We start from the raw sequence: 144,179 nt of genomic DNA, 5'->3' as shown, positions 1-144,179 counted from the left end.
ATATAGGAGCGTTAAAACTAAAGCTGAAACAAGTCACGGAAATTTATCAGCGTTTTCGATCGTCGAATCCAGTCCAATGTGAGGATTTGCTGCTTTTCTCTGTTTCGTGTGATAGTTAACGAATATCTTTGGGTTGTGGACTGTCAGTGGGACAAACAAAGACGTTTTAAGGTGCCACCTTGAGTTTTTTGAGCTGTTTTTATCTAATTTAGTTATTTAGTTTTACCATTTTCCAACATTCTATATTGATCCTGAAAATAAACACACACAAAAAATACTTACAGCAGAGATTTTGTTGACTTTTTAAGTTTTTAAGTTTTCAAATCAAAGGACCATCGTGTGATTGAAACAAACCCTTCAAAAATGTATTATCTAATCTATTACAAAAAGCAATTCTGCAAAAAATGAAATAAGCGCACTCTGTGTGCTATTCAAACTATCATCCATTTACCAAAAAATCTATTTTCATGGTAGTTTTTTGAAAAAGTCAAACATCAAGCATCCAGCTCTTTGGACAAGATCAAATCAAAAATAAAAGCTGACAGGAGCGGAAGGTACGGGCAGCACCGCAGCATACATCTGTCTGTCTTCATCTCACAACTCGCGGCCTTCTCCCAAACTGTCACCCCGCCTCCTGGCGCCCGTCCCCACGTTCACTCCACGCCGGGGATCCGACCTCGCACCAATATGCAATTTCACCAATCTGTGCTGACAGCGTTCATGTCGACTACTCACAACCGATCCCTCCCCTCTCCTTCTGCGAGCATCTGTGTGGTTAAAATACAGTATTCAGTCAGAGAGCTTTCACAGGTCGTGAAAGGTAACAGAGGAGACAGGCGGGGCTGTGGCCCTGCATCCCAGCTAGACAAATCAGTGTAACGGCATATTGTAAGTTACAGACTGGGCAGAGGGGGGGATATATCTACCAGGACTGAGGCTGTGTTTATGGCTATGCCTGCCTTGGGAAGCCCCACGGCACTAACGGTGACCCCCATTGTAGATTTCCTTACTAATGTGACCCCAGATTGTGTATCACAATCGGCATGAGAAAACTCCCACAGGCTATACAGTTAGTCCTGGGCACTGGGGATCGTTGTCCTCAGCCCGCCTGAGTACAGACAGGATGTGGCAGCTTGGAGGCATTTAGTTAAAGGAGACGCACTTTAATGCTGCAGGCATTTATTTATGGAAGCCCCACTAGGGTAAAAGTGTATGACGTGCTGGAGCCTATAAACAAACAGCAAAAAATGGTTTGATGGAAAAAAGAAAAGAAAAAAAACATAAATTAGCCTTACCTTGTTTCATGGCATCTAATCATTTGTGATAGTCTGTGTACTCGTTCTTATAATTAATCTGTTTTCTGGGACAGCTTTTTCTGAACAAATTGGGTATAAAAATATCATCTGTTCTTTTATATTAAGGCCACATACATGGTGAAAGGGAAAGATGTGGATTCATGGGTGGAAATAGTTCACATGAAGCACAACTGATGCCGATATGAGAATCAGCTGTATTGCAGAGCACCATGGGTCCATTGTGTAGTCCAAGCAATGTAACGCAGCATTAAGAATGTATTGGTATATATGTGAGACATAAATACTGGCCACATGATGATGACAATTGGGTAAAAGATAGAGGGACTTCTTGTAATTACAAGCGAAACAGAACAGTGTAGTGTTTTACGCTTTGCCTAAAAAAGTTCATTTTAATGCCATGATGTCGAATATATGAACATTGTATTCATCTTTGGCCTCCTCGTTGTGAAAAATGATGACCCTCAAAAGTGGCAAATATGGACATGAATACAAAAAGTACCATGAATATGTATAAATGGATATTGCTGTTTGCCACAAGCCTCTTTCACAGAATACATTTTGACATGTCAGAGTAGGAAAAGCACAGGTGTACGCCACAGACGGCTTCAGTTTAGACTCCCCAGCCTCTGCCTGCCATACCTTGCTTTTTGTATTTCATTGCAGTCTGAATAACGTCAATAAAAATCCAGAGAAAAAATATGAATTTCATTTGTATTGCTGCAGTGGCTGACATCACCTCGAGCCTTGTCATCCAGGTGAGCTGTTACAAAGTGGGACTGCTGGGGATGCAAAGAAAGCTTGTGGTGTGACACCTCAGCCCAGCTGTCACTCTCTATGTTATCTATGTCTATGGTATCAATTACTACAGATGGCCTAAAAGGAAAATATTAATTTCCTTATTAATATTGATAAATTTCAGATTTAAATTTGTACAATTCTAGTTCACCTACTATTTTTATTTTTATTTCATTTCATTTCATTTCATTTCATTTCATTTTATTTTATTTTATTTTATTTTATTTTATTTTATTTTATTTTATTTTATTTTATTTTATTTTATTTTATTTTATTATTGATGACTGCTCATTCACTGACGCAACGTAATGAACAGACTTGCAAGCTCTGTGTAATTGGTTAACTCTACAGTCAGTCAAACTATAGTGGGCGGGAGTTGAGAATTTTACCCAATCAGGTCACACGCACACTGCACTGCCCCTCCGACAGTCAGAAACATGGCTATACGGGAGCTATCGTCGCTGGAGAAATATTTAGGATTAAAAAAGCCGAACAAATACAGTACACAGGGGGACAAAAAGGTGACATGACCGTACTTCTTTGTGGAATCAACTTCAGGCGTTAAAACGCTGTTTTATTTCATAGAACGCTTGTACACTATTGTAAATAGGACACAGCAGCTAGCTAGATAATGCTAACAAGCGAGTCATGTGTGTTGATAATACTGGCATGTTCGTGGCATATAAACCTTGTGTTATCAGTCTGTGATCTTTTTCATCGATTAGGCTGATGCATCAAATCCAGGCAGCAACATTAGATGCCAGTTGTCTTTATTTCCACAACTCAGCAACAATGGAAATAGCCCCATGATGTGCGCATGCCCGTCAATTGAAGTAAAGTGAGGGAGGAGTGGGACGTCATGCCTGCTATAAATTCGCTTTACGGAGTAGCACTGTAAAATTAATGTAACCTTATTGATGAGTTAAAGACGGGGAGAAAGTCACAACTCAGCCTAATATTTATGGGAAATGTTGCAAGCAATTCTTTTTTAATAACTCCACTGATAACTCATCTGGATATTAACCTAAATGCTCAACCTCATTTACTTTGTCTTTTATCAAGTAAAACTGTTTTATTCACGAATATGTAAAGCTAGCAAGGGTGCATTTTTTTGGAACTGAAGAAACATGTTCTTTCAGGAGACGTAAGCAAATACAGACACGGCTGATTTTGAATCAAATTAAATAGAATTCCTCTTTTCTTGCCACCGTTATCCCCATCTCCCTGTTTCTCTCCCCGTCTCCACGCAGGTACCCGTGCTACAGAACGTCAATGGTCCTCCGCTGGTGGGCTTGGTGACTGTCGCCTGTCACCTGGTGAGAGAGGCCAAGCGCCCGGAGCTGCTGGGAGACTGTGCAGAGAGCAGGGCAGTGGTGCAGCAGTGGCTGGAGTACAGAGTCACCAAGCTGGATGGCTGCACGAGGGAAGACGTCAAGACCATCCTGAAGGTAGAGAAGGGGATCTTCAAGGAACTCTTTGAAATAGTTTCTTCCAAATTGCTGTTGTATTGCATCTTGTATTTTTATTTTTTTTATGATTGTCAGAAGAAGAAAATTATTGAAATAATTCCCTTTTCCTTTGAGAGGTGCCACAGCATCCCACACATTCCCTATCTCTCTCTCTCTGTCCACCAGCTAGACCACTGTGTGTGTGTGTGTGTGTTGTTAAAGTGTAAGCGACAGGAACACAGACTGATGTATGGCCCTTCAGGTGACGTGGCCCCCACACAGCAGTGAAAAAGAAAAGCCTTAATGTGCCTGATGCCAGACAGCATGAAATGGATCGGCAGCCACTGGTCTGCAGGACGCTGGGCGCCTCTTGGCACTGTCATGTCAGCATGAAAGTGTGTGTTTGTTTGACTGTGTGTGTGTGTGTTCGCACTTCTCAGCGTGACACACTGTTGTGGCATGGCTGAGGAGTCATACTGTGCGGCAGCGTGTTATCCGGACAGGCCTCTTAAATATTTTAATGGTGCCACTTACAGATGGAAGTCGCCCTGAGCAGCTCAGTTCTGGTGCCTGCCCGGTGGCCCCCCGTCCTAGTCATCTCCCATTAAATTATCCGGAGATAAAAAAACTGTCAACTGCAAGACTTCTTAAATTTTCTCACCCCAGGATGCAAATACGAAACTCATAGTTCTTTCAAGCTGAGACGTGTTTCTGAAGCGAACGTCTTGTCACTCGTGTAATGTGATGATACACACTGAAGGCCAATTTGGCCCTGAACCCAAGGATAGCTGAATATTTGGGGAATGTCTGTCACCCCACCTTAAACCAGTTAGGCTAGTGCTGAGTGACTTGCTGCCGCCACAGGAGTATGTTCATAAAACTGTAATGCTCTTAAGATACAGACAATTACACCCGGGTCAGTTCCCCACTCATCCTGACCGCCATGTACTGCATTATAGGCTTGATTTCTGACTTCTGACTGCTATTTGTTTTTTTGCACCACTGATGTGAAAGATACAGAAAACATCATGAATTTAATTTAAGATTTCCCTCAAGCATTTAATGGTATTCAGGATTTAATTCTGAAAGTTCTGATCTGTCAACAGTCAGACCCTTGTGTTGGGACTGTGAATTCACTGTGTGGGAAAGCGGCAACAATAGAAAATGGTGTCCGGACGATCGCGACAGCAGTAGCTATAGAAGACTACTCCCGAAGACATGCAAGGAATTGCGATAGTAATGTAAATATATCTTGTGCGGTACCAGGGTTCCGAGCACCATGTGTGCTGGGGGTGTGTGTGTGTGTGTGGGGGGGGGGGGGGGGGGGCAGGAGAGCTGCCTCTCCTCTGATGCTCCACTGGGCTTCAGCTCCATGGCTGTAGGCTAAGAAGAGCAAGGATCCGATTGTGGAAGAGGAGGAAGTCTGCCGTCTTCATGCCTTGTTTGGCATCGCCCACTCTTGCAGCACAATAACTCCATTTGCCCCCAAGATGCTCCGTGTGCGTGGCGTGTTCCCTTCGCACAATGTACAAGTGCTAAAGATGGTCCCTTCCCCTGGGACCAGCACTTCCATGCACGTCGGGGCTGAGAAACACACATCGCGACGCCCAAGTTTAGGACAGCTTCATTAGATCTGCGAGCGAGAGTTGAAGTCATTTGGTAGCGAAGTAAACAAATAGCCTGTTTTGCACAGCATCTGTGCTAAGTCGCCAGTCATGGGGAGAGATGCTAAACCCCCTCAGGTTACATATTACTCTTACCCACATAGCACGGCAAGCAGACACACACACACACACACATGCACACACACTTGCAGGCCCAGACTCGTGTGCATCACGCACCCACAGATATGTAGGTTAACGAACCTGCTGTCATACATGCCCCCTTTAGGTCTAGCGTCCATCAAGAGAGTAACATTTAGCAAAGAACAAAGAAATTACATTTAACTCTTATTTTACATCGCTGCATACTACTTAGTTGAGTTTTTCAGCAAAACACAAAAGAGTCAGTTCGTACAATAAATCCACAACAGTGTTTAGTGAAATACAGAATGTATGATGTATTCATCATGTGAAGAGATGCATTCCACGCTGCATAAGTTGACCTGATTTGCTTTTATTTCCTCGCAGGACCTCAACCTCTACCTGCAGGACAAAGTCTACATGGCTGGCAACCGGTTCACCTTAGCGGACACCTTCATGTTCTGTGGGATCCATCCGCTCATAGTGAGTTACCCTTTAGGGATCACACCGTTCACATTCCTATGTGCTCCTTATCACTTCAACCATAATGTGTCACTAAAACATCTGCTGATGCAAGTTTGTGAAAATAGATTTGGATTTGGATGAGGTTAACTTAGGGGTCAGGGTTGATGTTGCATAAATCGTGACTTGGAAAAAAAAGGTTAATTGTAATTTAATAACCAATTAGTTAAAAGAAAAGTAATGAAGCGTTCCACTCGACGTCTACTTTTGGAGTGTTCAGATTCATTGTTGCTCATTGAAGTGCACTACTAGGACACAGTTGAAGCTTTTTGTAACTCATAGTGTCTGACACACAACGAAATAAAGGCCGTAAACAATTGAGAAAAAACTTGGAATGGAATTTTTCCAAAGTTGTGTGTGATTGCACATTCAGGGCTACATGTGATTGGGTTGTTGTGTCTCTGTACCATTCTCACCACTATTTTCCAAGGACTCCATCCGTCCGTCCCTTTCCCTCACCATCAGCGCTCACTTCAATCAAACCGCAACTTTAATAAGCAATCTGTCACAGTGCGTAGCACACAATTAGACCGGTCATATGGCCAAAGGGCATCAAGAACAAGTTGGCAATGAACACAGTGGGCTATAAACACATTCTCACTTCTCTTCGGACAGCTAAAGCGATGTGGCACAAAGTGATGTCTTTAGCCTCAGACCAGGGACAAGTAAGTTTGTTATGCCTTCCAGGATTGAAAGAACGCGAGTTCCGAAACGGGGAAGACGGAATGAGACGGCGGGGAGAGGGAGAGATCACATGTTGAGGGATGTCAGTAGTTGTGGCGGAGATGGAAGGTTGCCCCCCCCCCGTCACTTTAGTTCCCAATCAGTGTGGTTTTTAACCTCGGGGACAAGGGTCAGCTAGCCCAGCCCTGAACCACAGCTCGTCCTGATGTTCAATTCATGGAGACCAACATGACACCAACATTAAACCTGACTGATGCTAGAATGCTTGTAGGCATGAGTGTCGTCTGTGTGGCAAATGGCCACATTCCAGTTCATGAGATAATGAAAAGGCACACGTCTAATACCATTATTCTTCTAAAGGACATCCTGATCTGCTCTGTTATTCGGATTGTTTTGTTGTTGTAGTTTGTCACCTGCATTAACAGGGAAATATGTCTGACACAAACTTGCTCGTGACCGTTTAAAATGAACGTTAACTCGTGACCAACAGGTGATGGTTTCCGTGTGTTCATCAGTCGGGATCAGTTTGACTGGAGAAGGAGGTTTTTTTTAAAGCCCTGAAGAAGTTAAAGTATCCAGGAACTACGATACAACTTCAGAACAAAACAAAAGTAATTTTGTTTAACAGCAAAATAACATTTTCTTTATTATTACATTAAATAAACAGAATGTCGCTGGTCAAAATCACATTTACTGTTTGCAACTAATGCGGCATTGCTAACTGACTAGGACGTTGTTCAACTCCATCAAATATTAAAGCATGACGCTCCGTCTTTCAACCTGTTTCTCTCTAATCGGATGAACCGCTCTCTCTCTCTCTCTCTCGCGCTCTCTCTCGCTCTCTCTCTCTCTCGCGCTCTCTCTCTCTCTCTCTCTCTCTCTCTCTCTCTCGCGCTCTCTCTCTCTCTCTCTCTCTATCTCTCTCGCTCTCTCTCTCTCGCTCTCTCTCGCTCTCTCTCTCTCTTGCTCTCTCTCTCTCTCTCTCTCTCGCTCTCTCTCTCTCGCGCGCTCTCTCTCTCTCGCTCTCTCTCTCTCTCTCTCTATCTCTCTCGCTCTCTCTCTCTCGCTCTCTCTCGCTCTCTCTCTCTCTTGCTCTCTCTCTCTCTCTCTCTCTCTCTCTCGCTCTCTCGCTCTCTCTCGCTCTCTCTCGCTCTCTCTCGCTCTCTCGCTCTCTCTTGCTCTCTCTTGCTCTCTCTCTCTCTCTCGCTCTCTCTCTCTCTCTCTCTCGCTCTCTCTCTCTCGCTCTCTCTCTCTCTCTCTTGCTCTCTCTCGCTCTCTCTCTCTCGCTCTCTCTCTCTCTCTCTCTCAGGTGGACTTGGCCGTCCAGGAGAAGGAGCAGTATGTGAACGTGACACGATGGTTCGACCACATTCAGCACTACCCAGGCATCCGGCACCCCCTTCCACCCGTAGTTGTGCTCAGGAACAAAATTTACTCCAGCAAACACCACTGAGACCTGAGACCCCCCCCCCCCCCCCCCCCCCCCCCAACCTAGCCTGACTCATCACACTCATCTGTCTTGCGGAGCGGACCTGGGCTAAAAGTCTGTCTCATCATCACGTTTCACATAGTCATGATTACCCAAGATTTTTATTCCTGTTATTCACATCGTGATTCCTGCCTTTTATGTTTTGTGTCTTAACTCTGCCTGTTCGCTATTTGGATCTTCTACAATATATGTTTGATCAGGAAAATCAGTAAAGAGCAAAAACAAAAGCAGTTTTATTCGTTCTAATAAAATCAAGTTCAGTTCATATCTAAAAACAAAAATCTCAGTGTTTTTAATATTTCAGTGCCATTGGCTGTTGACTTTAACTCATTCAACACTTTTCATAAGACGTTTGGTGTCTTAACCCTTATTCAGTATCTAGGGAGCAAATATGTCAGACAATTCATTTGCACTTTTATTCATTTTGTTGGTAATTTTGACTTTGTCGGTGACTTGGAAGTCCATGTTTGTTTGGTTGCTCTCAAAGGGAATGCTGTACGAGTTTCTATTTATTTATATATGTTTGGATGTGGATTTATTTTGTCTGATCTAAACTATGAACATGCGATTACAAGTATGAAAAGAAGCCTTCAGAGATGTTACTTAACTGGCGGTACATTATGTCTTTTAGCGCATGCAGCTTCCTTTAGGCCTCATGAATGCATTTTCAGCAACAGTTTTTCCAAATGCATGTGGTCGCTGGTTCACCATCGTGACCCTATGATGACCACCGTCATGCTGCCATCTCTCTGCCCTGCTGATTATCGTGGTCTCTCTCAGCTCTCATCCCTAACGTGACTGTAACATTTTGTTTGTTTTCTTTGGATTTTATGTTTTTCACATGCAACTCTCCATTGGACTGGACAGTTGAGTGTGTGTTTGTGTGTGTGTGTGTGTTCCTGATTGCATCCACTTCTTCACCACCAGTCAGTCGTGTGGGCAGCAGTGAGCAGTTTTGAGCGTCAGCCCCAGAGTCGGAGATCAGAGTGAGGCTCCAATCAGTCCCACTACCACCACTGTTGATGCTGCAGGCCAGAGAGAGGGCAGCGGGCTCACCAGCTGCCACACAGATCCAGCCAGCCAAGGCCAGAACCCAGGCCCCTGGGCGACAGTCAGCCACTGTGTGTCATTTCAACCCTCGCGCTCCCACGGGGCTGCTTGAGAGAGAAGGACGAAGGGAGGCAGCGAGCGAGGGAGGGTGGGAGGCCACATAGAGGAAAAAGAGCACCCAGAGGCCGAGGGATCTTTTTGTGACGTGAACAATGATCCGTGCCTCCGAAAGCCTTACTGCTGCTGGCTGGATGTTTGCTGTTAGCGCCATTAACAGGCCTCATCGTGGCGGCAGATCCTGTAAATTAACATTATGAAGCTAATGATAAGTAGACAAAGAACGGTAGGAAATGAAATCATGTTTTAGAAGAAAACACTTGTACACTCAAATCTTTGAGTGCAAAAAACTCTCGTCTAAAGCTAATAATACTGGTTTATTTTGTGTTTGCATCAAAGTGTCTGTTGAACTTTACTGTCTCATGCTTTCAGCTAGGTTTTTACTTTCCTCCATCCTAACAGAGCTACATATCTTTGTGTCTGTTGTGGCTTCTGTGTGTTTTTTTTATTATCTAATGTCACCATGATGTTCATCCTCTGCCAATAAAATCAAAAAGATACACAGCTTGTGACCCCTGACCTCTCTGCTTATTTGTCGGTGTGTATTTTTCAAAATTCTCAAAGAGTGTTGTCCGTAAACCAGCCAGAAGACAAGAGTTCAGTGCAGTTCTGTTCAGACTGTTTGCTTGTGAAGATGGGAAGGATTAAAAACAGCTTGCAGTCATTTGAGCGAGAGCCTTGTGACTAGTTGGGGCCCTTCATGGTGCGGTCCTCCGTTAAAGAAGCCATTGTTCGCTCGGTTATGTTAACATTTGGTTTTGAATGTGCAGCATCAGACGGTTTCATAGTCTGAGGAGTATTTAATGAAGCTTGGCCCGCAGAAGTTGCAGCTGGACACATTCTTCTTTATTCACTTGTATTTGTGGTGTTGCCCTGGTTACAGACCCAGCAAGGTTAAAAATGACTATCTTTAAAGATGTATGTGACCACCGTTAATTAAGTACAAGTGAAGCCCATAAAACGGATACTTTAAATAACTTTCGCATTAATAACATTCACTCTGGCTCACGAGGGCTTTTGAATGCTGTTGAATTTGACAATATTTTTACAAAATTTGGAGTACTTTTTGAGTGTCATGAGTTGATCAGATTGTCCTGCCCGTTTATGCACAACCAAAAGTATCCTTCAAGAGGTTTACATATGGAGGATTAGAAAAAAAAACGTTGCAAAACTCAAAAGATTTAAAGTAAACTGAAAGAAATTATGGCAAATGGGCCGACACTCAAATAAACTGATAAAAAGGGTCAAAGCTAAACATTCCTTCCTTGAAGATCCTTTTTTACAAGCAATGCTTCAAAACTCATCTGCACCTATTGTGTGTTTTTACAGGATTTCATCCCAAAATACAAAGTTGAGCCATTTGAATTTGCTGAGTGTTGATGGTTTCCTGCTCGTTTATTTTTTGTATTCCAACAAGACATTTTTCTTGAAAATGATTCCAAGTATACAGAGATGATTAGTCATTTTGAAACTCATCTCAAAATGCTCGTGCGGCACGGTCTCACGCGGTCAAGTTCCTTCCTGATCAAACCTGAGAGCAGTCAAAGCCGCACGCAGTGATGAGGCCACCGCAGGTAACCAGGACACAGGCACCAATTAGAGGCGACCTTCCCACCAACTTCTGACGGCGAGAGGAGCAACGCTCCGCAGGGGTGGCCCCTGAATGGATACGCTCAAGACCCTCCCATTTTACCAACTGTGTCCCGCCCCACAGCGGCGCACCGACCTCTGACCTCCCCCCTCACCGCCTGGTGAGAAGGAGGTCAAAGGTCGATACGGTGTGATGATCATCGGTGTCTGCTGATGACTTCGTCTCTCACCGTGGAGCTGTGTGAGGGAGTGATGCTGACGCCTCACTCTCTCACACAGAGCGGATCATAGAGGCGGAAAAAGCTGCGAAAACTTCTTCAAGAATTTTACACTTTGGGAGGTTTACAGAACTGAAAAAGTTGACGTGTCAATATATGACAAAATGGGCAGGATACTACATCGGGCTCTATTTGCTGTCCATGCTACGCAACAAGATCCCAATGTAATGTTTCTTTTACTCTCTTAATTGTCGAATGTATTAATTTAAAGTGTGAGTTCAAGGTAAGAGGTGTCATGAAATAATACATCTAACAGTGAGCATGTAATAGCATGTCACCAAAGACAGAAATTGAGGATTTAAGATGTGATCGCTGGTACGATCCGCTACAGGCAGAACACACTGGACAACACAGCATTGATTTTGCAGCAATTCATTGCATTGTGGCATGCCTTCACATCGAGACCGTACAGTTTTCAGTCTTGCACACTGTGACATGAAATCAACTTAAAGAAATCAACTTAAAGAAGCACAGTGTGTGGGGGGGGGGGACCCATGGAACTGGGATGACAGTTCAGCCAAGGACCCTTGTTGCACATCACCTCCCACTGTTTTCCTCGACTTTCAAATAAAAGCTTGAAAATGCCATAAAATAATCGTGAAAGAGCCCCCGGTAACACTGCACAAAGTCAAGTGTAAATATTTTGGTGAGGTGGACTCTGAACCATTGGGATCGTGCTGCTGCAGGGTTCACCTCAAGCAGGCGTCACTGTTTTCAAACGAGTCAAGCGTTCAGCTTTCACCCATGCCACCTCCTCATCGTCTCCCAACACCTTTGTCACCTTGGGTTTACCCACCGCATTAGAAAGACAACCCCCCGATCCACCCACGCAGCAACAAACAGCCACCACCCTTCATTAATTCTTATTAACAACATCAGGGAGAGGGAGGCGCATTGGTCGTGACATCTGCTAGGAACAGGCCTCTCCTCGTCCCTCGCTGACTGATTCAGTGGAACAATCAACGCCGCGTGGTGGTGAGGGCAGCGTTAGCGCGTCGTAAGCTCTTTTGACAGGACTTATCGGCCGCGCTTTATTGCGGCCTTACACTTTGTGACAGTTGTACCATGCGCCTATAAAGATGGCATCTGATTGTCTATTGCAATTACATGAGTGTATGAGCAATGGACGCAGCTCTGACGGACACATGGAGGGAGGAGGGAGGAGGGGGGGAGGGAGGGGGGCATGTGTTTTTCTCTGCTCTTACAGTAAAGTTCTCCCTGTGGATGTGAAGGGGAGAAGTGTGTCTTTATCTCTCAGGGAGTAGGAATGTGAATGCTCACACTGTGTTCACATGTCGCGGTTACAAAAAAACATCCAAAACAATGATATTTTCTATCTCAAGTGCAGAATATCTTCCATAACTTCTGCGTAAAAGGCAAGCTTCATAAAAAAAATGTATCTTATCAGCAGGTATACATGTGAGTGATTTTCTTTCTGATGCAATCACAGTTTAAAGTATTAAACTGAGTCTTGGATGCCAGGCCTCCCTGTTATACTTCCGAAGGTGCATTAATGGAACATCTGTCATGTAAAGGGATGAAGTGACAGCCATAGTGGTGCAGATATTAAAGGAGAAAATCTGTAAATGCAGCGACAAAAAAGAAGTCTGCTGGGGGCGAAGAAACAGTCAGACAATCATACAGGTTGTAAACGACAGCCCAGGTTAGCCAAACTTATTTTGGAAGACACAACAAAGGCAGAAATTATAACCCAATTTGTGTCATTATGTTGTGAAGTTGTTTAACATGATGGAGGATCTGAAGCTAGCTGATGTGCGTCAAAATTCGAAAACGTACTTCCACGACAAATAGGAGCTACGGCGGCTACAGATACCACGTGGGGAACCCCATCATGGGCTGCTTGTGTTTTCTCCAACACGTTTTGATGGGAATGAAAATAACACGAGGCATGTTAAATAAATGTGTTATTCTCACCTTTCAGGGACACGCAGCTAGCTAAGATTGTATGAATCGAATATAGCAGGGAACAGTCCCATATACTGACACAAGGTGGCTCTTTCCACAAAGTAAATCAAATAATGTACACAGTTACTGCTGAGAAAATAAAATAGAATTCTGCTTCAACTTTTTGAATAGATTAGCTAGCGCACCTATGGTCCTATGGATGGACGTGTATATGCTGATGATGCTTTCTTTCGTCACCATCTGTGGAAAAGTACTTCATTCTTTTAACAACTGAATTGGACATCTGTGTGATTGCTTTCCTCCAAGGGTTTTATACCACTATTGTGAATCTGCAAATACCACTTTACCATATGTATGCATTTATGCCACGAGAACTTCCGAGAATGTTTTTATTTCCTCTTTCTCTCTCTATCTCTTGCGAGACACGGCCTCACCTTGCATTGCATAAGGATCCCAGGTGTGCAGCCAGACCAGAGTTTTACGAGATGCAACTACTCAGCTCATCAATCAGAGAGATGGGTGGCTGATTCGGCACGTTGGTGCTAAAGTACATATGTGTGACCCGGGGCAAGGAGATTGCACAAGATTGCACCTTAAGTCTCTCTCTCTCTCTCTCTCTCTCGCTCTCTCTCTCTCTCTCACACACACACACACGGATAACTGTTGTTGAATTAGCCGCCTCAATTGCTCCTCACCCCTTCTGCTGATCTACCTCAGCTGCAGCTCCTTCGCATTTTTCTCTCTGCGTGTGTGTGTGGTCATTCATGGGCTTATGGTTTTGGCCTGGGGGTAAGAGGTGAATTGGGGGTGAAGGAGGTAAAAAAAATAAAAAGAAGCCGAGAAGTGAGTCGACCCACTCAGCTGAATGAGTTTTAAAAAAATACGGGTCTGTTGCAGTAGTTGGAAAATGTAAAATACATATATTCTTTCTTTTGAGTTGCAGAATTCAAAATGATTCCATGATACGGTACTTTTGGCCTTTAAGTGACTTCTTATGTGCCGTGCCGTCCCATCGTGTGGTCCTGTCACAATCCTCGTCCCTTTATTCAAATGTTCCACAAATTAGCCATACATTTATCCCCCCCCCCCCCTCCCCTGCTCCATCCAACCCACAGGTCATGCCACTTAACTTCAGCCTGCCCCCCTGCTGTAATAGGTTCTGATAGGAAGCCTCCAGGGAAGTTGACTTCTCACTGAGAAGTGATACTAAAAGTAATTGCAGCTGAAACCCTGTGACAGGGGGTGTACTTTGAGGGGGGGAAAAGAGAGAGTGCAGCGCAGGGAGGATGGCATTTGAAATAAGCATAGAGGATATTTGGGGGGGGGGGTGTAGAGGAGCTAATAGACAGACTCCTGGGTGGGCAGAGAGCAGAGAGCACTGCCTTCGGCCATTTACTGTAATTTGACCTCCATGGGAAAAAAGAACGGCAACAGCCTCCCTATTTGCATATTTCTCGAACTCATCTGCATACGTCGCCAGGACCGTCCTTTTTTATTATAACAGTTTGGTTTTAATTTGAGATGACTAATTTATTTAAACCTGGAGTTAAATTCAGAGCACTTTCTCTTTGTAACGCCGTCTCATTTCCCTAATGAACAAAAAAAAATTTAAAAAAGGGGCTGATGACAACGAACAAGCAACATAAACAAGGCTTCATATCATTAACTTTGAATATGAGTTGTTAACTGTATGACTCTATTCTCCTCCTATATTATTCTTGTGTGGAAACCAGCTAGTTATTTTGAATGAGGACATGGATGTGGTGTGGTTACAGCTGACACAGAGGAATGCTGTCAGGAATGACCTGGCACAATACTTCCACCATGAAAACTAAATGTTTTACTTTACTCCAAAGAGAGAGGAAAGTCCATCTGAGGACAATTCAGGGAAGCGCTTCAGTTCCAGTAATGTAAATGTAAACTCTCCCTCAAGAGTCACCGGTTTGCCCTTGGCAGGGATTAATCCATATTTCCATTTAGCTGATGAGGCCAGGGTTGGCCTCACCCGATCCACGATCAGATTTTTATGTTTCACATATTAGATTTGGCATATAGGAGAACATGCTCCACACAGAAAGGCCCTGTCCAGAAAGGGAATCGAACCTGAAACAACAGTGATGTCCACTGCACTGCCAGAGTTTATGTTATAAATATGAATAATGGCTATCCAGTACAGTGCAGTCAGTCCATCATCCATTATCAGCTAAAGTGAGTGATAGGACAACAGTCATTTAATTGATTGATCTTGAGGAGACGTGATTATGAAGCAGAAACACACATTTTACTTGTCTTTGTGTGTGTGTGTGTGTGTGTGTGTGTGTGTGTGTGTGTGTGTGTGTGTGTGTGTGTGTGTGTGTGTGTGTGTGTGTGTGTGTATATTACGAGGGTGGCTTCACTGCTGACTGGTTATCTACTGGACTAAGGGCATGAAGCTACAATCTGGCAGACACAGTGCCCCACCAACACACACACACACACACACGAGCACACTTACCAAGAGTCTGAGTCAAATAGCTGCTTTTTCTGCTCTCCTTTAGTCTCACACACAAACCGACAGCACATAGAGATGTACACGTGATATCCAACAGAATAACCGAGCTGGGTCCTTGTGACTTAAAAAGTCATATATATATAAAATATTCCTTTATGATAAATATGCAAAACACAGTTCTGCATGGACATATGATCTTGTGGAATCCTTTGTATTTATTAGCGAATTAAAAAACAATTTTCAAAGAATGAGAGGCGTCTTTAACCCATGTGTTGCAACAGTTGTAACTTAACACATTAGAATGACTCTTTCTGCTGTTCTCCAGTGATTCATCATTGTGTTTCCTGTCCATCAAAGCTCATTGAAGTTGCATTAATAGCTGCAGCGAGTGCAGCAACACAAAGCGTTGTAAATTCATTAAGTTGCTACATAATGAAACACAATTCAGTTGAAATGTATTGCATGTCGTAAACCTTCAGCTTAAGGGTGGATTGAGTATTTAGCATGCAGGCATGTGTGTTTTACAGTGACAGGCATGGATAAGCAGAAGACAAACAGATCGCTGAAAGGTTAAAGACAAGCTTATTCTCCGATTCACAGTGTGCGCTGTGAAGGGCCGCTTTTATTTCCACTGGATGTGTCCCATGAAATGAATTACAGCCTCTGTGTACAGTACAATAGCCAGTGGGCCTTGTTGTCAAAGTGGAGGGCCAATGGCTTTGATTCAAAACCCTCAAATCCAAGAGCCAGTTGCATCTCAGAAGAAGACAGTGAATGAATGGCGTGGTAGTAAGATAAATACGCATTACTGATTAACTTCAAATGTCATGAAGATAATTTATGCCACATTAAAAGGTTAAGATCCTGCCTACAGTTAGTGACCCAGAAGGACGGTCACTGATTTGGCAACACAGCGTGCTTTACTAAAATGTTAATAGCATTTGATCTTGAGGGAAAACCAAAGAAAAACACTCCTTATTCCGGCTAAATTAAACAGCACATGACACACAGCTGATCACTGGCCTCCATGAAAGAACCACAAACGAGGGTGGTGTGAAATCGACATTTGGACAGGAAAACACAAATTCATCTCTGTACCTCCTGATCCTCTAATGTTGTGCTGCTGTGGTTTAGACACACAAACACACACACACACACACACACACACACTGTTTTAACTGTCAATTCATCTCAAAGAGGCCTCAGCGTCTCACTGACTTTGACCCAATCCAAAACCACCAGTCTTTGAAGTGAAATCCTGAAGATACAAACACACGGTCTCACACTCACACACACTCTCACACACACACACACACACACACACACACTGCCTGCCTCCGGGGTGAAGGTGGGAGGTTGAGCCGGCAAAGAAAGATGCTGTTGAGGATGCCGGGCGCTGATAGAGTGATGATAGGATGTACAATGGACTCCAGTGTGTGGCATTTAGCTTCAGGATCAGCTTCACACAAATGCATACATATACTCAGACCGGCTTATTTTTGTAAAACATACACACATACAGTATGTCGATTATACTTTCTCACAGAGATATATATATATATATATCTATATATATACATGTATGTCCACAAACACTCATGCCCAGAGGGAGGGAAACTTTGCCTTCTTTACGGCGTTGGTGGACTCCCCTTGTGACTTTCACAGCTGTCATGCTCCTCTTTACAGCCTTCATTCATTTATTAACCTCAGGGACAGGAGCATGTGACGATGCCTCTCACACACACACACACACACGCACACGTACACACACACAGTTAATGTACACAGATGCATAGATACAAGCAAAAAGTGAAGACGCTCGCCAAGTGCTGACATGGTGTTAATGTGGTGTGTTGTTGGTCCTAATGTCATTTCACACTGTTCTGCCATTGCAATGATAATGATATGGTCATCAAGTACCTTCTTGTGTGTTGGGGCTAATTATATCAGGGTTTATATCAATATCCTTGCTGTGAAAGAAATCGGTCTATTTTGAAAAGCAAATTGGATTAAAAATGGGTTTATTTGCATGATTATGGTGGGAAACATTTTCGACTCTCAATGATCTGTCTGTAAAATGTCAATCACGCAAATTAGATCCTTTCTGATGAAGTTAAATCTGAACAGAATCAATGATGTGTGACTGACAAGGTTTTAGTCGCTGTAAATAAAGGCAATGCATTCATTGGGGGGAAAGGATTTTATCAAATGAAATCATCCTTGCACGCTTTCAAAATAAGTACATTCTTCATTATGGCACAAAAATAAGACAGAGTCAGTTTATTCACAAGGGTTTGATTGAAGAAAATGAAAAACAAATCCCTCTCCAGCTAATGTGACACAGCGGTCTTCAATGCTTCATTGGTGAGTGTGACACAACAGCATGACCAAAATGAAAATGTCCCCTCTCTCTACAGCAGCTCAATGGTACTGTTGAGTAGACGATATGACTTTGTATCTCCGTAGCCAGGAGTGGTATGCACCCCGCCAGTTGGCTTTTGTGCTTTTTATAGGTGACACAGTGTGATAGACCTTGCCCTCAAACCCTCCATTACAATCCTATTGGACTCCTCTCAACTGTGTACCAATACATGTTTGAGCTCGGTACTGCTCAGGCCTGCAGTGCATACTTACATAATGAAGTACAATGAAAATCATAATCGGCATTTTGGAGCATTCTTTGTAAAGCTTTACTATCTTTATTAGGTCAGTCATTTTCTAATACTTTTCAAGGAACTTCCCTGGAAGAAACTATTTCATTTGTAATTAATTATAGCAAATATATATACAACTCAGTTTGTCAGATTCGGACCTGCTGCTGCTCAGGACTCAGCCTTCGTACATGGGGGGGGGGGGGGGGGGGGGCGCTCTACCAGGTGAGCCACAGGGGCACCTTAAGGGAGAGTCAAACAATATTTGTTATTTCATTCCTCCCTTGTGATATTTAATGCACAAATGTCTTTAAAAGGTCTCATAAGAAATGGGTTTTGTGAGGGCCACAAAAGCCAGTGACTATCGATGGCGATGTGAAAATGATTGTCCATTGGCATATTAAGGTTTAATTAGATTAGGCTACTACATTTGTCATGCACTTTGAGTCATCAATGGTATCGTACCAATTTTGTAATTAAAGAGAAGTTCAACGTCAGCACCTCTCCTCACGCCATTCATCTCTGCACGATCCCTTACCGTTATCTTTTCAAAGCATTAAGTACATTAAACCTGGTGAGGTGACCAACAGCTCTTAAACAGCGCAAAAGTTTGTCGTTTTTTAAGTCTTTTATTCATTTACATATTTTGTGTATCTAAGTTCCTTTCGTGTGTGATGACTCCTATCATCTTGCTGCACGACTTAGAAACTAAATGAACTATGTTGTCAGTTTTTTCACTGCAAATACGTGATCTCATTTTGACAAGATGGACAACTTCATCCTCGGGGGCTTTCAATCACGCACGTTCAACAGTTGTTTCAAATCTCACTTTTCAGGCAGGCCCTCCTTGATCATTTCCTGTGATGTAAATGTTCACTGAGGAAACATTTAATGTTTCGTTTAATGTCATTTCTGATCATGTGCCTGACATTCACAGCTGTCTCACAACTGGGACAAGAAGAGGTAAAAAAAAAAACTCTTGGTGGAAATGCCTTTCCACTCAAACATGGTACATCTCTCCCAGGTGACTGCTTAGCACTGGCAGTAATTGAAAACTTGCCCCTGGCACTGTGTGTGTGTGTGTGTGTGTGTGTGTGTGTGTGTGTGTGTGTGTGTGTGTGTGTGTGTGTGTGTGTGTGTGTGTGTGTGTGTGTGTGTGTGTGTGTGTGTGTGTGTGCGTGCGCAAATGAGCATGTGGGGTGCATACGTATGTGAATGCAAGTCATGAAGCATGTGTGCATGCTATAACTGCTTTTTCCCCTGTGTCTGAGCATGTGCATTTGCTAGTATCAGCACGTATGTGTGAGCATGTGTGTTTCCGTTGTTTTGTGTGCGTGTATATATGTATATATGTATACATGTGTCGTGTGTGCGTCTTCATCACTAAGCCGACAGGTTCACACTGATAAGTTCACCTTTCCTGATTCGTGTTGTTGGGAGTTTTCCCAACAGGAGTATGAATTAATAACATTTCTTAACACTGCCCTCCCCCCCCCCCTTCTCTTTTTGCTCTTTCACAACGAGGGGGCCAAATCTCTTCAGCATTTCCAGCCCTGTGAGCTAATTTGACAGCTCACGGGGGTGACGCTGATTCCACTTCGCAGAGACAGGTACCCTAGGGCTAGCCAGCTGGATCGCAGCGGATGCTTACAGATTTGGCTTTAGCTTCATGCTGGGTGTCATCTGTCTCTTTGGTCTGGCGCGGGATAATTTTTGTGTATGTACGCAAGTGTGTGTGTGTGTGTGTGTGTGTGTGTTTGCCCTGACATCATGTGCCTGAGCAGTTTGTGCCTGGCAGGCCTTGTCTGTCCAGGTTGGCCATCAAACACAGCCAGCATGGCCCTAATCTGACGAGGCACTGCTCCAAACATGCCACAGCAGCCCGAGAAGTGTATGTGTGTGTGTGTGTGTGTGTGTGTGTGTGTGTGTGACCCCAGGGCAGACCCCCTTTTTTTCCTACTCCTTGCCTTCCTCCTCTGCTCTGTCCCACGTCGAACATCACCGAACAGACACATAAACTGAGGAAAAACTTCAAAAACCATCACGTTGAGCTCAGTCGACGCTTACCCTCCACCTCGCAGTCTCAACTCCTCTGTGCTCAAGTTGCATATATGTGTGTGTGTGTGTGTGTGTGTGTTATTAAAGTGAATATGTCTGGGTTTGAAACGCTACAGCCAGGAGAAGCAATTTTGCGCACCACAAACGGAAAGATATCCTCGTCCAGCGCTCCCTCCATCCCACATCTGTCACTTCGATTGTGGGCACTTTGCGGAACGCTCTGCCTCAACAGGTTTGCAGCCTCCCCCAGCCTGTTGCCCTCAGTCGACTTCGACGATGCCTCTCGGAGAAAGAGGCGATCCCTCCCCATGTTCGGACAGGAGAGGACAGGGGGACAGACCCCCATGGGAGAAATGACAGTGCGGTTCCCATTAATCTCCGGGACGAGACCCGAAATGGCGGCAGGGGCCCGCCGCATACACTAATCGTAGCCGACACACTGGTCTCCCCCTGCACACACACTTCCAGTCCTCCCTCAGTGCCGATCTCAAGCTCCGAGGAAAAGGGGCAGTCATCGCAAGATGAGCCTGACAAGGTTTCGTCCGTTTTTTTGCTGTGAAAGAGAAATATCTTCCCTTCCCTGAAAAGCGCAGGATGATGAGTACATATGTTGATTTTCAGGCTGTGAGCCATGTTCCGCCACTGTGTCTTCCCATCAGGCCTTGGGACAGAGTGACAGCAGGATAGTGTCACGCTACACAGTGACTTGTAAAGTGCCACTGCATGAAGGCCTTCAGTGTGTTTATTTGGGTCTCTACCTTCCCGCCGCACTCCATTCTTCATGTGTTTACTGACTATCTTCTTTTTCTGTTTCCTGCTTTCGCCCCCTCCACCTCTTTTCCATGGTGGACAGCTCAGAAGTATATCGCCTCCAGCAGGTGGAGGGACAAGAACGCGGTGGCGCCGGGGACAAACAACCTGCTTGCAGCCCAGGGACTGGGAGACAGAGAGACGGTAAATGAAACAAGAAACTGGATATGGACAGAGAGAAGGGCAGAGGCGGGTAGGTGGGTTGCAGGGCAGCGGGTCCTCTCATACCACACCTCCACCCCCACCCCCCCCCCCCCCATCTTCCCTTAGGCCCACAGGCCTTGGCATCCAGTGAGTAACACCCCCTCCTTCCCTTCCCTTTCCCCCTTTCCCATCACCACCCACCACCTGTTCGGAGCCACGGTGCAGTGAGTGGCGTTCAGCGTGTTGTGAACCCAAAGCAGCGGCCCCGCGGCCCTCCGCCTGGACCTCGGTGTCAAGACCCAGCCGAGCTGAGAGAGAGAGAGAGAGAGAGAGAGAGAGAGAGAGGGATGGAAGACATGAAAGAGAGAGAGAATGGAGGGCAGCAACATGCAGAATATTTATACCCAGTGGGTAATGTGAGCACCGTCGTTACAGGGGCGGTGTGGTCGGGCCAGGGAGGAGAGAGACACGGAAACAAGAGCGTCACCGGGCGAGCTCGCAGGGCCAGTGGGCATGTTTGGTAAACCACAATCACAGACCTCCCACTGCACTGCTGGAGCACCGTATGTGGAAGTGCTGCAGGAGATCATCTGGCTAGCATGTACGCACGGGGGGGACACTGCTACTTTGGTCCTTCATACTGTGTACAGATCTCATGTGTAAGTGTAATAAAAAGATGAGGGAGAAATGGTGTATCTTATAAGGAAAAAGATACATCTGTAGTGGATATTGTGCACACTATCCTCAGGTACATAACCCACAATGCAAATCTTCAGTGGGTTAGCTTCACTACGAGCCTGCAGCTGAAGTCTTGGGTTTCAAGCTGATGGATAATTCAAAGAGACTCTGTAATCGGAAATGAAAACAATTACATATATATTTATGTGATTGTTATCAATTTGTGATTCATTTAGCTTCATTGATATTTTCCAACCAAACTAACAAAATGTAATTTGCAGAGCTTCAAAATAGTCTGAACTTAATAAAAGCGATTACATTTTAAAAATACATGATAATATATTAAATTGAGCACTTACACAGAAATAGGATAATGTAAACATGATCATGCTCTATAATAAGGTAATGAACTATTGTTACCGAATTCAACAAAATGATTATGAAAGGTTAAGTCTGAACAGAATATAATTGATCTGATCTCATCTAATGTAGACTCCGTTCAATTTAAAGTATGACCTGTTTACCATACATACGTTTCAATTCTGTTTTATAACTTTGAAAATTGTCTTTCCTTTTTAGTGACAATTTTGGAGAGTGTCCCAGAAAGGCTTTGTGCTCTGCGCAGGGGTGTCAAGTAAAAAAGTAGAATTCAGTTAATAGACCAGTGGGACACGAATATAGAGAAATACATGATCTGCCTTCATGCAACAAGCTCTCGCATGCAAACTGCAGCCGAGCATCAGAACGCTTGCAGATAATGATGCAGACGGACAGATATTTCCTCGTTATGTTGATGTCGGCTTTGCCCTCCAAATTCTATAATGTTGTGTAAATCTCAACTTTGGATAAGTTTCAGAGTAGCGGATGTTTAAACTTCTTTTCTCCCGCATCAAAGTAGGACAAGAAATGTAAAATGTATTATTTCCCAGCACTCAGTGAAGCATTTCAATTTTCTAAATTATTTTTTTAAATAATACATATGATAGATTATTTAAGTTCTGAATAATATATTGTAATTATTATTATTATTATTATTATTATTGGGTCAAGAAACTAGAGTTATTATCTTTTACATAATATTGTTATTTGTAAATGTCAAAAGTTTTAGTTTTTTCTTTTACTGATCTACAAAATATATATAATATATAGCAAGTATCTCTTTAATATCTTTTCTTTTATTATTTATTGTTGTAAAACACAAATTGGAGTTCTATGTTACTCTGCTTTTCTTTTACAATCTAAATATGGTAATGACTGCTGCATTATAGCCTCTCTGCCATTCTCAGGGTTGATCCAAATGTTTTTAATTTCACCCTGCAGATTCATGAATAAACAAAACAACGGGATGCACGATCCTGTCACGGAGTTATTTGCTGGATCTGACATGTTCTGTTGTCAGAGATCCTCTCGTGCTTCTTCAGACAAACAGGAGGCTGCAGTGAAGGGCTTGTTTTTATCCCTCGGCTGTTGATCAATCATTTAATCTTCTTAATAGGCCCAAATCAAAACTAATGGTGCATGTAATAAGTGTTTAACTAAACAATGTGGACAGTGGGGGACTTAAGTGGTGCCTTAATGATTTTCTCTTAACTGAGCATGACAGTCCTAATGAATTTAGGGCTCGCAAACAAACTTTTGACAACTAATATGCAACGTTTGCCCCAAATAATGCCTCTTCTCACTGAATATCTGCATGTGCTTTGCTCTTGCCACAAGTGCTGTTCTGTATTAATGCATGTATGCCAATACATTTGCATTTCATAAAGTGTAATAAAAGCCTTTGCTAATCCAACATAATTCAGCCCTGGATTTTCAAAACTCATGTGAGACATTTGGTGCCATCTTGTGGTGACTGTGGTGTTTTCAAAGAAACATAATATAAATGTAATTGTATCTAATATCTATAGCTAATTACAATATAGACACATCTTGATAAATGCAAATGTTCTATACTTAATCTACTAAATATGGATGTCAGTAGAAAGGGAATTTAGCCTTGTCAATATTGTAGTGTGTCTATTTAGAGGTAAGCCATTTGTCTTGGTATTTATCGCCTGTAGTATCATATTTAATAATTACTGTAAAATTATTAAATTATAATCATATTTCTACTAAGGTACCCTTTATTTGGGGTTTCTAACAGAGTCTAATTATCATCAATTTATGCTTTATGAGTTACAAGAAATTAATAACCCCCCTTTGGGTTTGCCAGGTTGTGAAAAAGGCGCTTTGGTTGTTGTTTGGTAATGATTCAGTTGTAAGTGTTGGAAATGAATTAATATACACGTGTGGGTTTCACACCTTTCAATAAACCATCAAGTCTAGCGCTATAACACACCAGCTACAGTGATACCTGGCAACCTCGAAGATATTCTTATTAATGGCTATAATTGACAAAGTATGAGTAAATGAGTTGTCAACCATGAGTAAACCATTAGTTGCCATGTATTTATTTATAATAAACTTGTACTATGATTTAAATTGACCAATTGGGGAAAGAGTGCACACAGAATAATGAATATTTGTTTTTAAGTCACAAAGTCATGATAAAATGTACGGTCTATATTTTAAAATGTATAATTTACATATATATATATATATATAATTTACATATATATATATACACATTATGATTGCACTGTTGGATGTATTCTGAATGAACAAGTAACGTGTGGAAGTGAGTTTAAAAAGTAGGTTCTGATGTCACTTTGTTCCACCATAGAGCAAGACTGACATCTGCTGTCTTCACGCAAAACCTCACACGTAAACACACACACACACACGCGCACGCACGCATACACACAAGCTTTTGCAGACTTTTTAAACTTCCAGATTAAAAAGCACGTCACTGTAGTTTACCTCGAGACTACAGAAGACAGAATTTTAAGTGTACTGACAAAAATGTACGCGAGAGGCCCTTTCTCCTCTTTCTTATTAGGGCGGATGTGACACCCCTCTCCCAGCCACTTGGTTCAGCCCACAGCCTCGTACCCGGAAGTAGTAGTAAATATTTACTTTGCCATCAGCTGACTTCCATTCCCATGACTGCAATTAGCAGAAGACCACTGCAGTTTATTAGCATATTGTAGCATGCATGTATAACTAGATAATTTAAATATAGGCTACGTTAATAACGGGAGGTTTAGGTCAGCTAAATACCTCTTTCACAATTAACCTCCAGTTAGCTTAGCATTTGGCCTAGCAAGTGAATAGCAGCTAGCTAGTAGCTGGTTGAGCTAGCTGCTCCACAGGAGACACAACTTTGATTTAACTGCTACAATCAACGTGTCAGCAGAATTGGTCAAAATGGACAAGATTGCTAAAGGTGAGTGAAATCCACAGCAGAAAAAAAGCATTCTTATTGTGGGCATGTTAGCGTGTTTGGCTCCACTGTTTACCTGTAATGCTCTGATCTCAGATGGCTACATATGAGGCTATTCCAAATATAATTTAGTGCAGTGTGAAAGCCATGAGGATTAGTTCGCTTTTATACACATGTAAAGAGTGAATGAGATGCAGAACTTGGTTTGCATTATATTAACAATAAGCGAATACATTTTTATGGTATGCAGGCATCAGCACAACATTATTAAGGTGTTCTCATAGCATTGTTTAAAAAACATAATAATGCTGTAAAAAGGTTGTATCCTGTGGTTGCTTTGTGTTTAAACTGAATGTAATGTGCGTTGTGTTTGGTGCTGCAGATGTTGGGGATATCCAGTCGCGACTGTTGGACCACAGACCAATCATCAATGCAGAGGTCCGCTACTTTGTGAGAGAGTTTGAGGTACTTGTTATGAGCATGATAGATGTGTCTTAGGCTACATTACTTACAAATGTGATGACTTTAGGGGTCAGTGCCACTGATGACAGGTAATTGGACAGTTTACCATCATTTAGACTTTTAACCTTCAACATTGCTGTTACTCATTAAGCTGTAAATTAGATGCTCAGAATCTACATGTCAAGACAATTCACACTAAGTTATGTGCCAAGACCTTTTTGCCAGCATTAGAAACACCCTAACCCATCCTGTTTTAACAATCTACCCCGATACATTTACTGCAAATTTCAATACAGCGTATTTATTTTCACTACCATGAATTTCATGACGAATCAAATTTTGTATTGCTCATTAAGTGAGAGAATCTGTCCAATGTTGAACATCTCTGCTGCTCCATGGAGTGATCAACATACTTTAAATATACAGTGTTTTCTCTTGTTCCTGAGCAGACAAGCCAGGAAATGATTTCAACTCATTTTTCTCACTCATTTTCATGGAAACAATATGTTGTGAGCCAGTGCTAGATGTTTTCAGTCTTCCGTGTGGTGTGCCTGTGACAACACTGAGCTTTCCTCTGCTGCTGTGTAGGAGAAACGTGGACACAGGGAGAGCAGACTGCTGGAGAACCTCAATAAGATTGTCCCGGAAACAAATGAGCAAATGCTGCCGACAGATTTCGTGGACATGCTGTCTGACGTTGTCAAACGTTGTAAGTCTCCTCTCTCAGATTCACACGTTATAGAAGTTACACACTTTGTAAATTGTGGTAAGATTGTGTCATTTTATGTTTGACCTGACATCTAATCAGACACTATGATTTGTTGCCATTTCGTTAGACAAATGTTTGGCAAATCTGTTTACTGTGTACTAATAAATTACTGCATAACACATCATCAAGCATTGTAGAATGACTTATAATGTCAAGTATCATGAGCCTCCATAACTGACTTTATTTTTGCAAGGATCATATTGTATAATAATTCCCGTAGTAGTAATACATTATAATCTTTTTTATAATGCATTATAATCACAATTACAATACATTATAATAGTGATATCATTTAATTATAGCACATAATATGCTAATATGAAAGCATATTAAGTGAACCCTGTATGCTTTAAGAAAGGTAAAACATGTAAAGTTGTGTTGTTCTTCCTAATGTTTAATGATGTATTTTTTCACTCTACTTAAAGCAAACAGTGGCAACTTAGAGTCACTCATAATCATATTATAATAACAGTGATTATAATGCATTATAAATATATTATAATGTATTGCAACTATGGGAATGATAATACATTATGATCCCTGCAACAAAAAGGTCAGTGAGTGACCAACAGTTATGGAGGATCATGATACTTCCGCTTATAAGTCACTATAAAATACTTTATTATTATTGATATAAAGCATAATGGCTATTTATGAGTGGTTATTACTATAATTACACACTACTGTAAGCAAATTGTCGTGCCTCTTTGCTAATACAAAGACTTATTCAGCCACAATGTATGTAAACTTTCATTTAAAGACCTTCAACAACACACTGTTTCATGTAAATGTGCGACATTCTGAATTCCTATGGTGGTACGATGACACAAGAAACCTACTTTGACAAACAATGTCAATCTTAAAAGATTATTGTATCGATGTTGTGTTAGAGTAAATGAAAATGTTCATTATAGTATAGAATATATATTTTGCTTCTCTCCCACAGTGGAGGCTGCTAAGCACATGGCAGAGAGAGTCCAGCAGAGGGAGCTAGAGGCACATCAGGTAAAAACAAATCCAAGCAAAGGACTTAAAGCACAGGTGGACACATTATCATAGTCCTGAACAAAAAACAGACTGGATTGCAGACTGTACGGGCATTTATGATATTGTGTGCATTTACACGGCCTTATGTTATCAGCATCTAGTACAAGAGGGGAAACTTGAGACAAACATCTTCTTGTGTCCTTCCAGAGCACCCAGCTGCAGGGGAACATGGAGTGTTTGAAAGATGAGTGGGCAGAGTTTCTGAAGGAGCAGCAGAGATTAAAGCAGGAGGTGGACGAGGAGCACGCCAAGGCTGTGGGACAACTCAGCACCCAGTACAGCGAAAAGAAGAAGGACTTGACCAAGTTTTTACCCCTCTGATCAGTGATGGTGTGAGTGAACAACCCTCTCTTACTCCACGCGTGTGTTCGCCGTGGACGCGGACGTCTGCTCTGCACGTGCAAAACAAAGCAAGCGGCTTTGACTGATGAACTTCGTCGTAGGTTTTTGCACAAGACTCAGCATTTTCCAAAATCGTAAATATTAAAGTGTGATTAACAACGTGGAATTTCACAGGCCATCAAAAGTACACGTTTCTGTCTTTAGCACATGGAATTGTCACGGTAACCTAGAAGGCCTGGAATATGTCTTTCTTTCTTTTTTTTTAAACAAGCAATCGTTTGATTGTACCTTGGCCGTGAAGTTTTCAACATTTCAAGATTTTAATGGATGCCTCCCTGAAGGGTGCTGATGATAAATTTGCAAACCTGGAGTTTGGCACCGCGGCGAGATATTCGAAGCACTGGAAGCCGCCAGATCGTTAAATGTTAGAATGAGCAGGTGTGTTTAAAGCACAAGTCAAGTGTTGTAGAAACGAGCTCAAACAAAACAGTTTCCAGGACAAGTCATCCCTCACCAGCTCCCCCCGTGTTTGACCTCTGACATTGACTTCAAGTAAACCAACTGTCTAGGAAGTAACGTTCATTATAAAAAGGCCTTTGCTGAGACCAATAATGATTGATCTGCAGCAGCTGTTTTTTGTTTGCTTTGCCACCTCAAATCTGATTTGAATAAGTCACAAATCCAATATTTATATTCCGTTCAAACAGAAAAATAAAAGCATAAATCTGATTTTGACTCTGGTTTACATTTTCTTTCTTTTTTGTAGTCCTGTTTACGTAAAGAAAAAAAGATGAATAAACACAATCAAGGTGTTAGTTTAATTTTTGCTTCTCCGTTTATCATATGAATTGCACACAGAGGCCTATGCTCCAGTGGAAATGCTTACCGTTTAAGTATTTATCAGTTATAAAGCAAAACACATGGAGAAGTTGTTCCATGAAATCGTCAGTGTGGGTCTTGTACCTACGCGGAGACCCTCTGAGGCTGATGAGGTCGCTGCACTTTGAAGTGTTTTGTTTTGGCTCCAGACAATAGTGGATTCTTAAACAGGTTAATGGATGGGCGGGCACACAATGGGCACATTCCTGGCATGGCTGAGAACAGACTTCATCTCAAACAACGTAATAGAGCAAATATTTAGCATCCCCCCCCTTTCACAACCACACACTCCTTTAAACTGCCACCTCAGCTGACGACTGTCTCATCTGAAGAAGCAGGTTTGGACTTCGCCGCGTCCATCGTAAGTAAAACAGTCGATAAGAAAAATAAGAATAAAAGAAAACAAGCCAGCCGATGAGTCCCTCCACTGTGTGGCAACGCAGCTGAAGCGACCTCGGTTCCGTATCCCCTTTCACAGAAGCTGCAGCTTTCTTTCCATTTGGCTGGCAGTGACCTGCCCCCGTCCTGCTCTCATGCAAAACCCTGCTCTGCCCGTGTCTGTGTCGCTACATATGTGTGTGTGAGTCGGTGATGGCTGGCGTCAAGAGATCAGAGAGGGCACGGACGTGCCAGCAGATGTGTGTGTGTTTGCGTGCGTGCCTTTCCTCCGACTCGGTCACTGCAGCTGTCCCAAGTCGGAGACGGGCCATCATCGGCTAACGAGGAGCGACAATACGGAAACGTGGCCCACCCGCGCCAGCAAGGCACCTTTTCATCTGCCCCTGTTTGCTTTATTGGTTTCGTTGGAAAGAAGGAAAACAGCCCCAGAGTACATGAAAGGTCACCGTTAAAGTCATATGAGTGTGAGCTATTCATGAGCTTAAAGTGAGTTCTTGTTGGGCCTGATAAGTGCAGGATTTATATCTCGAATGAGTTTTGATATTGCTGTGTAAAGCCAGATTTAGGAAAAGTCAATGAATCTAAACAACAGATGAGGTACTTCCAGGAATCACACATGGACACAAGTTTCGTCATTTTCTCTGGTCAGGTCAGAGTAACCTTCCACCGTCTTCAGTTGCGCTACAAGACCACTGCGGTCAATAATAACATGCGCTTTGCCAAACCGAATTGACATTAAGCAATCTGGGATTGAGATCATCTGTTTGTGGCCGAGGGATTGCAACAACAACAGGTTTCGACATTCATAGGAATTTGCGTTCTAAGTTGAAGTGCAGGCTGAAAAGTATGTAAAGCCAGAAATCTCTGCGCCTGGTCAGGTATTTGTTGAACGACAACAATCAGTTATATATATATATATATATATATATATATATATATATATATATATATATATATATATATATATATATATATATATATATATATGAAACTGTCCGGCGTCCCGTGTACTCAGGCTGCTGACACAGAAACTTTGCCTCTACCCTCGACCTGTAAGACGACTCCGCGTGCAGTTGGGCACTGGCTGAAATCTCCTCTTATCATCCTCCTCAGCCGTCTGCCTCAAGTCTCTGGACCTTTGCTGGTGTGTTTATTTTGTCTCCAGTGTGCATCAAGAGAGCAGTGTGCTCTTCCTGTTTTGAAGCGAGAGCAGTGCCCTCGGGCCACTGAGCTGCCGTTCCCTGTGCCAACACAAATGGTAAAGGAAGCAGCAGCACCCAGCTGGAGCTCCAGTGGGCAACGCACGGAGATAAGGGCTTGTGTTGGTTTATGCAACCTGATGCCCTGTCTGACAAAGAGCTTTCCACATCCACTGGAACAAGATGGAATGTGTGACTGCGGATGAACTGTGCAGGTTACGTATGATCAAGACGTTTGCTGGAAAACAGGATCTGGTTTTAGTGGTTCGATGCTGGATTGAGAGCCTCCAGAGAGCGTGACAGTTTCAGTTTGATCAACCCACAACACTACTCAGCACATTCTTAAGCCCTCCCAACATCTGCTCGTAAGAGTGACCAAATCTCCAAGATGTCAATGAAACTACATTTGACACTAATCACATGCACATGAACGATGTGAGGTGTGCTTTCCTTAGCTCTCAGCAACCCACCCACAGGGTAAGAAAGCCCTCAAATGAGGATATATCATTATGTGCCGATTCAACTTCGGAACACTTTACCACAAACTTTGGCCTCCAGATTTAATGTGTAGAAACCCCAGCTTTCTGACGGGAAATACTGGATATTGTAAGCTTAAAACTTCACAAACATTCAGGTAATTGTCATTGATGCCGTACTGTGTTCATGATAATATCTCCACTGTCTGTATATGAACCCAATTCCATCCATGGTTCTTTCCCGTGAGCTTAGCGAGTGCTAGACGGGCCAAACACAGTGTTTGAGCACACTTGTGTTGGCTTGATGTTTAAATGTCTATTCCCTCTCCTTTAGTGCCGTACTGTTTGAAAATGAATCAAATAGCAGCGGCGGTTGAATTTCCTTGAAAAAACAAATAAAACACACACAACCTCGCTACAGGTTCTTCAAAGCTGACAGCAAATTGGCCTTACCAAGCATTTTCTCTTTGTTTCGGTGTCACCTTTCGTTTCAATCGACTGATGAGAAAAAGCAGGTCTAACAGCAACACAATTTCACTTTGTGTGTTGGAGCAACAGAAAGCGAGGAGGTATTCGTTCACCCCCGCCTTCCTCACAGCTTATGAGAATTTCTCTGCCTCTGCGTGCTCCCTCTTTTTCTTTTGTGCTTCCATGATGGGGCCCCTGTTACTCAATTACTAAGGGGTCCAAAATGAAAATGCCAATGAACAAAAGCACCACGCTTCCGAGTTAATAACGCGGCATAAAACCACCCCAGGGATTCGGTGGTGGGTCTTGGGGCGGATGGTAAAGCAGGTGGCAATATGAATTCTTTGGCAATGGCAAACGTTCACCCAGTGGATTTCTAAATAAGAGTAGGAGAGCTCTCAAAGCTGCAGTAAAACAAATTAAGAAATTGATATTTCTCTGAGGGAAAGTTGCAAGGCATGCTGGATCGTCTCAGACTCTGGCAGCTGAGAAAATGAGCACTGCGTGGCATACAAAAGCAATCAGTGGAAAGAAAAGGGATGGAAATGAAATGTCCCACCTTTCACGATGAATGCCAGCATTCCCTTAATAATGAGCACTGATGAAAGCTGACACTGTAATGTCAAGTTTTTATTCTGTACAGTGAACACAGCCAGTTTATTAACCAGATTATCTCTCTTTGAAAGACACACATTCCGTCTTTTGCGCATATAAAGAGTCGAATTATCTGAACTGAGCGTGATGTTTTTTTGCGTCTGTTCACTTTCGTCAGACGGCCTCGCTAATACAACAGCTCGGTGTTCCCGCCAGGTCCAAGAAACACAGGTAAGAGTCCAGCAACAACAAACACCTTCCTCGGACAATCACGGGGCAAACAATAGCCACGAGAGGACGCGGGAAACTGCCCGTCGTCGGCCAACGGCCACAGCAGCAACAAGGCTGTTGTCGTCTAGATTCCTGAAGCGTAGAGGAATGTCTGGCTCCACTGCCAGCCACATACCTTCTCGATGGCTTTGGTTTTCTCTGTTTTCTGAGGTATTTTTTAAGATGTTATCTCCCTTTGACTGTTGCTGTTTCAATGATTCTGAACCCTGTAACTATTGAATCAGAATTTCATATAGCAGAGGGAAAATTGACTCTTTTTACTTAAAAAAAAAAGAAGAAAACGTCAGCATCAACCGAAAGGTTGTGAATCCTGCAAGAATTGATTTCTGGCCACTTGTGGGCAGCAGAAACAATGTAAACCCAACACTGAGATATTATCACCCTTTTCTTATTCACTCATCCAGCAGATATGACACGTTTTCATTTGGAGCCGTTCAATATTAAGGTACGTTTCTATCATTTGTATTAAGCTCTGTTTTGTTCTCAAACAACTCCTGGGGGAAAGATTTGGCCAGAAAACAAAACAATGAGCTGAAAGACCCTAAAAAACTTCGTAGTGCCGAAGGAAACTTCAAAGACAGGCAATAAGTCTTAGTGAGTTTGTCGTACAAGTATAGTGATTGTAAATATACAAGCACTTCAGTCAATTGACTTGACTCTATTACTGAACTTCCTACCAGAGAGGGGAAAGCAATGCAATATAAAAGATGATTCAAGGCCATGGTGATTGAAGCAACAGAGATGCTGAAGTACAGTGTATTAAGAGGCAATATCTGATCATTAAAAATGAAATGCTTAACAATCCCAAGTATGTTGTTCATGAGTTCAGTGTATGTTGTTGAACAATGTTGTTCAGCTATACCCGCAGGGCTTTACAAAGGAATATCTTCAGTTTCTGCAACGTTAGGATGATTATAAAATGAAACTGATACAGCTGTAAAAGTGTAAAAAGTCAATCAAATCAGACACCATTCTTAGTGAACAGGTGGTTTCCAGATTTGGAGAGGATGACACAATGTTGTACTGATGTCTTACTTATCTTATAAATGGAAGTTAATCCCAAGAAATGGTCAAATACATTTTCCAAGCAAAATTCGTGACTTTCAAGATAGTTAAGATTTAATTACTTAAAATAATTGTCATGAAACTACACAAAGAAAGTGTGAATTGTCTGTAAATAACAGTGGCTGTAGGATCCTCATTTCTTCCGGTGTCGACAGAAGCTTTGTGGACGGCCCTGGACCTCATCATAAACAATAGGCATCTTAAAAACAGGATTATCCCTCAACATTTTTCGGAGGCTAAACTAAATAATGGAAAAAGATAAGCTCCCAAAGTAGCCAACACTTCACAAAGGTAACTAAGCATAATGGTCCTTAAAAAAAAAAAGACTGGAATTTCTCCCCTGTTGTTGTCAGAGCAAGCCCTTTGCTCTCACTAAATGATCTCACGATGAGATCTCCCAAGGAGCATCTAATATCCCACCTACCTCAGCCCCTAAAACACAATAAATCAATCAGTTGTTCTTTACAAGCCTGCGTGTGTGTGTTACCCGTTCAGGAAAGAGAGAATCCCTGCTGTGGCTCGCAGCTTAAAACCATCCTGACTGACAGAACAATGAGGGAGACGGGAGACGGGGGGGGGGGGAGAAGATGCATGCGTGTTTTGCCTCTGTGTGGATGTGATTTCTGCATCCGTGTGTGTTTGGAGCGGCCCCCCCCCCCCCCCGAATGCGAGTCAGCCTCTGATTCTGGCTTTCTCCAGGGAGGCCCTGGCTCTTGGCAGAGGAATGCATGGGAGTGGGCTCCTTCAATAAAGGCAACTCTCTTTCAGAGGCCCCGGGAACGGCCCCGGGCTTCGCTTTTCATCGTTTCCCTCCCCTGTCTCTCCGAAACCAAAGTGGGCTGCTGCTTTTGCTGCTGCTGCTGCTTCGTTTCAAGCGTAATGGCTTTACCTTGAGGGAGAAAGACACAGAGGAAGGGAGTCCAGACCTAAAAGTATGACTCACCTGCATGCCAATGGGTAAGCACAGGATGTCATGACATCTTGTTAGAGCGCGACATGACTTTGTCTGTCATTCAGCAGATAATGCAGAATCCCAAACAGATATGTCGAAACTGTCTGGATTTTGAACTAGCTACGAGAAAGTGAAAAAAGTGAAGCTAAAGCCAGCAGCAGTTTAGCTGAGCTGTGAGTGAGCTTCAGAGGTTGTTGTTTGATGCTTACAGAGGGAGCCAGGCTAGTTGTTTCCCATTTACCTCCCGTCTCTATGCTAAGCTAAGCTTACGCTTTTTAACAGCAAAGTGAGGCGGGAGACATCTGAGGATAGAAAACCTAAAAAAGGAAATTCAAGAAAGATAAAGCAGAAGAGGGGAGTCAGACCAATCAAATGAAAGTAATGACAACGGGAGATGAGAGGAGCAAAGACAAGGAAAAGGGAAGTAGAAGATGGGATGGGAGGGAAAGACACAGAGAAGGGAAGACTGGTCCCTGGCCTGTGGATCAAAGCAGGCGGTGAGCAGCAGCTCCAGGCCGATCCTCCCAGCACCTGCTGCTGCCCTGCAGCCAAGTCAAACACTTTATTGCAGCAGACGAACTGCTTAATGGCTTCTGTGGAGGGACCTTTACCGGGCCCATGACTGACTCTGCAGACGCTCAGAGGTGCGGGCTGCTCTGACACACACACAACACACACACACACACACACAGAAACACTCAAAGGCTTCCTTAAACTCGTTCTTACTCACTGCCTACACAGGGTGACACATCCAGGAGAGCGCACGCAACTTTCTATGTGCGATCCATCCCATCATTTTATTGCACATCTGCTCAAGAGTGGAGAAATCCAGACACCTGTCAGAATCATATAAACTCACGTAAAGTACGGTACCCACGGACTGATGGAGCATGCATACAATAAGAGACATTTACAATAAATCACAAACACCGGATTCAAGCATTGTGCACTTTTCTGCCCACTCTAATGCGGCGCTGTTAATGGTTGTGGTTGGACCTGAGTCAATACGGAGCAGAGAACAAATCATCCTTAGAAAAACAGTAAACATCTGTTTTGTGACTTGGCCACCTCTCACTGGCAATGTCAGCCTGAGGCTGGGCCCCTTTTTACATTTTCCATGAGAGCAAACGGGAGTACCAGTAAGCGGGTGACAGCATCTGTAATTTCTTCTTTTTTATTTCAAAGAGCAAAGGGAAAATAAAAACAAACCTTGACGCAATGAGGGCAGGTAGTGCGGCACTCGTAACGTGTCTTGCATCGTTTGTCCAAAAAGAATAAAACCATGAGACAGTCTGTGCGTACCGCCTTTGCTCAGGCAAAGTGAAGCCTCATTGGTTGTTGATGACATTTACGGTTGGCCCCACATGAAATACTGTCTCCTGAAACATCCCTTTAGAACCCTACTCTCCTTGTAGCTATGGTCCACATGGCCGCAGCGTGATTTGTAAGTTGTGAAGGACATTTGGACGCATGACATTGGATTTTCTTGGACACAAACAGTATGTCATCCTCGATTGATCTCTGTTGGGAAATTCAGTTCTCTATTTCAGAGGCTGGGCCTGGCTGCAAAGCGGCAACCATGGCACCGGTATATGTCTTGCTCAAGGACACTTTGGCGAGCAGTATGCATGCGTTCCAATGTGTGGGCTTCAAGGGGATCTCTGATATTATTTTTACCACAATATTAATTTGTGTAGCATGTAACGTTTAATAAGGCTAAGGGGATAGATTAACACACCATTTTTAAAACTGGATTTTAAGGAACATCTCGAACACGCCAAACATCAAACCATGTATAATTCCCTTTAATGACGGTTGCAAAGAGCTTTAAAAATATCAAAAATATGCTCAGTTCCAAAGACCCCATATTACAACGACTCATTCAAACTCTATTAGGATATTCAGCACAGCTAAAAACTTTCCCACTGAGGCACCAATGATCATGGTGATATATGTAAATATATATGTATAGTGGCTGGCCTGCAATCTGGAAACGCCAGGATGTCCATGAGTCCAGGTCTTCTTTTCTCCCACTCTTTTCTCCCACTCTTTTCTCCCACTCTTTGTTCTCTACCTTGTTCTCCCACTCTCTGCCCCACCTCCACCCCCTCACAATCTGGCCCGTATATATATCCTGATTGCTTTACCAGCAGGAAGTGGGGCTTTTACAACAACGGCTCTACCAAGAAGTGAGATGCAGAGTCCAAGTCGATGTGCCTGTCGCCACCTGTTGTGTCTCACCTCAATGTTCAACAAACTTCCAATGCTTTGCCACGTCTTTTATTTTGAAGACACTTGTCGACAAAGACAAGACTAGAAATGACAAGTGGTAGAGCCTCATGACAAGGCTGCTTACAGCTTCATGGGGAGCAGTGATAGGCACCATTAGCTGTATGTATACGCGGTCAGAAAGTCAGTGTTTTTGCATCTTCATGAGACTCTACAGCATGCTGAAGAAACTCTGTTGGTGCGAGAGGCACCATCTGGTCACCCAGGCATAAAAAAGGAGGACTTCTTCAATCAATATTTATTCCTCAACATGTCATTGGAACTTCATTCACACGTTGCGATCAAAGTTGACCCCCTAGAGGAAGTAAAAGTATTTTTCCGTAGGTGAGCCTGCAGAGGGATCATTCTCTTCCAGAAAACCTCAATAAGGAATAAGATCTGCAGGTCAAATCTGTAATGTAAATAACTTTAAAATCAGATTGTCAAGGCTCAGAGTCTACAGCCATGCTAGCGGCTCTTTAAGCAGCAGCACGCAAGCTTTCTCAGTGAATGAATTCATGTGTTTTTTACAAATAGACCTATATATCATAACCATTGAATGCCAGGCCCTGTAATCCACGTAGACCTCTTGCTGCTCTTTCAGCAAAATGCCCCCCCCCCCCGTATGAAATGATTGATCCTTTGCCAAAACATACACTTTTTAAAACATGTTGTGGCCATTTATGTTGTTGATTCAAATTCATGACGATTGTAGCCAAAGGTCATTTTTGCAGGATCATGTTTTCTTTCCTCAAACAACGTTTGATTTCCAGTAGCACCTGTCAATATCCAACCTGTTTACTGCAGTGGAGTTTCCATCAGTGGGAAAGCCGCTGACCCTGTAAGCACACAGAACCTTGTGGAAAATGATGGTAATTCCAATACTATTGATACCTCCGGAGACTTGGCACGGCTTTAGTCATCCGCCTGGATCCAGCAGAGAGCAGTAGAACATAAAACCACTTGGGATACAGTGGGGGTTGTCATGGTAATCCACAACCACCATAATAATGTCTTCTCTTCCTTTTATATATCCGATTTCTCTCTCTATCCCACCCCTACTATTACTATTATTATTTAGCATTTTCTTTCTTTCTTTCACTTTCCATTTCCATCATTTTCTTTTTTTCTCTTTTTCTCCTCGCTGTCTATTAGCCGCCCAGATGAAACGACAAGGGGCTTTCCGAGTTTCTGGGATTGTTCCAATCATGTGGGAGAGCCCTTTCCTCGCTGTCTTTTCCCAGCACAGGTGCCTGCTGCAGCGGCTCTAGTGAGCTGTCTGCAAATGACATTGGTTCCCCTCCGTTGGTCACATCCTGTGTCCCGGATATGATACTGCCATGAGTCTCGGTGTTCCGAAATGGAAACACGTCTGGCTTTGGATTGCATGATGTCCATCTGTGGGAAGACTGCGCTGAAAGCAGTAGAAAGAGTGTCCAACAAGGTAATTCCCATATGTTTACATGACAGGATTAGATTTGGTCAGAAATAGCCTCTGAAATGTTCCAGAAAGTCTTCTCTTTAACGGTTTTCTCAGTGTGTTCATTGGCAGAGCTGAAAAAGCAGAAATAGATACTGTTTGTGAGATTCAGTGTACAGCTGTTAAAGAGGAGGGTTTCTGTGATTCATTGACATTTTTATGATGATTGAGTTCAAAATACTTCATGAACATTTTTTAAGTTCACCTGTGGCGGTAATGTGAGAGTACATACATATTCAAAGCAAGAGTGCGACATTTTCGGAAATATACAAATTTATCTTGGTGCCGAGGGTCATGTTTGAAGATCGATGTTTGAAGGTCTTCTTTCAGACAAAAATATGTATGGTAGTTAACAACGAGGCACAAATCATTTTGAAATGCACCATAAATTACACATATCTGGCAATTTAAAATGTCATTTTGCAGGTCCTGAAACACCACAATGTGTTGTTTCTACACTTCTGTTTTTTTATGGATTAAACTAAGTCCATAAGAATCTAGACCAGGTGTGGGCAACCTTGGTTGAAGTTTGGTTCGGCCTAATGATTACAACTCAGATGTGGATGATGTTATAAAGATGGCAGCCTGCTTGTATTGTGCTCTCATATATAATTACAAGGCCCTGATTATGGGACTTTTAAATGTCGCTATGCACATTGCCTATATGGATAGAATACAATTTCAAATCCATTGGCAATTTAAACTTGGATGTTGTGTCATAAATTAACTTAATGTTAACCGAAACTAAACTAATGTTGATCGGGCGCACTGATTAACAAGAAACTGCCACTTCTTATGAAAAAGGTAGCTGACCCCTGATATAGACAATCAAATATCCTGTACCTGACCAGCCTGCATGTATATACAGTGTATTTTGCGCTGATTGGAGCACTTTGTAAGTCAGAAAAATGTACTTATATAGAGGTATGTAGTCCAATGAGTCAGAGACACTTCATGAAAAACGTCTGAGCACCCTGCCTAGAGTTATTGCTCACTCTCTGAAGTTAGTGGCCTCGAGCAATTTCTAACGATGGACTGTTTTAACACATTCACACACACACTGATCTTCTCTGTTATTCTCTGTTATTCTCTGTTCTCACTTTCACCCCGTTTGCCACCTGTCGACTCTTGCACTCTCAGCCACTGACTTCAGGCAATTAAGAAAATAAACAGAATGTCCAAGGGTCCCCAGGGTCCATTAATCTTTCTTTTTCCTATTACACAACGGACTGGCCTGGCAACATGCCTGGTCATCAACAATGGGTAACCAGTAGACACCCACAACTATGCAGCCCCCACTTCACCACATGAAATGTAAAATGTGTCAGCAGCAATTTGGTCATATTTACCGCAGCAATATGACATGTTGAGATTAAATAGTGATGTGTGGTTATTGGCTTGCCATGGTAACAATAGTGCTCGTATGGGAGGGTTGAGCCTGTGTTTAGATGTTATTTATCATGTGCAAAAGTCTAGGAAAATAATCTCATCTATCATTTTTCACCTCCAATTAACCGTGAAGGCATTTGCGTTGCACAGAGTGAGCAGCGGCTGGAATGTGAGAGTGTAGCGAGCACCGTGGGTCACGAGTGGATGTCAAGGCCATTTTTTGATGTAATAGCTCAAATAAACTTTAGTGGGAGTTCTCGTACCGCTGACACCTTCATGTCAGCACAGTGGACTAAATCAGAGCAGGAATATGATCATAGCAGTCATAACAGTTCATACAAAAATACCTTTGATGTGAAGTGGAAAGTTCAAGAACTCAGCGTGTTCTTTCACTCAGTGGCATATACCAGTGTTGAGCTTCTTTTTTTTTTTTTTTTGAAATAGACATTTTGCGAATCTCTTGGAAATATTTCAAACTGATGAAATAAACAAGATAAACGTGTTAGTTCGTGTTTACCCCCTCGCCAGTCTTTATGCTAAGCTAAGCTAACCGGTTGTGGTATCAATATTCTCTTCTAACTCTTGGCAATTCAAAAAGCATTAAGGTTTCTGCAGGCTTCTGATCCTTTTGATTTATCTGTTGTTTTTTCTGTCGGCACTGTGTGTGTGCATGTGTGTGTGTGTGTGCGTGTGCGTGTGCATGTTTAACAGTGGAATTTCAATGGTTGTCAAAGGGACAGCAGGACAATGTCCTGAGACAAGTGGCCTCAAAAGTACCGAAACGTTCGACACACAGAGAACTTCACAAACACCTCAGCCTGTAACACATATATTTCAAACTTCAGACACTGACCGTGCATGGTAGAATCATTTTTCCCCACTTCTAGCGTATAAACATTCAAGAAAACCTGGTTTTATGAAAGAGATGCAATCGTCTGGAGTAGTGTCATACGCCAAAGTATGCTCTGGGCGACAACTCTGTCTGTTTCCATGCTGTAACCTCCTCCTCTCCTCATCCCACTCTTCCTGTTGTCCGGATGAAAGGAAAAAAGGGGAATGATTAAAGGGAAATACTGTACATATGAAGGTTGTCTCCATTTGGTTTCATGAAATCATGACTGCGTTAAAAGTGAAATGGAGGACTTGCCAAAGAACTGTCAATCCGTGAAGCCAGCAGGGAACAGACACACAGACACACACACACACACACACACACACACACACACACACACACACACACACACACACACACACAAACATCGTTGTGGGAATAGATGTGATTTATGTGCACTGTCGCCATTACGCAAGGTTACAGCCCCCACGAGAGGCACTATTTATCCAGTGCAATAAATTGGATTAATTATATTTGTCTTAAAATGTGCTCACTCTCAAGCATCGTTTCCATCGTTGAGGAGGCAACTCTGACTCATATCTGACCATCGGTGTAGAAAACCAACAGTCCGTCTGTCATCTGAACCGGTGGTGATGTGACACCTGAGCTGTTGTGCCAATGTATTTATAGTTTAGGCAAAACGCTCAATTGTTCTCTTAATCCTGGGTCTATTTTCATAATATTTCATCTTTTCATGGATGTTGGATTCATACCATGGCCAGTTTGTTCTCGAGAGACAGCCTTAGGTGTGAAGGAAACTTAGACTGCCTGCCAAAGCGGTGCAGTCAACCAGAACTTAGTGAACCATCAACCAATTTGGCAGAGGTAAACAAACTCTCAAATGTCTCCTAAATTATATCCCAAAGACATTTTTTTCACTGAGCTTCCTATGGGACTTATCTGGCCTTCCTTCAACATTTAAAGTGAAATGTTGTTAACTTTATATTCATCATCTTTGATGCTAAACTGTTAACCAGGTGTCGACATGTCTATAAAAGGGTAAGGTTACCCATAACATAGAGATGTGGCACATGAATCAGCCAACATTTTGAATGGAATTATACAGTATATGGGGACGCTGTCTACACGCAGAAAAATTTCAAATCATGTCAAGTCCATTTTATGCATACAGCCCAAAACCACAAATTACCAATCGGTATATGAGACCCTTTACTGTCAAATCAATTGAAAAATCCTCTATGCAATAATGTAGGCCGTGTCCTTAGCAGCGGTCCAAGTTCAAATCTAACCCCTGCATTTCGTCCCCTCTTGCTCCCCCTTTCCTGTCTATCTTTGGCTGTACTATAATAAAAAATACAACTCAAAAAATGTTTTAAAAATAAACACATAAATCTACATTATTGTTCATGGGGACCATTAAATAAATACATTGTGACTATTTTAGTCTATCATGCAGCAATAAAAACCATGGGACAATGCACGCATGCCTACATCACAGAAGAAATAATGCAAAGCATATTTAAGAATAAAGTCGCATGTACCAAACGGGCTTCCATACTTCCTCAAAGATCAGCATTTATTTGAACCTGTCAGCTGACGCTTGCAAAGTACTTGCGGGCTTTCACAGATCTACACAACATCCAGTTTGCGTGCCCTGCTGCCTCAACAGCAATCCCCATATGCATGTGTCCCATCCACAGTCCACATTCCTTTAAACGGAGGCTGTCAGAGGGGCGTGTACGTTGAGAGTCGGTCTTTTCACTCCAGCAGGGACACCGAGAGAGCTTCACCATGGCCTCAGCACTGAATTGCGCACCCTTTATGTTGTGTTTTATTTATTTTTCGTTACTGTTTACCAGTGTGTTTTGCGACTCTGATGCAGAAGAAGATGAACATGCCAAGCACACGTACACGGTGGAGATGTTCAACGAGGCTGTGCCCACTGCACCCCACTTTGTCATGTTTTACGCTCCATGGTAAGTGAACAGTTAGCTGGTGAACAAGTTTTTTTTCCATAAAACGTTGAACAAATGAATTGCAGTAAGCTGTACAATATTGTCTTCTTTGTTTTACACCGCCCTTACAATGGGGAAATGTTTATAGAGTGGGATTAGAGCTGACCGGCAAGTTAGCAAACAAGCTAGTTAGCAGACATGCTAGTTTGCTACCTAGCCCCGTCCTCTTGGACAGCCGGTGTTTAGCTTAGCTGCTAACTAGCATAGCCAAACAATTATCAAACTGCACTTTACTGCAATTGTAGCACTTTTCACAAGGGCCTCGGTGCTTACAATGCTAGTAGCGTTAGTTCACTAGCCGTTGAAATGTAGTTGCACACTTTGAACGTGGGAACTTAAACTAGTGCACACAGTTTGTGGTGATATGCTTATTATGTTAGTGCAGAAATAGTCGACCACAGCTCGTAGTTGTAGTTTGGGAAGCCGTGCTTACGTGGCACGCACTGATTGACTGCGTATAACGTTACATGTCGGCGGTTCCAAAAATGTGGTCCACGGACCGTCAGAGGTCCTCGAGGGGGGTCTAAGGAGTACAGAAGAAGACTTTTCAGAATATAATGCCTCATAAACACCCCTCTGAGACTTCATATCATCTTCATCACGTGGCCTGTAATACATGTAATTCCACATTTCCCTTGAAAGTGCAGACAGTTCAGATAAGTTGTATGTTTGTGTAAAAGCTTTAAGAATATATTCTGTTGTCCACTGACAGTATTTGTACCACTTGTTGTGTCCAGGTGCGGCCATTGCCAGAGGCTACAGCCGGTGTGGAATGAACTGGCAGACAAATACAACAACATGGAAGAGCCTACAGTGTATGTGGTGAAAGTAGACTGCGTCCCGGACACCAAGTTCTGCTCCAACAACCACGGGGTTAGGGGCTACCCCACGTAAGTAACCCTCGCACCAATTCATATTTATCCTGCATTAGATCAGCCCAGTTTTACATCAACAAAAAAAGGCATTTCCATGTAGGATAAAAAAAACAACAAAGTAAAAAGTCCTATTCATCACTGATTGACAGAGGGGTGATGTGTTGTACATTGGCTTGCATTAAGTTTAATATTCTGTCAGTATCTTAATGACATCCTCGAGGATGCTGACTGCATGCTGTACCTGCAAACACAGCAGTCACTGGATAATGATTGACAGCTTTACAACCATCCTTTGACAGGGTCCTAGAGCTTGTAGTAATGAGACTAGTTAGTAGTTTCACGTTCTTGTTTTTTTTTGTGTGTTACATGTAGGCTGATGTTGTTTAAGCCAGACCAGGAGGCAGTCAAGTACCAGGGGCCCCGAGATCTGAAGTCTCTGGAGACCTGGATGTTGAAGTCAATCCAGGAGGAGCCTTCAGTGAGTTGTGTTCACGGTTCCAACACCTCAAGTTTATGAACCAGTGACTCTTACGGCACGAGAACGGTGGTATTTAAAGATGCTTGTTGTTGTTGTGTGTCCTCCAGGAACCAGAGAGTGAACAGGAGCCTCCTAAAGCCCCGGAGCCCAAACAGGGCATGTATGATCTGACCGCTCTCAACTTTAAGGCCCACATAGCCAAAGGTAACGATCTAGTAGAAAATATGCCGTTTAATGCTTCATAAAAGCTCTGTTGTACCACTTAACAGAGGCAGATGAATAGTTAACTTCATCCTGTGTGTTTGTGCAGCTGCATCCTGCCTGCAGCAGATAACTTGTTTCTGTTTTGGCTCACATTTTAAACATGCTTTCCATTTCCAACCACACTAAGTAGTGTTTCTGGATCCCTCCTTAGAGAATGGAAACACTTCATTGCCTTGATTGACATAACTGACGTTTCAACACGAGCACCTGAGTCACAATCCACAACGTCGGTCGACTCGAGCCAACTATATAACACTTGTCTGCTGTCGCCTCACGTTTCTGGACTTTCAGACAACGAATGCTAAAATAAACAGTGCTCTCGGTAATTGTCTCGTTGAAATTGTGTATTTTAAGCTCCGCTGAGGTTGAATGTTTTGGTTTTGAAGAAAAATAAATGGTTTCTTGTTTGGAGAAGAAAGAAAGCAGGATATGACATACGCATGTTTATAGGTCCCACCTTCACATCTTGGCAACAGAGCTCCAATAAAGGTTGTGTAATTGGTTGCGTATAACCTCTGTATAGGAGCTGTATATTTTCATTTTCAACAGTTTGTTGTGGAATCAACTTTTTACAAAGCTCCATCAAATCGAAAATATGAACACTTGCTCGGCCTCACCGTTGTACATAATTATGTCCATATACATATTGGTATACACTGCGCTGCATGTTATTTTCTTACTGTTTGTATTTTATTTTTCTTGACATTTTTTGCTGGTTATCCGCACTTTCTTTTTCTAATATGGTTCTCCTCTTGCTTCAGGCGCCCATTTCGTTAAGTTCTTTGCCCCGTGGTGCGGTCACTGCAAAGCTATCGCCCCGACCTGGGAGCAGCTGGCCACCACCTTTGAGCACTCTGATGGTGTCAAGATAGGAAAGGTGGGTTCTTCAGATGTTTCAGTCTCACAGGTTCATGATCAAACTACTTATACATAATAACACAAAAAAACACTGCATACATGGGGTAAGAACGGGACAACCACTAACGTACAGAGGTTTCATTCAGTAACATTATGATGCGTTCAGGCTCTGTTCAGTATAAATAGTATGGGGCGACTGTGAACTATGACGTTTTCATGATGTGTTCAAATGTAGTCATGTGAAGTGTAGTTTTGGTGAGAAACTTTAATTAATACAATTGTTTAAAGAAGATGTTTTCATCGTAATATAAAATCGATATTGGAGATGAATTATGACCGGTTCAACACTAGCTCTAAGCAGCTTATAATGCATCAGTAAAACTACTAATGACAAAAAAAACACCATAGATGACTACAGCAAAGTAGAAGGGTAACATTTAAAATTTAGACTGGTTTGCACTGACTTCAGAGCGGTTGAAATAATTTTCTTTTGTGCTGATCCGTGACTCAAATCCGTGATCCCAGTCGTGAGCTTTATGATCCGTTGCACTCCTAACTACTGGCCCGGCAGAACAGGATGCTGGTCACATGAGAAGCTGCCCGTTTGCCTGCTGTGTCATCAAACACACACCACCTAATCAAATTTACAGAGTCAGTATTTGCACTGATGTTTCATTCTAGTTTGACAACACATGTTCATATATTTCTGACCTAGGTGGACTGTACACAGCAGTATGAGGCATGCTCTGAGAACGGCGTTCGTGGGTATCCCACACTGATCTTCTTCAACAATGGACAGAAGGTACCGAATTGTTTTTTCACTGCTTCACACTTTCCTTTCCAAACAGTCTCTGCACGCACAAGCCATTCGACACACGTTTTGGCCGTTGCCTGCCTGCGTCTGACCTGCTGCCACTGCGGCTGTCATGTTCTTTCTCATCGACACCTTCTAAGATTTATTGCAAAATATAACGACCTCCATGACATCATACTGGGATGATTAAACGCATAAATATTAAAAACACTGACATGTTAATCACAACAGCCATCGTATGATTACACTGGCGCGATTTGGAGATCCGAGTTTAAGATTGAAACGTGTAAGTACGGTATTCATTTCTGTGTGTTTTTGTAGACGGATCAGTACAAAGGAAAAAGAGACCTGGACTCCTTCAAAGACTTTGTGGACAACCAACTGAAGGCTGCCGTCGCTCAGGAGCCAGAACAAGAACCGAGTGAGGAACAAAAAGCAAACGAGATCCCCGCCGATGAGCCAGCCGAAGAGGAGGCAAAGGTGGGTGTGAACGACAAAATAGACCCAATGCCGTACACAATAAATATATGCTACAGGTGTTCATCCATTCAGAAATGGTCAAAACATATTTTAACAACAACTCTTCAGTTGCTGAGTTATTTTGCCTGGCACGTGGAAGGCTTTAGACACCTGAACATACCGTACTCATAAAACGGCTGTGACACATTGCCACGTTCTCAATGCTTGGTATCCAACCAAGCTGCAGAAGTGTTGCAGCATATATATTGTGATTTGGGAATATTTGGGGAATCTGCTTTGCATGAGAAGGTGTAAATGGAGGGGCGATCATGTTTATGTGAAGTACAATCACAGATGTTTCATTAGGGTGGACCTAATGAATTGCGTCCATCTTTAACCTGCACGGAAGTCCAGATCTCTGAGCTGAGCACCCACTAAGTTATTAGTAATTATACTTAGGCTGATGGATGCTGATGACAACGACATCATCCTTAACAACAAAAGTGAAGCAATGGTGAAAGTGTTTGTGTAAACCTGGATGCACCTTGGACACAACATCCTAGAGCAGGATAGTGTGTCCTACATGCTCCTTAATGTTCTGGTGCCCTGAGTGACTACTTTAATAGAGTCCATGTCAGAGGTTTGTGTTTAAGGCTTAACACACTATACCACTCTTTACTTTGTTCAACATACTATACTGTGACCTTTTTAAGACTTTCGACATTATACTATGACAATTTTTCAAAAACTTTTTTTTAACCACCATGCACCATGTTCTCGGTCAGGTAATCCTCTCAATCAGCGCAGTTTAATATCCGATGTTCTGTCCTCTCCACAGTCCAGTGTGTTGGACCTCACAGAGACCAACTTTGACGAGAGCGTGGCAAAGGGCTTCACCTTCATAAAGTTCTACGCTCCATGGTAAGATCGTCCTTTTATTCATCTTCAGCCTCCTTTTTCAAGTAACACAATCACTTTCAAATGTCTAAATATGTGTCGTCCCTTTAAGTGATGTCATTCCTGTGTAATCCCGTAGGTGTGGCCACTGTAAGAACCTCGCTCCGACATGGGAGGATCTTTCCAAGAAGGAGTTTTCTGGCCTCACTGACGTCAAGATAGCCAAAGTGGACTGCACTGTTGAGCGCACACTCTGCAACAAGTACTCTGTGAGTATGTGTGGGCGTCATCCACAATTTATACCTCAAGACCCCATCTGAAGACAACATGCAGCCCTTTGATCTCCTCCTCTCGCATACCCTTCTGTCAGCTTTTTAATTCCCTCAAGATGAAGTGTGTTTTACAGGATGTGAAGATGGTTTTATTACAGCGCCATAAAACAATGTGACTGCCACGTACTTTAATTCGATGCTACACACTGTAATCTAAACGCAGATTTAACAGTCGTGGGTAAATACATGTTGGCTGGCACGCACTCATCAGCTTTGATCATTAAGCCAACTTATCATTGTGTACCATGCGAGTTGTACTGCTCGCAGAATTCTTGCATCAAAGGTCAACAGTTCAGTTTTTCTAGTTATGACTTGAGTGATGATTTATTGATCAGATGTAACCTTTTTGGTGTGTTGGTTTCAACTTCACTCAGGCACCATTTATTTTAGTTTACTGGTAAATATGTTGACACTGCATAATAAATAAATGGTTTTGTAGGATGACAAAGCACATGGATTGAGCTGCTGTTTTCCGTTCCTCTTCATTCAGGTCCGAGGTTACCCCTCGTTGATCCTCTTCAGGGCGGGGGAGCAGGGTGACGAGCATCATGGCGGGCGGGACCTCGAGAGCCTGCACAGCTTCGTGATGAGGCAGGCAAGAGACGAGCTGTAGAGTCAAGTCAGCACTCCACTCTCCACCACTCTGCATATCTGGCCTGTAGGACACCACTCTCTCCCCTACAGTAGCCACACCTCTCTCTCTCTTTCTCTCCACTCGGGAGGCAGCCAATGACGGAATGATTCAGCAGAGTGTTTGTTTGGGATGTGAATATTCGTTGCTGTTGCCCAACCTTAACTCTCCTAAAATGGAGAATACTATCCTACTGGTTGGGTTTGCAAATTAAGTAATATGTCGGACAACCACTTTGCAAGCACTGCTCAGTCAATCAGAACCAGAACTCCTCACACAGATAAAAGGTCTTTCATCAAACTCTTGGCACTCGAGGAAAGGTGTGCCAGTTTCTGCCTGTTGGATAAAAAGCATTTGTTTCTGATGAACTTGTTCTGTAGCCATTTGACGTTTTTTTAAATGCTACATTTTATACGTGGGATCTGTTGTTGAATCACAAGCCATTAATGTACCGACACTCTAAAGTTTGTAAAGTGTCACCCTAATGTAAAGTTGAGTGTACTTTCTATCCATGCCAGCGACGGCCTATCTGACTTGACTCTCAGGAAAACGCCCTGCAGACTAGACGAAGTTGTGATGGAGGAATCCTTGTTATCACAGGTCTGATAATGGCCCATAGTGTTTTCTTAATGACGATTTATATCTTTTGGAAAGAACGAGATACATTAGGTAAGCTTGGTATACTGAACATCGCAATTGTGCATCTTACCCATTTTCTGACTCCTGTGATCTCAATCAGCCGTCCCTCTCGACTCCTTCTAGCTTTCAGGGTCTCTGGCCTGGACTATTTCGCCCCATGTCTCCATTAGTGACTGTCTGCTGCTACTATTTTCATTTCGTCTTCAAGCGGTGTGAATGTAAGGTTTTTGTGGTATATTGCTCAGGCCATGTCCAAAGGATTTGGGAACCAGTAAGTGGAGCAGGAAGAGACAGTTGGGTCACTTGGTGTTATTTAGAATCTTTTGCACTTCACAAGTCATCGTGGTCTTTTCAAGGAAGTTAGGTTTCATCAGTGCTTACTCACAACCTTACTTCTGTAATGATACTTGTGAAGGACTGAAACGAACGTTGGCCACAGCTCAGGCGGGCTTGACTAGCATCGTATCGCCCTTCTGACCATGATTGTGGTCGAGTCTTACCTTAGTGATTGAACCAGCTGCATCTGGAGTTGAATTGGTGTTTGAAGATTCAACAGTCACCGGCCAGTGTATGCTGCGTGATGCAGGGCACCTTTTTATTGTCTAACCCAGGTACACAAACAGTCAGACACAGCAGTTGTTTTTTTGTTGGTAAAGGTTTTTATGGCTAGCACATGGTCTAAGGAACTCCAGTGACAGAAGTATTTTTTTCCTTATGGGTCATGGGTTGTGCACTACCCATGGGTTTTGTACAAAAAAAGTGAGTAATGGCAAGTTGTAACATGAGATTTCATAATAAAGATTTCTAAAAATAAGTTTTTATTTTCATTTCGTCCTTGCTGTTGTCTGTTAATAAGGTATGTGTTTTTTCTTTTTTAATAAAAGGTGCAATAAATAAGCTGAGAATGTACAAGTATTTACAAAAAAAACAGACTAAACATGATCACAAATGTAAACAGCAGCTTACCAGAGGTATATTTTGTAATTTATGATTGGTTAGGCACGTACGGTATTGATTCTTGTCGGCGTTAGTTTTCCATTAAAATAAACTCCGTGTCATTCAAAGCTCACAGTAACTTATTCAATTGGAAAGATGTTGCCACTTGACACAGATCAACATCATTTTACCCTCAGGGTTGAAAAAGCAGAGGGCTAATTTCAGAACGCGAGCACAGACTCTGTTCTGCCGGCTGTTTTTCCACAATCTCTTGATGGGTTGTCAGGGGTGGAAGCGTTTGTTAACTTTGCGTGTGCAGCAACATGGAAATGGCCATTTGCGGTATGTCGGGGATAAGGCTGTATTCTTCGGCTCTTTGGAGAAAAACATCAGTTTAGCCACAACATGCATCATGTTTAACCATCCTGGTGAATCGCAGCTCAGCGTGAGCCCGGCAAATATTGACACTGAGGGGATATTTGGAGCAGTGCGCTTCTAAAATAGCCTGCGGTCACTTTGGTTCAGTCCATATTATATTTTAGGAGGGCAAATATGGCTTTAAGAAGAAAATACATAAGGGAAGGGAATCTGAATCTCCTGACTCCAATGTATCATTCATTTAGTATTAGATTGTTTGAGTTTGCACTGAAAAGGAAACTGTATTTTTCCATCTCTCTCAAACCATCTACGGTATACACTGTCATTTGACCAGATGATGTCACCGATTATTGTTTGTTTTCAATGCTGTGATAACTCTCCACGATCATGCGCCGTAGAGAAGCTGTTCTTTCGTAATTATTCAAGCCCCCTCTGAGAACTGATCCACCGTGTTAATTTGCGGGAGAGGAGGAAGAAAAGAAAGCAGCACTCTGACTGGCCCCACAACAGCTCAGGTTAGCCCTCTCCCTCTCAATTAGGGAGAAGGTGCAGTAGCCTCTTAGGTATCCATACACACACTTCCATAAACACATAATATACAAACTGAAACACTCCATCTTCTCCACACTCTCACATTCATTCAGTTGCAGACCCATGAAATGAAAACTCCACAGCTAATAGAGAAGGTGATTGCCAACTTGGTGGCTCTGTAGGGTGAAGTTGCCTATAACTGAACTGTCCCAAGAACATTTGAATAGAACATGTCAACGATCTTTCAGGGTGGACATTCCTTGCAGGCTGAGGATTTGGACAGGAAGCTGCGGTCTAGTTGAGGTCAACATCACCCGGAAGTCACTTTTGTAGTTGCAGCCCTTTGCCAACCCAACTTCTAATCCGGCATTATTAGCCGTCGATATCGGTGTCAGTGGCAGCCGCAAGCCCGTACCACCATGTTCTTGTATTTCTTCAGTATGACGTTGGAGTTGTCATCAAAGTAGAGCACTGAGATGGCGTGGAGCTTGGTGGGGGCACAGCATGGCTTTGGTACGTTCTCTGGGTTCATCAGGTGCACCTGAAAATCAAAAGAAATGCTTTAAACCTCTATAGGCGTCAATCAAAAATAATCGTATGTCATAAAAAAGTCATTGTATAGCATGTCGAAAAAAGTCATAGTATAGTATGTCGAAAAAAGTCATAGTATAGTATGTCGAAAAAAGTCATAGTATAGTATGTCGAAAAAAGTCATAGTATAGTATGTCGAAAAAAGTCATAGTATTGTATGTCGAAAAAAGTCATAGTATAGTATGTCATAAAAAAGTCATAGTATAGTATGTCGAAAAAAGTCATAGTATAGTATGTCGAAAAAAGTCATAGTATAGTATGTCATAAAAAAGTCATAGTATAGTATGTCGAAAAAAGTCATAGTATAGTATGTCGAAAAAAGTCATAGTATAGTATGTCGAAAAAAGTCATAGTATAGTATGTCGAAAAAAGTCATAGTATAGTATGTCATAAAAAAGTCATAGTATAGTATGTCGAAAAAAGTCATAATATAGTATATAGAAAAAAGTCATAGTATAGTATGTCATAAAAAAGTCAGTATAGCATGTCGAAAAAAGTCATAGTATAGTATATTGAAAAAAGTCATGGTATAGTATGTCATAAAAAAAGTCATAGTATAGTATGTCATGAAAAAAGTCATAGTAGTATGTCATAAAAAAGTCATAGTATAGTATGTCATAAAAAAGTCATCGTATAGTATGTCATAAAAAAGTCATAGTATAGTATGTCATAAAAATGTCATCGTATAGTATGTCATAAAAAAGTCATAGTATAGTATGTCGAAAAAAGTCTTCGTATTGCATGTCAAAAAAGTCATAGTATAGTATATTGAAAAAAGTCATGGTATAGTATGTCGAAAAAAGTCATAGTATAGTATATTGAAAAAAGTCATCGTATTGCATGTCATAAAAAAGTCATAGTATAGTATGTCGAAAAAAGTCATAGTATAGTATGTCATAAAAAAGTCATAGTATAGTATGTCGAAAAAAGTCATAGTATGTCATAAAAAAGTCATAGTATAGTATGTCGAAAAAAGTCATAGTATAGTATGTCGAAAAAAGTCATAGTATAGTATGTCGAAAAAAGTCATAGTATTGTATGTCGAAAAAAGTCATAGTATAGTATGTCATAAAAAAGTCATAGTATAGTATGTCGAAAAAAGTCATAGTATAGTATGTCGAAAAAAGTCATAGTATAGTATGTCGAAAAAAGTCATAGTATAGTATGTCGAAAAAAGTCATAGTATTGTATGTCGAAAAAAGTCATAGTATAGTATGTCATAAAAAAGTCATAGTATAGTATGTCGAAAAAAGTCATAGTATAGTATGTCGAAAAAAGTCATAGTATAGTATGTCGAAAAAAGTCATAGTATAGTATGTCGAAAAAAGTCATAGTATAGTATGTCATAAAAAAGTCATAGTATAGTATGTCGAAAAAAGTCATAGTATAGTATGTCATAAAAAAGTCATAATATAGTATATAGAAAAAAGTCATAGTATAGTATGTCATAAAAAAGTCAGTATAGCATGTCGAAAAAAGTCATAGTATAGTATATTGAAAAAAGTCATGGTATAGTATGTCATAAAAAAAGTCATAGTATAGTATGTCATGAAAAAAGTCATAGTAGTATGTCATAAAAAAGTCATAGAATAGTATGTCATAAAAAAGTCATCGTATAGTATGTCATAAAAAAGTCATAGTATAGTATGTCATAAAAATGTCATCGTATAGTATGTCATAAAAAAGTCATAGTATAGTATGTCGAAAAAAGTCTTCGTATTGCATGTCAAAAAAGTCATAGTATAGTATATTGAAAAAAGTCATGGTATAGTATGTCGAAAAAAGTCATAGTATAGTATATTGAAAAAAGTCATCGTATTGCATGTCATAAAAAAGTCATAGTATAGTATGTCGAAAAAAGTCATAGTATAGTATGTCATAAAAAAGTCATAGTATAGTATGTCGAAAAAAGTCATAGTATGTCATAAAAAAGTCATAGTATAGTATGTTGAAAAAGTTATAGTATAGTATGTCGAAAAAAGTCATAGTATAGTATGTCATAAAAAAGTCATAGTATAGTATGTTGAAAAAAGTCATAGTATAGTATGTCGAAAAAAGTCATAGTATAGCATGTCGAAAAAAGTCATAGTATAGTATGTTGAAAAAGTTATAGTATAGTATGTCGAAAAAAGTCATAGTATAGTATGTCATAAAAAAGTCATAGTATAGTATGTTGAAAAAAGTCATAGTATAGTATGTCGAAAAAAGTCATAGTATAGCATGTCGAAAAAAGTCATAGTATAGCATGTCGAAAAAAGTCATAGTATAGTATGTCGAAAAAAGTCATAGTATAGTATGTCGAAAAAAGTCATAGTATAGTATGTCATAAAAAAGTCATAGTATAGTATGTCGAAAAAAGTCAGTATAGTATGTCATAAAAAAGTCATAATATAGTATATAGAAAAAAGTCATAGTATAGTATGTCATAAAAAAGTCAGTATAGCATGTCGAAAAAAGTCATAGTATAGTATGTCATAAAAAAGTCATAGTATAGTATGTCGAAAAAAGTCATAGTATAGTATGTCGAAAAAAGTCATAGTATAGTATGTCATAAAAAAGTCATAGTATAGTATGTCGAAAAAAGTCATAGTATAGTATGTCGAAAAAAGTCATAGTATAGTATGTCGAAAAAAGTCATAGTATAGTATGTCGAAAAAAGTCATAGTATAGTATGTCATAAAAAAGTCATAGTATAGTATGTCGAAAAAAGTCATAGTATAGTATGTCATAAAAAAGTCATAATATAGTATATAGAAAAAAGTCATAGTATAGTATGTCATAAAAAAGTCAGTATAGCATGTCGAAAAAAGTCATAGTATAGTATATTGAAAAAAGTCATGGTATAGTATGTCATAAAAAAAGTCATAGTATAGTATGTCATAAAAAAGTCATAGTATAGTATGTCGAAAAAAGTCATAGTAGTATGTCATAAAAAAGTCATAGTATAGTATGTCATAAAAAAGTCATAGTATAGTATGTCGAAAAAAGTCATAGTATGTCATAAAAAAGTCATAGTATAGTATGTTGAAAAAGTTATAGTATAGTATGTCGAAAAAAGTCATAGTATAGTATGTCATAAAAAAGTCATAGTATAGTATGTTGAAAAAAGTCATAGTATAGTATGTCGAAAAAAGTCATAGTATAGCATGTCGAAAAAAGTCATAGTATAGTATGTTGAAAAAGTTATAGTATAGTATGTCGAAAAAAGTCATAGTATAGTATGTCATAAAAAAGTCATAGTATAGTATGTTGAAAAAAGTCATAGTATAGTATGTCGAAAAAAGTCATAGTATAGCATGTCGAAAAAAGTCATAGTATAGCATGTCGAAAAAAGTCATAGTATAGTATGTCGAAAAAAGTCATAGTATAGTATGTCGAAAAAAGTCATAGTATAGTATGTCATAAAAAAGTCATAGTATAGTATGTCGAAAAAAGTCAGTATAGTATGTCATAAAAAAGTCATAATATAGTATATAGAAAAAAGTCATAGTATAGTATGTCATAAAAAAGTCAGTATAGCATGTCGAAAAAAGTCATAGTATAGTATGTCATAAAAAAGTCATAGTATAGTATGTCGAAAAAAGTCATAGTATAGTATGTCGAAAAAAGTCATAGTATAGTATGTCATAAAAAAGTCATAGTATAGTATGTCGAAAAAAGTCATAGTATAGTATGTCGAAAAAAGTCATAGTATAGTATGTCGAAAAAAGTCATAGTATAGTATGTCGAAAAAAGTCATAGTATAGTATGTCATAAAAAAGTCATAGTATAGTATGTCGAAAAAAGTCATAGTATAGTATGTCATAAAAAAGTCATAATATAGTATATAGAAAAAAGTCATAGTATAGTATGTCATAAAAAAGTCAGTATAGCATGTCGAAAAAAGTCATGGTATAGTATGTCATAAAAAAAGTCATAGTATAGTATGTCATAAAAAAAGTCATAGTATAGTATGTCGAAAAAAGTCATAGTAGTATGTCATAAAAAAGTCATAGTATAGTATGTCATAAAAAAGTCATCGTATAGTATGTCATAAAAAAGTCATAGTATAGTATGTCATAAAAATGTCATCGTATAGTATGTCATAAAAAAGTCATAGTATAGTATGTCGAAAAAAGTCTTCGTATTGCATGTCAAAAAAGTCATAGTATAGTATATTGAAAAAAGTCATGGTATAGTATGTCGAAAAAAGTCATAGTATAGTATGTCGAAAAAAGTCATAGTATAGTATGTCATAAAAAAGTCATAGTATAGTATGTCGAAAAAAGTCATAGTATAGTATGTCATAAAAAAGTCATAGTATAGTATGTCGAAAAAAGTCATAGTATAGTATGTCATAAAAAAGTCATAGTATAGTATGTCGAAAAAAGTCATAGTATGTCATAAAAAAGTCATAGTATAGTATGTTGAAAAAGTTATAGTATAGTATGTCGAAAAAAGTCATAGTATAGTATGTCATAAAAAAGTCATAGTATAGTATGTTGAAAAAAGTCATAGTATAGTATGTCGAAAAAAGTCATAGTATAGCATGTCGAAAAAAGTCATAGTATAGTATGTTGAAAAAGTTATAGTATAGTATGTCGAAAAAAGTCATAGTATAGTATGTCATAAAAAAGTCATAGTATAGTATGTCGAAAAAAGTCATAGTATAGCATGTCGAAAAAAGTCATAGTATAGCATGTCGAAAAAAGTCATAGTATAGTATGTCGAAAAAAGTCATAGTATAGTATGTCGAAAAAAGTCATAGTATAGTATGTCATAAAAAAGTCATAGTATAGTATGTCGAAAAAAGTCAGTATAGTATGTCATAAAAAAGTCATAATATAGTATATAGAAAAAAGTCATAGTATAGTATGTCATAAAAAAGTCAGTATAGCATGTCGAAAAAAGTCATAGTATAGTATATTGAAAAAAGTCATAGTAGTATGTCATAAAAAAGTCATAGTATAGTATGTCATAAAAAAGTCATCGTATAGTCTGTCATAAAAAAGTCATAGTATAGTATGTCATAAAAATGTCATCGTATAGTATGTCATAAAAAAGTCATAGTATAGTATGTCGAAAAAAGTCATAGTATAGTATATTGAAAAAAGTCTTCGTATTGCATGTCAAAAAAGTCATAGTATAGTATATTGAAAAAAGTCATGGTATAGTATGTCGAAAAAAGTCATAGTATAGTATATTGAAAAAAGTCATCGTATTGCATGTCATAAAAAAGTCATAGTATAGCATGTCGAAAAAAGTCATAGTATGTCATAAAAAAGTCATAGTATAGTATGTCGAAAAAAGTCATAGTATGTCATAAAAAAGTCATAGTATAGTATGTTGAAAAAGTTATAGTATAGTATGTCGAAAAAAGTCATAGTATAGTATGTCATAAAAAAGTCATAGTATAGTATGTTGAAAAAAGTCATAGTATAGTATGTCGAAAAAAGTCATAGTATAGCATGTCGAAAAAAGTCATAGTATAGTATGTTGAAAAAGTTATAGTATAGTATGTCGAAAAAAGTCATAGTATAGTATGTCATAAAAAAGTCATAGTATAGTATGTTGAAAAAAGTCATAGTATAGTATGTCGAAAAAAGTCATAGTATAGCATGTCGAAAAAAGTCATAGTATAGTATGTCATAAAAAAGTCATAGTATAGCATGTCGAAAAAAGTCATAGTATAGTATGTCGAAAAAAGTCATAGTATAGTGTGTCGAAAAAAGTCATTGTATAGTATGTCGAAAAAAGTCATAGTATAGTATGTCATAAAAAAGTCATAGTATAGCGTGTCGAAAAACGTCATAGTATGTCGAAAAAAGTCATAGTATGTCGAAAAAAGTCATAGTATGTCGAAAAAAGTCATAGTAGTATGTCATAAAAAAGTCATAGTATAGTATGTCATAAAAAAGTCATAGTATAGTATATTGAAAAAAGTCATGGTATAGTATGTCATAAAAAAGTCATAGTATAGCATGTCGAAAAAAGTCATAATATAGTATGTCGAAAAAAGTCATAGTATAGTATGTCATAAAAAAGTCATTGTATAGCATGTCGAAAAAAGTCATAGTATGTCGAAAAAAGTCATAGTATAGTGTGTCGAAAAAAGTCATAGTATAGTATGTCATAAAAAAGTCATAGTATAGTATGTCGAAAAAAATCATAGTATAGTATGTCGAAAAAAGTCATAGTATAGTATGTCATAAAAAAGTCATTGTATAGCATGTCGAAAAAAGTCATAGTATAGTATGTCGAAAAAAGTCATAGTATAGTATGTCGAAAAAAGTCATAGTATAGTATGTCGAAAAAAGTCATAGTATAGTATGTCATAAAAAAGTCATAGTATAGTATGTCGAAAAAAGTCATAGTATTGTATGTCGAAAAAAGTCATAGTATAGTATGTCATAAAAAAGTCATAGTATAGTATGTCGAAAAAAGTCATAGTATAGTATGTCATAAAAAAGTCATAATATAGTATATAGAAAAAAGTCATAGTATAGTATGTCATAAAAAAGTCATAGTATAGCATGTCGAAAAAAGTCATAGTATAGTATATTGAAAAAAGTCATGGTATAGTATGTCATAAAAAAAGTCATAGTATAGTATGTCGAAAAAAGTCATAGTAGTATGTCATAAAAAAGTCATAGTATAGTATGTCATAAAAAAGTCATCGTATAGTATGTCATAAAAAAGTCATAGTATAGTATGTCATAAAAATGTCATCGTATAGTATGTCATAAAAAAGTCATAGTATAGTATGTCGAAAAAAGTCACAGTATAGTATATTGAAAAAAGTCATCGTATTGCATGTCAAAAAAGTCATAGTATAGTATATTGAAAAAAGTCATGGTATAGTATGTCGAAATAAGTCATAGTATAGTATATTGAAAAAAGTCATCGTATTGCATGTCATAAAAAAGTCATAGTATAGCATGTCGAAAAAAGTCATAGTATAGTATGTCATAAAAAAGTCATAGTATAGTATGTCGAAAAAAGTCATAGTATGTCATAAAAAAGTCATAGTATAGTATGTTGAAAAAAGTCATAGTATAGTATGTCGAAAAAAGTCATAGTATAGTATGTCATAAAAAAGTCATAGTATAGTATGTTGAAAAAAGTCATAGTATAGTATGTCGAAAAAAGTCATAGTATAGCATGTCGAAAAAAGTCATAGTATAGCATGTCGAAAAAAGTCATAGTATAGTATGTCGAAAAAAGTCATAGTATAGTGTGTCGAAAAAAGTCATAGTATAGTATGTCGAAAAAAGTCATAGTATAGTATGTCATAAAAAAGTCATAGTATAGTATATTGAAAAAAGTCATGGTATAGTATGTCATAAAAAAAGTCATAGTATAGCATGTCGAAAAAAGTCATAGTATAGTATGTCGAAAAAAGTCATCGTATAGTATGTCATAAAAAAGTCATAGTATAGTATGTCGAAAAAAGTCATAGTATAGTATATTGAAAAAAGTCTTCGTATTGCATGTCAAAAAAGTCATAGTATAGTATATTGAAAAAAGTCATGGTATAGTATGTCGAAAAAAGTCATAGTATAGTACAGGGATTCCCAAAGTGGGGTGCGCGCACCCCTGGGGGTGCGCGAGCTGCCTCTAGGGGGTGCGCGAGAGGAAAAGTGTAATGGCGGTCTGATGGTGTAATAATATTAAATATTAAAAAAAATGTAATTTTAATTTAAAAACTGTCAGGTGGGACATCTGAAGCTATCAGTCATAAAAGAGGAGAGGGACAGAGAGAGAGAGAGGAATCGGAGGCGAGGGGAACGGAGAGGTGCGTTGGGGGGAGAAGAAATCGAGCCAGAGTCAGAGGAAGATGAGACGGCGCAGACTGGGAAAAAAAGAGGAAATATGATGAAAAGTATGCGTGTCTGGGCTTCACTTGGATTGGCAACGCAGATTCCCCAAAGCCACAGTGCGTGGTGTGCAGTGAGGTTCTGGCTAACAGTCTGAAGCTCTTATTTACGTCGCCACCTGAACACCAAGCATGCCAGTGCAAGTCAAAAGCCCCTTACATTGTTTATATCGAAATTGGAGGAGTTACAAAACAGCCAAAAACAACTGGAGTCTCATTCATGTGTTGGTCTATAAATGACGCACTACGGGCTTCATATCTGGTTACAGAATAGCGAGAAAGGGGCTACCGCACACAATCGCCGAAGACGTGAGCTTGCCAGCTGCCAGAGAGATGGTGGAATGTATGATTGGAGAGAAAGAAGCAAAAAAGTTGGACATGATCCCGGTGTCCAACAACACTGTGTCGCGCCGCATCGATGCTTTGTCCGAAGACATCCTGGCTACATTAGTCGCTCATTAATTGTAAATTAAATGTGATAATCTGCCTCTGAGCCTGTGCGTGTGTCCTCGCATCCGTATTGCCCTTTAAAAGTGACGCCTTGTGTCACTGAAAGTTATTGAAACTTTGTTGCAGTGTTTCAGGGCGTTTTCACACCTTCAGTTCGTTTGCTTTGTTCTGATTCAGGGATTAATATGATACAATGTTGCAGTTTGTGTTCACACTGCAACATTTAACAGCGGACTAAATCTTGTAAACAAATGCCACGCGCGAGCAAACTGTTCTCTCATTGGTCCGATTATTATGCGGCTATAAAGGCTTAAAAGGCTCTGTTGCTTCTTTTTTTTTTTTTTTTTTATTAAGGGGGGGGGGGGGGGGGTGCGCGAACCCGGTCGGGATGTAGAAGGGGGTGCGCGGCCTAAAAAGTTTGGGAACCGCTGGTATAGTATATTGAAAAAAGTCATCGTATTGCATGTCATAAAAAAGTCATAGTATAGCATGTCGAAAAAAGTCATAGTATAGTATGTCATAAAAAAGTCATAGTATAGTATGTCGAAAAAAGTCATAGTATGTCATAAAAAAGTCATAGTATAGTATGTTGAAAAAGTTATAGTATAGTATGTCGAAAAAAGTCATAGTATAGTATGTCATAAAAAAGTCATAGTATAGTATGTTGAAAAAAGTCATAGTATAGTATGTCGAAAAAAGTCATAGTATAGCATGTCGAAAAAAGTCATAGTATAGCATGTCGAAAAAAGTCATAGTATAGTATGTCGAAAAAAGTCATAGTATAGTGTGTCGAAAAAAGTCATAGTATAGTATGTCGAAAAAAGTCATAGTATAGTATGTCATAAAAAAGTCATAGTATAGCATGTCGAAAAAAGTCATAGTATGTCGAAAAAAGTCATAGTATAGCGTGTCGAAAAACGTCATAGTATGTCGAAAAAAGTCATAGTATGTCGAAAAAAGTCATAGTATGTCGAAAAAAGTCATAGTAGTATGTCATAAAAAAGTCATAGTATAGTATGTCATAAAAAAGTCATAGTATAGCATGTCGAAAAAAGTCATAATATAGTATGTCGAAAAAAGTCATAGTATAGTATGTCATAAAAAAGTCATTGTATAGCATGTCGAAAAAAGTCATAGTATGTCGAAAAAAGTCATAGTATAGCGTGTCGAAAAAAGTCATGGTATAGTATGTCATAAAAAAGTCATAGTATAGTATGTCATAAAAAAGTCATTGTATAGCATGTCGAAAAAAGTCATAGTATAGTATGTCGAAAAAAGTCATAGTATAGTATGTCGAAAAAAGTCATAGTATAGTATGTCGAAAAAAGTCATAGTATAGTATGTCATAAAAAAGTCATTGTATAGCATGTCGAAAAAAGTCATAGTATGTCGAAAAAAGTCATAGTATAGCGTGTCGAAAAAAGTCATGGTATAGTATGTCATAAAAAAGTCATAGTATAGTATGTCGAAAAAAGTCATAGTATAGTATGTCGAAAAAAGTCATAGTATAGTATGTCATAAAAAAGTCATTGTATAGCATGTCGAAAAAAGTCATAGTATAGTATGTCGAAAAAAGTCATAGTATAGTATGTCGAAAAAAGTCATAGTATAGTATGTCGAAAAAAGTCATAGTATAGTATGTCATAAAAAAGTCATAGTATAGTATGTCGAAAAAAGTCATAGTATTGTATGTCGAAAAAAGTCATAGTATAGTATGTCATAAAAAAGTCATAGTATAGTATGTCGAAAAAAGTCATAGTATAGTATGTCATAAAAAAGTCAGAATATAGTATATAGAAAAAAGTCATAGTATAGTATGTCATAAAAAAGTCATAGTATAGCATGTCGAAAAAAGTCATAGTATAGTATATTGAAAAAAGTCATGGTATAGTATGTCATAAAAAAAGTCATAGTATAGTATGTCATAAAAAAGTCATAGTATAGTATGTCGAAAAAAGTCATAGTAGTATGTCATAAAAAAGTCATAGTATAGTATGTCATAAAAAAGTCATAGTATAGTATGTCATAAAAATGTCATCGTATAGTATGTCATAAAAAAGTCATAGTATAGTATGTCGAAAAAAGTCATAGTATAGTATATTGAAAAAAGTCATAGTATAGTATGTCGAAAAAAGTCATAGTATAGTATATTGAAAAAAGTCATCGTATTGCATGTCAAAAAAGTCATAGTATAGTATATTGAAAAAAGTCATGGTATAGTATGTCGAAAAAAGTCATAGTATAGTATATTGAAAAAAGTCATCGTATTGCATGTCATAAAAAAGTCATAGTATAGCATGTCGAAAAAAGTCATAGTATAGTATGTCATAAAAAAGTCATAGTATAGTATGTCGAAAAAAGTCATAGTATGTCATAAAAAAGTCATAGTATAGTATGTTGAAAAAAGTCATAGTATAGTATGTCGAAAAAAGTCATAGTATAGTATGTCATAAAAAAGTCATAGTATAGTATGTTGAAAAAAGTCATAGTATAGTATGTCGAAAAAAGTCATAGTATAGCATGTCGAAAAAAGTCATAGTATAGCATGTCGAAAAAAGTCATAGTATAGTATGTCGAAAAAAGTCATAGTATAGTGTGTCGAAAAAAGTCATAGTATAGTATGTCGAAAAAAGTCATAGTATAGTATGTCATAAAAAAGTCATAGTATAGTATATTGAAAAAAGTCATGGTATAGTATGTCATAAAAAAAGTCATAGTATAGCATGTCGAAAAAAGTCATAATATAGTATGTCGAAAAAAGTCATAGTATAGTATGTCGAAAAAAGTCATAGTATAGTATGTCGAAAAAAGTCATAGTATAGTATGTCATAAAAAAGTCATTGTATAGCATGTCGAAAAAAGTCATAGTATGTCGAAAAAAGTCATAGTATGTCGAAAAAAGTCATAGTATAGCGTGTCGAAAAAAGTCATAGTATAGCATGTCGAAAAAAGTCATAATATAGTATGTCGAAAAAAGTCATAGTATAGTATGTCGAAAAAAGTCATATGTCGAAAAAAGTCATAGTATAGTATGTCATAAAAAAGTCATTGTATAGCATGTCGAAAAAAGTCATAGTATGTCGAAAAAAGTCATAGTATGTCGAAAAAAGTCATAGTATAGCGTGTCGAAAAAAGTCATAGTATAGCGTGTCGAAAAAAGTCATAGTATAGCATGTCGAAAAAAGTCATAGTATAGTATGTCATAAAAAAGTCATAGTAGTATGTCATAAAAAAGTCATAGTATAGTATGTCATAAAAAAGTCATAGTATAGTATGTCGAAAAAAGTCATAGTATAGCGTGTCGAAAAAAGTCATAGTATAGCATGTCGAAAAAAGTCATAGTATAGTATGTCATAAAAAAGTCATAGTAGTATGTCATAAAAAAGTCATAGTATAGTATGTCATAAAAAAGTCATAGTATAGTATGTCGAAAAAAGTCATAGTATAGTATGTCATAAAAAAGTCATAGTAGTATGTCATAAAAAAGTCATAGTAGTATGTCGAAAAAAGTCATAGTATAGTATGTCATAAAAAAGTCATAGTAGTATGTCATAAAAAAGTCATAGTAGTATGTCATAAAAAAGTCATAGTATAGTATGTCATAAAAAAGTCATAGTAGTATGTCATAAAAAAGTCATAGTATAGTATGTCATAAAAAAGTCATATTAGTATGTCATAAAAAAGTCATAGTAGTATGTCATAAAAAAGTCATAGTAGTATGTCATAAAAAAGTCATAGTATAGTATGTCATAAAAACCTCTCATATACTGAGCATGATGCACTCCCGTGGCCTTACCAGTGTCTGAACAATGGCGTGGTTGGTGGCGTTCATGTGGGCATTGAGGGGGAAGGAGCACTCTCCATCACAGTAGTTGGCTGCGTAGCCTTCAGGAGCAATGATCCAGTCCTTTGAGAAACACGGGACAGTAAGCGTTAAAAGCACAGTCAGAGCAGATGACACCGATCAAATCAAAGTCATTAAAACATACGAATATATTAATGCCTCGTCAGCGAGGTACGTACTGAAACTCTAAAAAGGTCAGGTGTGATTCCACAATACGTCACTGTAAACAACTCAATAAGAAACTGTTGCAAGTCAATGTCACATTCATTTTATGGATGTAGTCCTTGACCGGTTACAGAGGCCCACCTGACTCCCGTTGATCCGTCTTTGAGGACGGCTCTGCTCTGTGGAATCGCTCACGGAAGCGATACTCTCCTCCTTCCTTTCCTTCCTTTCCTTCCTCGCTGCGTCTTACTGTCTTGCTCTGACAAATTCTCTGCATGTTTTGCCTCTTTCTTACTTGTTTTTGTGTTTCTCTCCAGTGCAACTTCCTGTCTGTGTTAATAATCTCTCTGTCTTTCTCTTCTATGTCTGTCCAGCTCCATTTCTGTGTGTGTGTGTGTGTGTGTGTGTGTGTGTGTGTGTACACGTGCGTGTACGTGCTTGTCTGGGTGTGTGTGTGTGTGTGTGTTTGAGACAGAGACACAGAAAGTGCTGGCAGTCTCCCTCTAGATGTCAGTGCTGTGTTAACAGCTTGTTGGTTCCTCAGTCTTTGTCCTCGTAAACACACACACGAGACTTCAGTCTACTCCCACAAAGCTACTTGAACTGACTTTTCCCCTAAAACTATTAAGACACCTGTCTTGACTTCATACGTCACCTGGTAAAAAAACATTTCTTTTAACTTATTGTTGTTCCAGTGTAAAATAACTGAAGCTTTGAAGAAGACGTAGCTGAAACATTATGTGTGTGTTAATGGATCCTCAGTGAACCAAATTCTGTTCGCCTCTTGAATATGTTTACATCAGTACGGTACCAGTACGGTAAGGCACTAAGGATCACTACCACCGTACCCTGTTCATCACACATGTGTACGCAAACTTGTTTTGATGTATTAAATAAGAAAATGTTGGCTACCTGCCAGGCCAGCTCTCTGAAGCTGACGTAGAGCTCATTTCTTCTGCATGCCGTCTTCTGATCGCTGCTGTTGTAATCTGCAACAGAACAGAAATCATCAGGAAATCGCAATCTTGCACACAGACGTCATAGTAAAAGAGTACAATTAGACCTGTTGTGAGTTAGTAACACCTATATTATGTTGTTCATGTGTTTCTAGTTGCCCAACATGGTGATGGGATGGCCACGGTCAAGCTGCAACCCTTCCCTGGGTAAATTATTCCCAATTAAAGCTTATGAAAGTGACTCATGACATTCAGAATCTGAGAGCAGAACGACAACACAATACGCCTCATGTAATGCACTGGGTGGAGTCGCATGGGAGGGCGTAGACCACAGCAGTCACCGCACCGTACGTGCTTCACATTCATCTGCCGTTTAATGAGTTTGAACGAGGGCCTAATTGAATTCATCAAATGTTGCTTGGTGCGAGCGCGAGTGGTGACACAGTGACAACTGTGTTTACAGACTCTCCTGCCCTGCGGTTTGCTCCTAATTATCTCTGTTCCACTCTGCAGCGGCGGGGCAGACGGCCACAGACAGTCCCAGGTATGAGCTTTACTTTTCACAGTCCAGGAGGTCATTGCTGGCATCGGTCGCCACGCTGAGGTCAAGACGGTGACACAGACTTTCCACTGACGTCCTCCTGCTCGCACGCTCCGTCTCGCCTCGTTGATTTCATTGTTGTGATTTCTTTCTTCTTCTTTTTTTTCTTCACAAACCACCCAGAGAAAGACAATGAAAGGGGGAAAATGCAAGCTGTGGTACTGGTGAGAGTCCTGAATGAACGCATAAGCAAACTGATTTTAATTGTAGTCGGTTGTTGGTCTGCATATTCTCACATTGCAAAGTTAATTGTAAAAATGTCAACAAACTGTTTTGACTGAAAACCTTCAAGTGGTTGACTCTTTTAGTTGTTTTTTGTTGGTGTCACTTGTCATTAGGGTTACAATGCTGGTTTCTGATTCCATTTTCAGCCGAGAAGAGTTAGTGCTGAAGATATTTAGGCTACAATAACTTTACACATTGCAAGAAAAAAACCCCCAATGTACAGCTTTGATGTTATCTGCAACTGGCTCTCACATTCAACACTGTCATTTACTAGTTCTTCAGATTTGCTCACTGCATCGTCAGCCTGTTTGGTGGAGCCACTTATCCTGTCAAGCCATGCAAACATGGCTATTTGCTTCACATAAGGCAAAAGAGAGGATCTGTTTGTCTACAGAAATGCACATTTACAAGAAACAATTACCATATAATGTGTGCGTGTGCGTGTGCGTGTGTGTGTGTGTCAGAGAAAAAGAGAGCGAGTGAGTCAGACTGCAGACGGGGATTTGTCACTCAGTCACAGCCACTCACCTCACCAACTCACCAACAGCAGACTTGTTTAGTCAGCTGGAGTTGGAGAAAGAGCGACACACACACACACACACACACCATTCATACAAACACACTTCAATTATGTCAGGGTCATTGATGTTGGGTCCTTACATCTCTACATCTATAATTCATGACCATTGGCACTTACTGAACACACACACACACACACACACACACACACACACACGCTCACAGATGACCTGATGTTTATCTGTTTAACAGCCAAATTCACTTAGCCGCTCGTTGAAGAGTTGTAATTTAAATTCACCAGCGCTAGTTGCATTAAGATTTCATCATCAAATCAGTTTTCATTTTGAACAGACGCACTGACCGCACTGCCCAGACTTGTGACTGTGTGTTTTAGCTGGACTCGTCTCAAATAAGAATAGCAGACAGACAGGCGGAGGGAGGGAGGGAGGGAGGGAGAGAGGGAGAGGGAGAGAGAGAGGGAGAGAGGGAGGGAGGGAGAGAGAGAGGGAGATAGGGAGAGAGAGAGGGAGAGAGGGAGAGAGAGAGAGAGAGGGAGAGAGGGAGAGAGGGAGAGAGAGAGGGAGAGAGGGAGAGAGAGAGGGAGAGAGGGAGAGAGAGAGAGGGAGAGAGAGAGGGAGAGAGGGAGAGAGAGAGAGAGAGAGAGGGAGCGAGAGAGGGAGAGAGAGAGCAAGTTGGATTTGTCACTTGCATTCATCGCAGCTTGAAATAAATGAGAAGAGAGACCGAAGAGCATGACGCAGTTTTGGGCTTCAGTTACCATCTGAAGGGAAAATGTGCAGGTGATCTAATGACAATAGTTTCTTCTTATTGCGGCAGAACATGAATATGTCATATCTGATTAGACGGGTTAATTCTGTAAGAGACGGGAAGGGAGAGGCGACGCTGGTCATGAGGGACGGCTGCGGGTCAAATGGTCATCCGTAAGCATCGAATACAGTCAGGTGTTTCCCCAGTTTACGGTTCCTTCCTTTCCAATAGGAAGGCCAGTTCACCGGGTGTCTGCTAATGTGGAAATACAGGGTTATATATGCGTGTGTGTGTGTGTGTGCGTTTGCTGTGCATTCAGGCACACGTGTTTGGCTCCGGGTGTGTCCAGATGATACACATGGATACCGGGTCACGTGCACTAGTCCTGCCTCCCAGTGGACTGACTGGTCTGCCAGAGTCTTCAACAACAGACATTCTATATGAGGACCTTCACAAATGAGGGAACAGGCTGGTTCTAGACCAGCTGCTGTACGATTGTACAGATATTTCCGACAATTATTAGAATAAAAAAATACACCATACACACTGTGTTTATGTGCAGGAAACATCCAAGTACAGAGGAAAGGGGACATTGAAAGAAGTAATCCGATTGGCTAAGTTACTTGGCTGACCTGAGATGAACCTGAGGCGGTGTTTATAGAAGGAGGGATTGACATATTTCAGTATTATCGTAGGGAAGGGCTTTACACAGTTAATGTGTAGAGATTTATGAGTCCGTATTGGAATATGGATCACACAGGTTTTATGAACTTTGGGCTTGCTATTTGTATGCCAGTCAACATGTCGCTGTAAATACCTGTATTACACTATAATACTGTGCTTCCAAACACTGACAATGCACAGGCTCAAACTGCGCACACACACACACACACACTCACACACACACTCACAGAGACCCCCTGCTCCTTCATCCAGGTTTACTTTATGGTGTGTGACATTCAGCTTTGGGTCAAATCACAGCCCAGATTGGAGGGTGAATGAATGAGATATTGATGTGTTATCAGCTGATATGATTCCTGTGAGAGTTATAATCTTCTTAAACTTATATCATATTGAACGGAATGTGGATATCAACACATTAAAAGAATGTCTGGCTTTGCCGTATGCTGTTCAGCACAAGGTATAATATTATCCCCGCTCTCTCTCACACACACACACACACAACTGATTTTCCTTGCACCTCCTGGCCTTCAAAGACATGTGCATTTACAGTCTGTGGGGCTCTTTAAGAGGAATAAAGCTGATATTTACTGTGGGCTTTCATTGAGTGTAAAGGCCCAGATTTGTGGTGCCCATAAACCACATGTCCCCTTCCTGCCTGTAAAGATTGTATGCCACACAGCTACCGCTGAGCTCCCATGAGGCTGCATTCATTTCTTTTTCCTTTCCTGGACAGAAGGCAGAGGTGGGAAAGAGAATGAGGAAAACAAAACGTACTCTACATATTATACGCATTTGAATATGACTATTTACTGCAACATTAATTAAAAGTCTGTGCTTACCACACTTAATTGTGTATTTGTGAGTATATCAGTAAGTTCTGGGAGGTCTGCACGAATAAAATATAACATCATCCAGATGGTTTTATGACCCTTATCCATTGAAGGATTCGATTGACATTTTGGAAAATAAGCTTGTTCGATACCATTCTTGTGTCTTCAGGCTAGATATATAATTTAAAAAATCAAAGAGTAAAAACCATATGTCGTGGCTTTTACGCTAAACGAACCAGCTGCTGGCTGTCGCGTCATGATTAAAGGACAGACAAGAAAGTCAATAAGCATATTTCCAAAAACATCAAAGAATTCCTTTAAGAATCGGCAGCACATGAAGAACCAAACGGTGAATTTTGAATTCCACCTGCCTCTTGCGTAGCTGTCAGGATCAAATAGTTGAACATCAAATGGAAGCAGCATTTCCTTTTACTGACATGGCAATGTGTATGGAGCCAGTGGTTCTGAGCTCCACTCCCATATTACAGCAGCTTACCTCACAGTGTTTTACCTGGAAGTGTTTTTCAGTGAGTAAGACAAGCATCCGTTTGACCATGTGACACTAAAACTCTCTCCACTAAAGCCAATTCATATTGAATTCATTGAGGCTGCCGGTTCCCCACCCTGTGTATTCAATAGCAGGGGAAACTCTGCTCCTTACTGAGCACAAGCACTGTAGCTCTTTAACACCGAGACGTTCAATATAACGTGCTGGGCTGATATTAACCTCTCACTACACTACCTGCCATTCATTAAGCCCCCAAAACACTTTCAGCAGCACCTACGTTAGGAGGAAAAAGCTATAAGTTATATCCATGGCATGTTCCAAAAGTACAAGAATTAAATGGTGCCAATTCAGACTTTATAGTCAGGGTGTTTGGTCTCGGAAGTATGTGCGTGTCTCTGTGTGTGTGTGTGTGACATCAACCCGCTCCAGCAATTTCTCAAATCAAGAGTGAGAAAAGATTGCAGCTTTTACAGTGTCAATTACATGAAGCCCCACAGAGGTGGTGGTGACAGAAAACGTGGCTTGTATAGACCCAATGTTTCAGATAGAATCTGGGTCACCAACCCAGAAGGAGGAAGGAGAGAGTCCCGATGACCTCATTCCTTCCTGAAAGGAGAGAGGCCATGAACAGCGACATGAAAGGAGAATGTCACTGTTGTCCCTGACGTCTCTCTCCTCTCTCGTCCCCCTCCCACCAACCACTACTACTGACGTTTATCTTTCTTCCTGTCTTTCATCACAGAGGTTATTAAACCCTGCGAGGGAGCTCCGCCATGTCTAATTACTCCAACGGTAAACAAAAGGAGGTCGGGGTGGGGAGGGAGCGAGGAGAATGAGGAGGTGGAGGGAGGAGAGGAGAGACAGATGAAAAAACACGGCTGGCCCAGCGCCGTGTTATTATAATTCCTTCAGCGATACTGTTAGCGCGGTCAGTCTTTTAGCTGTGCAGCTAATGACTGGCTAGGCCTAATTACAGGCCGCCTTTGCAGCCGGGACGTGATATTCCTTCCCCGGATGGTTGTTAACTTCCCCCACAGCCAAAGCCCAACCCGACTCCCATTACCTCCCCGGCCTTCTTCGCCCACTCAACCCCAAATTACCTTTAAAGGTGTTGTATTGTTTTTTTGGCAAGGTACACACAGCAGCATTTTCCACTGCGCACACATCAGGCACACCCAGAGGGGGCGGAAGCATCATGCTGACAGAACGATTCATAAGTCCGAATTTAAGAGGAAATTTAAACTAAACTAAAAAGACCAATACGCTGAATAATTAAGAAAACAAGACATTCGTCTCCCTGGTCTGCAAATTGTTGGAATGTGAAAAACATTATCACACCATTATCTCAGGACTTGATAGAGTTCATTTGGCTGAATTTGTCCGAGTTTGTCATCTGGAAGACATTTAATATCACATGTCATTTTAAATCCAGCTCACTAAAAATGTGAAAATGAGGAAATAACAAGGCCCAAGGCCTCACAGGGAGTACAGTAGGGAAAATGAACTTTTTATATCCTTAGCAGACTGAGAGAGGCATTCCAGTCATTTATGACAAAGCAAAGCAGCACGGCCCAAATGTATGAAATGAAAATTGACAAAAAATATCTCCCACGCTGTCAGTTGTACTTGAAATGAGGACACAATCTTACCAGACTGATACAAAAGATGCAGTAACATCTGTGCAGTGGTCAACCACACAGGTCAGGAGTGTGCAATGTGGGCAGAGGAGGGAAACTATTTTTAGAAAGCACACAGAGCAAAGTAACTCATGCGGAAAAAGCCTCTCTGTGGAAGTCAATGCAAACACATTGCTGCCTTCCGGCCTTAGATGTCGTGTTTTTTTTTTAGGGGGAAAAAAAAAGTCTCACGGTGACTTATTGGGGAAATACTCCTTTTAGTTGGCGCCGTGGTGGCCTGAACTGATGTACTGTGGCGCTGAAACTGGGGGACAACGTCCACATTTTGTTTCTCCCCATGAGCGCGCGCCACAAGACGGATGCTCTCCCCATCCATCCTGTCCTCCTCCCCGTCTCTGGAGTGAGCGATGCGGTATTGAAACCATATGCCCTCCTGAATTCCTCACGGATCCTCCCATCCCGTCCAATCCCAGCAGTCCTCTCCGCTGGCCGCGGACACTCGGCTGTCGCGAGGGGGGCCTCCCCGCTTCCTGTGTAGGATCTAAATATTTACACTCCCCGTCGTTCCCGAGTGGCGAGGCGGAGAGGTCTTGATGTTTTGGGTTATGTAAAGTCCAATCCTCCAGGACGCCGATTTAACAGTTTGTCCTTGTTAGAGCGAACTTTTGCAGCGGAGAAAGTTTTCTCATCCTGATGAAGTCTGGGACACAAAAACAGGCTACGGCTACTGTACCTTTGTCACAATTTGCTTATAAAAGTCAGATACGGTCTATTAGTATTTTACTACTTCTTTAATTATGAATTCATGAACCTTTATACACTGAAATAGAGCAGAGAGGCCATTCGTTACAGAAAACGCTAACCCGCATTGTGAGCACATGGTGTGCCTCTTAGCCTTCTGTTCCACTAGTGTACCCCAGTATCAGTATCATCTTCAAGGCATCTGGACTTAAAGCCTCAAGACATCTCAAGCCAAAGACAACTGGGTAGGAGAGAGAACAAGTCTGCAAAACTGAACATGTGGTAGGCTACACTCTCGCTGTCCTGTAGCATAACAAATGATGAGTCTTTGGTCTCTGATATGTCAGCCAAAGCTTTCATCTAATGCAATTACTGAGAAAAAGCCCTGCAGGAACTTTACTCACAACCTGTTGTGTTAACAGCAGCACACAGTAACCTACTGAGCAAAGTGAAGGAGATGCACTGGACAAACAGGAGATAGAGCCAAAGAAATCTCAGCAAGGGCTTTTCAGAGTATTAATGAGAACAAACACAACTTCGTCCCGCAAAATACTTCCGTGCACCACGCAGATGGTGGAGCCATTTAACAGCGGGAGCAAGAGGAGCAAAGCAAAAGGTAAATCGCTTCCCAGGTAGCCGGCCAAGTGGGGCCGTCTACAGCTGTGTCAGTGCACTAAAAGCTGTGTTCTGGCACCAGGAGAACCAACTGTGAGCCGCCTCTGGCCCAGAGTTAGTCAGCTTTTTAAGGTGCAGGCTTCAGCCGTTTCGGGCTGAGAATCAGCTTGAATTAGTGGCTAATTTAGGACTAAGTCTCTGGAATTAGCTCGAGTATACTTGAGGCTGATTCGCGACATGATTTATTACACGTCTCACTGGACACCGGCAAGCATGGTGTGCACAGCTTAGGCTTAGGCAGCAATTTCGGCTACCTGAAGCTCAGCAGACACACAGCCCTACGAGATATTTAGAGACAGCAATACTGCGTGCTTTGTGGACTCTGATACAGAATCTAACTTACATATATGTCTGATTGTGGAATCATGTTTTGAGCCATGAAGGCTTAATATTAACACAAATTAGCCAAGGATCAGACGGCTATTAACAGCAGGCTCCCTGAGCACTTGCTTCATGTACTGCACTCGTCACACAATGAAGCCCCACGGGAGCAGCTTAGCTGTAAGCGCTGTAAAGTCTGGCCAGAATCACGCAGCAGGTGAAAGGTGGGCGGATTAGGGTTTGATTTAATTTGAAAAGCTTGCAGAGGTCACAAGACGAGGCTTATACCTGCTCATTACATCATACTGCTGAGTAGAGAAGAGAAGCGGGGAGGACTAATGAGGAGGTTCAGAGGATGAGGTCACCTGTCACGATGCATTGGCCGTGGATATTCATTCGTCTTTTCGCTGTGTTGTCAAAAATCTCTCGTGAGCCCTCAAATTGTTCCATAATGCAACACAAAAAGTCATAATTACTCTGTCAGTCTCAGAAATCTTCTCTTCTTGTTATACTTTTCCTTTCAGTTTGTCCCCAAACTCCTTTCTCCTGTATACTCTCCCTCACAGCACCTATATGTATCTCATACACCATCCAACTCTCTAGCTCTGAAAAACACGATATGCACCGCTCACTATAGGTTTCAGGATACACTGCATCCCTACAGAGAAACTGCAGTAAAAACAGATTTTGGACATCATCCCTGTTCTGGGACTTTCATCTGATGCGGGCTGATTAGAGAGCGCTCCGGATGAAGTCAGGTCCAATTCATCAAGCGTCTCAAAGAGGAACACTTCAAACACATGCTACACATCCACGGATCTCAACAGGTTAGGCATCAGTTACGGGTGTAGTGAGGTCGGATTGAAGTCAGTTCTGCGTCTGATCGAGTTCACGGTTGTATCGTTTGACGAGGTCAGTTGAGGTTCAGTGTTTCATGTGGCGGACGTCAGACTGACCTGCTGGGCCTAGCCCTCTGGACCCGTCCTGTGGCTGCGTGGACCGGTTGCGGTTCTGCTGGCGACGTTTTCCGCCAGTGGAGCGGGCGGTGCGGGCGTGCACTTCACTGACTTTGAAGAACGCCACCATGAAAGGCTGCTTCTCCAGCGCGCCGCCACGTCCGACGAGCCCCGCCTCCTTGGAGCTGATGCTCTGCCCTGTTTCAGAAGACAGCAAGGTTGACTATCGTGATCGTGAACTTTTTCAAAGTTTCTTTTAACTATTATGTTGTGCGATTGTGTGCTTTCAAAGCAAAACAACAGCGTACACACAATAAAGTCTCTTACCGCTGCTGGTCTCCATGCTGACCTGCAGGCCCAGGTTGTGTGCCGGGCTCATCACCCACAGGTTGCTGGTGGCAGTGATGTCAAACTCCAGCCAGCCCTCCTCAGACGCCCACAGCCTGCGGGACTCCAGCAGGAAGAGGTCTGCCTCTCTGGGAGAACATGGGAGAGGACACATGAATAAATAGATCATAGATTATAATATAGATATGTTTGTGATGGTGTCAGGTGTGGGTGAAGCTGATTAGCCAAGGAAACATTTTCGCTTTGGGTGCATTTTGCAACAGCTTTCTTCTCCTGAAAAAGATGATGGGAAGGAGAGCAATAAGCATTTGACGATCAAGTCAAAGCACTCGAAGTGAACTAGTGTGTCTGATTATCCACGGTGCCCTTTAAGGTTCAGAGCAGGCAAGCTCGTTAGTACGCATGTCAGCTTTTTGCCGACCGGGGTTTTAAGTTGTTTGAGGTTTTTCAGACCTGAGAGGGCAACTATCAAACTGTGCCGTAGTCATCAAAAAGGCTTACTTAAAGTGGTGTGTGTCAGTGTAACAGTATCATAGCAAAATGACAGAAAGATGAATAGCTGCACTTAACAGAAAGGGCTGGGATACACTGTACTCCACTGTAGGTCTGACCCTACAGTCTACCTCTCTGAGGGACAAAAGGAAGGCATTCCATCTTTGGTATCAGGCTACAGGTATGTTTATATCATTTACTATAATGTGTGAAGGAAATCAGGCCGCAGAATGAAATAGCGTGTCAAGCATGGGAAGAAAAAGACCCACGTAATAGAACTGAGGAGGAATCAATGAAAAGAGAGCAGAGGAGCTGTAAAGAAAAGACAGCGTGTGAGTGATAAGAGGGCCTGTCCTCCCACCATCCCATTACAGTGGTAATGACACAGCGTCAGGTCTGTCGGACCGTCCTCCAGAGCCGACATCAAAGACTCACAATCATCCAGGTGTTCGGAGAATGCCCCTGCAGGCATGCATCAGAGGCCCCTCTTTATTGGTCATTAATGAGAGTGTTTCTGACAGTTTCCGTGTTAGCCGATATTTCCCTCTCACACACACACACACTCCACCCTTTTGCTAAGTGCACGCGTTGCCAGTGTAGCGATTGTTGCCACCTCGTCGTCACAGCCGCTGTTCGGCTGACGAAGGATGGCAGGGGGTCCGTCAGAGAGCCGCCTGCAGGGCCGACGGCTACCGAGGGCCTTCTCTAAACTTCTCATTGACTGACTGCTTAAATGAACTGGAATAATGAGGTGAAAGGTGGTTTTTTTACGACAATAAATCTCCTTTATAAGTCAGTGAATGTTGTTAAAAATGTAACGCAAGGTGGGAGAGCGAAGCACACAGCTGGCCTGGTTATTGCATGTGCTTTTGAACTGCTGAAAGGGCATATTTGTAAGATTGTAAAAGCAATATGCAATTCAGATATCTGGATGAGAAGGATGCAGAGGTCTTTAGTACAAGAAGGAGGTTTACATGCCAGCAGAGCTCAGCAGCATTTGAAGAATCAGAGTAAAGGCCTTATTACGGTTAAATACGTGCATATGGAAAACAGGAATGAAATCATCTCGTTACATGCAGCTGGGTGGGTTTGGGTAAAAACAGCCTTTGCAGCAACCTGCCCTTTCTCAATACGACGTCAGGCTTGCCACATTTCTGGCATTGTAATCTCTCACATTCCTTGCTTGCTGTTAGTGAAACCGCCCAATCAAATGAATAGTACAAAGGGTGTCAGGATAATTAAGCGCTCTATCATTACGGCTGAGAGTCAAAACAGGAGTCAGGTTTTTACGGGAAGGGAGGCACGAGAAAGTTAATCGGCTCCCCGGCGAGTGGGCGATTACGTAGGAACAGTCTTGCAACAGGTAGAAAATGGGGACGACAACAACAACAACAGACTCAACAGCATATAAAACCACCAAACCTCAGACGTCATGCTACATTGAAGACAATGAAGACAGGAATGGAAAATGAGAACAGTTGCAACTGTAATGTTGTTTCGACATTACTGGTTATGTCAGTGTTATGTCAGTGGATGTCGCACCTTGAATTCACGCCTACAGAACACACAAACACATCGGGACCAAACCGTTCTCCACCTGATAGCACACCATCAAGGCTGTCATTTTCTTCAAGGTAGAAACCCGTCCTACAATAATACAGAAATTGGAGATATATGGGCCCTTTAATCTCCAAATATCTCCAAAAATAAAGGGCTTCACCTCCAGGCTGGAGTGCACAAACCACCCATTGTGGGGATAAAGGAATGCACAAAATGAGTGGGTCTTGATACCCAAAGAAAACCTTTTGGCAGACAGAAAAATATACTTTGCAAACATCGAAAGCTACTTTTTAAATCCGCGGGCCTGAGAGTGGATCCGCTTTAGCCGAGGACGAGTCAGAGACAGTTTGGTGGTAAAGACCCCAACTTAAGGTGTTTTGTTCCTTGACAATGTTCAACCCAAAATAATACACGGATCAAGTGCAACAGCTCTCCATGCGCCAAGCTTTAAAGGAGAAAGATGTGTATTCTTTGAGAAACAAAACAATATGAGAATGTATTTCAGGAATTCTCTTCATGTTGGAGTTCTCGCTGGGCGGGCTTGATAAAACACAAATATCATTCAGCAATCTGACTGGCTGTTTATCTGCCCCTGCAGATGTACTGTAAATGTTTGGCATGCATTAGCTGCGCTCACTTGGGGGACGGGAGGATTTTGAAGCTGTGCTATTTCTGTAAGACTTGGTTTTGCTTGATTTTACAATATAAACATGGCAAAAGGGCCCGGAGTGTGTGTAACACACAGGGAGGATGACAGAGAGAAACACACACGGAGAGGCAACTAAATCATAATCTTCACCCGTTTGTCTCCAGAAAAGGCCAACGGAGCATGCTTGCTATTTTCAGGACCACCCTCTTTTTCCTGACTTGTTGATTCCGAGTACAATCACAGTGCAACCCCTCTGCAAAGCTACCAGACCCTGCATAGCTCACTTGACTATGTGTGTGTGTGTGTGTGTGTTACCTGTTAGGATGCTCGTTGACCACCTGGTAGACTTTGAGTAGGAAGGTGTCATTGCGGAAGGCGCGGCTCACACACTCCTTGTAGAGGCGAAACTCTGCTGCGGTGACGGCCTCGCCCTCTGGGATCTGTGAGAGGTTGAACTTAAACTCCTTGTGGTGACGCCGCTGCGGAGAGGGCTCCCTGTCGTACTCCACTGTGGGATGGAAACACACACACACACACACACACACACACACACACACAGGATTAAATCATTGTGCGCAAAGAGAAAGAGACAGTAAAGATAATATAGAGAGACAAGTGGGAAAACTTTACTCTCTCTGCATGAAGTTAAATACTGTAATGCAACTTTCCTGCTCTTCGGAGGAAATCATGGTTTCAATTGATGTGTCACCGATATTATTTTCCTTTGGTCAGCATTGTCTTTTCTGACCTTTAATGTCCTTTCAGTGGCTTGTCTCAGGATTATCAGGCATTCTCTACAAATAGGATCGAATTGCATATTTACAAACAGGGTTTCAGAGTAAATATATACAGCAGTGGGTGATGAGCAGATATCCTGCGCTGAGGTCGACCATAGAAGCCTTTAAAACGCTGAGCCTCAAATATGTGCTATATTCTGCAGAACACACACAGAAAAACTAGTAACGTAATCACTCGAGTACCCAAAACACACTCTTACTCTTCTTACTCCATCACACTCTTACTGATTTAAACACACACACACTCTCCATCATCATCTCATTTCTAGTTTCCAGTCAGTGCAGCGAGGTTCGACAGGCTGCGGCCTCCATCAGTTTTGGGAAATACACTTATTTGCTTCTTTTTTTTTTTTGCCGAGAGTGAAATGAGGAGGTTGATACCACTGTCCAAATATGCAAAATGTGAAGCTACACACGGTTACTTTAGCTTAGCATAAATACATGAATAAACGGGGGGGACACAGTTAAACTTGACGTATTTAGCCTGCAAAACGTCACGTTTTAGCACATAACAAAGCTAGCTGGTCCAGTTAGTGCACTAGCAGCAATAGTTGGACATGTTCAAAAAGGGATTACTCTAAAAGTGAGAGCCAATACGAACACACCTTCTAACTTACTAAATGCCAGCACTAGAAACATCATTCCTCTATTTACCCAACACTTGGCTTCAAAACAAGTGTGTGTCCAGCACACACTTATCTGAGGTAGTCTTTCACTTTATTCAAACAGATCTTTCATTTTATTTCGAAGATTCATTTGGACAATTTCATAGTCGAGAGCTTTGGTAAGAAGAGTTTGGTTTTGTACCCGAGCCAGGCTTGTAAAAACCTTCTGGTGATTTTATGATGCGAGGACCCACCCAAAACGGCCCAATGACACATTTTGTTCCCCGAGTCATACCCAAAGAGAAAATTGTGTTGATGTGAGAACATTGGAACCAATCAGACTCTCCCGAAAGTGCCAGCCCCACCTTGTACCCACACCCAGGAAGGTCAAAGCTCCCCACATCCCCAGACACTTCCAAGTTACATAAATGCTGAAGTTAAGTAAGAAACTGAGCAGACAAGGCAGGGCGGGAAGGCGTGTCACAGCTTCATTGGGTTTCTGGGGGGAAAATCCTGAAACATATTGCTGTGACTTGATCAAAACAAATTACAACAATTGAAGCCTCTCCGTTTGCGTCTGAGCCAGTTCTGCCTCTCTCTCTTTCGCTCTACTTCCAATGCTTTCCAATGAAGCAAAAACAAAACACATAAAAAACACCCATAGAGAAGGAAAATGTAATTCACATCAGCGTCACTGTGACTTCTAGCAGATGTGACAGTGACCATTTCATCATCGCACTCCACAAGCTGCCCACCCACACCACACCACAGATACAGATGTTGCCGTCGCCGTGTGTGATAACTGGTCTGGTCTTGTGTTGGCCGGTAGATAGATCTGCTAAGCTTGTGTGTCTGTGTGTGTGGAGGCTTTAAGCAGAGGTCATGGTACTCTAAATGACTTTACAACACTCCCTTCAACAGCCCTGGGCTTCAACACCAGCAGCTTGGAATTTTATTTTCCCCGTATTAGAATCCACTGACTTTCTGCCACAACAACTCTTTGATAAACTGACTGTAGGTGGTGAGCAGGTCAGGAGGAGTTTCACGTGGATCAAATATTTATTACATCTGCTGCAATGCACATCGAATGTACAAAATATCAGGCGCCTGGCTGTGTTGGCAATCTTAGCATCGGAAATGTATTTCGGATTTTATATTTGCTGAGGGGGACCTAACAAAAAGATGCTATTGGTTGCATTATGGGAAATATTAGATGTTTTGGATCTTGACCCATAGGAGGGATTACAAGTCAGAATATCTCGGCCTCTGTTGCTTCGATTTTGCTTTTCTTTTTTTAAATACGCCACTCACAAGTCCTCTCACTTCATGAAAGAACAAATACCAAATTGCTTGAAAGCCCCTTTGTTTTTGGATGTCATTCATAAGTTACGGCCAGGCCGTGAGTTTGTTGCCACTTATGTTAAACTTGGAATTACAACCAGTCCGCTGACCTGAACAGGCTGCTCATGATAACATTTGAGTTGACGTGAACACTGCTTATACGCTCCTCTGACTTCTTCACATTACACGTACACAAACTGAGTTATCCAGCACAGCTTTGGTGTTCCAGTGAAGCAGCGAGGGTGTTAACAGCCTAATCTAGTCCTAGATTCCAACTGGCAACTTCTTATAGGAGAAGGAAGTCGTTCTGAGCCGCGTCTAGATGAAGATGAACAATTAAAACTTTGAACTATGAAGACGGCGACAGTCTCTAACTCACATTATCGCACACGTTATCACCGCAGTCCTCTGCGAGGCTCAGAGCTCAGCGGCTAAGTAGCATTCCAGCTGCCTCTCCACCTTCTCAGCTTGAAATTCGATTGAAATCCACTGAGGGTCGGCATGTAAAATCAAAGGGAAGTGTTCACACGACGTGTACAGGGAGCGTAACCTCTGCGCTAATCGACCATGACGTGAGCTTTGAGACAGGAACACACAGAAGGGAAAAGGGATTTAGATTCGGATGATTCAGAGAGGAATTCATTCAGAGTGATTCTAAAGATGGGGAAGGAGTGATTATAGCAGTGATTTGGTGCGAATGGTGCTCTATGGGAAGTGCAGTGTTTTTGTGTCATGTGTGTGAATACTAATCTCGAGGTCTACTGTATTTTATTACCATACTCTCATCGCTGGTCACCAGTTCATGAGAAAATGCACAAAAAACAGAGTTTATGTTTCTCTTTCATTCACCCACACAGAGGCAGTCAAAGTTAACCAGAAAATACGACCACAGCGGGACTTTCTCTGATGATTCACCTTAACACCGTCGGTGACTTACTCTGCTGTGAGAGAGGAGAGGAGGATAACTGGTGCCTGCTTGAATATTGATAAACTGTAGGTAGAGAAAGACAGAACACATGAATGATGGTAGACAGAGAAAGAGAGTGAGACCGACAGAAAATGAGTGAAAGAAAGATTTGAAATACAAGAAGAGGAAGAAATGATGAGAGGGAAATGGATTAAGGATCTTTTAAGTTTTGATAATCTGAATGGAAACAGAAATACGGAAAAAAATCTAAATATGTACATCAACAAAAAAAAGTTTATGTCAATTCAAATATCACAGGAGAAGTGGATCAGATGACAAGACCAGACAAAGACAGACAGAGTCAGTTGTGCTGAAGAAGAGAGAAAGAAACAGAAAGGATGAAAGATTGAGGATTCAGTCATAGAAAGAGAGAGAGACAGACGATTGGCAGAGTCACTTGGACGCTCTCGTTTCCACCTGTGCAACATCTGGTGCTGCTGTCCTGTCACTGCTGCTGTAGGTACTATAACACCCCCCCCCCCACACACACACACACACACAGGGAACCTTTTGCTATCACACATGGTCCTTCTATTCACAGCCAACACATGCATGCTGAGTATGAGTATTACTGAGTAATATGACTTGTAATTCAGTGGTCAATATTTCCACGTAGAACATTGCAAACTGTCTGAAAGTGTCTAGAAGTCCATGTCACATCAGTGATCATTTTCTCATATGATGAAGGGATATATAATTAATATACTTGTATCATTTACTTTAACATTTAAATCAACAGCCTATGAATCTGCATTAATGTCGGACCGACTACATCATTTGAAGAAAGAAATGTATTTTTAAAAAACTCTACAAAGCAGCTTTTGAAGAACTGAAGGAACTTTGGTGTGGCAGGTTAGGTTTTTATAAAACGAGACGCATGCCCCTTTAAGAAGCAGAGGAAGGGAAAAGGTGCTGAAAGAAAGACGTGCGAGTGAAAGTTGAGCCAGAAGACTATCTGTGACAGGCGGCTCAGCAGACAAACACAAGACAGAGGAAGAGACAAAAATGAATCTGATAGTGATTGATAACCACAACCTCTGCAGTAATAATAAAGAAGAGCAACTGCCGGTAACATCTTCATGCACAGTGATGGTTTGTGAGGATGCAATCCCCAATTTGGTAGTTGTGATGGAAAAGTACCAGAAAAAGAAGAGAGCAAAGAGTGGGATGAGCAGAAGAAGGAAGGAAGGAAGACACATTTAAGAGATTTTCAGAAAATAGCGAGACTGTGCAGGAGAGGCCCTGGGGTGGTTGACAGGCTGACTCGTCCGTGGTCACTGGTCAGCGAGTTTGCTCACACTCCTGCTGCTGTCCAGCCAATCCCTCAGAGGGACAGCTGGCGAACTGCCGCCTGCATCAAATCCCTCCTGCTTTCTCTCACTCGTCCCACAAGCTCAGCGCAAAACAACCAACAGCCATCTTCTCTCACCAAAAATACTTTTCCCACCCGTCTTCAACACTGAGGCTCATGCAAGGAACAACCAGAATAGGCATTCGACACAGGTTTGGCCCACAATCTTAAGAAAAAATGTGCATCTTCTGAATATAATTCATCACGAAGATACTTTCACAGTGTTACTGTTGAAGGCTTTCCTGTAGCAGCCAGTGCCGCAATGCAGATGACAGAGAACAGAGCACCTGGGACCCAGATAATAAGAGTCTTAAGGGAGCTCTCATTAGATCCGTCAATAAGATTTTACTAGGTACCAGTTTGATGAGATTTGTTTCATTCTGCCGATTCAAACGGGGTCTATTGTTGCAGACATGTGAAACACATGCAAATCCCTCCACCTCAGACAGCAGCATGCTGAACCAGTTCTATGGAATTTTGGGCCACAAAACATTCAAGCGAGACTATTTAACTTTGGCTGAAAAGCTGCCAGCGCAGCCACAAGTGGATTTAACAGGAGTAGTGGTACATTCAATGTCCCTTCATTTCTCAACATTCTCCTGAGTCAGTTGTTTTAGGATTCTGCAAAACACAGGTTTACATTCAATGCCAACATTTCTAGAACTCTCACTTTCGACAATATCGGTCAATCCCGGTTTGCTTGAGGTCAGGCAAAGAATGTGGTTATAATTAATAAAAACTTGATCGTTAATAGTTTGTGGCAGGAGGTGAACTCCAATCACCATCACACCCTCCAGACACACCCACCACCATAACCTCAACACCCTTTTTATTCCTGAAGAATATACTGGTCATGAATATCAGCATGCAATGTAAATAATAACGTGCAATATGGACAGAATTCCCAAAATGCACCACACAATCCATGGTTTACTCTGCATCCAAACAGCAAAGAGTGGATGTTTCTGAGACAAGTACAGTTTGAGTATTTGAAAGACGTCTCCGTGCTCTGGCTTACTGTCCATGTTTGGTTTCAAGCTTTCCACTCAGTGTCTCTTGGTAGAAATAGGATGATTGCTGTCGGAACCACTGACCTTGTTGAACTAACATGAGAACAAGAAGCCAGTGTAGCTGTGAAAAAGAAGAAAAAAAAAGCTGCGTTTTCTCCTCAGTACAGCAAAGATTCCAGTACATTCTCAAAAAAACAAGCTTTGTGGAGGTTTTATGCAGAGAGCATGCCAAAACTGGATCCCGAAGACACTCGTAAAATATCCCTGCATTCTAATTGAATCTTTAATTTACTATTTACTCTGACCCATAATGCATCACACTGATGGGGAGGCTATGACAGGGAGGCAACATTAGTGAATGAGGGAAAGGGAAGAATAATAAAGCAGACACTTTCACAAACTCCCTTCAATTACATTTTTGCACACCAAGAACCTGTCAACATTGTTGGAGACTTCATATAAACCAATAAAACAAAGAAGTTCTGGATGTGCAAGGCATGAAAATAATTCATCTGTGTTTATGCAATTACAGCCCATAACCTATCTGTGTTTTTTTTTCTCAGACTTGATGGTTTCTGATGATCGGTCAGATATGTTCTGCTCTTCCATTCATCACTAATTCCTCCAAAGTCCCTAATTAGTGGTTTGGCCCGTCGGGTTGACTTTCATGGGGAACGTTTTTTGCAGTTGATACAATAACAACTCTTCAGCGATCGCCACCATTTCATGAAGAAAAATCCCATCTCATCAAGAAATCATGTGCTGTAAACACTTTCTTTTCTGCCTTTCTGAAGAAGCTTCAAACTTTTGAACCTTTGGCATCGAAGCAGCGTGGAAAGATAAAACACAGAGACAGCTGTTGAGTTTTGCAAAGCAGATGAATATTGGCAGCTTACAATCCACACACACGCGCACACACACACACACACACACAAACACCGCAGTGGTGTGAGCTGCCTGCGTTGCCACTATGCTTGGCTGACACCAGGAGCCGTTTCCGTCCTCTGCTGTGTTTTGGCTCTTTGTAGTCAGGCAGCTGGCAGGGCAGCTCCTGGGGTCGACGTACACAGACCGAGGGGCTGTGAGTCCGCGGGGAGTCGTCATTAACTTTGAGCAAGTGTGTGTGTGTGTGTGTGTAGTTTTGTCTTTGGAGACTCATCCTATGCTCTGATCTTCCCCCCTGACCCACCATCAAAGCCGACACACTGAGCCCCACAGGACCAGCCAAGGGCCACTGGCAAGAGCGAGAGTTTATGTCCAGTACGTGTAACCACACACACACCTCTACACATTTCATAATAGGGCTTAGACACACGCATGCAGGGTTGTTACATGCATATGTGCAGTGACATATAGGTACAGATGTAAATGTCAACGCTAAGAATGAAAAGACAACACTTACATTACAGGACCCCACACACATGAGAAAGAAAGGGACGGAGGGGCTTACACACACACACACACACACACACACACACACACAGAGCCAGCCCCGGGGTCAGTGGTGTGAGAACTCAAGGCCAGGAAGGAGCATCGGTCCATAGCGAGGATATGAGGCAGTGAGACCGGCCCTTTTGCAGAATGTCAAGCCCCATTAGCAAACACAGAACAGCAGCAGACAGGTTTACTCTCCTGTAGAAGTCAGTACAGTAACAGTGATCACTACTTCCTGTTATGTGTCCCATATTCACTTTTCAGACCCGGAGGTTGCCGCCTGGGTAAAACATTGTCTGATACAGCACAGCCTGAGAGTTTGACACTCTAAGCTGCATTTTCTCCTGTTTCACACACACACAGACACACAAATGCATCAATGGCCTGGATATCCAGCCTGTTCTTCTTCCATTACCTCCCACAGGTTACACAACATAATGACCTCACTAGTCAGGCATCCCCAAGAACAAAGGCCCCATTTCAACCATATAATCAAATGTTTCTACCGTCATCGTCCTCCATATAATCCTTGAAAAAACCATTTGGGGTTTTTCTAAAGACCCATCCAAAACCATGACACAAATTGTCAGGCGTGCTTGTCCCAGGACACGCACAAACACAGAAACTCACACACATCCACAGAGTAACAGAATCAGATTTTTGTTCCCACTATCCCGAGCTCCATCACCACTGTGCTGCATTCCATGCGAGATGATAAAATGAAGCCTGGACACACATCTATCTTTTGTCATTTTGAGATTTTTTTTTTGTAGGTCGAGTGCAATGTGTGTGGGTTTGTGTGTGCCTAACCCAGAGGGTAGGTGGATAATTTGCTGTAATTGCTCCTCTGCTGGGGCTTTGCTAACAGATAGATATCCAAGGTATGGCTGCTGGACTGTGTAGTATCAGTTTTTTTCAATCGATAGACTGACAGTTGAGTGGTAGCAGTCATCAGCTCTCTGTTGAGTCTCCAGTTGGCCTCAAGGTAGCTGGATGTGTCATACCTGTGTGTCAATAGGAGATTTTATTCCTGCTCTTCAAGCGCTATTACGTAGGATTAAGATGTGGACTCACTAACTCGGCTACAGGGGGGCATTTAAACAAGGGGGGTATGCAAGTGTTTGGGTTTTTCTCTTCTTGTTATGCCCCTTTTCCACTACAATAATGTACCGGACCATAAAGTAACATATGGTAATGGTAACATAAAATAGGATACGGTTAACGTAACGTAACATCAGGGCAGGTAAGGTAACATCAGGTAACGTTATGTAGCGTAACTAGCAGAATCAATGAGGCGCCACATAAAATAGTGCAAGGGAAATATTACAAACAATAAATAAACTCGTGCAAAAATCACAGCAAGTAAGTCAAAAAGAAAAAAGCGACATGATTTAGTGTACTGGTTGCAAGGCCGAAGCAAGACCGAAGCATCCCGTTGTAAAAATGCAACGCTGCAAAAAGTACTTAATCCCAAAACCTCACAAATTTGTAGAAGTTCAGGTTGTGATTATTGCTTGCAAATTGCAGATACATTTGCAAGTCCTACCAGGCTCTTGCATACTAATGCTTGGGTCACATATATGGCATTTGTTTTGTGCTTCAATTAGTAACACATGTCAAAATCTCATGTTGCCATTGGAGCTTGCAATTTGAAATTTTGGTGAGACCCAAGTTTGGAGATAAAGATGAGGGACCACACAGGATTAACAAGACAAAGGTATATATATATATATATATATATATATATATATATATATATATATATATATAAGGGAGGAGTCTTGTGAGTCCATGTTCATATTCAACCTTTACACCCATGACTATCGTCAATCTTTATTCAGCATCTGTGTCTGTTTGAAGACGTGCACGTCTAAATGGCCACAGAGAAACACTCATTGACATTAATGGCCAGTTGCGATTTCCGCCAAAGCCCCAGTAAAAACAAGTGTTCGTTTCATTGGACACCAATTCGAGCCAATGAGCTGTCAACAAAAGACGGTGCAACATCTTTTTCACATTCATGAGGAAATTCCATGAAATCAGGAAAGAAATGAGCTGAAAAATAAGCACCGCCATTTCTTTTCCACTTTATGTGATGTTAATACAAATGTAATTCTACAGTCGACCAGCTGTCACAACAGCCTCTGGTCAGACTAATGGTGGCCTATACTTCGCTTCAACTTAGATCGGCGGTCTTCACACAGAAGAGCCAGAGGACTTCTCACATCCACAGCGGTGGAAAGAGCACGGCACAAATCCAAGTTCAGTAAAAAGCCACAAAATGACTGTGAGGGGAGTAAATGTAATTGGTTATTTCTAGTCTTTACAATCCTCCAGCGACAGACAGAAATAAGGATTCGTTCCCGCCATTGTGGTTCGCAGACTGATAGCTGCATTTTAAATTTGAAAACTGAATGCACTCTTCTGCCGGAGCTGGACGCACGAGTCCATTTTGTTCCTTCTCCAACATCTTGTTCTCTTTGGGGGCCGATTTTTGGCAGAAATATTGCTGGCTGTTTCATTTAGACACCGACAAGAAAATAAACGCAACCAAACACCGCGGTCATAAACAAAACCAGTGACACCAAACACTTCACCGGCGAACATATGTAACTAACAACAACAATCCCAAACCAGAATCATTAATCTCACAGTACACACTGCACAATGAAAGATAAATTGTTTGGAGTTGGTCAGATTGTCAGGATTTGATGTCCTTTGGTTGCCATGGGATACCGGGGGAAAAACATTTGGGGAGCCAGCAGAGGTCTGTCTGGGTCTACTGGTCTCTGCTAAAATAGAAGTTGCTGCAAATCCATCAGCGATCTTTGAAAATAAAGCGTTTGTTGCTGTTTGCTGTGTCACAAAATGAAATCTCCAAATACAGGATAACAGGTGGACCCACAACAGTTTTCTAAGACGCCATTAAATTCAGTATTTATTGGGGAAATCAGTGACCATGGCATACAGGGTGACTGATCGTTTGGAAAAAGAAACCTCTGATCTGGTTCCTTCTTCCTGCAATATTATCTGTCCTTTTCCTCTGAGATTTATATGACTGATGAGGACTGCTTTCCTCTTGGGTCCTGACCACAGACCCTCTCAGAAACGGCTCCGTCGGCTGCTTTGGAGATCGCCACCAATCAGCGCTAAGTGAGTATTACGTAAACAGCGATGTACTCCCAGAGTTCTTGAGGGGAGTCCATTTTGAGCAAAACAAAACATTTCTGTGGGTTTTAAACATGATATTTACGGCGTGTCAATACAGGGATGATGGTCGTCAAGAATCCCTTTTTATTGGCCTGTCTGGCTGTGTGGGAAACCCTCTGAAGACCCATCCCACTGGCATGCGTCTCTGTGTGTGGTAGTCTTAGTATGTATTCTGTGACGGCTTGTTTTCGGGCTGCTTTATCTGTAGTTGTTGCCTGTACGTGTGTGTGTGCCTTTATTTGTCTGATGGCTTGTATTTTTGTGTGTCTTATTTGTCCATGTGCCTCTATCAACATGCAGCAGTGCAGGCAGTAAAGAGGCCTGCTATAGTGATCTGTGGTTAGTGTCTGCTTTTGGGCAGCAGGTGTGCGTGTGTGCATGAGTGTGTGTGTGTGTGTGTGTGTGTGTGTCTGAGCGGGGCCAGTCTGGTCCCAGATTTAGAGGAGGAAGCCGGTGTCAGGGCCAGGAGATGGATCTCTCCTGAGGGATCCGATAAATAAGGAAAAAATATCTTTGAAAAAGGAAAACGCAGCTGTTTCCAAAGGAGAAGTCAAAAATATTGGTGGCTTTGGATTCCACAGACACAAGGTAGAAGGCCGGCACACTCTGTGATGCCGATGGTACTCCGTCTCCCCTCCCTTTCACTCTGAACATCTCCTTTTCTCTTCCTTGTCTGCCTCCCCGCACATCTTGTCTTCCCTCTCTGACGCTGTATATCCCAATCCCCACCTCTCTGTCTGCCTTTCTTTCCGCTACACGTTCTCTGTCACGAAGACAGCCGGGCCAAAGTGCGATTCCCTTTGGAAAGTCTGTGGCGACCACAACGCATTTCAGCGGCTTAAAGGCAGAGCATATGATCCACTGATAAATCAGTCTGGGCCAGCTTCAATGTTCCCCCTGGGCTGACTTACATGTAAGACCTCCTGCTTGTTTTACACACGGCCACAGCTCCAAAAACAGCGACGGTAACAAGATACCTGGATATGCAAAAAGCAGGTGGGCCTTGAGGAAAATCAGGAGAAAAATAATCAATGTTTCTCATAATACATCTGTCCAGGATGTCAACACGATATTGTTGAGATGAAAGTGTAGCGGACTTTGGTTTCCTGCATGTTATTTGAGTTTTCGGTGAAAGCCAGAACTGCACATTCAATCTGTGTTATTTCAATATTGGGGGGGGGGGGGGGGGGGGGGGGCACAGTGGGACCCACCCTCTGAATGTACAATTCAGGTGAGGTCAGTATGTTTTTAAAGCCTATTATAAAAACAAAATAAAGTACTTAAAAATAGATCGGGAAAATCGCAGCAATGGTAAAAACCGCATTCATTTAAGAGGGAAATAAGTGTCTTAATCTACTTTATTATGGTTTTGGATGTATTTTCCAATTTTATTTTGGGGTGTCATTCTAGATGTAATCCCATTCAGGTGTTTTTTTCTTCATTTTTTTATAATCAAGTGTAGAACGGAGACTGATGTTCGAGGATGATTCTGGTTTATTACAACCTGATTCTGATCCAGATGATCAGCCTTGTAGCCAAACGTTTAGCCACGTATTTGAAACTACATTATTTCTGGGTAAAAACTGAAAGCGAGTGAACCTAAAACATTGACGATGATCCCTCATTGGACAGGGAAACTGTGCACGTGCAACTGCAGTAAGTGCGATAGATCAAAGTTGAACCGGGAAGTCTGAAAACCATGATGGATGTTTAAAATGGACAGTTGGGGGTAATCATTTTAGAACTTGCATTCATTTTATCTTTAAAGTAAGTTTGGCTGGAGTTGTTTGATCATCTCACCTCTTTTTAGCAATGTTACTTGATCACAGAAATTAATTCAGTAACCACAATGTTATTATTCCAGGGAGAAATTATGGCCAAAACCGCCAAAATAAGACCCTACTATTAATAAGCCGGCATTATCTTTGAATATGATGCTCCTGACTAGTTGGAAGTACGATCCCAAATCACACACACAATGATGAGGTAGAGCACCTGGAGCACATAAGCAGCAAAACAGCATCAGACACAAAACAACAACCCAAACAGCACAGATCTAGATTACCACCAAAATGGGATCACACAATTATTAGACCAAGAGATATCTGCCTGTCCACTACGAAGGCCTGAGATAATCTGCAAAACAGACTACAATATAACAAGTAGAAACGGATGAGCTTATTGGAATAATTTAGTGTTCTAGATGAACGTCAGAGTTACATTCTTCTCAAAGTGTACACAACACCAGCTGGGCTTCCAAAGCAGTTCATCTCAAACAGCATATACCGTGTGTGTGTGTGTGTGTGTGTGTGTGTGTGTGTGTGTGTGTACTGAACAGCTCTGAACATACTGACCATAATGTACCATATGTGTAAAAAAGGCACGGACGGTGAGACGCATACATGCACATAGACAAAATATGTGAGACTTCCTCTTGGAAAAGGGATTCATACCGGACTTTTTCTGTCAGATAAGGTATCCAGAAGGTGTGGAAAGTGTCCGTACAGGAGGAAGGACTGGGCAGAGTTTCCCCTGCACATCCTCAGTGATAAGATCCTTTTATCCAGAAAGCCTCAACGGCTCTGGGAGTGGATACATTTTTGTTGCGGGTGGCCTCACTGGGAGTCAAACCCCTAACCTCCACTGAGATATACGCATAACACCATCTTTCTTCATCTTACTTCTTACTCACCCGACTGTCCTTTATCGTTACTCTGTGTTTGCAGTTTCAGCATCTCTCAAAGCTCTCTCCTCCTCGTGCTTTCTTCTGTCACCCTATTTTCGCTTCTCTGATGCAGCCTGTGGTTAGACGCCCTCTCTACCTCCCACCACTTTGTTCAAAGAACGATGCCCTGAATTAGGAAAGCGGACTGGAAATCATACAAATTTGTCAGTAAAAAAAGTCAAAACAATCGCGATATGAGCTGATTTTAATATTACACCCTTTGTTGTCCTCTGATAGACCCAGCATGTACACGTCTTGCCACTCTTCCTCCTCCGTGCTCTTCTCCTCATCTCTCTCCTCCGCCCTGCCTGCCTCCCTCCATCCCTCCCGTCTCCGACTGTTTTCCTGTCAGTATCATGTTTGGAAAGTCAGCCTGCGGGTCAGCCCAGGGCTCGTAAATTTGTCAGCGGCAGCGCGGTTGAAAGGGAGGCTACTTGCTCGGGAGGGTCAGGAGCATCTGCGCTCACACGGGGCCTTTTTCCTCGCTGTGGACCCGCGGTTGTTGTTTCAGGCACGTCCTCTACGGCGAGACGACCAGCCTGGGAACATGCGAGGGGCCGAGGGGTGCGGCGTTACTCCGTGACACCAGTAGTTGATGAAGACTTCTTGTATAACGAGGTGTCGCTGTCTAACATTCAAATACGTGCCTATTATCAGCGCAGACACACACAAGTCAAATGTGTCTGTATTTGCGTACTTGTTGAAACTTTGTGAGTGACTGCATTCATACCCTGACCCTTGACCCTGACCTTTGAGGTAAACTACACCCTAACACACTCATCACTGTCAAACCAACAGCTATTGTTGATCCACTTTAAGTTTCTGGCTCCAACGTGTTTTACGGTGGGGTATTTTTCTAATTTGGAAGAATAACTGGCCAAATTATATTTAGGTGCAATAGACTTTGATATCTGCTGACTGTTAAAATACATATATAAGAAAAAACACCGCCACCACTGGACCAAAATGCAGTGCAGCCACATTACATCTCACATTTAACACCCCTCTTCTCCAAACCAAATTGAGCTCATCTGACTTATTTCAACAGGTTCACATCTGTAAAAAAATAAAATAAAAAAATCGCAACATAGACAAAAAAAGTTGGTTCTGGGGAGAGAAAATGACACGCCTTTAACAAAAGATTGATGTTGAGATATTTCCGTCTGGACCAAAGTGTCGGACAGACCGGCCGACACGCAGCTAGCATGGCTTCTAAGAAAGGACTCCCATCAATTTTCTACTTGTTCTGACTGTTAAATATCTTCGCAAAGACATTTGTGTTCACATAAATGTGTGTTTGCGGCTTCCAGAACAAACACACACTCACACTCTCCTTCCTCTGTTCCGTCAAAGTCACCGAAGGCTTTAAATCACCTTCATTCTGTCCCAGAGTTTCTCACCCCTCAAGCATCCACTGGGTGTGCCTTTTTTTTCTCTTTCCTTTCTCTCTCTTCCTCTACTGCTTTTTATTCACTTGAGCTGAATCCCAGCGGGCCTCCCGGTGGCTTCACAGAGGAATGTGACAGCAGGAATGTTTACCGTGACATTTACGCCGTTCCTGTCGGCAGCGGTCATCTCCATTACCAGAACGAGCGTCTCTCCGGCAGAGCAAACGACGGGGTCATTGTGCTAATGGATGGAGTTTACTGGGCGCACGAGGACGCGCCGATCCGGAGTTCACAGGTTCACAACCTTTTTTAACACCGGGATGGACGAGAAATTCCACAGACATACCAACTAGTGTTCACTAAATAAAGAAAGTATGTCCTGTACTGTGTACCTCTGCCACGTCAAATGTATCATCAACGAACGAGTCCGATCGTGATTTTATTGCTGTAAATGCAAAATAGACGCAGAATACTCCTAAACTAACAAGAGAATGGAAAGATGCGTCTGTAATTTTAAATGATTTAGTATTGGAGATACCCACCATGACACTTGGTATTGGATGAAAAACCAAAGTGTGTACCGTCTCCCACTCTTATCAGCCTTTCCTTGAGCTGTGTTTACAGTGGCAAATGTTTCCCTCACTTATTCCAACAGGTTCCATTTCTAACTGCTGTGAAGCCGGAAAACTGTGAGCGATGATGTCATTAATACAGTCTTTAAAAACAGAAGAGCAATGTCATGTTCAAGCAGAAGTGTGCGGCGATCCACAGCTAAATAACAGCTAATGTTGATGCGGTTTGCACGAATGCATCTTCCTGTAGCATCCTATATGTTGTTCTTACAGTCACTTCAAACCTCATCACACGCACCCAAACTCAAACGCGGCCAGCGGGTGTGTTTGACTTTCGACAGAATGGGTTTTTGCGGCTTTGGTTACACAGTGTGTTCTGGGGAAAATGCAGGAATCAAAACAAAGAGACACGTTTGTTTGCGTCTTTTGCCTCTCTTTTCCCTTCCTTGTCTCTCTCTTTCGCATATACAAACACTGTATGTACAAACACAGCCTCCCACAAGCACACACACACACACACACTAATTCCAGGTTAATGATCTCCTCTGCGTGGCCTTAACTTGACAGTTAAACACAAGACAAAGGCTGACAGCTTTACGCGCTTTCAGCAGGAAAGAGACATGCGGGAGTAAACACTCTCTCTCTGTGCCTTGTTTTCAGCACATACCCACACACTCAGAAGCGGTTACAACGATCACTAAACATGTATGCGAGACTACAACCTTTGTTGTAGTGCTTCCTGAGCAGGCATGACTGCCCATACTGATATATGAATATTAGACATCTTTAATATCCACTTGTGGGGAAATTTGTCATTGGCGTCACAGACATGCTTACACTTATAAGCCTCATTTGCTGAAGGTTAAAATACAGTTAAAAAAAAAAAAAAAAAGTACGACGTAAGTGGGCAGAATGTAAACAATTAACACATATTAAACATAAAAACAGCAGCAGTCACTAAAATCTAATTTCTATTTGATGAGTAAGATGACAGGTGATGGAATGAAAGATCTCATGAAGAAGTTTCTCATTGCTGTGGGTAGCTAGTATCTAATCGTATATCATATCCTAATTTAAGTTGGTTTCGACAGCGTTTCGTATCAACGTTGCCATTTGTATTAACTTTGTGCCAGACTAAAAAATGTTTAAACGGTGCCTTTTCATGCTAGAATTCTTTTTTCTTCTTCTTTTGAGTCTGGAAAAGCCTTTACGACTGGATTTGGACCACCAGACTCTCCAGTGAAACAAACACCGTAATCAATTTGTTTCATACTGAGCCAGTGGCGCAACAGATCATGCATCTGTTTATACGAGCTCCTGGAGAAGGCCATCACGTCAACCTGTTACTGATCAGCCGCCTCTCGTTGCACAGAACGCGGTCAAGATTTCTCCTGAGGTTTCACAGCAGGGCTGAGACGAAGGCGAGTGAAAGAGGTACGTAGGGACGGACATATGCGGGGAGAAAACAACAGATGTGTGAGAGGAGCTCTGCCCCATCCTGCCTGAAGCACGGCAGAACAAACACAGCAAATTCCTCCGTGCCTGCACCCAGAGGTGATGAATGGGAGCAGCGGGGCCCTAATCAGATGTTCCGCCAGGGTTATCTGCTCCGTTCCATAGATCGTTACCAGCCGCGAGCGTGCCGCACTTCACCTCCTTATCTCGTCACACTCCTCCGTCCCGCGCCACGATCGCTCCCGACTGGAATGTCCTGATGAGGACGCGAGACAGCGCGGGAGAAGAAATGAGGACAGAGAGAGAAAAAACAAGGCAAAGAAGGTGCAATCTCTGATGCCATCTCGTCCAGTTGGAGAGTTATGGCGTGAGAGATATCATCGTCGCGGAGGAGGGATGTGTGCGTAGCTGGATGTTAAGAGCAGGGTGTGTGACAGAGAGGACTTCAAGTGTAAATGGAATGCTCGCTTATAAATGGCTATCTGCTGACCTTAAGGTCAACCAAGCCTGTGTGTGTGTGTGTGTGTGTGTGTCTCCATCTATGCATACGCCCGCAGCAACAGGTTAGCTGCGACAATGCCTCCGCCTACCGAGGACAACACTGACAGGAGTCCTGCACATACTCAGGACACACTGTGAGGACAATAGAGTTGTCCTGTAACACCTGGTCTTTTACGACGGACGCAGAGCTGCACTGGAAAACACATAATCGGGTTAACCAGAGACTGTTCCCCCCCCCCCATCGACCCTATTTCTGTCTCGAGGCGGCTGTGTGTTTTGCCAAAGAGCTTGACAACCAATACAATCCAAACATGAGGGAAAAGGAAGCACTTTAAAACACTGTAACTCAATGAGCAGAATTATTTGTATATCTTAGGCCATTCTTGAAGTTCAAGCGAAACTTGTAGCGGCAGTGAAATATCCGATACTGTAAACAGATGAAAACAAACACGGAGGTTTGTAGTTTGTTCATGTAACTTTTCTCACCGTTGCAGGAAGGTTTTTCGACTGCCAAGTTTATGTCTCGGAAAGGATCCTTTAGTCCGCTGCAGCATATTTTGAATTCCTCGCTTAACGTCTGGCGAATATTGTTTACGGTATGCTGGAAGTTGAGGTGAAGTGACGGGTGGTCCTCTCTTCTGTTCTGGTTTCTGAGGCTTTGCAGGAAGTGTTTCGAGACGGTTTAGTGAAAATGTTCCAAAGCTCACCCTCTGCATCAAACAACTGACTCTTTGATCGAAGCCAACTAATTATTTGATCATGCTGGGGCTTTGGGACACGTTTCGCTGCAAAGGAAGTGGCTTACCTGTGGCTAAGGCGCTGAGAAATGCAGCCAGGCATCATAAGACAAGGAAAACAGCCGCTTAATAAGGGCATTTCATTTCAGAATAAGCCCTGGGCTGTCTGGACCCGGCTAATCTCCCGAAAACCCCACTTCTTAAAGCTTTCTGGCTTGTTTTGCCTTTAAAGTGCGGGAGGTAGGCTCGTAGAAAGCTTGGCTGTTGACTTAGGTAAGAGGTACAGTGACAGCTCAGCTATAGCCATGCAATGGGGTGTGCAGAGACAGAGCGAAGAAGAAGAAAAGGAGAGCAGTCATGATGACAGACGAGTGCACGAAAGCATAAAATAAATCACATAATATTTGAGCTACAGGAGGCAGGTATGATTTAACTCTGCAGACACGGGAACAGCCTTAAAATGGACTGAAATAATGGATGCGTCTTGGGCAGATTGGACAGCTGTCCGATATCAAAACAGTAATTGAGACGGATTAAAATCCGATCGTCAGTCTGTGGAGAGTGACACATTCATGCGTTTGTTAAAACTCATCTCAATGTAAATAGAGCCTTTGAACAGCAAACAGCAGGGCGGTGGTCAAGCTTACCTGTTGACAACGAAAGGGAATTTAAAAGTGTCGGAAAAGTAGAACACAAATGACTTCAAACCCACGAATGGAGGGCAAACATGCAACGGGAGCTTTGACTGCGCTCCGGGCCAAGCCAAGCTCGGAGAAGCCTCCGCACCCGTCTGTCTGGTTGGCACAGAGGAGCAATGGCAAGGCAAACTCGTCACAGTGAAATTCAGATGACACAGGAACAACATTTGGAGTTCCTGTTCTGCGACCAGTGAAACCGAAGCCATTTCTGTGCATCCTTGACTCACCACAACCGCGCAAGGTAACGGCTCAACCACAAAAACTAAACCCGGTAGGAATAGCTCATTTCCCCCTGCAGGCTATTATAGCCCTCACGGTGGCTGCAGACATTTGCTCAGCAACGCGTCTCATTGATTCAGTGAGCGTTGACCTCTTGTATGTGTTTTCCACTGAGATGCTCCTTAACAATATTGGTCAGTGTCTCCCCATTCACTCCACAATATATCACCTTGTGAGGGATTTATAGGTCTGTGACCAGAGACCAGCATGCGGGAAGGGTAGGTCATCCTTTTGCCACTAAAGATGCCTCAACTTGAGTTCTTCTACAAGATTAACATGAAAAAGACGCATTTGTATACAGAATACTGCACAGACTCCTGCACATATACTAAATGACATGTATGTGTCTCTTTAAAGATGATCTGTTTCCTCTTATAAATGAAATGGTGAAATCACTTCATGTTTAAATTCAATGTGTGCCACGAGAGAGACCCCGGGCCTTGGTGTCCCGTGGAGTTTCCTTGTAAACAAACAAAGGTTGTGTTTACATTCAGTGTTAATCACCAAAATGCCCTGTGTGCATTTTTCTTCTTCATAAAACATTTGCAAAGCTGATTTTCAAGTATTACTGTGTCTGGAACTGCATCCTGTGTCGTTTACGTCCATGTTTATAGCTTGCTGTCTTCTTGGCTGCCTTTTGCAGCAGCATTACAGCAAACCCATCACCTGTAGATCAGTGGAAACGTAAGAAGCCTCTGACAGGAGTGTGTGTTGCATATGGCACGGAGGTAAACAAAACAGGGACTCGTTGGTAGAAAAAGAGCTCCATCTCGCTACTAGAGGTCTGAAACCCCACGGGGAACCTTCGACAGTGGCCGCTGCCACTACCCGAGGACCCCGCCGTGCATTAGGACGTGTCGGGAGCTGCGTCGCATCACACAGCATGAGTCATTCAGCACAGAGTGTCACTTCACTGGACCTCAGTGGAAAGCAGGAACGTCCGCAAGGCAAACAGTGATGCACGTGTTTTTTCTAGGAATGAAGATGAAAAGGGAGCTGGAAAATATGCTTCTCGACCCACAATTTGAAGTTTTCCACCACTTGCTCAACTCTTCTTTTTTTCCCTCAATGGGTCATTCTGAACAAGTGATGAAAGCTAAGGAGAGACTGAACAAGAGGTCTACATCAATCATGCAGAGGGTGGGGTGGGGGAGGCATATGGTTCTCAGAGAGCACTTGAGACTGGATGTAACGCACGGGCTCTTAAATCTATCCCAAGCCCAAGAGAATCGCCTCAGAAAATGAGCTCTCTATCTGCGCTACTGACGCAGCTGGCTGTGAAAGACATCAGTTCACGCCGGAGCTTAAATCACTGTCAGCGTTTTATTTGCCATGGGTCAGTTTAAAGCCTGAGATTCTTACATCTACACCCAGGGAGGACTTGCTGATGTATGGAAGGTGACTCCAGTTTTAAATCAGATCAGCGGTGTAAACGGAGCCGCTAGGTTCTCCTTTGCTTTGATTTGGTTTCACAAACACAGATTACGCGGTGAAGGTGCCTCTCGGCCTGTTAATCCTTGCGCCGCATTTTTTCATCGCTCCGGACAGATTGTTTGTCTTCTTCGCGTTTCTTCTTTTCATTTATCTTGATTTTAATTTGTAGTTTCACTTTGGCCACACATGACATCCAGATTTTTAGGCTGGTTTAGAAACAAGAAGGACCACCCAGGAGTGTTTCGGGCCTCTTTCTACTACAGCTTTCTAAAAATCGCTCCAATCGAGCTGGAGACACATTAAAAACGAATCGGATGGCGATGACACACGGTAGTCGTGCAAGGCCTTATTTGCAAAGCAGATGGAAAGCCTAGGCCTGTCCAACATTAATTACAATCACATTCGGGGAGGAAGCCGTCCCTCCTCCAGGGCGGTTAGGACTCCGTGTACGGCTGGAAGAGATGGCAACCTAATCCCCCGGTCACCGCAGAAATCTGAGGGAATCGTCAAAAGATGCACAGGACGCGATTAATCAAAGTCAAGAGCCAGATGTGCCAACAACACAGTATAAACCCAATCTGACACAGCACAGGAACACCAGAACCACAGACACACAAACACCACGCCGCCCCACCGTCACACTCCCACACAGAAGCCAACAGAGTGGCTTCGATATTCGAGAGCAAAGCGACGGCCTCCTGAAGATCTGGTTTTCATCACTGCATGTTGCAACACCAATACTCAGGGGACCAATAAGTGGAGAAACATTTGGTTTTTTTTCTAACTCCAAAACTATTTCTCTTCTTCTTCATGTGCAGTGCTGAGTCACTATTAAATGGTTTACAAAGGTGAGGTACAAAGTATTCCAAGGACTTCCTGTTTCAGTAAAACTCAGGGAAAACATGAGCAGTCATTCTTCAGCAGAGATACGTTCTCACTGCTCTCATGGCCGCATCATGACAATGCCCCCGAGTTCCCAAGAAGAATGACAATCAATCTGGATGTAAGCCTCCTTGTCCACCAGCGCCTCTGTTTATCTTCAGGCGCTTTGTTTAGAGTCTCCCAGTAAACACTGGAGCTGCTAATGGAAGGAAGGCCTTTGGGCTTTTATGTCCCAAGCTCGTTATGATGAAAGTGTCCCTCTTTATCGTCACTGGAGCTAATTAAAGACAAATATGCTGGAGTAACACAAACAACGCGACGCGATTTACGCACGGAAACCGCAGCTCGCCGCGCTGGAGGTCAACAGCGGGAATAGCCCTTTATACACACATACCAGCGGTGATGGTTGATGACTTGCTGAGGATACAAGGTCTATTTTACCCCGCGAAGACATAAATCATGGAGTAGATTGCGCAGCAGGACTGACCACAGAATTTCGGTCCTATAAATGAGCCGCGGAGGGCCAATCTACCCGGAGAGAGGACGTGCAACAATACATTACCCCGAAACAACACAAATCTCATCAGTTTGCTAACCCACAGAGGAGATGAGGGAGTGGGCTGTGTGGCCTCTGTGCGGTTCACACAACGAGCTGTGGGACATTACTGAACGTGCGTCCTGGTGCGTCTGTTGTTCTAGCGCCCTGTGTTTAAATGTATATGTGGCTCAACTCCAAGTGTCTTCAAAGTCCAATGTGAAAAAGAAAAAATACATTATTCTAAGGTGAACATGATCCATGCGTAATTTCAAAAATCATATCCCCATATATTTACAACATTTTCTCGTGTCCGTTTTTTCCTAGCGACCCTCCACTTCAACCTTACTTAAGCCAAACACCTGTTCACCCTTATTTCATTTCGCAAAATGAGACGTTCCATTTGATTTATCGTAATAATAACGTGAGAACAAAAAAAAAAAAAAAACATCTCACAGGAGCGCAATTACGCACTCCTGTAATTTCAGCTAACTTACCTAAATTAACGAAGCTCATCACCATATCTGCGTCGTTTAGAAAGGCAGTTTCTTGATATGTGGCCAGAGGCGGACTCTGGGTCGTCCGCATGGACTCATACCGGTCCAGGATGCCTTCGTGTTGGCTTTTCTCCTCGCTAGATATGGTGTTGTATAAGTCCAACATGAAAAGTGGAGCGGAGTTGTATTTCCCGTGTGACAGATGCGGTCTCGGTCTGTGCGGCAGCCCGAGGATGGACAGGATCTCCTTCTGCATCTCCCGCTTCTCGTGCGTCCGAAGCCGCCGGTGGATGAAACCCGGGTGCACTTCGTTGTTTCCATCCAGTGAATAATTACTCCCCGCGACCAGGAACATGCAGTAATAGGCGCTCCACCACAATCCGACCAAGGCAAGCCAGCAGCTGTTCATGGTGTTGCCCCGCTGTGCTCTCCGGAGTCCCAAGTGTGTCTGTCTTGGAGCTTTTTAAGTCGCCTATCCAAATGTAAAATAGGCGTAATGGTAACCAAGCGTCGGAGCGCGCAGTTATCTGTCACAGCCGCGTATCAAAAGCGAGAAAAGACTCGCGAATCAAGCCATTTGAAATACTTCCGAAAGAGAAATGTGCACAATAGTGTCGGTCCTGCTTTCATTTCTGATTCCCGTAGCGCGCTGTGCTGCTTCAGGGTAGAGTGCACCATGAGAAACTTTATTGTGAGCGCTCCGGTAAGTCGGTCAAAACACACCGTTTGATACGACGTTCACAAATAATAGAATAAGTCCACTGACCGAAGCCATGTCACTTTAGCGGATGTGTTTGCTCTCCAAAAAAAATAACAAGACGTTCCAACGTTGCGCACAGACAAAAGCCGCCCTTTAATATTGGAAGTGGTCTCGGCGACGCTCAGTTACTCCTATGAGCCGAGTACGAGAGTCTAACAGGAATCAGCAGGTTGCAGTCCATAATATGCGCGCGCGTGTACGTATGTGTGTGTGTTCCGAAACGCCCACTCCGTGCGCACTGAGCCAGAGGTGGAGCTCTGCAATGCAACTCCAACATCATATTTCCATATTGTGTTCGCTGCAGAATAACAGCCCGTCTATTCTAATAAAAAAAAGCCAAGTTGGTCTACTTTGCGTTGGTATTGCTCATAATGTTCCTGTTGCGTTTTATAGTTTTCTGCAGCTGGCCTGTACAGATTATGTTCCCAAGAGGTACTTTTGTTTATGCTCGGGTAATTGCGCTTTCTTGCAACATTTTCCGCCTTTTGAAAAAGTCCTCACTCCAACGAAATTGTCAAATCTGCTATAATGGAGCGCGGACTGCATCTTCACACATCCAGAGTCAAGGTGTTTTCCGACCCCGCCGAAGCAAGAGTAAATGTTGCCCAGTTGAGGCACGACCCCTGACGATGGAGTTGGAAACAGCAAGCAATGACGCACAGCAACCTGCAGAGGAGAAGCGACCCGATCGCCTTCAAACACTACAAAAATAAACGGTCTTCGTTTTCTAATTCATCTTAGCACTTCAAATCTAAACCAGGTGCAGGATGGGGCTGCCCCTTCAAGTCACTGCCTTTGTTGAAGGTGAACAAATTGCAACAAATATACACTGCTATGTAAATATATTTTAAAATTACAACACTATCTCGTGCCAGCAGAGAACAGCTGAACATAAGCCATACATCTCTAAGTGAGACGAAAAGGAAAACATTCAAATCCTTATTTCCCCCTTGCTCCGTCCTCTTCCTCCCATCATTCCTTTCTCCCTAACCTGTGTTATGTCTTCATGGCCCCTTCAGACTGTGATGGTCCTGGTGATAAGGTCCAAAGGTGTCCATATCTCTCAGTGTCTCTGCTACTGCTGCTGCCAGAGCCAGAGCCAGTATCTTATCGGCATGTGAAGAGTGAGAACCAGCATCAAAGCTTCACGTACCACCAACAAACACACACACACACACACACACACACACACACACACACATATAGCTTTTAGACTAAATACAACAGTTCGCTCTCATACAGCGAATCAACCAAATCTCATATTACTACTCAACATAACTCCTTCTACAGCGTGTTATCAAACCGTGCTGGTGTTTGTGCCCGTTCACCAATGTAGACTTCATTCGTATTACTTGCAACCGCTATGTAGGGCATACCATACAAGAGGAGATATTTAAATGTTATTCCTGCAGCAGAAATCCTGTCAGTAGACCACAGAATGAAAATCATGTGCAAAGACTTGGATCTTGTTCGAGACAGCATTGTGCGTGTACCTGTGTGCGTATATAAGCGATATAACCGAGAGAGCAAACTGTAAAATAACAGAACCAGGGCTCGTAGAGAACCAGTGCTCTGAAGGACGTCATTTATCAGATTCTTTCGTTTTTCTTGGACTCAAAATTCCCATTTACTAAAATGAGAGCTTAGTCCTGATTTACAACACAGATTTAGTGGTTGAACTGAGTTTGAGCAAACAAAAAAAAAAAAAAAAAGACTTCTTTCATTGGCAATGATATAGTGAATGGTGAGTTTCCTCAAGATACCTCTTGGCTCTGGCATTGAATACAGAGACGAGGAAATAGTCATTTTGCGGGTAAAACTATGAAAGGAAATAGGGGCTTTTTACCACCTCATATGAGTCAGCTCACGGTGACAAACAGCACGGAATCCATGTTTCAACTTGATGGGCCATTAACTGTGGGCACATTAAGCAAACACAAGTCACCACGAAAGCATCCGACAGCTTCTTCTTCCTCCTCCTCCTCCTCCTCGGTGCTCTCCAGTGCTAGCATAACATTCCTGTGATAAACAAGCTGCACACGTCGGGCTGAAAATGATTGAAAAAGGCACTTAATACTTCAATATGTCCTAAACATTTTACTTGACATTAAGCAACTGCGTGTGTGTGTGTGTGTGTGTGCGCGCATCCCCGGAGGCAGAGCAGGTGATGCGTGTGTGTGTGTGTGTGTGTGTGTGTGTGTGTGTGTGTGTGTGTGTGTGTGTGTGTGTGTGTGTGCGTGCGTGCGTGTGTGTGTGTGTGTGTATGCCGGGTGAATTGGAAGTAGAGGGAGGAGGAGGAAACATTAAACAGAGGTTCTGTGTCCTGTCATCACACTGTCTAGACAGGACACCTCCTAGACCTAATGAGGTCTTTGTCTGCCTGTGTCTATCTATTTTACGCACACACACACACACACACATCTCCATACATCTTGGTTTTTGTTCTTTTCCAGTCGTCATGTGATACAATATTATTAAAGAGCATTAAAAAAAAACTTCAGGAAAGAGTTCACACAAACTCGCACACAGAGGAGCATCTTGTTCGCGTGTTGAGTGCTCAAGTGCGATGCGCACACGTCTGTCCGACACGCAAAAATGAAGGGGAAGCGTGCTCCCAAGACCACAGGAATGCTGACACCTGGCACATATCTGACAAGAAGCGCTGAGTCCTCTGCAATAATTACAGCATATTGCGATGGTTACTGGGTCGCACGCACACGAAAAACGTCTCATCCCAGTCATCTCAAAGCAACAATGGCGAGCTGCTGCAGGTTTCGTGCTTTTGATGCCTTTTTAATCTTTTGTGACGGATTTGTTTTGTGTTCACAGCCTTCCTAATAGTTCTGCATCTCCCAGCACACTAAAAGATATCGAGTGATTCTACATGATGATTTGCTTTCAAACGAAATATAAAAAGGTGAAAGACCAACATGTATGTTTGTAATTCACAAACAACAACAATACGTTTGGTTTAATCAGCTTGGGTTCTGATAAGACTGATAGCTGCGTGTGTTTTGCATCAAGAAAATGAGAGTTGACGTCTCGGTGTGCTCGCTGTGGAGCTTCTATTCCCTCCCAACCATCAGGGTCCAAGCCGCCCTCATTTTAAAACAGCTGTGCACATGTTACGTGACATGTGGCGCTTGCGGACAATAATTGCAAATTGTGGCTTCAAAATATTCCTTACACTAAATCTACCTTTAGTCTTTCTGGTATTTTAAATGTAATTCCTCCAAAAACGATGCTTAATGCTCACAATAGCAACTCCAAACCTAAATATCTGAACTTATAAATACAACAGGGTGAATGAAGGGAACATTCTCACTTAATTCTTGTGCTGTTCGTCACTATATCTGAGATTTAGGAGTGATGCTTTGGATGAGAAGCTGATATGGTTGGCTAGGAAATGAGCTGGCTTTATCTGAAAACAGAATCGACCAGATGCATCAGATACCGTCTAAAAGCAGGAGACCTCCAACATTAAGGCATCTGGATGTTATAGATCACCTGAAATTCATAAGGAAATTCATAAAACCAAGATCGCCAGCCTTTCCCTGCTGCCTCCATGCCACTCCGCTTCTTCGCCCACATGAAAGCACTGGGTAATATCCAGATGAGTCCTATGGAAAGAACTACGCCTCACGATGCCACACTTTGATGCCCTGTGTGTATGTTGGTGAGCTGCTACTTCTTCGCTCTCCTCTGATGTTAAACCCAAGTGATCATCCCTCGGAGAGGACAATTAGGCCGAGGCTTGACTGTGGGAAGAGGAACTTCCTAAAAGAATTAAGCTAATCTTTTTCTAACGTCTAAGGAGGGGGGGGGGGGGGGGGGGGGGGGGGGCGGGATTCGCACATGGAAAGGCTTTTTTGGGACTTTTTTTTTAGGATACGGGAGCGTTCACGCGTTAATGTTTAAACAGGAAATGCCGTATTGAAATGCATGCATAACTTTATCCTCAGACTGCTGCTTGAAGGAGTGAGGAGTGCTGATGGTGAGCTGTGGCTTCAGTGCCAAATGAAGAAAACAGATTCCCTTCTGTCTGATCTCATCTACAAGACTGCTTCTTAAAAGCTGTGTTTCCTGAACGAAAATGGCTCACGGGCCTGTTTGACAGTGGGGTCTGCATGACTGGTCTTCACGTGAATAACGATTTCTACTACCCTCACGCAGACGGAGGACTTCCAGCCTCCCCCATATCTGCTCTTCACAGCTCTACCATTTCCCATCAAATGTCCAATAATACTAACTAGCTACACACCTTCTGTATTAAAACTCTGGCTATATTTTCACTACCACGGGACAAATCCACAAAAGCAATGGCAGTGACGTTGAAAGTGTAATTTAAAAATGATGCAATAATCAGTACATTTAGATTAGGAAATATAAGATTAAGTACAAAAAAAGCCGAAGAATCTCACCAAGCATTCAAGACCAACTTTCAAAACGCAATGCGATGGACAAGCTTTGGTAGGTATTCGTAATGTATTGAGGTGTGATACCCAGCCATGATGCAGCACTGATTAAAACAGAATCTACCATAACGCCAACACCTTGGCCATCAGGAACCACTCTCGGCTGAAGCATCCTGCGCTCCAATTGGTCGTCCAGTCAGAATCAGGTCGAGGGCTCCCGACTGACCAATGAGACGCGAGCCGCACTGTGCCTCCATCAATCAGAGGAACTCCTGCAAGAAGATGGGATGAGAGAGCTCAGTATTGATGTATGTCTTTGGTACATGTTGTATCAGTCTGATATGTTGGCACGAAGAGACCAGTGCATTTATACTCATGTATAATAAGAGTCTATCAGTATATTGCAACATACTGTCTGACCGATGAATCAAAAAGAAAATGTACAGACAACAAAAATAACTTATTAGTTGCAGCGCTATGCTGCACTGTTGCTCTCGAACATTTAGGAAATTCCCGTGCCAGTGTAAAATATTTCCAGAATGCCTGAATTACCTTCAAACAAACACTTGGAATACTTCACTGTGAAAGGTGAAAGGAAACGCAGGCCACTGTATCGGTGTATTGGGTTCAGGTCTCTTAAAACTGTGTGAAAACAGCCAAAGAAACATATAATGCATAATATACTGCTGGCATTTATCTAGGTTACAGCTGTCGGGGGAGCAACGTTTTGAAACAAGTTTACTCCTCGACTGTAACTCTGCTTTCTTTCTTTCAGACAGAACGTGAAAACTCGAACTGGAGCTCTCAGTCTCTCTGGACACATTTACATTATTACTGGGTGTACCGCAGAGAGAGAGAGAGAGAGAGAGAGAGAGAGAGAGAGAGAGAGAGAGAGAGAGAGAGAGAGAGAGAGAGAGAGAGAGCGAGAGCGAGAGCGAGAGCGAGAGAGAGAGAGAGAGAGAGCAGAGAGAGAGAGAGAGAGAGAGAGAGAGAGAGAGAGAGAGCAGAGACTACACTGCAAGGGTACAGTAAGCTTCTGGCATCTGTCCTAATTTCTAAAGAGCACCAGCTGGAAATGGCAAACTCTCTACCGTTCAGCTCCCCAAGTTCCTCCACGCCACAATCCCGACTCCCTAATTCCTCCAAGTTGCTGATTCTATTTGACCGCCCCTTATTGAGAGCACATGTGTCGGACATGTTTTCATAACCCCAAATCATCATGCTAGCTTTCAGGGTTTTTCTCCCCCTTCTTTCATTCTGCAGGGTGTCGTGGAAATACTGTGATTCTATGCCGCTCAAACGAATGAAAAAGGGAATACATGGAATACCAGCGTTAATACCCATTGCGACCAATCCAGGGGCCTGGTTTGGGTTCACACAGTCAGCACGGATGGCGCTCTGACAGACAGAAGACTGTGATTAGGTGAGGGAGTGGGGGGGGGGGGGGCGTTACGCTGTCTGCAAAACACTAAATTTCACTAAATGTTTCATCCCCCCGTTACAGGAGTGTATCCTATTGAAGCGTAAATCACTGAGTGTACGGCTGAGCACCCAGCGCCGATGACATGCAACATAAAATGACAGCAGAGTTCCTTTTGCTGCAATCCAACTGGAGGAACAGCACAGACCCTAGCAGCGCAGGTGTGTGTCTGGGTGTGTGAGAGGTCCGAGGTCTTTCCAATATTTACTGAGGCAACATTCGGCGAGTGTTTTCAGCCGGTTTTGCTCCGTGGAGCTTTGTCTTGCACCACATGTGACTACACACACTTACACGCACAGGAGAATTCCTGTACAAGTATGTCTGTGAAACACACACACACACACACACACACACACTATCCTTAGTCCGGTGGTTCCCAATCTTTGTTGTCTGACGTGCACCCTCAGCCCATCCAGATGAACTCAGCTCATTAATAAATGACCTTTAGCTATTTCAACCATTTTTGCATTCCTTTTTGCAATTTGAACAAACTCTATTTATACCACTTATCCATGACTTTTAGCTTATTCAACCATTTTTGCAGGACGTAACATTTTTCACAATGTATTACTTTTAGCTTTATATTTTAAAATGTATCAATCACTTTCACCTATTTTAACCATTTTAAAATACTTCTAGCTTGCTAAATGTTCCATTACTTTTCGCTATCCATTGAAATCATTTTTTGATTATTTTAGTTTACTATTTCGACAGTTGTGTCATTACCTTTAGCCATCTAGTTCATCCCATTTCCCCTACTTTTAGCTATCTATTTAATCAATTTTCCCCTACTTTTAGCCATCTAGTTCGTCCATTTTTCCATCACTATTTTAGCCAACCGTTTATCATTGCTGTAGTCGTCAGCAACAGACGGTTGATTGGTGCAGAGAGCTTCTCCATGTCGTGTCCAGCACTATCAGCCTTGATTACAGCGAAAGACAGAAAGAGGAAGTGAAAACAAATGAGAAAGAGACAGGAGGCTGCCAGAGAACAGTGAGAGGAAGACAGAGCCTGACTCTATAAGAGGGCTAGATAAAGAGCCAGGTTGACCTCCAGTCTGTCTGTCTGTTGGCACCATCGCTATCAGCAACCGGAAGGATCTCCCGTCTTATCCGCAGCGCTCGTCTCCAGCACCTCCAGCCCTCACCCCGTCTGATAGTCCCGTCTCTGATCTGTCCCGTTTGCAGGAATCCACACAGACCTGCGCTTTTGTGCCACATGAATGGGAGCCGAGAGATTGGAAGGGACTCATTGAAGTAGTTTTAACTCAAAAGGCATGTTTGGCTTGAAAGAGCGGCGACTTCTGATCCCCCATTCCAAGTTTCACCGAGAGGAAAAGCTCTTGGCAGTGATCCTGATACGAGATAGTCAGTTAGCGTCCGCAGAACAAAAGCCTGGATTTGTCATCGTTGTTCTTCAGTAATGAGCTTCACATTTGGAAAGGAGCCCTCTGCCGTCTTGTTCAAAGCAGATAAGCCCAGTGTCAAGACTGTGGCTTGTTATTAACAAGGCTGAGCAATGAGACAGCAGAGCCTATTGTTTAATCACTAAATATAAGAGGGGGTTTTCTTCCTGCATCACACGGCCGTCACAGCTTATCTGAATGACGTGAAGGAGACGGAACCTTGTATTTTATCTATTTGATATATATATATATATATTTGAGTCATCACAAACAGTTTCTGTTTTTATTACATTCTTCAATGATATTTAAATATTTTCTGAAGAGATTCTTTCAGTCACATTTAGTTGTGAAACAACGCTCTTAACTAATATAGCTTGGACTGAAAGGACAGTAAGCTACAAAGCATTCTTTAAAATAAGACATACCATCATGTCAGCAGTGTTTCCTTTATCTTTGCTAAAAATGAGAACAAAAACTTAAAAATAAAACAACGAAAGCTGCATATCAGGCCTGATTGCATCTGTACATATGTTGGTACTTTGATGTACTTCAGTCGATTTGTCTCAAAATCACAAGCATCATTCAACATGTAAAATCAGACAGCAGTTATTTAAGAGAGCCCGAATGGCAGCGACTATTCCCCCTGCTGAATCCCTACCAGCTTAAAAGGATGCTGCTCTGCCGTTGACCTCTGACCTCACTTGGGAAGCCCAAACAGAGAAGTCAGATTTTTCTACACGGTGCTGGTTCAGAGTGTGATCTCCTCCGATGGGACATCACATCCAACATCTACAGCCACTGAGAACAGAGTGTGAAACGACACACTGGGGTGTTCTGGGTTGCTGCTGGTGCTGCTGGTACCCTCACCACATCAAAGAGAAACCCACTACAATGGCCTCCCATGAGGGTAATGCGATTAAGTTTGATGTGGATTAACGATTTCCGGACAACTCCAGACTAAAATGGACGGAGAGAAAAGAGCAGACCTTCAATCGGAGGCTCGCTTTGAATACTCGCTAGGAATGAAGGCAAATAGCTGCACTGGGCTGGGTCACACATGACACACACAGTTAACTTGAGCCCACCGAGTTAACACCAGGGCTGCGTATTCTTCACTTTGCAGAGCACCATTATATGAGACCACCAAGGCTGCAAGCAATATACTGTCGTTATGTTACCCAGCACTAGTACAATGTTTCAAATTACTCTCGACATGATAATCTTCAGATTAACACAAAGCTTTTTGTAACTGTTCAAAATGTATCCACTGAAAATGTTGACCCCCGCACACGACTGGCCCCGTCCAGTCAATCTCGATGGAAAAGCCTGCCGGTTTTTTGAAGCACGATGATGTAATCGCTGGACGATGTCACTCAGTTTCAGACTGACTGAGCGGGTGTTTGAATTGGCCGCTGGTATGTCAGCTTTGGACGGAGGTTTGACTTCCATTCAACATGTGGCTTCTTCATATTTGGCACTCTTCGCCGGTCCCTCGTCCCGGTAGAGACGGGGCTTTAAACTGTGAAGACCAGAAAGGCAGGAGACACTGACGTGACCGATTGGTGTGTGTGTGTGTGTGTGTGTGTGTGTGTGTGTGTGTGTGTGTGTGTGTGTTTGAGGGGTCTCCATTTGGCGGTCTCCACTTCAAACAGGGAATCAGAGGAGTACTATAAGACGATCCTGGCCAACTTCCATGCTTGCCTGATTTAGCCTCACCATTTAAAGAAAAATCCTTGAATGAAGTATTACTGTACTATTTTAAGTTTCCTTTTCCGGTGCCAACTTCTTCTTTTTTGTTACTTTGTGATGTTCCTCTGGGTTAAGGAACCAAAATAACATCAGGGAATTAGGTAAGCACGGTGGTTTTTCATTCAGGTCTCTCAAAATCCAAACGAGCAGTAGACACTAATACCAGACTCCTGTGTGACGCAACCATCTCCTCCTTCTCATTTCCTCCTCGGCGAGGCGGAGGGGCCCCAGACAGGAAGCCGCAGGTTCGGCAGCCAATCACGTGCCAGAAAGCTGTCAGATCCTTATGGTTGCCATTGGCCCACATCAGAGCAGCGCAGCGAGCCTCTGAGGTTGTTGTTTTTTTCTTACTCCAAAGCCACCAGGGATTCCCTCCGGCTGCTGCCATCTGTGCCCAACCCCAAAACGGTTACAGAATTCAACCATTAAAAGGAAATAATCTGTAAGAAACACAGGATCTTTAAATAAACTCTGCGTCCCACAGAGCAGCGCCACTTTTGATGTAAATGGGGAGGGAAGTTCGGTTTTCAATTGTTTAATATTGGGAAAATGCACTCTTTTTCCACTGTAAAGTCAGTTTTTTCTGTTAAACTTAAAGTCTTATGAGAAATGCAGCCCTATTAAATCGTGTTAATGTGCCAGGATTTAAACTACACTAACTACAGGCTTGGGAAGGTGAAGATGCTTGGCTGTGCAACATACAACTACGCAGAGGGCATAGAAATGCTAAAAAAAACAACAATAATCACTCTGCTGAATGCACATCTGACAAACCACAGTGGTTTCAACTAAACTGGGGGGGAAAACGACGCAAATGTGTTGACAAACAAGCCTGAAGACGTGTGGCAATCAAGAAGCAGGGAACTAATTACTGAGAGGAAATGTGCAGCTGATTTCTGCCTCCCGAACAGCTGATGGGAGAGGTTTGAGTGCAGGCGGCAGATTCATTTCTCAGACTAAGAGTCTTGAATCGGTTGAAAGAAGTTTCTCAGTTTGTGTCCAGAGACGCACTGAAACTAGAAAGGCACACTCAGCAGAGTGCAGATCTCCGCCGGGTGCGTCTGCAACGACCACTGCCGTAAAGTGTGATTGAACCAATACAACCCATAATTGGCTAAATCCCCATTTTTTTCCAACTATACGCGTGCGAACGTGAGGTTGACGTGCCGTTAAAAAGGCATCGAATAAACCGCGTCTCTGGCCGCAGAGAAGCGGCCGAGTGGCGGCGATGCACTCAGCTCTGCGTGTGTCACTATAGCGACCCCTAGCGGCCGGAGCCCGTTCAGCGTGGGGGAGTGAGGCGAGCCGATGTTAGCGTAGAACAGGCAATAAGAGAAAGCGGGAGTCACCGCCAACCACGAAAGCATGCAGCACATAAGTGGGCACCCAAAAATATCATTCAGCTTTGCTGCAGTAGAATGCAAGATTAGGGTGAACACACACACACACACACACACACACGGACGCACACACGGAAGCGATCGCATGATTGTCCTGACGGAGATAATTACAACCGTTGTATTGTACGTCTTCTCCCGTGTCTGCCTCCCCTGATCTGCACTTCTAGTGGCCCGCTCGCTCATTTCTCTTGGCGAGATTTGGATTCTAACTTTTTGGTGAGGCATTCTTCAACAGATACTCTAATTGCTCAGAGGACATGTGCTCTTGGAACACTTTGCCAAACATTGTAATAGAACTGGTTCTTGTTCGTCAGTGCAGATACTAGTCCAGAGTTGCAGTGCAATCAGCTCTTAGACTTGCCACCAGACAGACAGTCTGGGAGGACGGACAGTCAGACTGAAAGACAAGGGCACTGCCAGGATGCTCTCCTGTAAATGACAGGCCTGAGACGATAAGCCCTGCATGTTTACACTCTAAATCTAGTACAGCCGGTAAATTATAGGACAACAGTTGTATTTTAAACCCTCCAGCAGCATGGCAAAAGCAATGACAGCTACACGAGAGATGCTGCAACGGTCCAATGCGAGACACTCTTGCATAGTGAAGCACGCCGCGACTTGCTGGGATCAGTGTTAGTATATAGCTGAAAGTGTTTACAGCGGGACATCCAAAGTACTTTTAAAACTAAAGCCGAGTCAGCGGGCAAAGCATGCCAGTAAGCAGCGAGACGCCCGAAAAAAGGGAAAAAGTTGTTTATGAGGAAATTGTGTGACATAAATAATACGTAAGCCCCGTTTGGCCCCGCGGTGGAAACCTGGCAGAGGGTTGCTTCCTCTCCTACTTATCAAGACTGCCCAGCAGACTCTGGTCCGTGATGCCAAAAGGTCACGGCCACCGGTGTTATCGCACTGCGACTCCGTCCTCGCGCACAAACAAGAGGAGGCTGGGGCTGATAACAGAGGACGCAGCAACGGCGTTGAAAAATAGAAACGCCGTCGACTTCCTGGCTTTAGGGCAGAAATGATGTGTGCAAAGGAAAAGACGAGGATACTTTCATGGACAGATATAATTAGATGAGCAAATACACAAAGGCAGAGGGAGCAGAGAGACAGAGAATAAGGGGGAAGAGAGGGAGCAGGACTATTCCCATTAGCCAGTCGGGATTATAAGAGCAATATTAACAGTAGGAGGGAGAAAAGACAAGCAACATACTCATTAGTAGCACTCAAATTAGAAGAACCGCAAAAAGAAGCAGTCAAAGTAGATGAGTAGCAGCAGCATGAACACTAACAGATGAGCCAAGTGGAAGCTACGACATCAGCAGGAGCTGAGCCGAGGCAATACTGCTAGTACTACAAGTAGAGAGAAGTGCTGCAAGTAGTCGTTGCAGCAGGTAGCGATGGTAGTTGTAGTGCGAGTAATCGAGGCAATACTGCTAGTACTACAAGTAGAGAGAAGTGCTGCAAGTAGTCGTTGCAGCAGGTAGCGATGGTAGTTGTAGTGCGAGTAATCGAGGCAATACTGCTAGTACTACAAGTAGAGAGAAGTGCTGCAAGTAGTCGTTGCAGCAGGTAGCGATGGTAGTTGTAGTGCGAGTAGCCGAGGCAATACTGCTAGTACTACAAGTAGAGAGAAGTGCTGCAAGTAGTCGTTGCAGCAGGTAGCGATGGTAGTTGTAGTGCGAGTAGCCGAGGCAATACTGCTAGTACTACAAGTAGAGAGAAGTGCTGCAAGTAGTCGTTAAAAGCTAATACAACTACGAGTGACAAGGGTAAAAGATGTACATTAAGAAGTTCTAACTCTCGTAGTTCTGCAGCTCCTTCGTTACCGCCACTGAGCTGCGTTTGAGCAAGGCCCTGGACTGCTTCCTGTAGAGTATATCCACTGTACAGTACATGTTTAAGCATCTCTATATGAACGTGTATTTTCACGAGCTTTTGATCTCTATGGTTCATCTACTAAAAATCATCCAGACGTCAAACTGTCAAACAAAAAGAGCAACAAATGTCGCTGAACAAATGAAGCACTGTGTGTAGTCTGTAACACAGCGCTATAATTTACTGCACAGGAGGTCCACTCACTCCAGAAGACTTCACGTGCAACACAAACAGACTTCGTGGAGGCTGGAGTTTCAGTAGCTTAGAGTACATCATTTATCCCATAATCCGTACTTCTTTGTCACGTGACGTGCATGAAGCGACAATGCTGAGAATGTTCTCCGATTCAACATCATTCACCACTACCTACCAGGTAACCCTTAAACATATTCACATATTCACAATCACTACCAACCACGTCTCCTGGTTTTTATATTTGTGTGGAAACCTTTAGTCCTCAATTAAGATCATAAGGAAATGTAGATATAACCCTCACGAGCGAACACGCAGCCCAAACAGCGCTCGCCATCGGACCGGGACCCTCAGTGACATCTTGCTCCAATTTGAGGGAGGCCGTGTGATTGGCCGGCTCTCTCAGATCATAACCGGCGCAGAAATTCCCTCCTGGAGGAGACCACAAAATTACAAAGTATGGCAGCTGGAAAGTCGGGAGAGGAAAGGAAAATGAGATGAGGATGAAAAAAAGAAATACAACAAGTTGGAGCCGGAGTCCGAGGGCTGCAATTTGGACAGCAGCTTTGCTTTTGGGCTCGCTGGCACACGAATGCTTCTCTTCCCTGAAGAGCCCAAATCCAATGCATCGTCACAAATCACGCATGTGCTCACACACACACACACACTCACAATATCCTCATTAATGGAAGACTAACATACTCCAACCACAGCCCCTTCCGTTGGATTCATGCGGTAATTACAACATTACCCAAGAGGCCTACAAACACTATGTCACAGGCTCAGGCAGAGACTCATACAACCCTCCTCTCTCCGTAATGTAGCAGCAATGAAAATGATTATAACAAACCAATGTGTGCCAAGCAACACCCATCAACTGGGAGCTTTGATTACAGCTGTGGGTCAACGCAGGGCAATTATAGAGAAACAGTGCGTCACGCTGTTTATGGGAGCAACGATGTGACAGAGCTCCCTGAAGCGCTTTGTCCTTGTAGGAGAGAAAGAAGAAAAAAGAGCAGAAGCTATGAAGAGCTGGTCCGTTCGTTCACGGAGGACCGTAAAGCGTGATTTAGAACAGACAGTTATCTCAGCAATGACTGGGACACTGAGCTGAAGCCTTGTGGGGTCAGAGTTTTGAGTTTTAAAGGGTAATGTGACGCAAATTGTGAGAAAATAAAAGGATTTTACTGTTGTAGGTGGTTGAGGCGGAGCTCTTCAACTATTTTGTATCAGAGTGCAGATGATGACCGTTTTCATCATGGATGTTTTTGCAGATTGTTTTATTCATTACATAATTGGTTGTTTGGTTTGTAAAAATGTTCATAATAGTGACAAATACTGTCACACATTTATTTTGTCCAAAAAAACAAGATTCTAAATTATGAGAATAATTAAAGGAAAAGCAGCAAATCCTAACATTTTTTAAATTTAGAACCATGAAATGTTTTTGCAATTAAAAGAATATGATAAAAATGATTATCAAAATAGTTGTCAATTAATTTTCTATCAATCCACTAATCCTTTCAGCTGTACTTGTATATGCTGTTGGGGAGTGTAATTGATAGAAATGTTATAAGCTCTTCATACATCAAACAAAAACTATCATTTGCAAAGCAACTATTGACTTAAGATGCTGAATAATTATCAGGAAGTCAAAAGTCCAACATGTCCCTGTGAGATGTGGACTTTGTGCCATGAAAAGAAAAGACTCAAGTGAAGTACAGGTACCTGTGATTTGTACTTGAGTGAATGTACTTTGTTACATTCCACCACAGAAACCTAACCTCAACTCCGTTCAACATCTTTGTATAAAAACTGGGAACATGAACTGTTGTCTCTTCTAAAAGAGATTTGAATGGATTTCTCAAATCCTTTTTTTGGGAAATTTGTAATTTGACCCCTAACAAACACTTGCGCACTGTCTGGTGTGTCCGGTGTGTTTTTATGGGACTAGTGAGGCTTCACAGACATCAAACGTGGCTTCCCGCTGAAGTGACACAGCTTCATCTAAATCGTACATGACGACAAAACATCCACAGAAATCCGAATCCCAAACACTCCAAATATGTGCCGGCATATTCAAAAGCTGCAGAAAGCAATTACTCTTCATTTCACAAGTTAGAAAAAAAAAAACACATGTCGACAGTGAAAAACGAGAGCTGAGAGAGTGATCGCGCTAATTTGAACTCAATGGATTCCTTGTGTTTTCAGAAACACGACAGTCAAAGTAGCCTCCCTGCTCTCCATCTCACGACACAGACGGGCCGCTAATCGCCGCCGAAGGTCAGTCTTCTTGTTCCAGCGGCAGCACCGGACAAGCTGCTGACAGGAATGTGTGGTGGGACGATTGAAAGCACATTACAGACATAGTGGGGATAACAGAAGCGCCACTTCTGCTGGGACGACCTGTTAGCTCACTGCTAACCCATTTAACTCGAGCTAATTACTCACACACCCGCGCACTGTTCTCTGTTCACAGCCGAGACTAGTGGCCCTCTGCAGCCGCCATCTGGAAAGGCTCCAACCTCCGAAGTACCAAAACAAAGTATATACTTTGTCTCTCTTGAGGCCGCGGTGCCCTTTGTACAGCGGACAGGTTGATCCAGGTTGAAGACATGATTTCCACTGAGGGGGAAGGAGTCCATTCAGCGTGTGCCGTGATTATTTTGAGAGGTATTAGGAGCCGTGGCCTGATTCTGGCTTTTGGGGAGGCTGACACGGCGCAGGCCTCCTCACAGGTGTGCGAGTGTGTGGTTTGTTTGCCTGCGTGTGCACTGGTCAGGTCACCTCTGTGTTTCGGATAGATCGAAGGACTCCCGAGGAGGAAAAAAAAGATGCAGAGGAAGAATGCGACGGAGAGACGGCAGGTCGAGTATTGAGGACGGAAGGGAGGCTGGAGGGAAGAGCGGAGAAGTTTCAATGACTATCTCATGACTTTCCATAACTGCATCACAGCTATTCTACAGCCTGTTCTTCCTTTCTGGTTTGCAAATATGTTTTAGCGCAAACCAAGTATTATTAAAGGGCTTAAATAGTCTGTTTCCTTAACTTATTAAAACAGGAAGTTAAAAAAGTTGTAAAAATACATTCTCGCATTCAAAAAGTGCCTAAAATTCTGTAACTTGCAGAGACAATGACTCCAACCAGAGGAGACTCACTGCTCCTGGCCAAGAAATAGTCCCAACATAATACCCCATAAAACCACAAGGTGTTTTTCCCCACTTTGGTTTCTGTGCAGATGAAACAAACAAGATGGAATCATCATTGAGGTTGACAGGTGCTGGTAAGTGGATGTTGGTACCTTTGCACAGAGCCGGGATAGCAGTTTCCCAACATTTCCAGTTTTTGGCGTAAGCTAAGCTAACTGGCTGCTGGTGGTAGTTTCATATTTAGCATGCAGACATCGATCTTCTCATCCATCTCTCTGCATTAATCCAAAAAAAGGATTTCTTCAAGGTGTGCTGCTCTCAGAATGTCATGATATTCCTAATAAATTGCAAAAAATAAAATGAGGCACAGAGGAAAGAGGAAACACACAACCGAGGAAAATGATGCTGAAGACAGCTGGCTGGCTTCTAACTCGAGACAAAATTCCTCCACAAGATGTGAACCAGGTTCAAACTCTGCAGTGCGTCAGTATATATCTGCCTCTGAGCACGACACTGAATTGAAAAGCAAATTCTATTTCTTACCATTGTCTCACCTTTCCCATGAGGAACGCCACGTTTGTAGCCCGGGTCACTGTGAAAAGGCCTCCAGCTCTCCACGCAGACGCCTCGCTGTCTCCTGGTTCACCGCATTACGCACCTTGGGCCTGGTTTGTCGCCGCGGTAACCACGGACCCCCTGCGCTCCGTGGCCACGGTCTGCACCGCAACTAATGACAGAGAATGATAAAGATGCAGAGACTGAAACCAATATGGACCACAACACTTAGAAAGGGGCCGACCCCGGAGAAGTTAAGTTTAACCTCCACAGTAGGAGGGACGGAGATGGAATGCGAATGGTTTTACGGGGACAGACTTCACGACACAGACGGTGACAGACAAACGATGGAAAGGTCTGGGGTTGAGGTGACCGCCTTGGCTCTCACTCTGTGTGTTTATAAGAGTGTGTGAGTGTGCCTGCCAGGGGTTGTGGCTTGAGGTTGCAGCAGGTAGTTGACCTGACATTGTTTAGGGTAATACCAGGGAATCCAGCTGTCAACCGCAGGCCCGAGGCAACTGCATCCAAGAGAAAACAGCACGGAAAACAAAGCCACTGGGCTCACGCAGGCTATTCTAGGGAGCAGCGACTGCTAAACAAAACCCGGTGAAGTGATGCAAGGCGAGCCAATTTGTCTCAAGCAGCACTTTCTACTCTGCTTCACCTCAAACAAATGATCACACAGTGCAGTGTGCGTAAGGGAGTGGATCCGCGTCTTACACCCGTGTGCGTGTGGTGTTGTTTTCCATTTTAGTTACTGAGTCTGAGCAACAACACACAGTGAGCCAGCAGCGCAACGCAGATTCAACATTATAGCATCACATTCTAGTTGCATAATTCTCTGAGAGGACTTTTTCATTTGTATGCATTTTAAACGTGTTTTTAATCAATTAAGAATTGCTCTGAATTGATGAGTCAATTACAAATGTGTCAACTGTTTTGATAATTGAGTAAAGTATTTTGTTAAGCTAAAAGGACAATTTCAGACTTCGTATTTTTTTTAAGACTAAATTAATCAATTACAGTAATCATAAAATAAAAATAGGAACTTTAATCAACAATGTGCCTTTTCCATAGCACACGTTTAACATGTCCTATAAAGAGGCCTAAAACATGAATAATGCCTGCGTATCATTAAGTTTCACCACTGTATGGCCTTGGCACTGTGCATTGGCTCATTGTAAAACTGTGGACACCTGTGTGTTCTGTGTTGGCTCTTAATGATGACGTCTTGCTTTGAAGACCCACAATCCTCACATATATCACCGTTGAGTGCGATGTAGCACTGACTGTATGTTCTGACATTACAGAAGCCTCTGCTGCCCCCTACAGTCATTAAGAAGTCACTGCATGTTTCTACACATACCTGTTCACGTGTCCTCACCTCCCGAATGAAATACTGACAACAAGCTCTCCTTTATCGAGTTTTTAAATGTTTTACTGACAGGTAACTGAGCCCATAACATTGGTCAAAGTCCGTTTTAGCGCCATAACACTCACTCGTACAAAACCTAATTTATACACAAAGTGCCAGCACATTTCACAAATGACATCACTCAAAAACAAAAAGTAGCGTTTTCTCCTCTTTTTGCAGCATGCTAGCTATCTTATATGCAGGTGCAACCTTTTTATACTCTCCCACTGAAACAAGAACAACGCACTGAAGGTTCTGGGTCTCGTGTTGGTGCATTGCGGTGGTAGTAACCACCGACGTACAGCAGAGGGCGACAATGAGCCGCTCTGCAGGTCAACACTTTCATCTGCAATGCAACGCAGCTCTACGCTCCAATAAATGATTTTAAAAAACAAAACTCCACACCCGATTTTCTTTATTTTTTTAATAAAAGATTTCTCTTCCGTGTTCTTTTTACACATGTTAAGGCATCATGCACAAAAAAAATATGCCACACTAAAAGGCATTATGGCTACCTTCTACCAAAAATGAAATGGCCTCACATTTGATTTTGCAGTTAAAAATAAGTTTGTACAAATATGGCATGTAAGCTGGCATGTCAGTGAATCGCAAAGCAGCACATCACCTGCTTTCACCGCTTTTGTAAACATGGCTTTGAGCAAAATAGGGCTGAAGAAAACAAGAGCGAAAGGGAAAGCATGCTTCAACATGGGGCTAAATTTCCCTGGCAAGCATGCAATGCATCTAAAATCACATTTACAATGCATCGTTTTTACTCAGAGTTTTTTTTTTTTATTTATTTATTTTTTAATTGTATCAATTAAAGTTAAGACGTTGAAAAGTTTGTTGACAACAACAGACAGACAGAAAGACAGGTTGTGTCCATGAAGTTTCCCACCCCCGGCACAGACGTAGTTCAGATTTGTCATCAAACAAAACACTACAAGATTTCTTTTTTTTTTCCACAGGCAGTTGTACCTCCAGACAAATACTTTCATCGGGAGGGTATCACAACCTCAAAAAACTGAAGGTTCCTTTCTGTTTTCTTGTGTGTATTTTATAAATTTGTGTGAAACAGCCCAACTGGGGCTAAAAATTAGGTTTTATAAAAAAAAAATTTAAAAAAATCTTGTAGTGTCCACCAAGGTAGCTTTGGCACAGTTGTGTCCAGTTGTGCTCTTTTGTGATGATCCGTGTGCGTTATACTATATTGAAGACCATTGATAGATATTGTTCATATGAAACCTGGATCCAGCCATCCTGGTCCGTATCGTAACGCCTGAACACGTCGGTCAACCTCTGTGGAAAGAGAGGGAAAGACAGTGAGTTTAACTTCTCGTTCTCATCTCAAGGTCTCATTGCTCCAAAGTGGACAAACATCTATTCATACAGATACGGTGTGGTATTGAAACATCCTCGTTTCAACCCTTTCACTCTCGATTTTACAACATTATCATCATCACATTTCATTTCAACACTGAGTCACTGAAAAGCAAGTCCTTGAATTCGTCACCCGATACTTCTGGAGACGCGGATGTATCGACACAAGGTCATTCATCTGAATATAGGTCTGAGGAAGCTGCTACTATAATACTCTCCTGGTGTACCTGAAGAGCTGCTTCTGTATTAGTCAAAGGCTACAGCTACGCCTGGCAGCTTCTATTACAATTGTGCGAAAACCACTGAAACGGAACATACAGGCTCAAGTGGCACTTCAACGGGGGATTAATAATCTAACAGGGAGGACCGTAATGCCTTTCTTAAATATGCATAAATAAAACGTCCCCCGTTGAATCTTATGAATACAAGAGCAGGCTCGTTGTGATGCGAGTAGTAGACCAAAAGGACTTCCTATGCTCCTGCTCCATTTGGATCTAGGGTGAATCGGTTACCTGTAGTACAATACAGCACTGGACGAAGTCATCGAAGGCCACCTGTCCCTTCCTCTGGCGGTCGAACTTCTCTATCAGTGTGTTGTAGAACTGATCTGATAGACGGTAGCCTGCAAACAGGACATCAACAGTGACCTGGACTTATTAGTTTGTCCCTGTAGACACGCTCAGACAGCACAAACACAATCATTGATAGAAATCATGCGTAACCAAACATCAACTGAACAGTTGTATTCATGTATCGGTTACATTTCTGAGACGTCATGTTAGCTTCGTCTGAGACATAAATGATTTTTGCATAATGATTGTTTGTTCTGCATCGTAAATGGAAAGCTGGAACTGCACGTCTGCGGCAGAAAAACCAAACAAGAACTTTGCACGAGCAAAATTAGAAAACTATTCCTTTTAACAAAACGCTTTCCAATGACATGCTGATCAATCCAAACACACACAGGCTTACTAAGAAGACAAAATCTGACCTTTTGAAGCCGAGAGAAAGGGCATTCCTAGAAACATCTATGAAGCCCTCCACCATTATCACAGAATGTAATAAACAAGCATACTTTATTGCATACCGAATCCAGTCAGAGCCAGTTTGAGCTCGTTCTTATCGATGAAGCCGGAGTTGTCCCGGTCGTAGTTCCTGAAGATATTCTGCCAGTCCGTGACGTACTTCCACACGCCGCCGAACTCGCTGAAGTTCACGCCGCCTTTGTTCTCCCTGTCAAACATGGCTGAGGGAGAAGGGACGACAAAAAGGTCCATAAGAGGGAGAAGACTGCTCCATCATCGATACTGCACTCCTCAACCTCATGCGGTTCAATCCAATTACCTCCCAACAAAGGGAGTGTTATCACAGGATAAGCTTCTTATCGGACAAACAAGTTACTGAGTATGGAACAGTAGGAAGGGGAGGCCAGGGAGTTATGCTACAAACAGAATACAGAAGAGACCACAGGGAAAGACATTTGTAACTCATTTAGTCTAAACTGGAACATATTTAGCTGTACTTGTGTTGGCCTACAATGGCACGGTAAAATAAAAAGTCCTCAACCACACTGCAGTTTTTAACCTCCGCTGTATATTACAACCGTTTTAAGAGCGCAGATCAATATTTGGAGTCTGAGGCAGTCGGCAGTCGTCTTTTGAAACCAACTCTCTGTCTTCCTGCTGATGCGCTCCCCTCCTTCTGTTATTGATGGCTGCAGGGTTCCACCACAGCAGCAGTTGCTGAAGCCACAGCCCTCAGATTACTCAAACCGTAATTCATTCATCCGGTTGTCATGAGGAAGAGGAGGCAAATAAAACAACTCGGCATAGTCTGAGGACAACGAGGGTTTGTGTAGAAGTTGGTCAGCGTCAGCTGCTACTTACATATGACGGAGCGCACCGTCACCGGGTTGAAAGGAGTCCATGTGCCTGTGAGACAGAACGATACCAGTTAAAAACAGTCCAGCCCAGTGAGACCAGAGTGAGTGTGTAGTGGAAGAACAACAAAACTAAAAGCAGTAAAAACTTCAGTTTTTCTAGCTGTTAACGACACAGAAGAGAAGGTGATAAGAACACCAATTACTCCCAATCATGACGGGAATCAGGTAGCCAGCCAGAAGCAGACGGGTTACCGCGAGGCAAAGCATCATGGGAATAAAGCTGCTGCGGTTGCTGGTATCTTAAATATGTCATTATCTCGTAGAAGTAAAACGCAAGTTTAAATTGTCACGTGTCTTGAAAGCAGCTGAGTTTTGGGCCTTTTCCCCCTCAAACACAAAAATGGTTATTTTTCATCTACGGGACAAACTCTTCAATCTTATGTGAATATACCTGCCATTGACATGACCAGAAAAACACAGAGTGGGCTTGAGTCCATCAGGGTGTTTGTACTTTATATCCCTCTTCACACTCTCGACTCTCAAGACGCTGAGATTTATCAGAGCATCTAAATCCTTGCTGACTCACCATCTCCCGTTATTACAGAGAGGCCCGGCAGTTCGGGACCAGAAATAAAAGAGACGGGTGAGTGGGAGGACGCAGGGAAGAGACAACACAACAGAACAAGTTAACAACACAAAGAGGAGGGAACACCAGATGAGAGGAGAAGGAGCTTCTTGTTGCAGTAACCTGAACTCTGGAGCCCACTTCTGCTGACTCTCCCCGCACACCCTAAAACAGCGTCTGCCAGCGTGAAGCCTTTTCCTCATCGTGTTGCTTCTGACTGCTTGTTTTTATATTTCCCTCCACAGCTAATCTACGCCTGCAGTAAGCAGGTTTTTGCAGTGTGAGTCGTAACAGCTTCAATACAACTTCAACCTCATTTGAATAAAAAGGCGGTAAGCAAAATGCATTATAGAAACTGTTTTTCAAAAGTGTCGAAATAAATGATAAAGTGGCAGAAATGGCTTCAGGACTTTAGGACACCTCCAGATTAATAAAGCGGTCCAGATTTGACTTTCACTGGACGTTTCCCTTCCTCGTCCTCGCTTTGTTTTATCGATGCTGGAGGCTGTCTAGCGCTGTGGGTAGAGCTGTTCTGGGACCAGGCCTGAAGCTGGGGTTTGGGCCAGAATCTATATTCTTAAACCAGCTATTTGGAGCGCTGATCTCAAAGCAACAAACATATAGGCGCATATAGGCGCAGGGATGCCAGACCAATTTGTAGCAGCGAGTCAACGTAACTGATGTGTGTATTTGCTGCAGTGCAAGTCTGATGAAAACCTCAAGAAGATTCTTTTAATAAAAGAAAACTATTTTCTATTTTTCTAGACTTCGGTTTATGACCATATGACTGAAAAACGAACGACATTCTGCCGACCGCTATCGGCCTTTATTAAGCAAAAATATGAGCTCGAGAGATCGGCATAAAACTTTTCTCGTGGCCGATCCCCGATAAAGCTTTATGCAAACAAGTCTGTGTTGAATCTGTATCGGCCGATGTGGCTAATAGACGATCAGCAATAGATCAAAAAACATGATCAGAGAATCTCAAAAAAGAATTATTCTGCTCACCCGATCCGTGACTCAAAAAACAAAACGTGAGTTTTGTGATCCGGTGCAGACATATCTGCACTAAGCTAATTTCAGCCAATATGTAGGCCGGGCTGCATCACTGTGCTGATATCTGACCATGGCCAAAATGTTAAAATTGAAAGATGGCCAGCCTATCAGACGCACAAGGACACACACACACACACACACACACACACAGAGAGAGACGTCAGAAATCCTTCTGTAACGTCTGAATAAATGTTGCTACAGCACTAGAGCCACCAGAGAAATGACCAGAAGCCGAGAGAACAACAAGCTGTGACCTCTCCAGCCACAAACACACACACACACACACCAGTAGCGAGCTGTGAGGTCACCAATGTTTGCCAGACGGACTGCGGCTGCCCAGAGTGAGGTGGCCATATTAGTCTGAGATGTTTGTGCGCGTCTGATGGCAAACAGCGACAATACTCCCTCTGTCCGGTCCACACACTGGGCTCTCTCACTGGCGAGCCCAACCGCCGGTGGTGAGATGGAGACAGAGAAGTGAGGAGGAGGGGAGAGAGCGGGGATATAGGAGGTGAGGCGAGAGGCAGGCTGGTGGAAAAACAGGGTGAAGCGACCGCAGCGTACGCACAACGGCCGTGCTGGAGCTCAGTGAGACACTGTGCGCGCGTGCACGTGCACACACACACACACACACACACACACAATTCTGTTTTCTCAAGGTAACGGTTAGACTCTGAGATGTAAAAGGAAGATAATTACAGTTTACATTAAACATTTAGGCAAAATGAAAAAAAAGGGGGTCGACATCATCACGGCCACCATTCTTAAAATCAGCCTAATCGCCATCTTGTATTTTTAGTGCTGAAATTACTATTTCTAACCGTCCAAATGTTTCCATCTTTAATTCCATCATGGCTATTTTAACAGAGATAAAAACAGTATAATTCAGACACCAAATTAACATTTTGGCCCCAAAACAGGAAGAATTTAATGATTCAGACTTCCATTTCGTCGATGTCCCCACAGTGTTGCATAAAAGCATGAAGGACCAGTCAAACATGTTGAGTAGTCCTCTCAGCCATCTGACTGTGACCAATCTTATGAGGCAGGAGCGTTTATACATCAATATTAAAAAACACCAGGACTGAGCCAAAGCCTTGCTCATGTGTCATAAGCCATTAGAGACAGTCACCAGTCAATGGGTCCGGTTGAGTGTTTTTGTGGTTTATGCCAGACAATAGTCCTGATGTGAGAGACACGGAGCCGCAGCGCTGCCTCAGACCATTAGCTGAAACTTACAGCGTGTAACTCAGTCATCCGCTATGCAGCTACAGCTCAACACTGGCAAACAGAAACGCATGCTCAGTGCCATCATCGAACTCAACTGAAGTGACACGGAGTTTCACAAAATGCTACCAGTGTAGAAGTGTAAAGGTACGAGTTGTTGAGCGAGATCCTGGAGTCCTGCCATTCAGCCTACTCTGCAATCTGCCACGGGCTCCCTCAATTATATCAGCAATTTTAGTGGCTATTACTGCTCCTACACACTTAAATAAATAACTGGAGGAGGAGGATGAATCTGTGCAGAGAGAGTGGGAGGGGGGGAGCATGACGGCAAGTCGGTATAATGTCTGCTCACCGCTGATCAACGGGAGGCCAAAGAATTCCATATTTATAGCAAACGGCACAACACCGACACACAACACAGGCTGTCACACCCAGGAGGGATGGAGGATGAGAGGGGGATGGGTGAATGGAGAGAAAGAGTAGAAAAAGTGGGACTAAGCACGGGCGAGAGAAAAATGGGAGACGATAGTGTGAGAGAGGACTAACAGACAAGAGGACACAGCAGGCAACAAGTCGGTGCCATATCCTCCTGAGGAATGTGGGAGATAAGAGAGGAGAGGGATGCTGCATCAAGTATCATGTTTTGCACTAGTTTCTAAATGAATACAAGCAAAAGAAGAGTTTGTGACACTAGAACAAACAGCATGTTCACAGTGAGCATAGAGCTATAGTGCAGAACGACTGGCATTAAAGGCATTGAATGCTGAAAGGTGAGATAAGAATAAGAGAGACTGTGTGTGTGGTGCAGAACCAGTAGAGGAAGGAGGAGAGGGAACAGCAGCAGCAAAGCCCCGTCCTCCGGGGCCGTGATACTCTCTGCTCCATTAAGGGAGGGGGTTAAGACAACGCTTGGTTGATGGTGTGATGTAAATAAAAGAAGAGTCAACAGCAGACAGACAGACAGACAGGCAGAGGCACGGCTGGTGGCTTTAGCGAGCAAACTGCAGGACAGGATACAGTGCAGTGTGTGTGTTCAGCCTCACTGGCTCTGTGTCACATCACAGTGAGCCTCATGAACTGATGGAGACAGGACCGGGAAACCTGCTGGTCTCACACACACACACACACACAGCAAGGTGCACATAGACACAGCACCGAACAAACTCACACATACACGCAATAGATGCAGAGAAAATGAACAACACTCACGCATACTGAAGATAAACACGCCTGTTTGAGTGGTTGGAGATCGAGACACTCTGGTTGTACAGCTTTGATAGACTGAAGGTTCTTCCCTCAGTAACTATGTTGGGCTGAGCACAGAGTGTTGCCAAGATGTCATTTTGGCATGCCCTCAAGTTACTCAAGGAAATAAGGTGACTCACCGTCAGAGATGATTGTTTACTCCGGACAACAATGAGAGGCTGCTACCGGGTTTATTAAATGCTCTGTATGTCGTTGTTTGTTCTTTTAGCTCCTCAATAATCGGTGTATTTTTTCCAACTTCTGCGAATTATGTCAGGCAACACCCAAAAATGTTTCGCATTCACACGCTCTTCATTGTCACACGCAGTGATAAAAGAGAGTAGATATAAGACACAAGCGGGCCGAGATGAGAAAAAGATCCGATTTATTTCAGCAGAAAATAAGCTCTGTGGCTAACACATGTTTAGGATACTAGGAAGAAAATCTTCACAAATTAACTCCACTTTAATGGTATTAAGTGTAAATGTAATTGCCAGAAGTAATAGGCTAATGCTAGGCTATAAATGATCTAGATACGTTAAAACCACTTAAGCTAAGTTAATCACAGACAGTATTTCATGCATCCAACCAAATACCCATCGACTTCCAGAGGAGGAAACCGGAAGAGCCAACAAAGATGCCAACTCATTTCTGGGTTAGAGGACTCATTCCTGCAGCACTCTGTAGTGAACATCATTCAAAAAAACCTTGTACTCCAGCAGGGAGTGTTTTCTGTGCTGCAGATTATCCGATGAGAGGGTCCAAGCACAGATTTCTGAGGAGAGTAATCTGTTCAAAAGTCTTTGAAAAGCTGCCTGAGCAATTCAGCCACAAACTTGTCGAGGGGACCACGTTATATCTTAATAAGACAAAACATCAGCCTCCGAAATATGCGTCTCATTAATCACGATGGTGTTTCAAGCCAGCTGCGAGGATGGTCAAGAGGCGACGCTGGTGCTGGGTTGTTGGTGGGCATGAAGGCGGATACGTCACCAGTGGAACACGGACTTCACTCGCCAGGGTTTGAGCGGAGAAGATGACATCATTTATTCAACACTGCTCCCCAAACCGTCTTGGAGAATTACAAGTATCCTTGTTTACAAGGCCCTGGTGAGAAGTGAACCCTCAATCTGTTTGAATCCTGCTCCTCTGGGCCGACTATTACCCCTCAGCCTTCAATCTGCAGCGTACCAAACACTCCTTGTTGGAGTACAAGATGTATTGAAATTGACTGTTCAATACAGAGCGCCGCAAGAAATTAGTTGCCATTTTTTGGACTTCCGGTTCCCTCGTCTCGGGTTCGATGGGCTACTGGTTAGAAATAAGGTCCGTGGTTAACTTAAGAGATTTTAATGGTTTCTTCTACGACTTTTGAGAGTCTTAAAAAAGGTGGTCGCTAACAAGTGGCTAACTGAGACAACTGAACATCACCGCGCCGAACTCTCGTCCGCCTTTAGCCGAGTAGTGGTTACGTAAAGTCATGTGACTGTGGTGCCGTTCCAAAGGATCGTATCGGCTAAAATACATCAGATCAAAATGAACTGAACTCGACTTTGTCCATCTCTCCTTCATCAGTGCGTGAGAAAATGAAATGTGGCGTGAACAAACATCTGACGGTAAGTCACCTTATTTCCTTGAGTAACTTGATGGCAAGCCACAATTACATCTTGGCATGAGAGTGTCTGTGCTCAGCCCAACATAGTTACAGAGGGAAGAACCGTCACTCTAACTGTACAACCGGAGTGTCTCTATCTCCAACCACTCAAACAGAGTAAGAAGTCGCCAATTTCAGGAGTTTGACGGAGGTTAGATTCATGCTGTTCCTTCCTTCAAATACTCTGTTTCCTTTTTAACGTTTCAAGAGAGAAGTCTTTTTAGGGTGTGGACTAACCAACGAGTTCATCAAACCACTGTAGATAGGAAGCCACTTCGCTAACGTTTGAGTAAGCAAGCACACCGTTTTATCCGTATCTCGTACTTTTGCCCTTTTATTTTGGTTTTTGGAGAAGGAAAGAACAAGCCTGCATCCATACTTATTAACCGTCGAGCATTGATCCCATTCAATGAAACTACCTGCGTGATAACTGCATCTCTGGCTAGAGACAAAACACTTCCTGGTCCTTCCCGCCTCACACTTCTTGTCATGGCGGGACCCTCCAGATGTAGATCTGCAACACTGTTTGGACTGCTGTGGACTGTGACAAGTCCACAGCAACAATATCAACCAGCAGCCGTTACAGCGCCGCGTGGGCTGTCAACACTGGGACACTGTGTTTCCTTTGAAGCTGCAATCGTAAAACTTTTTGTCTGCTTCTCTTTTGTCCTGGGACAAAAATAATACTCCTTTCATTTGTATTCGGCTCACCTGCCATGCGGGGATCAAAATAAAATCACAATTAATTTTCTGCTTAAGCTCGGCAGTTACTCAAATCAAAGAGCGGCAGAAAGCGACGGTGTGCACAGCGAGGGGATGGGAGGGATCAAAACATGAGAAGAAGAAAAAAAGGATGAGAGATTGGAGACGGAGCGCAAACGTCCAGAAATAAGAAGGTGTCAGGAGAGAGAAACAAACACGGGAGTGTCAGAACAGTCAGACACTGATACGTACCATTCGATAAGGCCTGCTGAAGCTCAGAGTCTGATATCACGCCACTCCGATCCTTGTCAACCCTGGGGGAGAAGAAAACGCAGATTAGATATTCCCTGCATTAACCACTTCACACGCCCACCCGCTCCGCCACACAATAGCAGCAGGTATCACCGCCCGCTGGCGGAAACCGTATCCCCCTGAGCGCGTGTTAGTGCTTCAACAGTCCGCTGAGAATGAATGGAGTTCTATGATTGGGACACACAAGGAGGCTTGTACGCTTGTAGCTCCCCTGGGACCAGCCAAACAAGCCCCAAGTGTGTGTGTGTGTGTGTGTGTGAGGGGGGGGGGGGGTATTGATCCTGAGACAGCGAAAAGTGAAACTGAATGTTGGCAGTGTAACTTGAAGTGCTACCAGCATCAGCTGGTAGCAGCTTGCAAGAATGTCACAGTGTAACATTCTTTTAAAGAAAGAAACCAAACATTATATAAAAGAGCTTCCATGGGTGTGTGGTGGCTTTGTGGTTTAGACCGTATAACCATATATAACCACAGATAACCATATAACCACGCCTCCCTGCTTGTACTCTCTGTATCTCTACTATCATAGCAAATAAAGATAAAATGCCTCAAAAAATATGTCTTCCACCTTCCAAAAGTTCAGTATTCAACGATCCACTAGAATTAAGCATATTGTTCAAATAAACTTTCATCTCTACCCTATTCTTATATTGGTCCAGGAGCTGGGGTTTATAACTTAAGACAATTAGTCACTGAATCAATTAAGACGATCGACAGAAAACTTATCGAGAACAACTTTGATCCTTGATCCCAAAGCCAAACATTCTCTGGCTCCACCTTCCCGAAAGTCTATTTGAGCATCAGGAAATCATGAGTTTTCAGTTTGACACAGACGAAACGATTCAGCGAATAATGACGACAATAGTTGGCCGTTTAATCAATGACAGGACTGCAGCTTGATATTATTTCCGTTATTGATTCATCCATCATTTTATGCTTTTGTCAAATAATTCAAATAATGAAATGTGTTCCGTCTGAACACATGAACACGCCTCCATTCCAGAGAACATGTCACTATTTCATTATCTATGTAACTACAAAGAAACACAATAACAAATCCCATTTTCTGTCAAAAACAGAAATCAAAGAGAGGACACAAGGCCACACTAGAGGTAGGTCATAGGGCAGTATATCGGCTGTCATGTTATGAAGAACAAATACTGAGTGACATGTTTATCTGTCTTGGTCCCATCTTCTCAAAAGGATCCTAAAACACCTTGTATTAATAAGTTGATGAGAAGTTAATAGCCTCTATTCTGTTTGTCTTCTTTCTTTGTGGACACGTCATCATCCCCTGCCCAACAAGCAGCAGCTTTGGGTCAATTACAAAACTCCACACTGGTAGCTTGGTATGAGCATCCTCAGATAAAGACACGCTGTAACGGCATCTAGTTCTCAGCAATTACATCACGACGAAGCCGTTACTTTTGTGCATACTTTTCCTTTTGATCGTTAAACCCGTCTCCCTAAAGTATAATCCAGCTCTTGAGACACCAGCTGTGAAACAGTCCGCCGAAAGTCCTCCTCTGAGATAGAGAAATAAAAAAAAACATGAGCACGCTGGACTGTGACACACATAACGGGCCTCGAAATGTCGCTTAGTCACACATCCAGTGACTCAGTTGTTCTTTAGCAACCTGTTGACACAGAGCACACTCAACAAGCTGACAAAGTAAGAGTGAGGGGAGGAGACAGGGAACCCCCGTCCCCCCCCGTCCGTCCGTCCCAGTGCTGACTTTGTGGGCTGGGCTCCCAGCTGTGACGCCTTATGTGCGGTTAAATCTCCATGTCTGCAGCCTTCGTGGCTGTCTGCATGCCGATCAGCTACAAGTCTTACATGTGCTCCTTGCTTTACCTTCCCCCTCCGCATTCAAAAGAAAAACAAACATGAGGAGGCCCGACTGCTCTCCTTGGGGAGAGAACAAGCTCGCAGCACGTCTGCATAAATGAGAGCTTTGTCTCAGTGAAGGTGTGTTGGGGGGGGTACCCAACCTTTACCAAACATGATGGATAAACTCAAAGAAGTATGTGTGTACAGAAACAGCTCTCCTCTTTTCCTTCTCACTAACTCACTCGGTCAGCCTCGGGTAAAGTTAACTCGCCACACTTTTACGTAGAGCGAGCAGACGAATGAAAGCATCATTAAAACTCCCTCTTGGCCTGCAGCACAGACAGTTAACCATCTGGCGTGTCCATCTTAACGCTGTCAAATACAGAGCTTGTATGTAAAACTCCAGGACGACGCAACACCAAACACCACGGCGCGGTCATTCTACTCACATTTTCCCATGTTTCACCGTTTCCTATTGAGCAACCGGGCTGGAAAAAGGCTTGTGGAACAAAGCTCGTCCTGCTTTCCACATGAACTATGTCATTGTGGCTCCCACAGCGGGAAGAAAAAAAAAGAAGAAAGCTGCAGTCAATTTAACAAAAAACCTTCCAAGGAAATCCTGGTGCAACGGTCGGTTTCTATTACTACTTTTTTAAGTTTTGGGATCTGTACTTTAAGTTGTGGATCAGGTCAAGGGTCCGTCTGGATTGTCTGTTGAATCTCACTGACTCCTGTACATGTATTCTAGAAGTGAATTTACTCCCTATAAGTTCTCATTTATTTGAAATTTAAATGTGATTTTCCAAAATGTTCTGCGTTATACAATCAGTGAAACATGTTGTCGTAGTTGCACAGCAACTTATCTGTTGTTGATCTAAATCCAACTCAAACACTGATGTTATTCTTAGCACTTGAAGGGCTGGGCAGCAACATTTTTGTCATACGAACGTCATTCATTATAAAAGCAGGCATTAAAGGAGCGAATGTCTTCCACGTGATTCACTCGGTGTCGGCCTACCTTCATCGTTCACTATGCAAAACCCGCTGAGAATAATTGACTCAATTCATTCTCCTGTCGTTACACAGTCAGGATTCAACATGATGGAGAGTTACATAGTGTGACTTAATCCAAATGAAAACACAAATATGAAAAGCTACAGTGGGAACTGTGAGTCACTGATTTGTAAGTGTGTGTGTGTGTGTGTGTGTGTGTGTGTGTGTGTGTGTCTGTGCGCACGTGTGCGTGTGAGTGAGACACACAGATTGAGAGGCCTATGCTCCATTGACTCTGATCACATGACTGAGGGGAAATCCAGCACGGCTCTACCAGATACCTACCAGGAGACAGCAGATGAGGCAGCGCAGAGAGGACTGTGTGGCTTGATGAAAGTCATATTATTGTACTTGTGTGACGTAATCACGAGACAGAATGTGTACATCAAACTGATTTATAAAGAGGTTTGCCGCCACGCACATTAATAATTCGTTAAGGGTGATCCGAGCCTTGCAATGCGTTGTAGCATCTCAATGTTGTGAGAAAGCAAAGAGAGAAAAAAAAAACCTCTGCAGCATTACATAACTCTATAGCTTACTTTTACCAGGAGCCATAGCATATCAAGTGACCCCCCCCCCCCCCCCTCCCTCTCTGCCTACTACTGTGACCTTCTCAGCTGCTGACACACTTTTGACTCAGGCTGTGGAGAAATCGATGACTTGTCAGTGGTTGTAAACCGCCACTGATAGTGTGACATGAGCCCAAGAACTGGTTACACGGTCTATGGTTATTATGCTGGACAGAGCTTTCCAATGTATTCATGTCAGCCTCTCATAAACAGACACACACTGCGTCATATAGCCTCACAACTGTCAGGATTTTTGAGGAAACCCCATCTTGAGAGGATTTTTTTCACCGCTGACTTGGTGCAGATGTGTTGCAGACGGAAAGATTCAGTCCTGGAATATTCTCTCATATCTCTATCTCACATACATAATACATGAGTGATCCTAAATCTCTATTTTTCTGGGGGGGGGGGGGGGGGGGGACCCAGAACAAAAGGCTTCAAGGACTCCTGGAGGTCCCTGGACCCCAGTTTGTAAACTCTCATTGCTGTGGGAGACAGCTCCAGATTGAACCAGCTGATTGCCCGTGACTTCATCTCGGAACCATGTCACGCCAATAATCAGCTCCGTGACACTGAGCCGCGTGACGTGAATAGCTGTGGGCTATAAGTGTTGTACACCGTGCAGTAGTATTTCCTAGAAGCTCCGCAACTGAACGGGTAACCTTAAACCTGACGAGGCGCACATTTCGACTGCGGAGCACTGCTTTCAGACACGAACAGTGATGCGGACGTGAGAGTAAAGACAAACGAGTTGTGAATGAAACAGTTCCGTGTCAGCGCAACCCAGCCCTGTTCTCTCTTCCTGCCCCCGCGCGCTACCAACTACAGCCGTGTTCCACTGCGGAGCGGAGTGAGAGACGGGCGGACAGCAGCGACACGAGCCGCCTTCTCCCCACTCACCTCTGGAAGATATTCCACAGAAAGGTCTGGTCCTGAGCCACGTTGTTTTGCGGTGGAGCTCTGTACGGACTGTGGTACGCCATTTTAAAGGGAATGTCCTGGCAAAACAAAACAAAAAGACTGTGTGTTTCCTTCTACCGTAGTTTCTTCACTAAGCAGCTTCAATCAGACTCCACCACCCGACGTTCACGTTACCGCCTGCCTCCTCGCGCACAGAGGCGGGGCCAATCATTCACCACTACCCACAAGGAGGGTGACGTCACATTTTCCTCTCATTTCCATGAGTAAAAATAGAAGTAAGACTTTCGACCATCAAAACAAGTGTTCAAATTATAAAACTAACAACGTGCTATTCCTCCAACCCCGAAAGCAAGAGAAGTGCATTTTAGAATAATAAAGAAAATACATCCATGCAATGAATTTCCTCACCAGAAGTTTAAAGACACAGCACAATAAAACAAAAACAAAAAAGCTGATTTGTAGTGGTTGAGCAACCACATTATCATATTACTGATTACAAGTGAAACTCAACATTTCAACAAGTTTTACTTGGTACAAAAGTATTATCAACATAACGTAGGCCTACTTTAATAAGTGTCAAAAGTCAAATGTGTCACTGTGCAGAATGTTCCCTGTAAATAATACACTATTGAATAATGATCATGGATGATCACATACAAGCAGTACTTTAATGTTGTAATTGGTTGATATGGAGATCATTTTAGCCTACTTTAATATACTGTCAGGTTGTTTGATCTATAACAATGCAGATTGTTTTCTAAACTGATCATATTTTTGTATGTAGCTGTGATGTAGTGGATGTGAATGCAGTACAAGGACAATTACAATATACTGCATTAATGTAAGCATAAAGCAGCATAACATGGAAATACTCATGAAAATGACAAGTACTTAAGTTCACTCAAGGAACCAATAAAATGATTAACTCTGTAGGTTTGTTAGTAGACTGCAGAAGTACATGTACTTTCCATCACTGCTAATCATCTACTATCATAATAGTAACTAATACTTACAATGTGGAAAAAAGCAATATCTAGAATAATGCTGTACCCTTAATATTCACATTTCTATCTCAAAACACCAACCTCTAAGAACTATTACCACCCAAACATTAATTCTCTAACTTCCCTTTGTCCTTGAATGCATCACGACTGCTTACTTTCAATCCGCTGAATCTCAGGAGCTGATTGGTCGGTGAGATTCATTCCGTTTTTAGCGCTGGAAATTCGCGGTACAATTTACAAAGCTTTGAATATTTTACCATTAACTTTGTTAAATACTTTCCTAAACCTTTACCTCTGTCCTCAAAGGATCTGCTTCATCTAGAAAGCTAAAATGTTTTACTACCCAACTGTCCTCCAACGCCACTCTGGATGTTTTTCAACAGTCTGGTGAGTTAAAATAATGCTAACGTTAGCTCATTAGCTTGCAAGGGTGTCAGATGAGCCTGTCAGCAAAGGTTTCATTCTAAATATCGTTAATATCCAAATATGTGTTGTGTTATTCAGGTTAGCAGCCACCAGAGGCTTCAGGGTCACGCGCAGAGAGCTTCTCAGAGTCAACATCAACCGAACATGGTAAGAATGTGGCTAGTGTTAGCTTAGCTTAGCTGTCTGCTTCTGTCACTAGCAAGACTCATTCATTTCATTCATAAGAATGTTAGACCAGATAAAAGATCCGTTTCATTTTTATGGATATATATATATATATAAGTATTTCTCCAGTAGTTTTGTAACAATTTGCTACCAATCTTGCCCATCTTATATGAGTAATATATTACTTTTAATAGTAACAGTGTGCTGGGATCACAGGCTAGGATGCATCTTCAGCAGCTTGTTCATCTGAAGCAATCTGCAGTCTAGTTTGGTATAAAGTTATACTCACCTGCTAGAGTTTGGAGCTAAAAGAGAATAGTGTTAGAACCTCTTTGAATTTAAATATTGAGGTTATTTTTAGGGATCCAGTGTGACTTGTTTGACATGAAACACACTCTAAATTTGCATCTGTAATTCTGTTTATCGTTACAGCGGGGACATATTGGACTACGTGACAGCTCAGGTTCCTGCACCGCAACCCAACCTACCAAGGCCTCGGTTCTCTCTCTACCTGTCCTCTCAGCTGCAGTACGGGGTGGTCGTAGTCTACCACAAGCAGTGTGGCTTCCTGCTCGGTAAGGGCAACACAGGAAGTGGAGCAAGCAAGAGCAGAAAACTAAATCAGTCGCAATGATCCTCTAAGCTACATTCTCGACATACGACATACTGTAACCTTCTCTGTCGGCTGCAAAACGTAGAAATCTCTCTCTGTTTTGGTGTAAAACTGAAACAATGTCATTGTCGTACATCTGCGCAACGCATGTCTCCCAAAATCACCTTGACAACTCTGATTTAGAAGCCAATAAAGAGCTGATGAATGCATTACAAACCAAACAGCTCAACAGTCTCCGCTCGTCTGCTCTTAAATTACAGCCCGACTTTGAGATTGTGTCCGACAGATTCGCAATCATGCTGTTGTGTCGTGGTTGATGAAAACAGTGAAATACAATGCATAATGATGAGCAGCAGGAGAAGCCACGTCTGTTTTCTGTGGTGGCTCTGGATATAGCAACAATCCTTCATTTCATCAATCAGCAAAATAGATTAGAACCTCCCAAGAGTACGAAATATGGTTATGTTGTATTTCATAAGCATGGCAGGGTGGAGATTGTCCTTCTAAGAGGTTTATGTGTGTGTGTGAAAACTCATTTTTAACCCATTTTCTGTTTTCCAGAGGAGATTCAACAGACCATTGACCGCCTGCTGCGCTCTAAGAGATGCATATACATTGACATGGCTGAGTCCGACAGGTCTGCACACACACACACACACACACACACACCGTATTTGATCATGCGCTGTGGACTGTTTTGTAGCCTTGGGCGCCTAAAGTTTTAAGCTGTTCAGAGATTGTATGTGTTTTAGGAAGTAGAAGAGCTCAAGCGCGTCTGGTGGAATATTTATGAGCGGGATTGTTTTGGGGAATAGAGACTGTGAAAAGGAGCTGGTAGTGTGTTATCGCGTGAGCGATGGACAAATTGAGCTACTTTCATGCGACCGGCTTCGTAAATGTTTAATAAGCCGTGTCATGTAACCGCGGTAATGTACGAGCTCTTTTGTTTCTGCAATAAATCTTTTCCACATCCTGCACTCTAAAGATGCTGCGTGTTAATCTCACTCCGGTAATATTTGATCATTTACCATTAAAATCAACAGTGCAGATAAATGTATGCATCGTGTTGGATTAGCTACGCAGACCTGAATGTGATTGATGGATCTCATATAATGATGAGTAACATTCTCTCTCTCTCTCTCTCTCTGGCAGGTTGACCTTGGCTGTGCCTGACAGCATGACCATGATGGAGGCGGCTGAGGGAGCTCAGGACCCCTTCTTCGGCCTCATGGAATCACACCAGCTGCCCAGCCCCTATAAGATACACCAGGTACAGTGAGGATACCTACACCTGTACAGCATGTACTGCAGGGGGTGTGGTCTAATGTCTCTGTTTCTGTAGCCTAGCACAGTGATTTTCAACCGGTGTGCCGCGGCACACTAGTGTGCCGCGAGAGATCGTCAGGTGTGCCGTGGGAAATTTTCTAATATCACCTAATTAACCATTGTCGGGTGTCTGTGCTGTAATAAAGTGTCGCAGATAATGTAATACTCTTCTATGGCAGTGGGTGGCAGCAGAGGGATTTAAATACCTGTAAAGACAATAGAGTTAGTGCTGCGCGACACGTGACAGTGACAGTTTGGGATCAAAGCAAGACGAGCAAGTGACAGTGATGAAAAAAAAATGAAAAAAAGGTGACAGTGATGGAGAAGTTTTTGAGAAGGGAAAATGCAAATGCCGAACAGGGCCCTGGACAAAATTCTGACCCAGATGAAGGCCCAAGTATGAGTGGTCAACAAAAGAAAAAAGACAAGACGGTGAGCTCGAGGCAATACAGCGAAAGCTATCTTTCATTTGGATTTACGTTCACCGGGGATGCTACGGCACCGAGTCCGCTGTGCTTGGTGTGTGGTGAGAAGCTATCCAATAGCGCCATGGTGCCAAGCAAGCTTAAACGCCATCTCCAAACGAAACACCCTTCCGTTCAAAACAAGTCGATGGACTATTTTGTACGCTTACGTACAAACAATGAGAAACAGGCAACTGTTTTGAGAAAAACCACAAAGGTAAACGAGAGAGCCCTCAAAGCTAGCTACCTTGTTGCTGAACTCGTAGCTAAAACAAAGACGTCCCACACCGTGGCAGAAACATTAATACTGCCAGCTTGTAAAGCCATTGTGAATGAGATGCTCGGCCCTGACGCGGCCAAAGAGATCGCTAAAGTGCCTCTCTCAGATAACACAATTGCCAGACGTATTGATGACATGTCTGCGGACATAGAAACTGTTGTTTTGGAAAAGATGCGCATCAGTAAGAAATTTGCCTTGCAACTTGATGAGTCGACGGATATTAGTGGACATTGTCAGCTCTTGGCCAACGTGCGTTTTGTGGATGGAGAAGCCATTAGAGAAAACTTCCTATTTTGCAAGGCACTGCCAGAAAAATCAACAGGAGATGAAATATTTCGGGTCACGTCGGAATATCTTGACAAAAGCGGGCTTACGAGGGAAAACTGCACAGGTGTCTGCACTGATGGAGCCGCAGCGATGGTCGGGCGCATCAAAGGCTTCGTAAGTAGCGTCAAAGAAAGAAACCCAGCTGTTACTGTTATGCACTGTTTTTTGCACCGTGAGGCCCTCGTTGCAAAGACCTTACCAGCAGATCTCGGTCCTGTGTTGGATGATGTTGTGCGCTTAGTGAACTTTGTGAAGACGCGACCTTTGAAATCTCGCTTATTTGCGTCTCTGTGTGAGGAAATGGGAGCGGAACATAAAGTGTTATTGCTCCACACGGAGGTCCGGTGGCTGTCGCGCGGCAAAGTGCTGACCCGTGTGTATGAGCTCCGAGAGGAACTTAAAGTGTTTCTGACAGACGAGAGGCCCGATTTCTCAAAGCTGCTTGCAAGTGATCAGTGGTGTGCAAAGCTGGCATACCTGGCTGATATATTTCATCATCTGAATGAACTGAACACACGGATGCAAGGCCGAAATGAAAACCTGCTTACAAGCACTGACAAAATGAACGCATTCCGTTTAAAGGTGCAGCTCTGGCAACAACATGTGCAGCGTGGCAACCTTGAGATGTTCCCACTCACCGAGAAACTGCAGGATGGCAACACTGCTGCAATGTGCGAGGTGATTGGCAAACATTTGAAAACTCTGGAGGAGAAGTTGTCATTTTATTTCTCTTCAGCCTTCACAGAATGCCTTGACTGGGTTAGGGACCCATACAGCTCAGCATCCGTTGCTGGAAAGGACGTGACTTTAAAGGAGCAAGAGGAACTCATTGAACTGAAACAAGATCGTGGTTTAAAGCTAAACTTTGCTGATCTTCCTTTGGACAGTTTTTGGTTAGCTGTTGCCAAGGAGTTCCCCATTCTGGCCAACAAAGCTATTTTGACATTGCTCCCGTTTTCAACCACATATCTGTGTGAGCTGAGCTTCTCAAGCTTGACAGCGATAAAAACTAAAAACAGAGAGAGACTGAGAGCTGTTGAGGAAGAGCTTCGTGTGTGTCTTTCTACCATTCCTGCCAGGATATCCATGTTGTGTTCATCGAAACAGGCCCAGGTTTCACACTAAGTGAGTACAAATACATTTAGAAACTATATTATTAACTATATGTATTATATGTACTGTGTTAGTGTCTTTTTGTGTCATTTTGGTTGGTGGTGTGCCCCAGGATTTTGTAAATGTAAAAAGTGTGCCGCGGCTCAAAAAAGGTTGAAAATCACTGGCCTAGCACAACAAAACTCAACAACAACAACTCATAATCTAAAATATCCCACTTTTTTACACTCACCTTCAAGTCACTGATAAACCATCAACTGCTGAGTCATTGTTTCTTGGCCTCATGTTCACACGTGTGGGTCACTCCCATTCCAGCACAGCACATGTTCCATACGATGCACAGGTGTCGATGACTGTGACTCAGTCTGCGTGCTGTAAATCAGGCCCGACGCGGCTGAACTTTGCCCTCCTCGTAATCGTACCCTGTGGAAAACACCATGTGTGGGTTCAATTACAGACGGAGCAAAGGTGTGGGAATATGAAAAAATCATTTATTGGGGGTGCCGTCATGGAATTTAAAGCATCCATAAACCTGGACTGCAAATTAGTACCTGCTGTATATTTAGAGCCACTTTATGTATCAGACACGCAAAAGAAGAAAAAATACTTCCTCTAAATCAGTTTGGTCCACGACAGCCTGACCCTCGTGTTCACGCACAACACGTTTCAGGTGTTCTGTCTCAGTATGTCATGTTTGTGTCTACGTTTCCAGCAAATGTCGGGGATGGAAGCGGCAGGTTCCCGGCACTCCCTGGTGCTCAGTCCTCACAGCACGGACGACATCCACGGTGAGACTGATGATGTAACGTTTGAGAGATGGCCGCTGTGTCCCATTTCAAGAGGCCTCACCTGAAATGGGACAGAACTTACTATAATACAATGTTCACAGTGGTTTATTTGTAGGTCTATGCACTTTAAATAAACCCACTTACATAAATAAATGAGGTTCTGATTCTTCAGAGGTTTTAGAAATGGGTCAGTTCATTAGCTTAGATTCCGTAAAATGGGATTTTCTTCTAAATTTAAACTTTTGGCACAAAACATGTTGCTGCTATTAGGAACACTGAATACATGTTCTGTGATCAGCGAATGAATGTCTAGTCTATCTGCACATATTGAATTAAAGAAGGCATCAGCCTCAGGCTCCAGATTTGGGCTTAATTCCTCCCTGTTGTGCTGAACCAGGTTTCAGGTCACCTCCGGCCGCCATCTCCCTGAAAGAGGAGCAGCAGTTCGTCATCACGGCTGCCGAGGTAAACTCTCCGGGAAACGTCCCAGTCATCATTTTCTAGCTGCGTCTGGTGTCCGGGCGAATCGCTGAGCTGGGATGTGGACCGCTCGCCGACAGCAGCTTCAGTTCAGCTCTTTGTCACAAGTCAGCCGCTCGCTCGCTGGTCCCTCCTGTCAGCCATTGTGATGAGGAAGTAGCATTAAAGCCAATACAGGTTCTATACGGCTCACTCCATCTTTCTTGAAATTCTACATTTTTATTTCTCATTATTCTCTCACTGCTCAAAAAAATAATAATGGGAGACACTTCTTTTTTTTTTTTTTTCTTCTTTTTTTTTTTACAAATGTTCAAAAGAATTCCATCCATTTTTTAAGATGGTGTAAATAATGCAGGAAGTTAACGGTGCGGTGGAATGTGGACGTTAAAACTCCTGACGCCTAACTGGCTGTCCTGAAGTCACCGCTCAGCGTCCGCGGTGCTGAAGAGAAGTCGGAGCTACCGGTATATATCGTCTCGGTCATAAAAACGGCTTCACTACAGTGAGTCTGGCTCCATTGTTGCCCTCCTCATTGTGTCACTTGGGGACAGATATAACGCTGCTGCTGAAGCCTCATCAGCTGACGGAGTTCCATTCTGGCTTGATTAGATCGGACTTAATTGCATCAGCCTGCACTCACATTGCTGTTGTTGTTGCCGTCTGCCCCTTGGCTTTACTTTTGCTTTGCATGCAAACAGTCTGTCTATATATATGCTTCTGTTTTGTGCTCGCTGTGTTTACATCACTTGTCTTACATCATTAATCACCGTGGACACGAAACATCCAACCCCCATTGCTTATATGTTTCTGGTCCCCATCTCTCTCTGTTTGTCTCTCCTTCTCCTCTTCTGTCTGCAGCAGTATTTTGAGGGAGATGAGCTTCCCGAAGCCACATCCAGAGAGATCGACTTGTTGATGGATCAAGCGGACCATTTCCGTAAAGGTGTTGTGCCTCAGTGTGTGATTTGCGTTGCGTGGCTATCTTTGTGTTTTAGGTCCAATGTCGGCCCCCTCGGTGTGTTCCCCGTCTCTCGTTACGCGTCTGCACCAGTCGACCAGGTCAAGTTCTTTTGTGCCACGGCTGTAATTGAAAAAAAGCAATTGTGACTCTGTGAGAGCTTTTGCTGGCAGAAAGAAGAGGTTCATTTCCAGGAGAGGCTTTCGATTCAGGGGGGAGAATTGAGAGGGAACGTCGCTTAAGTTTAGAGAAAGCCTGCTTCGCTTTGACGACACGGCCGACTGTTCTTCTACGTCAGCAGAACGTTTGTTTACCTTCTGCATTAAAACAGCAGTGAGACAGTAGAGTTCCTGTACAACGAGGTCATTTCATCGTGACTAAGCTTTTTACAGATGAGATCCTTTTTGGGGACTTGTGACCACTTGATCATATGTTTATTTGTGCTCATCTATGGTGCCACATGGTGACACTGTGCATCATGTGTGTGTGTGTGTGTGTGTGTGTCAAACAGAAGCGAAAGGGCAGCAAACAGACGAGAGCACCAGGGAAGGAGAAGGAGCCCCGTCCTCTATCGACCAGTGCGTCTTCTGTCCTCGGCAGTCAGCGTGCCGTCAGTATACTTAGCTCAGAACGTGACGTGAATAGAGTAAAACGTGTGTTGTACAGTAAGCGTGTGTGTGTGTGTGTGTGTGTGTCGCTGTGTCCAGGCCGGGAGCAGAGTGGGACAGTGCGTGGCTGCTCGGCGAGGAGTTGGGTCACCCCAAGGAGGTCCCTCGGGCTGCTGTCGCCTTGGAGATGACCCCGCTGCAGGTGGTCCCGCTGCAGGTGGCCATGCCGAGCCCACCCTCTGGGAAAGAGGGAGACAGAGACACAGGAAGTCTCCGTGAAGAGGTGAGAGACGGGGGACGCCGGCCGTGCACTGGTCGTTGTAATCGTGCGAAAATGTAAACTGAAATAGGGAAAGACTTACAGTTTGTGTCTTGAGTGTGTAGAAGTACTAACACCACTGTAATCGCTGTACTCGCACCGAGTTATTTAGAGCATACAAGCCACCCTGTCATTACCGGAGGCAAACTTTGATCTCGTCCTAAATAACTAAATCTATTAAATCCAAGTTGAGTGCCTGTCTACACCCATTATGACACTAAAAGGGAAATTCCCGGCACATTTTAATTTACCTGCCGTCGTGAATGGTGACATGCAGGAAACATGCAGATGACAGCGGCGAGGCGTTCGCTGTCATCAGCTTTCATTCACATTCCACAGAGTGACTCACGAGCAGCTAGTTTCGTTTTGGAAAACCGGTCACGGGGAAAAAACACACACACCGATTCATGATTTCCAGTTTGTGTGACGTCCATTTATAGAGCCAGTGCTGTAAAAACATTGAAGCTTGTGGGGCTTCTCACGCTTTCCATCAGACGGCAGCTCCTCCTCTCAGGAAGCCCGGCGGAGGCCGCAGGCGTCAGCTGGTCTTCGCGGACCCTCAGGTCCAGATACCCGAAGGAGCGATGAAGGGACAGATCGAAACCCGGCTGGCCGAGACTCTGACACTGGTACGGAAGCACACGGAGACCAACTGACTTGAAATGCACATTCATGTAGAGGGACGTTTGGTGATTCTGCAGACTCATAAACACACCCTGAAGAGGATCAAATGGTTCACTGACACTGACAAATTGAATTTCCAGTCGTTGCCATTCTGGAATCAAAGATTTGCCTTCAAAGTGTCTATTCACCAGGGCGTCGGTTAATTAAACTCCAGCTCTCCCGTTCTCCTCCTGCTCTCTAAGCCCGCTGGGATGGCGCTCATTGATTTTATTTTCTCCTGCCTTTCTTTCCTTCTTCCCTGTTTCTTTAATTTCCTTTGAGACTCCATCACTGGCTTTCAGCCTCTCTCTCTCTCTCTCTGAAAAAACAAGCAGAACTCCGACTGGAAACTGTGACCTCATGCTGATGTGTTTGTTCTCCCTCTCAGTCCGTGGTGTTGCTGGACTTGCCCTCCTTGACCAAGCGTGCCACTCCTGCTCAGCTCTTCGCTGCCCCCTGTGGATGTCAGTGCTAAGTGCCACACTGCCCCCTAGCTGGAGGAAAACACACACACTGTTGACTGAACATCAACATTCATTGCCGAGCTTTTTCCAGTCGATCTGCAAGCATCTGGGAAAAGAAGCCAAGAAATATAAAAATAAATGTCCTCAGAAAACAAATTCCATCTTCAATGGTCAGTTTTTCACTAAAAATGTTCAGACGATGTGCAATCAGCGAGAAAGCACCGTGCTCAAGGACACGGGCCAATCTCAGAAACAGAACCGAGCTCTTTCTAGAACCCGCAGCGTGAAACTCATCATGAACTTTGAGCGTGTTTTTCAACCAAGTACTGAGCATAACCTTTGACCCCTCCCCACAGCCCTCCTCCACACCGACCTCCAGTCCCTGTGGAAGCAGTGCGCCTCGCTCACCGCCCTGCCCGGACACGAGGAGGAGGAGGAAGAGGAGTCACAGCATGACAGAGAAATACTGAGGACGGAGAGGAAGAGGAGGCAGTCGAGCGCGAGGGAGGTGGGTCTGTGGGAAGCTGCACTTTAAAGAGGAGTGGAGGTGGTTTTACGTCCTGGCACCGCGTAGTGATCTGAAGTCAAATAGTGCCGTCTGTAGGGACGAAACAAACAAAGTCCAGCGTCATGGCACGCACAGACCTGAGAGGGCGTTTGTAAAACGGTCGGCTACGATAATAAAGGTTAGCCAGCTAGCCCGCAGTCGTAGCCTGCCAGCTGGAGTGTTCGGTTCAGTGGTGAGACAAATTAGATCATAAACCTCGTTTCTATTTCATGAAGCTCTCTCTCTCTCTCTCTCTCTCAGATATCCAGTGAGTCAGGACTACAACCCATTGAGGGCTCATGTGAGAAGTCCTCTCTTCCTCCGTCACATCACATCAGTCTTTCAGGTCGCGTTCTCGCGGCCCACCGTTCACTGAGTGCTTCTTTATGTCTCTGTGTGTGTGTGTGTGTAAACAGCCGTGGTGGACGTGATCCTGGAGGACAAATCCTTGAGCGACGCCATCACTCCCGTCAGCAGATGGTAAGTGTCAGACGGACTGACAGCTAGGTGGATAAAGAGATCACTCTGTGTGTGTGTGTGTATGTGTGTGTGTGTGTGTATGTAGGTCTCCACAAGAGGAGGCCCATCTACGAATGGAGTCTATTGCGGAGGAGAATGTGGAGATGCCCGAGGCTCAGACTGACGAGGACAGGGACATGCTGAGGTACTTTATTCAGCATACACACTACACACACACACACCTAGGTTGACCATGATGATCCCAACAGTTATTAGAAGACTCACCTTCATGTTTGACGTGGAAAGTCTGCTGTAATGTGACATTGTGGATTCACTCGTGTGCGAGTCTGTTTCAACCACGTCTCTTACTGCTACTGATGGTCGAGTATTGGCAGCGTAAGACGTAATGTGCCTCTCTGTCTTCCAGTTGGATCTCCTCCAGCCTGCAGAGGTTTGGAGTAATCACCTTTGACTCTCTGGTGGCCCTAGAGGCCGACCGCACCACTGCAGCTCACACTCTCTACAAACTGCTGGGTGAGGAAACCACAAGCTGCTGTTTTCTTGTTCCTGTTCCTCACTGATGACCTGGAAATTGATTTCATGCAGACAGCAATATAGATCTTATGAATAAGGCTATTAGTGTTGAAATAAATCAATAGTAGGGACAGTTCATATATATTTCTGCATATATAATAGCACTACAGGGAAGCCTTTAGGCAAGGCAAGGCAAGTTTATTTGTATAGCACAAGTGCTTCACATAAAACCATTAAAAGCATCAAAACATAAGGCAAAAGAAAAGGAGATTTAAAAACAATTAAGAACATTCATTGCATTAAAACATTAAAAAAAACAGTGTAAGAAATAAAATACAGTAGTATTTAAGGCACTTTGATGCCAGCTCCAAAATATATATTCTATTTTATACACAGAGTTTTGCTCTCTTATCTCAGTAACAGTCAGTGAACTTTGTGATGGTGTTGGTCTGTGACGTTCGTCTCTTCTTCAGAGCTGCTGTCTGCTCGACAGCTGACTGTCCAACAGACTGAACCCTTCAGTGACATCATCATAAACCCTGCAGCGCTCAGGACGACCGCCTGAACACACACACTCACACAGTTACTCACACTAAAGTGCCATTGAGGTACAGTTAAGGTTGTTTTGGTTTTTTAACTGATGAATATGTTGAATGAATTTGATCTTTTATAGCTTCAACAACAGATCAACGGGTTAAATGTTTTTATATGAACTGTTAAATTACTCAGAATGGTGAAACATTGAGCTGAGTTATGTTTGCAAGTGTTTTAATGATTTTCAACCATTTTAATCTGAGTATAATGTGTTCATATGGTTGTATTTTTTAATATGTATACCCAAAGAGTTTATTACTGTTACGTAATCGAATGTCACAAACTGTTACTGAAGTTTTTAACATCTGGATGCAACATGTTTTGTTATACAGTTTGTATCTTCCGTAGGGATCTGATCCTTTATGATTTTAAATTAAGCTTTTTATGCCGTTTGCATCTGCTGTGATTTTTTTAATTTTTCTATTTTAATTATTTTAACTTAAACTTTTAATAAAATGTTTTTTGCTCTGTAGAACAGCGTACGATTATTCTTCCACACTCATAACGTATTCATGCCTGATAAACTTTCCGTCATTCGAATATTACTTTATTTTTTATAACATAGTATTCTTCAATGTGACCTGTTCAAGAATCACTGCAGTGTAAATACATGTAACTCGACTTGAGCCCACACTGAACTTTCTCGATGAATCCAAGAATAACGACACTGAACACGAAGCTTAAAGGTTTGTGGTTCTGGACCAAAAAACAGTTTATTTAAAAAAAGAATCTGATTTGAGTTTGTGGTGCAGAAACCACTGAAATGTAGCTTGTGAGCACATCAGCACTTCCCTGCCTCCAACAGGACCGTAATGTGCCTCGCTGGCAGAAACCTCCCCCGGTGTGACCTCATGCCTCAATAGCTCCACACTATTAAAAGAGTTTGCCTGTTAAACACGCTGTGTGCGAGTAACGCCGCATTCCACACGGCACCTCGTTGTGACTGAGCTGAGGTCAGTGCTGCAGTCACAGCAGAAACCCTGCCTTGCATCGACGTGGTAGAATCTGTTGATGCCACTTGTGATACCTTCAGGTGACGGGGAAATGTCCTTTACACTGCCGTGTAATGTTTTCATCAATAAAATGCATCATTTCAAACATTTAGCTCCTTTATACGGGTACGACAAGAGAGAAAGGGTCACGGGCTCATTAGTGAGGCCAAAACACCTTTGTGTTATTGGCACTGAACGTAAAGCGGGTGGTAAGAACTATAAGCTCTTGTATGAAGCGATCCAACAGGTCAATATAT

General features: G+C 42.7%; 7 protein-coding genes across 7 annotated transcripts; 4 read left to right on the top strand and 3 right to left on the bottom strand.

Annotated features, from left to right (window-relative positions):
- Positions 1-2,520: 2,520 nt before the first annotated feature.
- Positions 2,521-9,675, top strand: eef1e1 (eukaryotic translation elongation factor 1 epsilon 1). The gene is made up of 4 exons (XM_079291873.1): positions 2,521-2,632; positions 3,362-3,559; positions 5,689-5,784; positions 7,817-9,675. Exons 1-4 carry the CDS (start codon positions 2,549-2,551, stop codon positions 7,958-7,960), a joined length of 522 nt encoding a protein of 173 aa, XP_079147999.1. The 5' UTR covers positions 2,521-2,548; the 3' UTR covers positions 7,961-9,675.
- Positions 9,676-24,849: 15,174 nt separating this feature from the next.
- On the top strand, positions 24,850-28,436 carry bloc1s5 (biogenesis of lysosomal organelles complex-1, subunit 5, muted). The gene is made up of 5 exons (XM_079292551.1): positions 24,850-25,114; positions 25,494-25,576; positions 26,162-26,282; positions 27,289-27,347; positions 27,537-28,436. The coding sequence occupies exons 1-5, from the start codon at positions 25,096-25,098 to the stop codon at positions 27,708-27,710; spliced, it is 456 nt and encodes a 151-aa protein (XP_079148677.1). The 5' UTR covers positions 24,850-25,095; the 3' UTR covers positions 27,711-28,436.
- Positions 28,437-41,806: 13,370 nt separating this feature from the next.
- txndc5 (thioredoxin domain containing 5) lies at positions 41,807-49,120 on the top strand. The gene is made up of 10 exons (XM_079292538.1): positions 41,807-42,020; positions 42,797-42,949; positions 43,307-43,412; positions 43,520-43,616; positions 44,438-44,553; positions 45,250-45,336; positions 45,670-45,828; positions 46,646-46,728; positions 46,844-46,973; positions 47,527-49,120. The coding sequence occupies exons 1-10, from the start codon at positions 41,836-41,838 to the stop codon at positions 47,647-47,649; spliced, it is 1,239 nt and encodes a 412-aa protein (XP_079148664.1). The 5' UTR covers positions 41,807-41,835; the 3' UTR covers positions 47,650-49,120.
- A 1,422-nt stretch (positions 49,121-50,542) lies between these two features.
- On the bottom strand, positions 50,543-98,353 carry bmp6 (bone morphogenetic protein 6; the record flags this gene model as incomplete). The annotated part of the gene is made up of 7 exons (XM_079292151.1): positions 50,543-50,692; positions 62,844-62,954; positions 63,969-64,045; positions 72,478-72,675; positions 72,805-72,953; positions 75,842-76,034; positions 97,945-98,353. 7 exons carry the CDS (start codon positions 98,351-98,353, stop codon positions 50,543-50,545), a joined length of 1,287 nt encoding a protein of 428 aa, XP_079148277.1.
- A 3,831-nt stretch (positions 98,354-102,184) lies between these two features.
- Positions 102,185-115,394, bottom strand: LOC306794303 (enoyl-CoA hydratase EchA19; the record flags this gene model as incomplete). Its single annotated transcript, XM_079292340.1, is given in 10 exon segments — positions 102,185-102,211; positions 103,244-103,280; positions 103,282-103,356; positions 103,358-103,391; positions 110,955-111,063; positions 111,528-111,655; positions 114,927-114,972; positions 114,974-115,039; positions 115,041-115,099; positions 115,388-115,394. Coding segments are annotated over 10 exon segments (588 nt in total).
- A 1,362-nt stretch (positions 115,395-116,756) lies between these two features.
- On the bottom strand, positions 116,757-130,969 carry pdcd6 (programmed cell death 6). The gene is made up of 6 exons (XM_079291912.1): positions 130,778-130,969; positions 126,365-126,426; positions 119,608-119,652; positions 118,809-118,967; positions 118,234-118,343; positions 116,757-117,640 (listed from the first exon to the last, which is right to left on the bottom strand). The coding sequence occupies exons 1-6, from the start codon at positions 130,858-130,860 to the stop codon at positions 117,542-117,544; spliced, it is 558 nt and encodes a 185-aa protein (XP_079148038.1). The 5' UTR covers positions 130,861-130,969; the 3' UTR covers positions 116,757-117,541.
- A 1,164-nt stretch (positions 130,970-132,133) lies between these two features.
- On the top strand, positions 132,134-143,267 carry rec8b (REC8 meiotic recombination protein b; the record flags this gene model as incomplete). The annotated part of the gene is made up of 18 exons (XM_079292339.1): positions 132,134-132,189; positions 132,307-132,375; positions 132,826-132,968; positions 133,568-133,643; positions 134,159-134,276; positions 137,229-137,304; positions 137,702-137,769; positions 138,643-138,727; positions 139,254-139,320; positions 139,450-139,633; positions 140,164-140,298; positions 140,721-140,796; positions 141,153-141,304; positions 141,605-141,644; positions 141,760-141,823; positions 141,909-142,007; positions 142,230-142,336; positions 142,810-143,267. 18 exons carry the CDS (start codon positions 132,134-132,136, stop codon positions 142,899-142,901), a joined length of 1,707 nt encoding a protein of 568 aa, XP_079148465.1. The 3' UTR covers positions 142,902-143,267.
- Positions 143,268-144,179: the final 912 nt, after the last annotated feature.

The sequence above is a fragment of the Melanostigma gelatinosum genome (assembly GCF_949748355.1).
Source record: "Melanostigma gelatinosum genome assembly, chromosome: 20".
Taxonomy (NCBI): Eukaryota; Metazoa; Chordata; class Actinopteri; order Perciformes; family Zoarcidae; genus Melanostigma; species Melanostigma gelatinosum.
Note: the sequence above shows the minus strand (reverse complement) of the source record. Positions and strands in the feature narration are given on the sequence as shown.

Coding starts and splice junctions, on each gene's coding strand:
- eef1e1 (XM_079291873.1), top strand. CDS start 2,549: ATGGCTATACGGGAGCTATCGTCGCTGGAGAAATATTTAGGATTAAAA. Junction 2,633..3,361: donor GTACACAGGGGGACAAAAAG/GTGACATGACCG, acceptor GTCTCCACGCAG/GTACCCGTGCTACAGAACGT. Junction 3,560..5,688: donor ACGTCAAGACCATCCTGAAG/GTAGAGAAGGGG, acceptor ATTTCCTCGCAG/GACCTCAACCTCTACCTGCA.
- txndc5 (XM_079292538.1), top strand. CDS start 41,836: ATGGCCTCAGCACTGAATTGCGCACCCTTTATGTTGTGTTTTATTTAT. Junction 46,729..46,843: donor ATAAAGTTCTACGCTCCATG/GTAAGATCGTCC, acceptor GTAATCCCGTAG/GTGTGGCCACTGTAAGAACC. Junction 46,974..47,526: donor CACTCTGCAACAAGTACTCT/GTGAGTATGTGT, acceptor CTCTTCATTCAG/GTCCGAGGTTACCCCTCGTT.
- pdcd6 (XM_079291912.1), bottom strand. CDS start 130,860: ATGGCGTACCACAGTCCGTACAGAGCTCCACCGCAAAACAACGTGGCT. Junction 126,427..130,777: donor CTGTGGAATATCTTCCAGAG/GTGAGTGGGGAG, acceptor CTTCTCCCCCAG/GGTTGACAAGGATCGGAGTG. Junction 118,968..119,607: donor GACGGTGCGCTCCGTCATAT/GTAAGTAGCAGC, acceptor CTTCTCCCTCAG/CCATGTTTGACAGGGAGAAC.
- bloc1s5 (XM_079292551.1), top strand. Junction 25,577..26,161: donor ACTTTGTGAGAGAGTTTGAG/GTACTTGTTATG, acceptor GCTGCTGTGTAG/GAGAAACGTGGACACAGGGA. Junction 26,283..27,288: donor GTCTGACGTTGTCAAACGTT/GTAAGTCTCCTC, acceptor TCTCTCCCACAG/TGGAGGCTGCTAAGCACATG.